Consider the following 144,179-nt stretch of genomic DNA (forward strand, 5'->3'; position numbering starts at 1 on the left):
TTCAGGAAGGTCAGAGCCATTGTTAGGGTATCTGTTGTGACAATAAGGGAGATAGGTGCTCTTCTTCTTTGCGTCTTCTCTTGCCATATTTACCACTGATAATATAATCGTTACATAACTGTTATGTTAGAAAGTGTCCATTGAGTATTTACTAGTTGACCACTATTTCATTCTGAGTGGCCTGAGTCTGGTGCTGTTCATTTAAATGCTCACAAACTGATAAGAACTTGAGACGATTCACAGTCCAACCCACAAAATCCAATGTGACAATAGAAGTGATGATGGTAGATCACTCCATGTGAAAGAACCAGGTGATTCACACATGGACCGGCAGTTATCACTCTAGATTGAGTGTAGGTATACAGCCAAATGATACTTTCACTGATGAATTTAGAACCATGTATTTCACTATGTATGTGGAAGAATTTTAGTAAATCTTTATAAATTATAAAAAAGAAAGAATTGTGTTATAATTTCAACAGCAATGAATGTGATTGTAGTTTCACAATCCATGCTTTCGGTGTTCAAATTCACTGAATGTTGCCCCAACTTGTTAGCACTTTCATTTAAACTGCAGTAAATGTGCTACAATTAGGGTAACATTCAGAGATACATTGCAGGACTCACACAAGTTAGTAACATCAATCACACAGATTAGACTGCCCCAAAGAGTAGCACTTATCGATGAAATAAAAATCAGTGCTTCTATTTGAAGTAATCTAATTCTGCTTGTTTTATTTTTGGTAAAGTATTTGATGTCATCTTACGAATGAGCAGTTTCATGAAATCTGGTGAGATTAGTTGAGACTGCCCCAAAGAGTAGCACTTATCGATGAAATAAAAATCAGTGCTTCTATTTGAAGTAATCTAATTGTGCTTGTTTTTTATTTGGTAATGTATTTGATGTCATCCTATGATTGAGCAATTTCATTAAACCTGGATAAAAGATCTTATCGATTCAGTCGTTTTAATCACTGAAAACTACCCCAACAAATAGCACTTACCAAGTAATTCAGACAGGTCAGAGCCATTGTTAGGGTATCAATTGTGATAATAATGTGGATTGTCTTCTTCACTTAAACTTCACCTGAAATAATTTCAAATAAATGTATACTGTGATTGCATATGTACTTTTGTACAAAGGCTTCACTGACAACTTTTAGTTTAACAAGTTCTTCATTCTGTGTGCTGTTCCTTTAATTGACAGAATGAATTTCACTGAGTACATGGGAACCAGTTGAACGAAATATTTATGATGTTACAAAAAAATATCTTACAGTTTCTACATTTCACATTGTTGATGTCACTGAACGATTTCAAAGCTTGTAGAAAGTTAGATTAAAACTGCAGTAAATGTGTTACAATTAGGATTGCATCCAGAGATACATTGCAGTAGTCACAGCAGTCAAATACACAGATGAGATTGCCCCAAAGAGAAGCACTTATGAATACATTTTAAATCAGTGCTCCTATTTGAAGTAAACTAATTGTGCATTATTCTCAGATTTTTTTGTCCAAACTGTTTAACATTTAATAAATTGTAAAAAGTATCTTTAGGTGCTTGAATCACCCAAAACCACCCTAAGAAATAGCACTTACCAATTGATTCAGGAAGGTCAGAGCCATTGTTAGGGTATCTGTTGTGACAATAAGGGAGATAGGTGCTCTTCTTCTTTGCGTCTTCTCTTGCCATATTTACCACTGATAATATAATCGTTACATAACTGTTATGTTAGAAAGTGTCCATTGAGTATTTACTAGTTGACCACTATTTCATTCTGAGTGGCCTGAGTCTGGTCCTGTTCATTTAAATGCTCACAAACTGATAAGAACTTGAGACGATTCACAGTCCAACCCACAAAATCCAATGTGACAATAGAAGTGATGATGGTAGATCACTCCATGTGAAAGAACCAGGTGATTCACACATGGACCGGCAGTTATCACTCTTGATTGAGTGTAGGTATACAGCCAAATGATACTTTCACTGATGAATTTAGAACCATGTATTTCACTATGTATGTGGAAGAATTTTAGTAAATCTTTATAAATTATAAAAAAGAAAGAATTGTGTTATAATTTCAACAGCAATGAATGTGATTGTAGTTTCACAATCCATGCTTTCGGTGTTCAAATTCACTGAATGTTGCCCCAACTTGTTAGCACTTTCATTTAAACTGCAGTAAATGTGCTACAATTAGGCTAACATTCAGAGATACATTGCAGGACTCACACAAGTTAGTAACATCAATCACACAGATTAGACTGCCCCAAAGAGTAGCACTTATCGATGAAATAAAAATCAGTGCTTCTATTTGAAGTAATCTAATTCTGCTTGTTTTATTTTTGGTAAAGTATTTGATGTCATCTTACGAATGAGCAGTTTCATGAAATCTGGTGAGATTAGTTGAGACTGCCCCAAAGAGTAGCACTTATCGATGAAATAAAAATCAGTGCTTCTATTTGAAGTAATCTAATTGTGCTTGTTTTTTATTTGGTAATGTATTTGATGTCATCCTATGATTGAGCAATTTCATTAAACCTGGATAAAAGATCTTATCGATTCAGTCGTTTTAATCACTGAAAACTACCCCAACAAATAGCACTTACCAAGTAATTCAGACAGGTCAGAGCCATTGTTAGGGTATCAATTGTGATAATAATGTGGATTGTCTTCTTCACTTAAACTTCACCTGAAATAATTTCAAATAAATGTATACTGTGATTGCATATGTACTTTTGTACAAAGGCTTCACTGACAACTTTTAGTTTAACAAGTTCTTCATTCTGTGTGCTGTTCCTTTAATTGACAGAATGAATTTCACTGAGTACATGGGAACCAGTTGAACGAAATATTTATGATGTTACAAAAAAATACCTTACTGTTTCTACATTTCACATTGTTGATGTCACTGAACGATTTCAAAGCTTGTAGAAAGTTAGATTAAAACTGCAGTAAATGTGTTACAATTAGGATTGCATCCAGAGATACATTGCAGTAGTCACAGCAGTCAAATACACAGATGAGATTGCCCCAAAGAGAAGCACTTATGAATACATTTTAAATCAGTGCTCCTATTTGAAGTAAACTAATTGTGCATTATTCTCAGAGTATTGGATTTTGTCCAAACTGTTTAACGTTTAATAAATTGTAAAAATTATCTTTAGGCGCTTGAATCAACCAAAACCACCCTAAGAAATAGCACTTACCAGTTGATTCAGGAAGGTCAGAGCCATTGTTAGGGTATCTGTTGTGACAATAAGGGAGATAGGTGCTCTTCTTCTTTGCGTCTTCTCTTGCCATATTTACCACTGATAATATAATCGTTACATAACTCTTATGTTGGAAAGTGTCCATTGAGTATTTACTAGTTGACCACTATTTCATTCTGAGTGGCCTGAGTCTGGTGCTGTTCATTTCAATGCTCACAAACTGATAAGAACTTGAGACGATTCACAGTCCAACCCACAAAATCCAATGTGACAATAGAAGTGATCATGGTAGATCACTCCATGTGAAAGAACCAGGTGATTCACACATGGACCGGCAGTTATCAGTCTAGATTGAGTGTAGGTACACAGCCAAATGATACTTTCACTGATGAATTTAGAACCATGTATTTCACTATGTATGTGGAAGAATTTTAGTAAATCTTTATAAATTATAAAGAAAGAATTGTGTTATAATTTCAACAGCAATGAATGTGATTGTAGTTTCACACTCCATGCTTTCGGTGTTCAAATTCACTGAATGTTGCCCCAACTTGTTAGCACTTTCATTTAAACTGCAGTAAATGTGCTACAATTAGGGTAAATTTCAGAGATATATTGCAGGACTCTCACAAGTTAGTAACATCAATCAGACACATGAGACTGCCCCAAAGAGTAGCACTTATCGATGAAATAAAAATCAGTGCTTCTATTTGAAGTAATCTAATTGTGCTTGTTTTTTTTTTTTTGGTAATGTATTTGTTGTCATCCTATGATTGAGCAATTTCATTAAACCTGGATAAAAGATCTTATTGATTCAGTCGTTTTAATCACTGAAAACTACCCCAACAAATAGCACTTACCAAGTAATTCAGACAGGTCAGAGCCATTGTTAGGGTATCAATTGTGATAATAATGTGGATTGCCTTCTTCACTTAAACTTCACCTGAAATAATTTCAAATAAATGTATACTGTGATTGCATATGTACTTTTGTACAAAGGCTTCACTGACAACTTTTAGTTTAACAAGTTCTTCATTCTGTGTGCTGTTCCTTTAATTGACACAGTGAATTTCACTGAGTACATGGGAACCAGTTGAACGAAATATTTATGATGTTACAAAAAATATCTTGCAGTTTCAACATTCCACATTGCTGATGTCACTGAACGATTTCAAAGCTTGTAGAAAGTTAGATTAAAACTGCAGTAAATGTGTTACAATTAGGATTGCATCCAGAGATATATTGCAGTAGTCACAGCAGTCAAATACACAGATGAGATTGCCCCAAAGAGAAGCACTTATGAATATATTTTAAATCAGTGCTCCTATTTGAAGTAAACTAATTGTGCATTATTCTCAGAGTATTGGATTTTGTCCAAACTGTTTAACATTTAATAAATTGTAAAAAAAAAAGTATCTTTAGGTGCTTGAATCACCCAAAACCACCCTAAGAAATAGCACTTACCAATTGATTCAGGAAGGTCAGAGCCATTGTTAGGGTATCTGTTGTGACAATAAGGGAGATAGGTGCTCTTCTTCTTTGCGTCTTCTCTTGCCATATTTACCACTGATAATATAATCGTTACATAACTGTTATGTTGGAAAGTGTCCATTGAGTATTTGCTAGTTGACCACTATTTCATTCTGAGTGGCCTGAGTCTGGTCCTGTTCATTTAAATGCTCACAAACTGATAAGAACTTGAGACGATTCACAGTCCAACCCACAAAATCCAATGTGACAATAGAAGTGATGATGGTAGATCACTCCATGTGAAAGAACCAGGTGATTCACACATGGACCGGCAGTTATCAGTCTAGATTGAGTGTAGGTACACAGCCAAATGATACTTTCACTGATGAATTTAGAACCATGTATTTCACTATATATGTGGAAGAATTTTAGTAAATCTTTATGCATTATAAAAAAGAAAGAATTGTGTTATAATTTCAACAGCAATGAATGTGATTGTAGTTTCACACTCCATGCTTTCGGTGTCCAAATTCACTGAATGTTGCCCCAACTTGTTAGCACTTTCATTTAAACTGCAGTAAATGTGCTACAATTAGGGTAAATTTCAGAGATATATTGCAGGACTCTCACAAGTTAGTAACATCAATCAGACACATGAGACTGCCCCAAAGAGTAGCACTTATCGATGAAATAAAAATCAGTGCTTCTATTTGAAGTAATCTAATTCTGCTTGTTTTTTTTTTGGTAGTGTATTTGTTGTCATCCTATGATTGAGCAATTTCATTAAACCTGGATAAAAGATCTTATTGATTCAGTCGTTTTAATCACTGAAAACTACCCCAACAAATAGCACTTACCAAGTAATTCAGACAGGTCAGAGCCATTGTTAGGGTATCAATTGTGATAATAATGTGGATTGTCTTCTTCACTTAAACTTCACCTGAAATAATTTCAAATAAATGTATACTGTGATTGCATATGTACTTTTGTACAAAGGCTTCACTGACAACTTTTATTTTAACAAGTTCTTCATTCTGTGTGCTGTTCCTTTAATTGACAGAATGAATTTCACTGAGTACATGGGAACCAGTTGAACGAAATATTTATGATGTTACAAAAAAATATCTTACAGTTTCAACATTTCACATTGTTGATGTCACTGAACGATTTCAAAGCTTGTAGAAAGTTAGATAAAAACTGCAGTAAATGTGTTACAATTAGGATTGCATCCAGAGATACATTGCAGTAGTCACAGCAGTCAAATACACAGATGAGATTGCCCCTAAGAGAAGCACTTATGAATACATTTTAAATCAGTGCTCCTATTTGAAGTAAACTAATTGTGCATTATTATCAGAGTATTGGATTTTGTCCAAACTGTTTAACGTTTAATAAATTGTAAAAAAGTATCTTTAGGTGCTTGAATCACCCAAAACCACCCTAAGAAATAGCACTTACCAATTGATTCAGGAAGGTCAGAGCCATTGTTAGGGTATCTGTTGTGACAATAAGGGAGACAGGTGCTCTTCTTCTTTGCGTCTTCTCTTGCCATATTTACCACTGATAATATAATCGTTACATAACTGTTATGTTAGAAAGTGTCCATTGAGTATTTACTAGTTGACCACTATTTCATTCTGAGTGGCCTGAGTCTGGTCCTGTTCATTTAAATGCTCACAAACTGATAAGAACTTGAGACGATTCACAGTCCAACCCACAAAATCCAATGTGACAATAGAAGTGATGATGGTAGATCACTCCATGTGAAAGAACCAGGTGATTCACACATGGACCGGCAGTTATCACTCTAGATTGAGTGTAGGTACACAGCCAAATGATACTTTCACTGATGAATTTAGAACCATGTATTTCACTATATAAGTGGAAGAATTTTAGTAAATCTTTATAAATTATAAAAAAGAAAGAATTGTGTTACAATTTCAACAGCAATGAATGTGATTGTAGTTTCACACTCCATGCTTTCGGTGTCCAAATTCACTGAATGTTGCCCCAACTTGTTAGCACTTTCATTTAAACTGCAGTAAATGTGCTACAATTAGGGTAAATTTCAGAGATATATTGCAGGACTCTCACAAGTTAGTAACATCAATCAGACACATGAGACTGCCCCAAAGAGTAGCACTTATCGATGAAATAAAAATCAGTGCTTCTATTTGAAGTAATCTAATTCTGCTTGTTTTATTTTTGGTAAAGTATTTGATGTCATCTTACGAATGAGCAGTTTCATGAAATCTGGTGAGATCAGTTGAGACTGCCCCAACGAGTAGCACTTGTCGATGAAATAAAAATCAGTGCTTCTATTTGAAGTAATCTAATTGTGCTTGTTTTTTTTTTTTGGTAATGTATTTGTTGTCATCCTATGATTGAGCAATTTCATTAAACCTGGATAAAAGATCTTATTGATTCAGTCGTTTTAATCACTGAAAACTACCCCAACAAATAGCACTTACCAAGTAATTCAGACAGGTCAGAGCCATTGTTAGGGTATCAATTGTGATAATAATGTGGATTGTCTTCTTCACTTAAACTTCACCTGAAATAATTTCAAATAAATGTATACTGTGATTGCATATGTACTTTTGTACAAAGGCTTCACTGACAACTTTTAGTTTAACAAGTTCTTCATTCTGTGTGCTGTTCCTTTAATTGACACAGTGAATTTCACTGAGTACATGGGAACCAGTTGAACGAAATATTTATGATGTTACAAAAAATATCTTGCAGTTTCAACATTCCACATTGCTGATGTCACTGAACGATTTCAAAGCTTGTAGAAAGTTAGATTAAAACTGCAGTAAATGTGTTACAATTAGGATTGCATCCAGAGATATATTGCAGTAGTCACAGCAGTCAAATACACAGATGAGATTGCCCCAAAGAGAAGCACTTATGAATATATTTTAAATCAGTGCTCCTATTTGAAGTAAACTAATTGTGCATTATTCTCAGAGTATTGGATTTTGTCCAAACTGTTTAACATTTAATAAATTGTAAAAAAAAAGTATCTTTAGGTGCTTGAATCACCCAAAACCACCCTAAGAAATAGCACTTACCAATTGATTCAGGAAGGTCAGAGCCATTGTTAGGGTATCTGTTGTGACAATAAGGGAGATAGGTGCTCTTCTTCTTTGCGTCTTCTCTTGCCATATTTACCACTGATAATATAATCGTTACATAACTGTTATGTTAGAAAGTGTCCATTGAGTATTTACTAGTTGACCACTATTTCATTCTGAGTGGCCTGAGTCTGGTGCTGTTCATTTAAATGCTCACAGACTGATAAGAACTTGAGACGATTCACAGTCCAACCCACAAAATCCAATGTGACAATAGAAGTGATGATGGTAGATCACTCCATGTGAAAGAACCAGGTGATTCACACATGGACCGGCAGTTATCACTCTTGATTGAGTGTAGGTATACAGCCAAATGATACTTTCACTGATGAATTTAGAACCATGTATTTCACTATGTATGTGGAAGAATTTTAGTAAATCTTTATAAATTATAAAAAAGAAAGAATTGTGTTATAATTTCAACAGCAATGAATGTGATTGTAGTTTCACAATCCATGCTTTCGGTGTTCAAATTCACTGAATGTTGCCCCAACTTGTTAGCACTTTCATTTAAACTGCAGTAAATGTGCTACAATTAGGCTAACATTCAGAGATACATTGCAGGACTCACACAAGTTAGTAACATCAATCACACAGATTAGACTGCCCCAAAGAGTAGCACTTATCGATGAAATAAAAATCAGTGCTTCTATTTGAAGTAATCTAATTCTGCTTGTTTTATTTTTGGTAAAGTATTTGATGTCATCTTACGAATGAGCAGTTTCATGAAATCTGGTGAGATTAGTTGAGACTGCCCCAAAGAGTAGCACTTATCGATGAAATAAAAATCAGTGCTTCTATTTGAAGTAATCTAATTGTGCTTGTTTTTTATTTGGTAATGTATTTGATGTCATCCTATGATTGAGCAATTTCATTAAACCTGGATAAAAGATCTTATCGATTCAGTCGTTTTAATCACTGAAAACTACCCCAACAAATAGCACTTACCAAGTAATTCAGACAGGTCAGAGCCATTGTTAGGGTATCAATTGTGATAATAATGTGGATTGTCTTCTTCACTTAAACTTCACCTGAAATAATTTCAAATAAATGTATACTGTGATTGCATATGTACTTTTGTACAAAGGCTTCACTGACAACTTTTAGTTTAACAAGTTCTTCATTCTGTGTGCTGTTCCTTTAATTGACAGAATGAATTTCACTGAGTACATGGGAACCAGTTGAACGAAATATTTATGATGTTACAAAAAAATACCTTACTGTTTCTACATTTCACATTGTTGATGTCACTGAACGATTTCAAAGCTTGTAGAAAGTTAGATTAAAACTGCAGTAAATGTGTTACAATTAGGATTGCATCCAGAGATACATTGCAGTAGTCACAGCAGTCAAATACACAGATGAGATTGCCCCAAAGAGAAGCACTTATGAATACATTTTAAATCAGTGCTCCTATTTGAAGTAAACTAATTGTGCATTATTCTCAGAGTATTGGATTTTGTCCAAACTGTTTAACGTTTAATAAATTGTAAAAATTATCTTTAGGCGCTTGAATCAACCAAAACCACCCTAAGAAATAGCACTTACCAGTTGATTCAGGAAGGTCAGAGCCATTGTTAGGGTATCTGTTGTGACAATAAGGGAGATAGGTGCTCTTCTTCTTTGCGTCTTCTCTTGCCATATTTACCACTGATAATATAATCGTTACATAACTCTTATGGTGGAAAGTGTCCATTGAGTATTTACTAGTTGACCACTATTTCATTCTGAGTGGCCTGAGTCTGGTGCTGTTCATTTCAATGCTCACAAACTGATAAGAACTTGAGACGATTCACAGTCCAACCCACAAAATCCAATGTGACAATAGAAGTGATCATGGTAGATCACTCCATGTGAAAGAACCAGGTGATTCACACATGGACCGGCAGTTATCAGTCTAGATTGAGTGTAGGTACACAGCCAAATGATACTTTCACTGATGAATTTAGAACCATGTATTTCACTATGTATGTGGAAGAATTTTAGTAAATCTTTATAAATTATAAAGAAAGAATTGTGTTATAATTTCAACAGCAATGAATGTGATTGTAGTTTCACACTCCATGCTTTCGGTGTTCAAATTCACTGAATGTTGCCCCAACTTGTTAGCACTTTCATTTAAACTGCAGTAAATGTGCTACAATTAGGGTAAATTTCAGAGATATATTGCAGGACTCTCACAAGTTAGTAACATCAATCAGACACATGAGACTGCCCCAAAGAGTAGCACTTATCGATGAAATAAAAATCAGTGCTTCTATTTGAAGTAATCTAATTGTGCTTGTTTTTTTTTTTTTGGTAATGTATTTGTTGTCATCCTATGATTGAGCAATTTCATTAAACCTGGATAAAAGATCTTATTGATTCAGTCGTTTTAATCACTGAAAACTACCCCAACAAATAGCACTTACCAAGTAATTCAGACAGGTCAGAGCCATTGTTAGGGTATCAATTGTGATAATAATGTGGATTGTCTTCTTCACTTAAACTTCACCTGAAATAATTTCAAATAAATGTATACTGTGATTGCATATGTACTTTTGTACAAAGGCTTCACTGACAACTTTTAGTTTAACAAGTTCTTCATTCTGTGTGCTGTTCCTTTAATTGACACAGTGAATTTCACTGAGTACATGGGAACCAGTTGAACGAAATATTTATGATGTTACAAAAAATATCTTGCAGTTTCAACATTCCACATTGCTGATGTCACTGAACGATTTCAAAGCTTGTAGAAAGTTAGATTAAAACTGCAGTAAATGTGTTACAATTAGGATTGCATCCAGAGATATATTGCAGTAGTCACAGCAGTCAAATACACAGATGAGATTGCCCCAAAGAGAAGCACTTATGAATATATTTTAAATCAGTGCTCCTATTTGAAGTAAACTAATTGTGCATTATTCTCAGAGTATTGGATTTTGTCCAAACTGTTTAACATTTAATAAATTGTAAAAAAAAAAAGTATCTTTAGGTGCTTGAATCACCCAAAACCACCCTAAGAAATAGCACTTACCAATTGATTCAGGAAGGTCAGAGCCATTGTTAGGGTATCTGTTGTGACAATAAGGGAGATAGGTGCTCTTCTTCTTTGCGTCTTCTCTTGCCATATTTACCACTGATAATATAATCGTTACATAACTGTTATGTTAGAAAGTGTCCATTGAGTATTTACTAGTTGACCACTATTTCATTCTGAGTGGCCTGAGTCTGGTGCTGTTCATTTAAATGCTCACAGACTGATAAGAACTTGAGACGATTCACAGTCCAACCCACAAAATCCAATGTGACAATAGAAGTGATGATGGTAGATCACTCCATGTGAAAGAACCAGGTGATTCACACATGGACCGGCAGTTATCACTCTAGATTGAGTGTAGGTATACAGCCAAATGATACTTTCACTGATGAATTTAGAACCATGTATTTCACTATGTATGTGGAAGAATTTTAGTAAATCTTTATAAATTATAAAAAAGAAAGAATTGTGTTATAATTTCAACAGCAATGAATGTGATTGTAGTTTCACAATCCATGCTTTCGGTGTTCAAATTCACTGAATGTTGCCCCAACTTGTTAGCACTTTCATTTAAACTGCAGTAAATGTGCTACAATTAGGCTAACATTCAGAGATACATTGCAGGACTCACACAAGTTAGTAACATCAATCACACAGATTAGACTGCCCCAAAGAGTAGCACTTATCGATGAAATAAAAATCAGTGCTTCTATTTGAAGTAATCTAATTCTGCTTGTTTTATTTTTGGTAAAGTATTTGATGTCATCTTACGAATGAGCAGTTTCATGAAATCTGGTGAGATTAGTTGAGACTGCCCCAAAGAGTAGCACTTATCGATGAAATAAAAATCAGTGCTTCTATTTGAAGTAATCTAATTGTGCTTGTTTTTTATTTGGTAATGTATTTGATGTCATCCTATGATTGAGCAATTTCATTAAACCTGGATAAAAGATCTTATCGATTCAGTCGTTTTAATCACTGAAAACTACCCCAACAAATAGCACTTACCAAGTAATTCAGACAGGTCAGAGCCATTGTTAGGGTATCAATTGTGATAATAATGTGGATTGTCTTCTTCACTTAAACTTCACCTGAAATAATTTCAAATAAATGTATACTGTGATTGCATATGTACTTTTGTACAAAGGCTTCACTGACAACTTTTAGTTTAACAAGTTCTTCATTCTGTGTGCTGTTCCTTTAATTGACAGAATGAATTTCACTGAGTACATGGGAACCAGTTGAACGAAATATTTATGATGTTACAAAAAAATATCTTACAGTTTCTACATTTCACATTGTTGATGTCACTGAACGATTTCAAAGCTTGTAGAAAGTTAGATTAAAACTGCAGTAAATGTGTTACAATTAGGATTGCATCCAGAGATACATTGCAGTAGTCACAGCAGTCAAATACACAGATGAGATTGCCCCAAAGAGAAGCACTTATGAATACATTTTAAATCAGTGCTCCTATTTGAAGTAAACTAATTGTGCATTATTCTCAGAGTATTGGATTTTGTCCAAACTGTTTAACGTTTAATAAATTGTAAAAATTATCTTTAGGCGCTTGAATCAACCAAAACCACCCTAAGAAATAGCACTTACCAGTTGATTCAGGAAGGTCAGAGCCATTGTTAGGGTATCTGTTGTGACAATAAGGGAGATAGGTGCTCTTCTTCTTTGCGTCTTCTCTTGCCATATTTACCACTGATAATATAATCGTTACATAACTGTTATGTTAGAAAGTGTCCATTGAGTATTTACTAGTTGACCACTATTTCATTCTGAGTGGCCTGAGTCTGGTGCTGTTCATTTAAATGCTCACAAACTGATAAGAACTTGAGACGATTCACAGTCCAACCCACAAAATCCAATGTGACAATAGAAGTGATGATGGTAGATCACTCCATGTGAAAGAACCAGGTGATTCACACATGGACAGGCAGTTATCACTCTAGATTGAGTGTAGGTACACAGCCAAATGATACTTTCACTGATGAATTTAGAACCATGTATTTCACTATATATGTGGAAGAATTTTAGTAAATCTTTATAAATTATAAAAAAGAAAGAATTGTGTTATAATTTCAACAGCAATGAATGTGATTGTAGTTTCACACTCCATGCTTTCGGTGTTCAAATTCACTGAATGTTGCCCCAACTTGTTAGCACTTTCATTTAAACTGCAGTAAATGCGCTACAATTAGGGTAAATTTCAGAGATATATTGCAGGACTCTCACAAGTTATTAACATCAATCAGACACATGAGACTGCCCCAAAGAGTAGCACTTATCGATGAAATAAAAATCAGTGCTTCTATTTGAAGTAATCTAATTGTGCTTGTTTTTTTTTGGTAATGTATTTGTTGTCATCCTATGATTGAGCAATTTCATTAAACCTGGATAAAAGATCTTATTGATTCAGTCGTTTTAATCACTGAAAACTACCCCAACAAATAGCACTTACCAAGTAATTCAGACAGGTCAGAGCCATTGTTAGGGTATCAATTGTGATAATAATGTGGATTGTCTTCTTCACTTAAACTTCACCTGAAATAATTTCAAATAAATGTATACTGTGATTGCATATGTACTTTTGTACAAAGGCTTCACTGACAACTTTTAGTTTAACAAGTTCTTCATTCTGTGTGCTGTTCCTTTAATTGACACAATGAATTTCACTGAGTACATGGGAACCAGTTGAACGAAATATTTATGATGTTACAAAAAAATATCTTACAGTCTCAACATTTCACATTGTTGATGTCACTGAACGATTTCAAAGCTTGTAGAAAGTTAGATTAAAACTGCAGTAAATGTGTTACAATTAGGATTGCATCCAGAGATACATTGCAGTAGTCACAGCAGTCAAATACACAGATGAGATTGCCCCAAAGAGAAGCACTTATGAATATATTTTAAATCAGTGCTCCTATTTGAAGTAAACTAATTGTGCATTATTCTCAGATTTTGTCCAAACTGTTTAACATTTAATAAATTGTAAAAAAGTATCTTTAGGTGCTTGAATCACCCAAAACCACCCTAAGAAATAGCACTTACCAATTGATTCAGGAAGGTCAGAGCCATTGTTAGGGTATCTGTTGTGACAATAAGGGAGATAGGTGCTCTTCTTCTTTGCGTCTTCTCTTGCCATATTTACCACTGATAATATAATCGTTACATAACTGTTATGTTAGAAAGTGTCCATTGAGTATTTACTAGTTGACCACTATTTCATTCTGAGTGGCCTGAGTCTGGTCCTGTTCATTTAAATGCTCACAAACTGATAAGAACTTGAGACGATTCACAGTCCAACCCACAAGATCCAATGTGACAATAGAAGTGATGATGGTAGATCACTCCATGTGAAAGAACCAGGTGATTCACACATGGACAGGCAGTTATCACTCTAGATTGAGTGTAGGTACACAGCCAAATGATACTTTCACTGATGAATTTAGAACCATGTATTTCACTATATAAGTGGAAGAATTTTAGTAAATCTTTATAAATTATAAAAAAGAAAGAATTGTGTTACAATTTCAACAGCAATGAATGTGATTGTAGTTTCACACTCCATGCTTTCGGTGTCCAAATTCACTGAATGTTGCCCCAACTTGTTAGCACTTTCATTTAAACTGCAGTAAATGTGCTACAATTAGGGTAACATTCAGAGATACATTGCAGGACTCACACAAGTTAGTAACATCAATCACACAGATTAGACTGCCCCAAAGAGTAGCACTTATCGATGAAATAAAAATCAGTGCTTCTATTTGAAGTAATCTAATTATGCTTGTTTTATTTTTGGTAAAGTGTTTGATGTCATCTTATGAATGGGCAGTTTCATGAAATCTGGTGAGATCAGTTGAGACTGCCCCAAAGAGTAGCACTTGTCAATGAAATAAAAATCAGTGCTTCTATTTGAAGTAATCTAATTGTGCTTGTTTTTTTTTTGGTAATGTATTTGTTGTCATCCTATGATTGAGCAATTTCATTAAACCTGGATAAAAGATCTTATCGATTCAGTCGTTTAAATCACTGAAAACTACCCCAACAAATAGCACTTACCAAGTAATTCAGACAGGTCAGAGCCATTGTTAGGGTATCAATTGTGATAATAATGTGGATTGTCTTCTTCACTTAAACTTCACCTGAACTAATTTCAAATAAATGTATACCGTGATTGCATATGTACTTTTGTACAAAGGCTTCACTGACAACTTTTAGTTTAACAAGTTCTTCATTCTGTGTGCTGTTCCTTTAATTGACAGAATGAATTTCACTGAGTACATGGGAACCAGTTGAACGAAATATTTATGATGTTACAAAAAAATATCTTACAGTTTCTACATTTCACATTGTTGATGTCACTGAACGATTTCAAAGCTTGTAGAAAGTTAGATTAAAACTGCAGTAAATGTGTTACAATTAGGATTGCATCCAGAGATACATTGCAGTAGTCACAGCAGTCAAATACACAGATGAGATTGCCCCAAAGAGAAGCACTTATGAATACATTTTAAATCAGTGCTCCTATTTGAAGTAAACTAATTGTGCATTATTCTCAGAGTATTGGATTTTGTCCAAACTGTTTAACGTTTAATAAATTGTAAAAATTATCTTTAGGCGCTTGAATCAACCAAAACCACCCTAAGAAATAGCACTTACCAGTTGATTCAGGAAGGTCAGAGCCATTGTTAGGGTATCTGTTGTGACAATAAGGGAGATAGGTGCTCTTCTTCTTTGCGTCTTCTCTTGCCATATTTACCACTGATAATATAATCGTTACATAACTGTTATGTTAGAAAGTGTCCATTGAGTATTTACTAGTTGACCACTATTTCATTCTGAGTGGCCTGAGTCTGGTGCTGTTCATTTAAATGCTCACAAACTGATAAGAACTTGAGACGATTCACAGTCCAACCCACAAAATCCAATGTGACAATAGAAGTGATGATGGTAGATCACTCCATGTGAAAGAACCAGGTGATTCACACATGGACAGGCAGTTATCACTCTAGATTGAGTGTAGGTACACAGCCAAATGATACTTTCACTGATGAATTTAGAACCATGTATTTCACTATATATGTGGAAGAATTTTAGTAAATCTTTATAAATTATAAAAAAGAAAGAATTGTGTTATAATTTCAACAGCAATGAATGTGATTGTAGTTTCACACTCCATGCTTTCGGTGTTCAAATTCACTGAATGTTGCCCCAACTTGTTAGCACTTTCATTTAAACTACAGTAAATGCGCTACAATTAGGGTAAATTTCAGAGATATATTGCAGGACTCTCACAAGTTATTAACATCAATCAGACACATGAGACTGCCCCAAAGAGTAGCACTTATCGATGAAATAAAAATCAGTGCTTCTATTTGAAGTAATCTAATTGTGCTTGTTTTTTTTTGGTAATGTATTTGTTGTCATCCTATGATTGAGCAATTTCATTAAACCTGGATAAAAGATCTTATTGATTCAGTCGTTTTAATCACTGAAAACTACCCCAACAAATAGCACTTACCAAGTAATTCAGACAGGTCAGAGCCATTGTTAGGGTATCAATTGTGATAATAATGTGGATTGTCTTCTTCACTTAAACTTCACCTGAAATAATTTCAAATAAATGTATACTGTGATTGCATATGTACTTTTGTACAAAGGCTTCACTGACAACTTTTAGTTTAACAAGTTCTTCATTCTGTGTGCTGTTCCTTTAATTGACACAATGAATTTCACTGAGTACATGGGAACCAGTTGAACGAAATATTTATGATGTTACAAAAAAATATCTTACAGTCTCAACATTTCACATTGTTGATGTCACTGAACGATTTCAAAGCTTGTAGAAAGTTAGATTAAAACTGCAGTAAATGTGTTACAATTAGGATTGCATCCAGAGATACATTGCAGTAGTCACAGCAGTCAAATACACAGATGAGATTGCCCCAAAGAGAAGCACTTATGAATATATTTTAAATCAGTGCTCCTATTTGAAGTAAACTAATTGTGCATTATTCTCAGATTTTGTCCAAACTGTTTAACATTTAATAAATTGTAAAAAAGTATCTTTAGGTGCTTGAATCACCCAAAACCACCCTAAGAAATAGCACTTACCAATTGATTCAGGAAGGTCAGAGCCATTGTTAGGGTATCTGTTGTGACAATAAGGGAGATAGGTGCTCTTCTTCGTTGCGTCTTCTCTTGCCATATTTACCACTGATAATATAATCGTTACATAACTGTTATGTTGGAAAGTGTCCATTGAGTATTTGCTAGTTGACCACTATTTCATTCTGAGTGGCCTGAGTCTGGTGCTGTTCATTTAAATGCTCACAGACTGATAAGAACTTGAGACGATTCACAGTCCAACCCACAAAATCCAATGTGACAATAGAAGTGATCATGGTAGATCACTCCATGTGAAAGAACCAGGTGATTCACACATGGACCGGCAGTGATCACTCTAGATTGAGTGTAGGTACACAGCCAAATGATACTTTCACTGATGAATTTAGAACCATGTATTTCACTATATGTGGAAGAATTTTAGTAAATCTTTATAAATTATAAAGAAAGAATTGTGTTATAATTTCAACAGCAATGAATGTGATTGTAGTTTCACACTCCATGCTTTCGGTGTTCAAATTCACTGAATGTTGCCCCAACTTGTTAGCACTTTCATTTAAACTGCAGTAAATGTGCTACAATTAGGGTAAATTTCAGAGATATATTGCAGGACTCTCACAAGTTAGTAACATCAATCAGACACATGAGACTGCCCCAAAGAGTAGCACTTATCGATGAAATAAAAATCAGTGCTTCTATTTGAAGTAATCTAATTGTGCTTGTTTTATTTTTGGTAATGTATTTGTTGTCATCCTATGATTGAGCAATTTCATTAAACCTGGATAAAAGATCTGATTGATTCAGTCGTTTTAATCACTGAAAACTACCCCAACAAATAGCACTTACCAAGTAATTCAGACAGGTCAGAGCCATTGTTAGGGTATCAATTGTGATAATAATGTGGATTGTCTTCTTCACTTAAACTTCACCTGAAATAATTTCAAATAAATGTATACTGTGATTGCATATGTACTTTTGTACAAAGGCTTCACTGACAACTTTTAGTTTAACAAGTTCTTCATTCTGTGTGCTGTTCCTTTAATTGACACAATGAATTTCACTGAGTACATGGGAACCAGTTGAACGAAATATTTATGATGTTACAAAAAATATCTTACAGTTTCAACATTTCACATTGCTGATGTCACTGAATGATTTCAAAGCTTGTAGAAAGTTAGATTAAAACTGCAGTAAATGTGTTAGTATTAGGATTGCATCCAGAGATACATTGCAGTAGTCACAGCAGTCAAATACACAGATGAGATTGCCCCAAAGAGAAGCACTTATGAATATATTTTAAATCAGTGCTCCTATTTGAAGTAAACTAATTGTGCATTATTCTCAGATTTTGTCCAAACTGTTTAACATTTAATAAATTGTAAAAAGTATCTTTAGGTGCCTGAATCACCCAAAACCACCCTAAGAAATAGCACTTACCAATTGATTCAGGAAGGTCAGAGCCATTGTTAGGGTATCTGTTGTGACAATAAGGGAGATAGGTGCTCTTCTTCGTTGCATCTTCTCTTGCCATATTTACCACTGATAATATAATCGTTACATAACTGTTATGTTAGAAAGTGTCCATTGAGTATTTGCTAGTTGACCACTATTTCATTCTGAGTGGCCTGAGTCTGGTCCTGTTCATTTAAATGCTCACAAACTGATAAGAAATTGAGACGATTCACAGTCCAACCCACAAAATCCAATGTGACAATAGAAGTGATGATGGTAGATCACTCCATGTGAAAGAACCAGGTGATTCACACATGGACAGGCAGTTATCACTCTAGATTGAGTGTAGGTACACAGCCAAATGATACTTTCACTGATGAATTTAGAACCATGTATTTCACTATATAAGTGGAAGAATTTTAGTAAATCTTTATAAATTATAAAAAAGAAAGAATTGTTTTACAATTTCAACAGCAATGAATGTGATTGTAGTTTCACACTCCATGCTTTCGGTGTCCAAATTCACTGAATGTTGCCCCAACTTGTTAGCACTTTCATTTAAACTGCAGTAAATGTGCTACAATTAGGGTAACATTCAGAGATACATTGCAGGACTCACACAAGTTAGTAACATCAATCACACAGATTAGACTGCCCCAAAGAGTAGCACTTATCGATGAAATAAAAATCAGTGCTTCTATTTGAAGTAATCTAATTATGCTTGTTTTATTTTTGGTAAAGTGTTTGATGTCATCTTATGAATGGGCAGTTTCATGAAATCTGGTGAGATCAGTTGAGACTGCCCCAAAGAGTAGCACTTGTCAATGAAATAAAAATGAGTGCTTCTATTGGAAGTAATCTAATTGTGCTTGTTTTTTTTTGGTAATGTATTTGTTGTCATCCTATGATTGAGCAATTTCATTAAACCTGGATAAAAGATCTTATCGATTCAGTCGTTTTAATCACTGAAAACTACCCCAACAAATAGCACTTACCAAGTAATTCAGACAGGTCAGAGCCATTGTTAGGGTATCAATTGTGATAATAATGTGGATTGTCTTCTTCACTTAAACTTCACCTGAAATAATTTCAAATAAATGTATACTGTGATTGTATATGTACTTTTGTACAAAGGCTTCACTGACAACTTTTAGTTTAACAAGTTCTTCATTCTGTGTGCTGTTCCTTTAATTGACAGAATGAATTTCACTGAGTACATGGGAACCAGTTGAACGAAATATTTATGATGTTACAAAAAAATATCTTACAGTTTCAACATTTCACATTGTTGATGTCACTGAACGATTTCAAAGCTTGTAGAAAGTTAGATTAAAACTGCAGTAAATGTGTTACAATTAGGATTGCGATTCACACATGGACCGGCAGTTATCAGTCTAGATTGAGTGTAGGTACACAGCCAAATGATACTTTCACTGATGAATTTAGAACCATGTATGTGGAAGAATTTTAGTAAATCTTTATAAATTATAAAGAAAGAATTGTGTTATAATTTCAACAGCAATGAATGTGATTGTAGTTTCACACTCCATGCTTTCGGTGTTCAAATTCACTGAATGTTGCCCCAACTTGTTAGCACTTTCATTTAAACTACAGTAAATGTGCTACAATTAGGGTAAATTTCAGAGATATATTGCAGGACTCTCACAAGTTAGTAACATCAATCAGACACATGAGACTGCCCCAAAGAGTAGCACTTATCGATGAAATAAAAATCAGTGCTTCTATTTGAAGTAATCTAATTGTGCTTGTTTTTTATTTGGTAATGTATTTGATGTCATCCTATGATTGAGCAATTTCATTAAACCTGGATAAAAGATCTTATTGATTCAGTCGTTTTAATCACTGAAAACTACCCCAACAAATAGCACTTACCAAGTAATTCAGACAGGTCAGAGCCATTGTTAGGGTATCAATTGTGATAATAATGTGGATTGTCTTCTTCACTTAAACTTCACCTGAAATAATTTCAAATAAATGTATACTGTGATTGCATATGTACTTTTGTACAAAGGCTTCACTGACAACTTTTAGTTTAACAAGTTCTTCATTCTGTGTGCTGTTCCTTTAATTGACACAGTGAATTTCACTGAGTACATGGGAACCAGTTGAACGAAATATTTATGATGTTACAAAAAATATCTTGCAGTTTCAACATTCCACATTGCTGATGTCACTGAACGATTTCAAAGCTTGTAGAAAGTTAGATTAAAACTGCAGTAAATGTGTTACAATTAGGATTGCATCCAGAGATATATTGCAGTAGTCACAGCAGTCAAATACACAGATGAGATTGCCCCAAAGAGAAGCACTTATGAATACATTTTAAATCAGTGCTCCTATTTAGAGTAAACTAATTGTGCATTATTCTCAGATTTTGTCCAAACTGTTTAACGTTTAATAAATTGTAAAAAAGTATCTTTAGGTGCTTGAAACACCCAAAACCACCCTAAGAAATAGCACTTACCAATTGATTCAGGAAGGTCAGAGCCATTGTTAGGGTATCTGTTGTGACAATAAGGGAGATAGGTGCTCTTCTTCTTTGCGTCTTCTCTTGCCATATTTACCACTGATAATATAATCGTTACATAACTGTTATGTTAGAAAGTGTCCATTGAGTATTTACTAGTTGACCACTATTTCATTCTGAGTGGCCTGAGTCTGGTGCTGTTCATTTAAATGCTCACAGACTGATAAGAACTTGAGACGATTCACAGTCCAACCCACAAAATCCAATGTGACAATAGAAGTGATGATGGTAGATCACTCCATGTGAAAGAACCAGGTGATTCACACATGGACCGGCAGTTATCACTCTAGATTGAGTGTAGGTATACAGCCAAATGATACTTTCACTGATGAATTTAGAACCATGTATTTCACTATGTATGTGGAAGAATTTTAGTAAATCTTTATAAATTATAAAAAAGAAAGAATTGTGTTATAATTTCAACAGCAATGAATGTGATTGTAGTTTCACACTCCATGCTTTCGGTGTTCAAATTCACTGAATGTTGCCCCAACTTGTTAGAACTTTCATTTAAACTGCAGTAAATGTGCTACAATTAGGGTAACATTCAGAGATACATTGCAGGACTCACACAAGTTAGTAACATCAATCACACAGATTAGACTGCCCCAAAGAGTAGCACTTATCGATGAAATAAAAATCAGTGCTTCTATTTGAAGTAATCTAATTCTGCTTGTTTTATTTTTGGTAAAGTATTTGATGTCATCTTACGAATGAGCAGTTTCATGAAATCTGGTGAGATTAGTTGAGACTGCCCCAAAGAGTAGCACTTATCGATGAAATAAAAATCAGTGCTTCTATTTGAAGTAATCTAATTGTGCTTGTTTTTTATTTGGTAATGTATTTGATGTCATCCTATGATTGAGCAATTTCATTAAACCTGGATAAAAGATCTTATTGATTCAGTCGTTTTAATCACTGAAAACTACCCCAACAAATAGCACTTACCAAGTAATTCAGACAGGTCAGAGCCATTGTTAGGGTATCAATTGTGATAATAATGTGGATTGTCTTCTTCACTTAAACTTCACCTGAAATAATTTCAAATAAATGTATACTGTGATTGCATATGTACTTTTGTACAAAGGCTTCACTGACAACTTTTAGTTTAACAAGTTCTTCATTCTGTGTGCTGTTCCTTTAATTGACACAATGAATTTCACTGAGTACATGGGAACCAGTTGAACGAAATATTTATGATGTTACAAAAAAATATCTTACAGTTTCAACATTTCACATTGTTGATGTCACTGAACGATTTCAAAGCTTGTAGAAAGTTAGATTAAAACTGCAGTAAATGTGTTACAATTAGGATTGCATCCAGAGATACATTGCAGTAGTCACAGCAGTCAAATACACAGATGAGATTGCCCCTAAGAGAAGCACTTATGAATATATTTTAAATCAGTGCTCCTATTTGAAGTAAACTAATTGTGCATTATTCTCAGATTTTGTCCAAACTGTTTAACATTTAATAAATTGTAAAAAGTATCTTTAGGTGCTTGAATCACCCAAAACCATCTTAACAAATAGCACTTACCAATTGATTCAGGAAGGTCAGAGCCATTGTTAGTGTATCTGTTGTGACAATAAGGGAGATAGGTGCTCTTCTTCGTTGCGTCTTCTCTTGCCATATTTACCACTGATAATATAATCGTTACATAACTGTTATGTTGGAAAGTGTCCATTGAGTATTTACTAGTTGACCACTATTTCATTCTGAGTGGCCTGAGTCTGGTGCTGTTCATTTAAATGCTCACAGACTGATAAGAACTTGAGACGATTCACAGTCCAACCCACAAAATCCAATGTGACAATAGAAGTGATGATGGTAGATCACTCCATGTGAAAGAACCAGGTGATTCACACATGGACCGGCAGTGATCACTCTAGATTGAGTGTAGGTACACAGCCAAATGATACTTTCACTGATGAATTTAGAACCATGTATTTCACTATATGTGGAAGAATTTTAGTAAATCTTTATAAATTATAAAGAAAGAATTGTGTTATAATTTCAACAGCAATGAATGTGATTGTAGTTTCACACTCCATGCTTTCGGTGTTCAAATTCAATGAATGTTGCCCCAACTTGTTAGCGCTTTCATTTAAACTGCAGTAAATGTGCTACAATTAGGGTAAAATTCAGAGATATATTGCAGGACTCTCACAAGTTAGTAACATCAATCAGACACATGAGACTGCCCCAAAGAGTAGCACTTATCGATGAAATAAAAATCAGTGCTTCTATTTGAAGTAATCTAATTGTGCTTGTTTTTTATTTGGTAATGTATTTGATGTCATCCTATGATTGAGCAATTTCATTAAACCTGGATAAAAGATCTTATTGATTCAGTCGTTTTAATCACTGAAAACTACCCCAACAAATAGCACTTACCAAGTAATTCAGACAGGTCAGAGCCATTGTTAGGGTATCAATTGTGATAATAATGTGGATTGTCTTCTTCACTTAAACTTCACCTGAAATAATTTCAAATAAATGTATACTGTGATTGCATATGTACTTTTGTACAAAGGCTTCACTGACAACTTTTAGTTTAACAAGTTCTTCATTCTGTGTGCTGTTCCTTTAATTGACACAGTGAATTTCACTGAGTACATGGGAACCAGTTGAACGAAATATTTATGATGTTACAAAAAATATCTTGCAGTTTCAACATTCCACATTGCTGATGTCACTGAACGATTTCAAAGCTTGTAGAAAGTTAGATTAAAACTGCAGTAAATGTGTTACAATTAGGATTGCATCCAGAGATATATTGCAGTAGTCACAGCAGTCAAATACACAGATGAGATTGCCCCAAAGAGAAGCACTTATGAATACATTTTAAATCAGTGCTCCTATTTAGAGTAAACTAATTGTGCATTATTCTCAGATTTTGTCCAAACTGTTTAACGTTTAATAAATTGTAAAAAAGTATCTTTAGGTGCTTGAAACACCCAAAACCACCCTAAGAAATAGCACTTACCAATTGATTCAGGAAGGTCAGAGCCATTGTTAGGGTATCTGTTGTGACAATAAGGGAGATAGGTGCTCTTCTTCTTTGCGTCTTCTCTTGCCATATTTACCACTGATAATATAATCGTTACATAACTGTTATGTTAGAAAGTGTCCATTGAGTATTTACTAGTTGACCACTATTTCATTCTGAGTGGCCTGAGTCTGGTGCTGTTCATTTAAATGCTCACAGACTGATAAGAACTTGAGACGATTCACAGTCCAACCCACAAAATCCAATGTGACAATAGAAGTGATGATGGTAGATCACTCCATGTGAAAGAACCAGGTGATTCACACATGGACCGGCAGTTATCACTCTAGATTGAGTGTAGGTATACAGCCAAATGATACTTTCACTGATGAATTTAGAACCATGTATTTCACTATGTATGTGGAAGAATTTTAGTAAATCTTTATAAATTATAAAAAAGAAAGAATTGTGTTATAATTTCAACAGCAATGAATGTGATTGTAGTTTCACACTCCATGCTTTCGGTGTTCAAATTCACTGAATGTTGCCCCAACTTGTTAGAACTTTCATTTAAACTGCAGTAAATGTGCTACAATTAGGGTAACATTCAGAGATACATTGCAGGACTCACACAAGTTAGTAACATCAATCACACAGATTAGACTGCCCCAAAGAGTAGCACTTATCGATGAAATAAAAATCAGTGCTTCTATTTGAAGTAATCTAATTCTGCTTGTTTTATTTTTGGTAAAGTATTTGATGTCATCTTACGAATGAGCAGTTTCATGAAATCTGGTGAGATTAGTTGAGACTGCCCCAAAGAGTAGCACTTATCGATGAAATAAAAATCAGTGCTTCTATTTGAAGTAATCTAATTGTGCTTGTTTTTTATTTGGTAATGTATTTGATGTCATCCTATGATTGAGCAATTTCATTAAACCTGGATAAAAGATCTTATTGATTCAGTCGTTTTAATCACTGAAAACTACCCCAACAAATAGCACTTACCAAGTAATTCAGACAGGTCAGAGCCATTGTTAGGGTATCAATTGTGATAATAATGTGGATTGTCTTCTTCACTTAAACTTCACCTGAAATAATTTCAAATAAATGTATACTGTGATTGCATATGTACTTTTGTACAAAGGCTTCACTGACAACTTTTAGTTTAACAAGTTCTTCATTCTGTGTGCTGTTCCTTTAATTGACACAATGAATTTCACTGAGTACATGGGAACCAGTTGAACGAAATATTTATGATGTTACAAAAAAATATCTTACAGTTTCAACATTTCACATTGTTGATGTCACTGAACGATTTCAAAGCTTGTAGAAAGTTAGATTAAAACTGCAGTAAATGTGTTACAATTAGGATTGCATCCAGAGATACATTGCAGTAGTCACAGCAGTCAAATACACAGATGAGATTGCCCCTAAGAGAAGCACTTATGAATATATTTTAAATCAGTGCTCCTATTTGAAGTAAACTAATTGTGCATTATTCTCAGATTTTGTCCAAACTGTTTAACATTTAATAAATTGTAAAAAGTATCTTTAGGTGCTTGAATCACCCAAAACCATCTTAACAAATAGCACTTACCAATTGATTCAGGAAGGTCAGAGCCATTGTTAGTGTATCTGTTGTGACAATAAGGGAGATAGGTGCTCTTCTTCGTTGCGTCTTCTCTTGCCATATTTACCACTGATAATATAATCGTTACATAACTGTTATGTTGGAAAGTGTCCATTGAGTATTTACTAGTTGACCACTATTTCATTCTGAGTGGCCTGAGTCTGGTGCTGTTCATTTAAATGCTCACAGACTGATAAGAACTTGAGACGATTCACAGTCCAACCCACAAAATCCAATGTGACAATAGAAGTGATGATGGTAGATCACTCCATGTGAAAGAACCAGGTGATTCACACATGGACCGGCAGTGATCACTCTAGATTGAGTGTAGGTACACAGCCAAATGATACTTTCACTGATGAATTTAGAACCATGTATTTCACTATATGTGGAAGAATTTTAGTAAATCTTTATAAATTATAAAGAAAGAATTGTGTTATAATTTCAACAGCAATGAATGTGATTGTAGTTTCACACTCCATGCTTTCGGTGTTCAAATTCAATGAATGTTGCCCCAACTTGTTAGCGCTTTCATTTAAACTGCAGTAAATGTGCTACAATTAGGGTAAAATTCAGAGATATATTGCAGGACTCTCACAAGTTAGTAACATCAATCAGACACATGAGACTGCCCCAAAGAGTAGCACTTATCGATGAAATAAAAATCAGTGCTTCTATTTGAAGTAATCTAATTGTGCTTGGTTTTTTTTTGGTAATGTATTTGTTGTCATCCTATGATTGAGCAATTTCATTAAACCTGGATAAAAGATCTTATTGATTCAGTCGTTTTAATCACTGAAAACTACCCCAACAAATAGCACTTACCAAGTAATTCAGACAGGTCAGAGCCATTGTTAGGGTATCAATTGTGATAATAATGTGGATTGTCTTCTTCACTTAAACTTCACCTGAAATAATTTCAAATAAATGTATACTGTGATTGCATATGTACTTTTGTACAAAGGCTTCACTGACAACTTTTAGTTTAACAAGTTCTTCATTCTGTGTGCTGTTCCTTTAATTGACACAGTGAATTTCACTGAGTACATGGGAACCAGTTGAACGAAATATTTATGATGTTACAAAAAATATCTTACAGTTTCAACATTTCACATTGCTGATGTCACTGAATGATTTCAAAGCTTGTAGAAAGTTAGATTAAAACTGCAGTAAATGTGTTAGTATTAGGATTGCATCCAGAGATACATTGCAGTAGTCACAGCAGTCAAATACACAGATGAGATTGCCCCAAAGAGAAGCACTTATGAATATATTTTAAATCAGTGCTCCTATTTGAAGTAAACTAATTGTGCATTATTCTCAGAGTATTGGATTTTGTCCAAACTGTTTAACATTTAATAAATTGTAAAAAAGTATCTTTAGGTGCTTGAAACACCCAAAACCACCCTAAGAAATAGCACTTACCAATTGATTCAGGAAGGTCAGAGCCATTGTTAGGGTATCTGTTGTGACAATAAGGGAGATAGGTGCTCTTCTTCTTTGCGTCTTCTCTTGCCATATTTACCACTGATAATATAATCGTTACATAACTGTTATGTTGGAAAGTGTCCATTGAGTAATTTCAACAGCAATGAATGTGATTGTAGTTTCACACTCCATGCTTTCGGTGTTCAAATTCACTGAATGTTGCCCCAACTTGTTAGCACTTTCATTTAAACTGCAGTAAATGTGCTACAATTAGGGTAAATTTCAGAGATATATTGCAGGACTCTCACAAGTTAGTAACATCAATCAGACACATGAGACTGCCCCAAAGAGTAGCACTTATCGATGAAATAAAAATCAGTGCTTCTATTTGAAGTAATCTAATTGTGCTTGTTTTTTTTTGGTAGTGTATTTGTTGTCATCCTATGATTGAGCAATTTCATTAAACCTGGATAAAAGATCTTATTGATTCAGTCGTTTTAATCACTGAAAACTACCCCAACAAATAGCACTTACCAAGTAATTCAGACAGGTCAGAGCCATTGTTAGGGTATCAATTGTGATAATAATGTGGATTGTCTTCTTCACTTAAACTTCACCTGAAATAATTTCAAATAAATGTATACTGTGATTGCATATGTACTTTTGTACAAAGGCTTCACTGACAACTTTTAGTTTAACAAGTTCTTCATTCTGTGTGCTGTTCCTTTAATTGACACAATGAATTTCACTGAGTACATGGGAACCAGTTGAACGAAATATTTATGATGTTACAAAAAAATATCTTACAGTTTCAACATTTCACATTGTTGATGTCACTGAACGATTTCAAAGCTTGTAGAAAGTTAGATTAAAACTGCAGTAAATGTGTTACAATTAGGATTGCATCCAGAGATACATTGCAGTAGTCACAGCAGTCAAATACACAGATGAGATTGCCCCAAAGAGAAGCACTTATGAATATATTTTAAATCAGTGCTCCTATTTGAAGTAAACTAATTGTGCATTATTCTCAGATTTTGTCCAAACGGTTTAACATTTAATAAATTGTAAAAAGTATCTTTAGGTGCTTGAATCACCCAAAACCATCTTAACAAATAGCACTTACCAATTCAATTGATTCAGGAAGGTCAGAGCCATTGTTAGTGTATCTGTTGTGACAATAAGGGAGATAGGTGCTCTTCTTCTTTGCGTCTTCTCTTGCCATATTTACCACTGATAATATAATCGTTACATAACTCTTATGTTGGAAAGTGTCCATTGAGTATTTACTAGTTGACCACTATTTCATTCTGAGTGGCCTGAGTCTGGTGCTGTTCATTTCAATGCTCACAAACTGATAAGAACTTGAGACGATTCACAGTCCAACCCACAAAATCCAATGTGACAATAGAAGTGATCATGGTAGATCACTCCATGTGAAAGAACCAGGTGATTCACACATGGACCGGCAGTTATCAGTCTAGATTGAGTGTAGGTACACAGCCAAATGATACTTTCACTGATGAATTTAGAACCATGTATGTGGAAGAATTTTAGTAAATCTTTATAAATTATAAAGAAAGAATTGTGTTATAATTTCAACAGCAATGAATGTGATTGTAGTTTCACACTCCATGCTTTCGGTGTTCAAATTCACTGAATGTTGCCCCAACTTGTTAGCACTTTCATTTAAACTGCAGTAAATGTGCTACAATTAGGGTAAAATTCAGAGATATATTGCAGGACTCTCACAAGTTAGTAACATCAATCAGACACATGAGACTGCCCCAAAGAGTCGCACTTATCGATGAAATAAAAATCAGTGCTTCTATTTGAAGTAATCTAATTGTGCTTGTTTTTTTTTGGTAATGTATTTGTTGTCATCCTATGATTGAGCAATTTCATTAAACCTGGATAAAAGATCTTATTGATTCAGTCGTTTTAATCACTGAAAACTACCCCAACAAATAGCACTTACCAAGTAATTCAGACAGGTCAGAGCCATTGTTAGGGTATCAATTGTGATAATAATGTGGATTGTCTTCTTCACTTAAACTTCACCTGAAATAATTTCAAATAAATGTATACTGTGATTGCATATGTACTTTTGTACAAAGGCTTCACTGACAACTTTTAGTTTAACAAGTTCTTCATTCTGTGTGCTGTTCCTTTCATTGACACAGTGAATTTCACTGAGTACATGGGAACCAGTTGAACGAAATATTTATGATGTTACAAAAAATATCTTACAGTTTCAACATTTCACATTGCTGATGTCACTGAATGATTTCAAAGCTTGTAGAAAGTTAGATTAAAACTGCAGTAAATGTGTTAGTATTAGGATTGCATCCAGAGATACATTGCAGTAGTCACAGCAGTCAAATACACAGATGAGATTGCCCCAAAGAGAAGCACTTATGAATATATTTTAAATCAGTGCTCCTATTTGAAGTAAACTAATTGTGCATTATTCTCAGATTTTGTCCAAACTGTTTAACATTTAATAAATTGTAAAAAGTATCTTTAGGTGCCTGAATCACCCAAAACCACCCTAAGAAATAGCACTTACCAATTGATTCAGGAAGGTCAGAGCCATTGTTAGGGTATCTGTTGTGACAATAAGGGAGATAGGTGCTCTTCTTCGTTGCGTCTTCTCTTGCCATATTTACCACTGATAATATAATCGTTACATAACTGTTATGTTAGAAAGTGTCCATTGAGTATTTGCTAGTTGACCACTATTTCATTCTGAGTGGCCTGAGTCTGGTCCTGTTCATTTAAATGCTCACAAACTGATAAGAAATTGAGACGATTCACAGTCCAACCCACAAAATCCAATGTGACAATAGAAGTGATGATGGTAGATCACTCCATGTGAAAGAACCAGGTGATTCACACATGGACAGGCAGTTATCACTCTAGATTGAGTGTAGGTACACAGCCAAATGATACTTTCACTGATGAATTTAGAACCATGTATTTCACTATATGTGGAAGAATTTTAGTAAATCTTTATAAATTATAAAAAAGAAAGAATTGTTTTACAATTTCAACAGCAATGAATGTGATTGTAGTTTCACACTCCATGCTTTCGGTGTCCAAATTCACTGAATGTTGCCCCAACTTGTTAGCACTTTCATTTAAACTGCAGTAAATGTGCTACAATTAGGGTAACATTCAGAGATACATTGCAGGACTCACACAAGTTAGTAACATCAATCACACAGATTAGACTGCCCCAAAGAGTAGCACTTATCGATGAAATAAAAATCAGTGCTTCTATTTGAAGTAATCTAATTATGCTTGTTTTATTTTTGGTAAAGTGTTTGATGTCATCTTATGAATGGGCAGTTTCATGAAATCTGGTGAGATCAGTTGAGACTGCCCCAAAGAGTAGCACTTGTCAATGAAATAAAAGTGAGTGCTTCTATTGGAAGTAATCTAATTGTGCTTGTTTTTTTTTGGTAATGTATTTGTTGTCATCCTATGATTGAGCAATTTCATTAAACCTGGATAAAAGATCTTATCGATTCAGTCGTTTTAATCACTGAAAACTACCCCAACAAATAGCACTTACCAAGTAATTCAGACAGGTCAGAGCCATTGTTAGGGTATCAATTGTGATAATAATGTGGATTGTCTTCTTCACTTAAACTTCACCTGAAATAATTTCAAATAAATGTATACTGTGATTGCATATGTACTTTTGTACAAAGGCTTCACTGACAACTTTTAGTTTAACAAGTTCTTCATTCTGTGTGCTGTTCCTTTAATTGACACAGTGAATTTCACTGAGTACATGGGAACCAGTTGAACGAAATACTTATGATGTTACAAAAAATATCTTGCAGTTTCAACATTTCACATTGCTGATGTCACTGAACGATTTCAAAGCTTGTAGAAAGTTAGATTAAAACTGCAGTAAATGTGTTACAATTAGGATTGCATCCAGAGATACATTGCAGTAGTCACAGCAGTCAAATACACAGATGAGATTGCCCCAAAGAGAAGCGCTTATGAATATATTTTAAATCAGTGCTCCTATTTGAAGTAAACTAATTGTGCATTATTCTCAGAGTATTGGATTTTGTCCAAACTGTTTAACGTTTAATAAATTGTAAAAAGTATCTTTAGGTGCTTGAATCACCCAAAACCACCCTAAGAAATAGCACTTACCAATTGATTCAGGAAGGTCAGAGCCATTGTTAGGGTATCTGTTGTGACAATAAGGGAGATAGGTGGTCTTCTTCTTTGCGTCTTCTCTTGCCATATTTACCACTGATAATATAATCGTTACATAACTGTTATGTTAGAAAGTGTCCATTGAGTATTTACTAGTTGACCACTATTTCATTCTGAGTGGCCTGAGTCTGGTGCTGTTCATTTAAATGCTCACAGACTGATAAGAACTTGAGACGATTCACAGTCCAACCCACAAAATCCAATGTGACAATAGAAGTGATGATGGTAGATCACTCCATGTGAAAGAACCAGGTGATTCACACATGGAGTGATGATGGTAGATCACTCCATGTGAAAGAACCAGGTGATTCACACATGGACCGGCAGTTATCACTCTAGATTGAGTGTAGGTATACAGCCAAATGATACTTTCACTGATGAATTTAGAACCATGTATTTCACTATATATGTGGAAGAATTTTAGTAAATCTTTATAAATTATAAAAAAGAAAGAATTGTGTTATAATTTCAACAGCAATGAATGTGATTGTAGTTTCACACTCCATGCTTTCGGTGTTCAAATTCACTGAATGTTGCCCCAACTTGTTAGCACTTTCATTTAAACTGCAGTAAACGTGCTACAATTAGGGTAAATTTCAGAGATACATTGCAGGACTCACACAAGTTAGTAACATCAATCACACAGATTAGACTGCCCCAAAGAGTAGCACTTATCGATGAAATAAAAATCAGTGCTTCTATTTGAAGTAATCTAATTATGCTTGTTTTATTTTGGTAAAGTGTTTGATGTCATCTTATGAATGGGCAGTTTCATGAAATCTGGTGAGATCAGTTGAGACTGCCCCAAAGAGTAGCACTTGTCGATGAAATAAAAATCAGTGCTTCTATTTGAAGTAATCTAATTGTGCTTGTTTTTTTTTGGTAATGTATTTGATGTCATCCTATGATTGAGCAATTTCATTAAACCTGGATAAAAGATCTTATTGATTCAGTCGTTTAAATCACTGAAAACTACCCCAACAAATAGCACTTACCAAGTAATTCAGACAGGTCAGAGCCATTGTTAGGGTATCAATTGTGATAATAATGTGGATTGTCTTCTTCACTTAATCTTCACCTGAACTAATTTCAAATAAATGTATACCGTGATTGCATATGTACTTTTGTACAAAGGCTTCACTGACAACTTTTAGTTTAACAAGTTCTTCATTCTGTGTGCTGTTCCTTTAATTGACAGAATGAATTTCACTGAGTACATGGGAACTAGTTGAACGAAATATTTGATGTTACAAAAAAATATCTTACAGTTTCAACATTTCACATTGTTGATGTCACTGAACGATTTCAAAGCTTGTAGAAAGTTAGATTAAAACTGCAGTAAATGTGTTACAATTAGGATTGCATCCAGAGATACATTGCAGTAGTCACAGCAGTCAAATACACAGATGAGATTGCCCCAAAGAGAAGCACTTATGAATATATTTTAAATCAGTGCTCCTATTTGAAGTAAACTAATTGTGCATTATTCTCAGATTTTGTCCAAACTGTTTATCATTTAATAAATTGTAAAAAGTATCTTTAGGTGCTTGAATCACCCAAAACCACCCTAAGAAATAGCACTTACCAATTGATTCAGGAAGGTCAGAGCCATTGTTAGGGTATCTGTTGTGACAATAAGGGAGATAGGTGCTCTTCTTCGTTGCGTCTTCTCTTGCCATATTTACCACTGATAATATAATCGTTACATAACTGTTATGTTGGAAAGTGTCCATTGAGTATTTGCTAGTTGACCACTATTTCATTCTGAGTGGCCTGAGTCTGGTGCTGTTCATTTAAATGCTCACAGACTGATAAGAACTTGAGACGATTCACAGTCCAACCCACAAAATCCAATGTGACAATAGAAGTGATGATGGTAGATCACTCCATGTGAAAGAACCAGGTGATTCACACATGGACCGGCAGTTATCAGTCTAGATTGAGTGTAGGTACACAGCCAAATGATACTTTCACTGATGAATTTAGAACCATGTATTTCACTATATGTGGAAGAATTTTAGTAAATCTTCATAAATTATAAAGGAAGAATTGTGTTATAATTTCAACAGCAATGAATGTGATTGTAGTTTCACATTCCATGCTTTCGGTGTTCAAATTCAATGAATGTTGCCCCAACTTGTTAGCACTTTCATTTAAACTGCAGTAAATGTGCTACAATTAGGGTAAAATTCAGAGATATATTGCAGGACTCTCACAAGTTAGTAACATCAATCAGACACATGAGACTGCCCCAAAGAGTAGCACTTATCGATGAAATAAAAATCAGTGCTTCTATTTGAAGTAATCTAATTGTGCTTGTTTTTTTTTTGGTAATGTATTTGTTGTCATCCTATGATTGAGCAATTTCATTAAACCTGGATAAAAGATCTTATTGATTCAGTCGTTTTTATCACTGAAAACTACCCCAACAAATAGCACTTACCAAGTAATTCAGACAGGTCAGAGCCATTGTTAGGGTATCAATTGTGATAATAATGTGGATTGTCTTCTTCACTTAAACTTCACCTGAAATAATTTCAAATAAATGTATACTGTGATTGCATATGTACTTTTGTACAAAGGTTTCACTGACAACTTTTAGTTTAACAAGTTCTTCATTCTGTGTGCTGTTCCTTTAATTGACACAGTGAATTTCACTGAGTACATGGGAACCAGTTGAACGAAATATTTATGATGTTACAAAAAATATCTTGCAGTTTCAACATTCCACATTGCTGATGTCACTGAACGATTTCAAAGCTTGTAGAAAGTTAGATTAAAACTGCAGTAAATGTGTTAGTATTAGGATTGCATCCAGAGATACATTGCAGTAGTCACAGCAGTCAAATACACAGATGAGATTGCCCCAAAGAGAAGCACTTATGAATATATTTTAAATCAGTGCTCCTATTTGAAGTAAACTAATTGTGCATTATTCTCAGAGTATTGGATTTTGTCCAAACTGTTTAACGTTTAATAAATTGTAAAAAGTATCTTTAGGTGCTTGAATCACCCAAAACCACCCTAAGAAATAGCACTTACCAATTGATTCAGGAAGGTCAGAGCCATTGTTAGGGTATCTGTTGTGACAATAAGGGAGATAGGTGGTCTTCTTCTTTGCGTCTTCTCTTGCCATATTTACCACTGATAATATAATCGTTACATAACTGTTATGTTAGAAAGTGTCCATTGAGTATTTACTAGTTGACCACTATTTCATTCTGAGTGGCCTGAGTCTGGTGCTGTTCATTTAAATGCTCACAGACTGATAAGAACTTGAGACGATTCACAGTCCAACCCACAAAATCCAATGTGACAATAGAAGTGATGATGGTAGATCACTCCATGTGAAAGAACCAGGTGATTCACACATGGACCGGCAGTTATCAGTCTAGATTGAGTGTAGGTACACAGCCAAATGATACTTTCACTGATGAATTTAGAACCATGTATTTCACTATATGTGGAAGAATTTTAGTAAATCTTCATAAATTATAAAGGAAGAATTGTGTTATAATTTCAACAGCAATGAATGTGATTGTAGTTTCACATTCCATGCTTTCGGTGTTCAAATTCAATGAATGTTGCCCCAACTTGTTAGCACTTTCATTTAAACTGCAGTAAATGTGCTACAATTAGGGTAAAATTCAGAGATATATTGCAGGACTCTCACAAGTTAGTAACATCAATCAGACACATGAGACTGCCCCAAAGAGTAGCACTTATCGATGAAATAAAAATCAGTGCTTCTATTTGAAGTAATCTAATTGTGCTTGTTTTTTTTTTGGTAATGTATTTGTTGTCATCCTATGATTGAGCAATTTCATTAAACCTGGATAAAAGATCTTATTGATTCAGTCGTTTTTATCACTGAAAACTACCCCAACAAATAGCACTTACCAAGTAATTCAGACAGGTCAGAGCCATTGTTAGGGTATCAATTGTGATAATAATGTGGATTGTCTTCTTCACTTAAACTTCACCTGAAATAATTTCAAATAAATGTATACTGTGATTGCATATGTACTTTTGTACAAAGGTTTCACTGACAACTTTTAGTTTAACAAGTTCTTCATTCTGTGTGCTGTTCCTTTAATTGACACAGTGAATTTCACTGAGTACATGGGAACCAGTTGAACGAAATATTTATGATGTTACAAAAAATATCTTGCAGTTTCAACATTCCACATTGCTGATGTCACTGAACGATTTCAAAGCTTGTAGAAAGTTAGATTAAAACTGCAGTAAATGTGTTAGTATTAGGATTGCATCCAGAGATACATTGCAGTAGTCACAGCAGTCAAATACACAGATGAGATTGCCCCAAAGAGAAGCACTTATGAATATATTTTAAATCAGTGCTCCTATTTGAAGTAAACTAATTGTGCATTATTCTCAGAGTATTGGATTTTGTCCAAACTGTTTAACATTTAATAAATTGTAAAAAAGTATCTTTAGGTGCTTGAATCAACCAAAACCACCCTAAGAAATAGCACTTACCAATTGATTCAGGAAGGTCAGAGCCATTGTTAGGGTATCTGTTGTGACAATAAGGGAGATAGGTGCTCTTCTTCTTTGCATCTTCTCTTGCCATATTTACCACTGATAATATAATCGTTACATAACTGTTATGTTAGAAAGTGTCCATTGAGTATTTACTAGTTGACCACTATTTCATTCTGAGTGGCCTGAGTCTGGTGCTGTTCATTTCAATGCTCACAATCTGATAAGAACTTGAGACGATTCACAGTCCAACCCACAAAATCCAATGTGGCAATAGAAGTGATGATGGTAGATCACTCCATGTGAAAGAACCAGGTGATTCACACATGGACAGGCAGTTATCACTCTAGATTGAGTGTAGGTACACAGCCAAATGATACTTTCACTGATGAATTTAGAACCATGTATTTCACTATATAAGTGGAAGAATTTTAGTAAATCTTTATAAATTATAAAAAAGAAAGAATTGTGTTATAATTTCAACAGCAATGAATGTGATTGTAGTTTCACACTCCATGCTTTCGGTGTCCAAATTCACTGAATGTTGCCCCAACTTGTTAGCACTTTCATTTAAACTGCAGTAAATGTGCTACAATTAGGGTAACATTCAGAGATACATTGCAGGACTCACACAAGTTAGTAACATCAATCACACAGATTAGACTGCCCCAAAGAGTAGCACTTATCGATGAAATAAAAATCAGTGCTTCTATTTGAAGTAATCTAATTATGCTTGTTTTATTTTTGGTAAAGTGTTTAATGTCATCTCATGAATGGGCAGTTTCATGAAATCTGGTGAGATCAGTTGAGACTGCCCCAAAGAGTAGCACTTATCGATGAAATAAAAATCAGTGCTTCTATTTGAAGTAATCTAATTGTGCTTGTTTTTTTTTTTGGTAATGTATTTGTTGTCATCCTATGATTGAGCAATTTCATTAATCCTGGGTAAAAGATCTTATTGATTCAGTCGTTTTAATCACTGAAAACTACCACAACAAATAGCACTTACCAAGTAATTCAGACAGGTCAGAGCCATTGTTAGGGTATCAATTGTGATAATAATGTGGATTGTCTTCTTCACTTAAACTTCACCTGAAATAATTTCAAATAAATGTATACTGTGATTGCATATGTACTTTTGTACAAAGGCTTCACTGACAACTTTTAGTTTAACAAGTTCTTCATTCTGTGTGCTGTTCCTTTAATTGACAGAATGAATTTCACTGAGTACATGGGAACCAGTTGAACGAAATATTTATGATGTTACAAAAAAATATCTTACAGTTTCAACATTTCACATTGTTGATGTCACTGAACGATTTCAAAGCTTGTAGAAAGTTAGATAAAAACTGCAGTAAATGTGTTACAATTAGGATTGCATCCAGAGATACATTGCAGTAGTCACAGCAGTCAAATACACAGATGAGATTGCCCCAAAGAGAAGCACTTATGAATACATTTTAAATCAGTGCTCCTATTTGAAGTAAACTAATTGTGCATTATTTTCAGAGTATTGGATTTTGTCCAAACTGTTTAACGTTTAATAAATTGTAAAAATTATCTTTAGGTGCTTGAATCACCCAAAACCACCCTAAGAAATAGCACTTACCAGTTGATTCAGGAAGGTCAGAGCCATTGTTAGGGTATCTGTTGTGACAATAAGGGAGATAGGTGCTCTTCTTCTTTGCGTCTTCTCTTGCCATATTTACCACTGATAATATAATCGTTACATAACTGTTATCTTAGAAAGTGTCCATTGAGTATTTACTAGTTGACCACTATTTCATTCTGAGTGGCCTGAGTCTGGTGCTGTTCATTTAAATGCTCACAGACTGATAAGAACTTGAGACGATTCACAGTCCAACCCACAAAATCCAATGTGACAATAGAAGTGATGATGGTAGATCACTCCATGTGAAAGAACCAGGTGATTCACACATGGACAGGCAGTTATCACTCTAGATTGAGTGTAGGTACACAGCCAAATGATACTTTCACTGATGAATTTAGAACCATGTATTTCACTATATAAGTGGAAGAATTTTAGTAAATCTTTATAAATTATAAAAAAGAAAGAATTGTGTTACAATTTCAACAGCAATGAATGTGATTGTAGTTTCACACTCCATGCTTTCGGTGTCCAAATTCACTGAATGTTGCCCCAACTTGTTAGCACTTTCATTTAAACTGCAGTAAATGTGCTACAATTAGGGTAACATTCAGAGATACATTGCAGGACTCACACAAGTTAGTAACATCAATCACACAGATTAGACTGCCCCAAAGAGTAGCACTTATCGATGAAATAAAAATCAGTGCTTCTATTTGAAGTAATCTAATTATGCTTGTTTTATTTTTGGTAAAGTGTTTGATGTCATCTTATGAATGGGCAGATTCATGAAATCTGGTGAGATCAGTTGAGACTGCCCCAAAGAGTAGCACTTATCGATGAAATAAAAATCAGTGCTTCTATTTGAAGTAATCTAATTGTGCTTGTTTTTTTTTGGTAATGTATTTGTTGTCATCCTATGATTGAGCAATTTCATTAAACCTGGATAAAAGATCTTATTGATTCAGTCGTTTTAATCACTGAAAACTACCCCAACAAATAGCACTTACCAAGTAATACAGACAGGTCAGAGCCATTGTTAGGGTATCAATTGTGATAATAATGTGGATTGTCTTCTTCACTTAAACTTCACCTGAAATAATTTCAAATAAATGTATACTGTGATTGCATATGTACTTTTGTACAAAGGCTTCACTGACAACTTTTAGTTTAACAAGTTCTTCATTCTGTGTGCTGTTCCTTTAATTGACACAATGAATTTCACTGAGTACATGGGAACCAGTTGAACGAAATATTTATGATGTTACAAAAAAATATCTTACAGTTTCAACATTTCACATTGTTGATGTCACTGAACGATTTCAAAGCTTGTAGAAAGTTAGATTAAAACTGCAGTAAATGTGTTACAATTAGGATTGCATCCAGAGATATATTGCAGTAGTCACAGCAGTCAAATACACAGATGAGATTGCCCCAAAGAGAAGCACTTATGAATATATTTTAAATCAGTGCTCCTATTTGAAGTAAACTAATTGTGCATTATTCTCAGAGTATTGGATTTTGTCCAAACTATTTAACATTTAATAAATTGTAAAAAAAAAAGTATCTTTAGGTGCTTGAATCACCCAAAACCACCCTAAGAAATAGCACTTACCAATTGATTCAGGAAGGTCAGAGCCATTGTTAGGGTATCTGTTGTGACAATAAGGGAGATAGGTGCTCTTCTTCTTTGCGTCTTCTCTTGCCATATTTACCACTGATAATATAATCGTTACATAACTGCTATGTTAGAAAGTGTCCATTGAGTATTTACTAGTTGACCACTATTTCATTCTGAGTGGCCTGAGTCTGGTGCTGTTCATTTAAATGCTCACAAACTGATAAGAACTTGAGACGATTCACAGTCCAACCCACAAAATCCAATGTGACAATAGAAGTGATGATGGTAGATCACTCCATGTGAAAGAACCAGGTGATTCACACATGGACCGGCAGTTATCACTCTAGATTGAGTGTAGGTATACAGCCAAATGATACTTTCACTGATGAATTTAGAACCATGTATTTCACTATGTATGTGGAAGAATTTTAGTAAATCTTTATAAATTATAAAAATGAAAGAATTGTGTTATAATTTCAACAGCAATGAATGTGATTGTAGTTTCACAATCCATGCTTTCGGTGTTCAAATTCACTGAATGTTGCCCCAACTTGTTAGCACTTTCATTTAAACTGCAGTAAATGTGCTACAATTAGGGTAACATTCAGAGATACATTGCAGGACTCACACAAGTTAGTAACATCAATCACACAGATTAGACTGCCCCAAAGAGTAGCACTTATCGATGAAATAAAAATCAGTGCTTCTATTTGAAGTAATCTAATTCTGCTTGTTTTATTTTTGGTAAAGTATTTGATGTCATCTTACGAATGAGCAGTTTCATGAAATCTGGTGAGATTAGTTGAGACTGCCCCAAAGAGTAGCACTTATCGATGAAATAAAAATCAGTGCTTCTATTTGAAGTAATCTAATTGTGCTTGTTTTTTATTTGGTAATGTATTTGATGTCATCCTATGATTGAGCAATTTCATTAAACCTGGATAAAAGATCTTATCGATTCAGTCGTTTTAATCACTGAAAACTACCCCAACAAATAGCACTTACCAAGTAATTCAGACAGGTCAGAGCCATTGTTAGGGTATCAATTGTGATAATAATGTGGATTGTCTTCTTCACTTAAACTTCACCTGAAATAATTTCAAATAAATGTATACTGTGATTGCATATGTACTTTTGTACAAAGGCTTCACTGACAACTTTTAGTTTAACAAGTTCTTCATTCTGTGTGCTGTTCCTTTAATTGACAGAATGAATTTCACTGAGTACATGGGAACCAGTTGAACGAAATATTTATGATGTTACAAAAAAATATCTTACAGTTTCTACATTTCACATTGTTGATGTCACTGAACGATTTCAAAGCTTGTAGAAAGTTAGATTAAAACTGCAGTAAATGTGTTACAATTAGGATTGCATCCAGAGATACATTGCAGTAGTCACAGCAGTCAAATACACAGATGAGATTGCCCCTAAGAGAAGCACTTATGAATACATTTTAAATCAGTGCTCCTATTTGAAGTAAACTAATTGTGCATTATTCTCAGAGTATTGGATTTTGTCCAAACTGTTTAACGTTTAATAAATTGTAAAAAAGTATCTTTAGGTGCTTGAATCACCCAAAACCACCCTAAGAAATAGCACTTACCAATTGATTCAGGAAGGTCAGAGCCATTGTTAGGGTATCTGTTGTGACAATAAGGGAGACAGGTGCTCTTCTTCTTTGCGTCTTCTCTTGCCATATTTACCACTGATAATATAATCGTTACATAACTGTTATGTTAGAAAGTGTCCATTGAGTATTTACTAGTTGACCACTATTTCATTCTGAGTGGCCTGAGTCTGGTCCTGTTCATTTAAATGCTCACAAACTGATAAGAACTTGAGACGATTCACAGTCCAACCCACAAAATCCAATGTGACAATAGAAGTGATGATGGTAGATCACTCCATGTGAAAGAACCAGGTGATTCACACATGGACCGGCAGTTATCACTCTAGATTGAGTGTAGGTACACAGCCAAATGATACTTTCACTGATGAATTTAGAACCATGTATTTCACTATATAAGTGGAAGAATTTTAGTAAATCTTTATAAATTATAAAAAAGAAAGAATTGTGTTACAATTTCAACAGCAATGAATGTGATTGTAGTTTCACACTCCATGCTTTCGGTGTCCAAATTCACTGAATGTTGCCCCAACTTGTTAGCACTTTCATTTAAACTGCAGTAAATGTGCTACAATTAGGGTAAATTTCAGAGATATATTGCAGGACTCTCACAAGTTAGTAACATCAATCAGACACATGAGACTGCCCCAAAGAGTAGCACTTATCGATGAAATAAAAATCAGTGCTTCTATTTGAAGTAATCTAATTCTGCTTGTTTTATTTTTGGTAAAGTATTTGATGTCATCTTACGAATGAGCAGTTTCATGAAATCTGGTGAGATCAGTTGAGACTGCCCCAACGAGTAGCACTTGTCGATGAAATAAAAATCAGTGCTTCTATTTGAAGTAATCTAATTGTGCTTGTTTTTTTTTTTTGGTAATGTATTTGTTGTCATCCTATGATTGAGCAATTTCATTAAACCTGGATAAAAGATCTTATTGATTCAGTCGTTTTAATCACTGAAAACTACCCCAACAAATAGCACTTACCAAGTAATTCAGACAGGTCAGAGCCATTGTTAGGGTATCAATTGTGATAATAATGTGGATTGTCTTCTTCACTTAAACTTCACCTGAAATAATTTCAAATAAATGTATACTGTGATTGCATATGTACTTTTGTACAAAGGCTTCACTGACAACTTTTAGTTTAACAAGTTCTTCATTCTGTGTGCTGTTCCTTTAATTGACACAGTGAATTTCACTGAGTACATGGGAACCAGTTGAACGAAATATTTATGATGTTACAAAAAATATCTTGCAGTTTCAACATTCCACATTGCTGATGTCACTGAACGATTTCAAAGCTTGTAGAAAGTTAGATTAAAACTGCAGTAAATGTGTTACAATTAGGATTGCATCCAGAGATATATTGCAGTAGTCACAGCAGTCAAATACACAGATGAGATTGCCCCAAAGAGAAGCACTTATGAATATATTTTAAATCAGTGCTCCTATTTGAAGTAAACTAATTGTGCATTATTCTCAGAGTATTGGATTTTGTCCAAACTGTTTAACATTTAATAAATTGTAAAAAAAAAGTATCTTTAGGTGCTTGAATCACCCAAAACCACCCTAAGAAATAGCACTTACCAATTGATTCAGGAAGGTCAGAGCCATTGTTAGGGTATCTGTTGTGACAATAAGGGAGATAGGTGCTCTTCTTCTTTGCGTCTTCTCTTGCCATATTTACCACTGATAATATAATCGTTACATAACTGTTATGTTAGAAAGTGTCCATTGAGTATTTACTAGTTGACCACTATTTCATTCTGAGTGGCCTGAGTCTGGTGCTGTTCATTTAAATGCTCACAGACTGATAAGAACTTGAGACGATTCACAGTCCAACCCACAAAATCCAATGTGACAATAGAAGTGATGATGGTAGATCACTCCATGTGAAAGAACCAGGTGATTCACACATGGACCGGCAGTTATCACTCTTGATTGAGTGTAGGTATACAGCCAAATGATACTTTCACTGATGAATTTAGAACCATGTATTTCACTATGTATGTGGAAGAATTTTAGTAAATCTTTATAAATTATAAAAAAGAAAGAATTGTGTTATAATTTCAACAGCAATGAATGTGATTGTAGTTTCACAATCCATGCTTTCGGTGTTCAAATTCACTGAATGTTGCCCCAACTTGTTAGCACTTTCATTTAAACTGCAGTAAATGTGCTACAATTAGGCTAACATTCAGAGATACATTGCAGGACTCACACAAGTTAGTAACATCAATCACACAGATTAGACTGCCCCAAAGAGTAGCACTTATCGATGAAATAAAAATCAGTGCTTCTATTTGAAGTAATCTAATTCTGCTTGTTTTATTTTTGGTAAAGTATTTGATGTCATCTTACGAATGAGCAGTTTCATGAAATCTGGTGAGATTAGTTGAGACTGCCCCAAAGAGTAGCACTTATCGATGAAATAAAAATCAGTGCTTCTATTTGAAGTAATCTAATTGTGCTTGTTTTTTATTTGGTAATGTATTTGATGTCATCCTATGATTGAGCAATTTCATTAAACCTGGATAAAAGATCTTATCGATTCAGTCGTTTTAATCACTGAAAACTACCCCAACAAATAGCACTTACCAAGTAATTCAGACAGGTCAGAGCCATTGTTAGGGTATCAATTGTGATAATAATGTGGATTGTCTTCTTCACTTAAACTTCACCTGAAATAATTTCAAATAAATGTATACTGTGATTGCATATGTACTTTTGTACAAAGGCTTCACTGACAACTTTTAGTTTAACAAGTTCTTCATTCTGTGTGCTGTTCCTTTAATTGACAGAATGAATTTCACTGAGTACATGGGAACCAGTTGAACGAAATATTTATGATGTTACAAAAAAATACCTTACTGTTTCTACATTTCACATTGTTGATGTCACTGAACGATTTCAAAGCTTGTAGAAAGTTAGATTAAAACTGCAGTAAATGTGTTACAATTAGGATTGCATCCAGAGATACATTGCAGTAGTCACAGCAGTCAAATACACAGATGAGATTGCCCCAAAGAGAAGCACTTATGAATACATTTTAAATCAGTGCTCCTATTTGAAGTAAACTAATTGTGCATTATTCTCAGAGTATTGGATTTTGTCCAAACTGTTTAACGTTTAATAAATTGTAAAAATTATCTTTAGGCGCTTGAATCAACCAAAACCACCCTAAGAAATAGCACTTACCAGTTGATTCAGGAAGGTCAGAGCCATTGTTAGGGTATCTGTTGTGACAATAAGGGAGATAGGTGCTCTTCTTCTTTGCGTCTTCTCTTGCCATATTTACCACTGATAATATAATCGTTACATAACTCTTATGTTGGAAAGTGTCCATTGAGTATTTACTAGTTGACCACTATTTCATTCTGAGTGGCCTGAGTCTGGTGCTGTTCATTTCAATGCTCACAAACTGATAAGAACTTGAGACGATTCACAGTCCAACCCACAAAATCCAATGTGACAATAGAAGTGATCATGGTAGATCACTCCATGTGAAAGAACCAGGTGATTCACACATGGACCGGCAGTTATCAGTCTAGATTGAGTGTAGGTACACAGCCAAATGATACTTTCACTGATGAATTTAGAACCATGTATTTCACTATGTATGTGGAAGAATTTTAGTAAATCTTTATAAATTATAAAGAAAGAATTGTGTTATAATTTCAACAGCAATGAATGTGATTGTAGTTTCACACTCCATGCTTTCGGTGTTCAAATTCACTGAATGTTGCCCCAACTTGTTAGCACTTTCATTTAAACTGCAGTAAATGTGCTACAATTAGGGTAAATTTCAGAGATATATTGCAGGACTCTCACAAGTTAGTAACATCAATCAGACACATGAGACTGCCCCAAAGAGTAGCACTTATCGATGAAATAAAAATCAGTGCTTCTATTTGAAGTAATCTAATTGTGCTTGTTTTTTTTTTTTTGGTAATGTATTTGTTGTCATCCTATGATTGAGCAATTTCATTAAACCTGGATAAAAGATCTTATTGATTCAGTCGTTTTAATCACTGAAAACTACCCCAACAAATAGCACTTACCAAGTAATTCAGACAGGTCAGAGCCATTGTTAGGGTATCAATTGTGATAATAATGTGGATTGCCTTCTTCACTTAAACTTCACCTGAAATAATTTCAAATAAATGTATACTGTGATTGCATATGTACTTTTGTACAAAGGCTTCACTGACAACTTTTAGTTTAACAAGTTCTTCATTCTGTGTGCTGTTCCTTTAATTGACACAGTGAATTTCACTGAGTACATGGGAACCAGTTGAACGAAATATTTATGATGTTACAAAAAATATCTTGCAGTTTCAACATTCCACATTGCTGATGTCACTGAACGATTTCAAAGCTTGTAGAAAGTTAGATTAAAACTGCAGTAAATGTGTTACAATTAGGATTGCATCCAGAGATATATTGCAGTAGTCACAGCAGTCAAATACACAGATGAGATTGCCCCAAAGAGAAGCACTTATGAATATATTTTAAATCAGTGCTCCTATTTGAAGTAAACTAATTGTGCATTATTCTCAGAGTATTGGATTTTGTCCAAACTGTTTAACATTTAATAAATTGTAAAAAAAAAAGTATCTTTAGGTGCTTGAATCACCCAAAACCACCCTAAGAAATAGCACTTACCAATTGATTCAGGAAGGTCAGAGCCATTGTTAGGGTATCTGTTGTGACAATAAGGGAGATAGGTGCTCTTCTTCTTTGCGTCTTCTCTTGCCATATTTACCACTGATAATATAATCGTTACATAACTGTTATGTTGGAAAGTGTCCATTGAGTATTTGCTAGTTGACCACTATTTCATTCTGAGTGGCCTGAGTCTGGTCCTGTTCATTTAAATGCTCACAAACTGATAAGAACTTGAGACGATTCACAGTCCAACCCACAAAATCCAATGTGACAATAGAAGTGATGATGGTAGATCACTCCATGTGAAAGAACCAGGTGATTCACACATGGACCGGCAGTTATCAGTCTAGATTGAGTGTAGGTACACAGCCAAATGATACTTTCACTGATGAATTTAGAACCATGTATTTCACTATATATGTGGAAGAATTTTAGTAAATCTTTATACATTATAAAAAAGAAAGAATTGTGTTATAATTTCAACAGCAATGAATGTGATTGTAGTTTCACACTCCATGCTTTCGGTGTCCAAATTCACTGAATGTTGCCCCAACTTGTTAGCACTTTCATTTAAACTGCAGTAAATGTGCTACAATTAGGGTAAATTTCAGAGATATATTGCAGGACTCTCACAAGTTAGTAACATCAATCAGACACATGAGACTGCCCCAAAGAGTAGCACTTATCGATGAAATAAAAATCAGTGCTTCTATTTGAAGTAATCTAATTGTGCTTGTTTTTTTTTTGGTAGTGTATTTGTTGTCATCCTATGATTGAGCAATTTCATTAAACCTGGATAAAAGATCTTATTGATTCAGTCGTTTTAATCACTGAAAACTACCCCAACAAATAGCACTTACCAAGTAATTCAGACAGGTCAGAGCCATTGTTAGGGTATCAATTGTGATAATAATGTGGATTGTCTTCTTCACTTAAACTTCACCTGAAATAATTTCAAATAAATGTATACTGTGATTGCATATGTACTTTTGTACAAAGGCTTCACTGACAACTTTTATTTTAACAAGTTCTTCATTCTGTGTGCTGTTCCTTTAATTGACAGAATGAATTTCACTGAGTACATGGGAACCAGTTGAACGAAATATTTATGATGTTACAAAAAAATATCTTACAGTTTCAACATTTCACATTGTTGATGTCACTGAACGATTTCAAAGCTTGTAGAAAGTTAGATAAAAACTGCAGTAAATGTGTTACAATTAGGATTGCATCCAGAGATACATTGCAGTAGTCACAGCAGTCAAATACACAGATGAGATTGCCCCTAAGAGAAGCACTTATGAATACATTTTAAATCAGTGCTCCTATTTGAAGTAAACTAATTGTGCATTATTATCAGAGTATTGGATTTTGTCCAAACTGTTTAACGTTTAATAAATTGTAAAAAAGTATCTTTAGGTGCTTGAATCACCCAAAACCACCCTAAGAAATAGCACTTACCAATTGATTCAGGAAGGTCAGAGCCATTGTTAGGGTATCTGTTGTGACAATAAGGGAGATAGGTGCTCTTCTTCTTTGCGTCTTCTCTTGCCATATTTACCACTGATAATATAATCGTTACATAACTGTTATGTTAGAAAGTGTCCATTGAGTATTTACTAGTTGACCACTATTTCATTCTGAGTGGCCTGAGTCTGGTGCTGTTCATTTAAATGCTCACAGACTGATAAGAACTTGAGACGATTCACAGTCCAACCCACAAAATCCAATGTGACAATAGAAGTGATGATGGTAGATCACTCCATGTGAAAGAACCAGGTGATTCACACATGGACCGGCAGTTATCACTCTTGATTGAGTGTAGGTATACAGCCAAATGATACTTTCACTGATGAATTTAGAACCATGTATTTCACTATGTATGTGGAAGAATTTTAGTAAATCTTTATAAATTATAAAAAAGAAAGAATTGTGTTATAATTTCAACAGCAATGAATGTGATTGTAGTTTCACAATCCATGCTTTCGGTGTTCAAATTCACTGAATGTTGCCCCAACTTGTTAGCACTTTCATTTAAACTGCAGTAAATGTGCTACAATTAGGCTAACATTCAGAGATACATTGCAGGACTCACACAAGTTAGTAACATCAATCACACAGATTAGACTGCCCCAAAGAGTAGCACTTATCGATGAAATAAAAATCAGTGCTTCTATTTGAAGTAATCTAATTCTGCTTGTTTTATTTTTGGTAAAGTATTTGATGTCATCTTACGAATGAGCAGTTTCATGAAATCTGGTGAGATTAGTTGAGACTGCCCCAAAGAGTAGCACTTATCGATGAAATAAAAATCAGTGCTTCTATTTGAAGTAATCTAATTGTGCTTGTTTTTTATTTGGTAATGTATTTGATGTCATCCTATGATTGAGCAATTTCATTAAACCTGGATAAAAGATCTTATCGATTCAGTCGTTTTAATCACTGAAAACTACCCCAACAAATAGCACTTACCAAGTAATTCAGACAGGTCAGAGCCATTGTTAGGGTATCAATTGTGATAATAATGTGGATTGTCTTCTTCACTTAAACTTCACCTGAAATAATTTCAAATAAATGTATACTGTGATTGCATATGTACTTTTGTACAAAGGCTTCACTGACAACTTTTAGTTTAACAAGTTCTTCATTCTGTGTGCTGTTCCTTTAATTGACAGAATGAATTTCACTGAGTACATGGGAACCAGTTGAACGAAATATTTATGATGTTACAAAAAAATACCTTACTGTTTCTACATTTCACATTGTTGATGTCACTGAACGATTTCAAAGCTTGTAGAAAGTTAGATTAAAACTGCAGTAAATGTGTTACAATTAGGATTGCATCCAGAGATACATTGCAGTAGTCACAGCAGTCAAATACACAGATGAGATTGCCCCAAAGAGAAGCACTTATGAATACATTTTAAATCAGTGCTCCTATTTGAAGTAAACTAATTGTGCATTATTCTCAGAGTATTGGATTTTGTCCAAACTGTTTAACGTTTAATAAATTGTAAAAATTATCTTTAGGCGCTTGAATCAACCAAAACCACCCTAAGAAATAGCACTTACCAGTTGATTCAGGAAGGTCAGAGCCATTGTTAGGGTATCTGTTGTGACAATAAGGGAGATAGGTGCTCTTCTTCTTTGCGTCTTCTCTTGCCATATTTACCACTGATAATATAATCGTTACATAACTCTTATGTTGGAAAGTGTCCATTGAGTATTTACTAGTTGACCACTATTTCATTCTGAGTGGCCTGAGTCTGGTGCTGTTCATTTCAATGCTCACAAACTGATAAGAACTTGAGACGATTCACAGTCCAACCCACAAAATCCAATGTGACAATAGAAGTGATCATGGTAGATCACTCCATGTGAAAGAACCAGGTGATTCACACATGGACCGGCAGTTATCAGTCTAGATTGAGTGTAGGTACACAGCCAAATGATACTTTCACTGATGAATTTAGAACCATGTATTTCACTATGTATGTGGAAGAATTTTAGTAAATCTTTATAAATTATAAAGAAAGAATTGTGTTATAATTTCAACAGCAACGAATGTGATTGTAGTTTCACACTCCATGCTTTCGGTGTTCAAATTCACTGAATGTTGCCCCAACTTGTTAGCACTTTCATTTAAACTGCAGTAAATGTGCTACAATTAGGGTAAATTTCAGAGATATATTGCAGGACTCTCACAAGTTAGTAACATCAATCAGACACATGAGACTGCCCCAAAGAGTAGCACTTATCGATGAAATAAAAATCAGTGCTTCTATTTGAAGTAATCTAATTGTGCTTGTTTTTTTTTTTTTGGTAATGTATTTGTTGTCATCCTATGATTGAGCAATTTCATTAAACCTGGATAAAAGATCTTATTGATTCAGTCGTTTTAATCACTGAAAACTACCCCAACAAATAGCACTTACCAAGTAATTCAGACAGGTCAGAGCCATTGTTAGGGTATCAATTGTGATAATAATGTGGATTGTCTTCTTCACTTAAACTTCACCTGAAATAATTTCAAATAAATGTATACTGTGATTGCATATGTACTTTTGTACAAAGGCTTCACTGACAACTTTTAGTTTAACAAGTTCTTCATTCTGTGTGCTGTTCCTTTAATTGACACAGTGAATTTCACTGAGTACATGGGAACCAGTTGAACGAAATATTTATGATGTTACAAAAAATATCTTGCAGTTTCAACATTCCACATTGCTGATGTCACTGAACGATTTCAAAGCTTGTAGAAAGTTAGATTAAAACTGCAGTAAATGTGTTACAATTAGGATTGCATCCAGAGATATATTGCAGTAGTCACAGCAGTCAAATACACAGATGAGATTGCCCCAAAGAGAAGCACTTATGAATATATTTTAAATCAGTGCTCCTATTTGAAGTAAACTAATTGTGCATTATTCTCAGAGTATTGGATTTTGTCCAAACTGTTTAACATTTAATAAATTGTAAAAAAAAAAGTATCTTTAGGTGCTTGAATCACCCAAAACCACCCTAAGAAATAGCACTTACCAATTGATTCAGGAAGGTCAGAGCCATTGTTAGGGTATCTGTTGTGACAATAAGGGAGATAGGTGCTCTTCTTCGTTGCGTCTTCTCTTGCCATATTTACCACTGATAATATAATCGTTACATAACTGTTATGTTAGAAAGTGTCCATTGAGTATTTACTAGTTGACCACTATTTCATTCTGAGTGGCCTGAGTCTGGTGCTGTTCATTTAAATGCTCACAGACTGATAAGAACTTGAGACGATTCACAGTCCAACCCACAAAATCCAATGTGACAATAGAAGTGATGATGGTAGATCACTCCATGTGAAAGAACCAGGTGATTCACACATGGACCGGCAGTTATCACTCTAGATTGAGTGTAGGTATACAGCCAAATGATACTTTCACTGATGAATTTAGAACCATGTATTTCACTATGTATGTGGAAGAATTTTAGTAAATCTTTATAAATTATAAAAAAGAAAGAATTGTGTTATAATTTCAACAGCAATGAATGTGATTGTAGTTTCACAATCCATGCTTTCGGTGTTCAAATTCACTGAATGTTGCCCCAACTTGTTAGCACTTTCATTTAAACTGCAGTAAATGTGCTACAATTAGGCTAACATTCAGAGATACATTGCAGGACTCACACAAGTTAGTAACATCAATCACACAGATTAGACTGCCCCAAAGAGTAGCACTTATCGATGAAATAAAAATCAGTGCTTCTATTTGAAGTAATCTAATTCTGCTTGTTTTATTTTTGGTAAAGTATTTGATGTCATCTTACGAATGAGCAGTTTCATGAAATCTGGTGAGATTAGTTGAGACTGCCCCAAAGAGTAGCACTTATCGATGAAATAAAAATCAGTGCTTCTATTTGAAGTAATCTAATTGTGCTTGTTTTTTATTTGGTAATGTATTTGATGTCATCCTATGATTGAGCAATTTCATTAAACCTGGATAAAAGATCTTATCGATTCAGTCGTTTTAATCACTGAAAACTACCCCAACAAATAGCACTTACCAAGTAATTCAGACAGGTCAGAGCCATTGTTAGGGTATCAATTGTGATAATAATGTGGATTGTCTTCTTCACTTAAACTTCACCTGAAATAATTTCAAATAAATGTATACTGTGATTGCATATGTACTTTTGTACAAAGGCTTCACTGACAACTTTTAGTTTAACAAGTTCTTCATTCTGTGTGCTGTTCCTTTAATTGACAGAATGAATTTCACTGAGTACATGGGAACCAGTTGAACGAAATATTTATGATGTTACAAAAAAATATCTTACAGTTTCTACATTTCACATTGTTGATGTCACTGAACGATTTCAAAGCTTGTAGAAAGTTAGATTAAAACTGCAGTAAATGTGTTACAATTAGGATTGCATCCAGAGATACATTGCAGTAGTCACAGCAGTCAAATACACAGATGAGATTGCCCCAAAGAGAAGCACTTATGAATACATTTTAAATCAGTGCTCCTATTTGAAGTAAACTAATTGTGCATTATTCTCAGAGTATTGGATTTTGTCCAAACTGTTTAACGTTTAATAAATTGTAAAAATTATCTTTAGGCGCTTGAATCAACCAAAACCACCCTAAGAAATAGCACTTACCAGTTGATTCAGGAAGGTCAGAGCCATTGTTAGGGTATCTGTTGTGACAATAAGGGAGATAGGTGCTCTTCTTCTTTGCGTCTTCTCTTGCCATATTTACCACTGATAATATAATCGTTACATAACTGTTATGTTAGAAAGTGTCCATTGAGTATTTACTAGTTGACCACTATTTCATTCTGAGTGGCCTGAGTCTGGTGCTGTTCATTTAAATGCTCACAAACTGATAAGAACTTGAGACGATTCACAGTCCAACCCACAAAATCCAATGTGACAATAGAAGTGATGATGGTAGATCACTCCATGTGAAAGAACCAGGTGATTCACACATGGACAGGCAGTTATCACTCTAGATTGAGTGTAGGTACACAGCCAAATGATACTTTCACTGATGAATTTAGAACCATGTATTTCACTATATATGTGGAAGAATTTTAGTAAATCTTTATAAATTATAAAAAAGAAAGAATTGTGTTATAATTTCAACAGCAATGAATGTGATTGTAGTTTCACACTCCATGCTTTCGGTGTTCAAATTCACTGAATGTTGCCCCAACTTGTTAGCACTTTCATTTAAACTGCAGTAAATGCGCTACAATTAGGGTAAATTTCAGAGATATATTGCAGGACTCTCACAAGTTATTAACATCAATCAGACACATGAGACTGCCCCAAAGAGTAGCACTTATCGATGAAATAAAAATCAGTGCTTCTATTTGAAGTAATCTAATTGTGCTTGTTTTTTTTTGGTAATGTATTTGTTGTCATCCTATGATTGAGCAATTTCATTAAACCTGGATAAAAGATCTTATTGATTCAGTCGTTTTAATCACTGAAAACTACCCCAACAAATAGCACTTACCAAGTAATTCAGACAGGTCAGAGCCATTGTTAGGGTATCAATTGTGATAATAATGTGGATTGTCTTCTTCACTTAAACTTCACCTGAAATAATTTCAAATAAATGTATACTGTGATTGCATATGTACTTTTGTACAAAGGCTTCACTGACAACTTTTAGTTTAACAAGTTCTTCATTCTGTGTGCTGTTCCTTTAATTGACACAATGAATTTCACTGAGTACATGGGAACCAGTTGAACGAAATATTTATGATGTTACAAAAAAATATCTTACAGTCTCAACATTTCACATTGTTGATGTCACTGAACGATTTCAAAGCTTGTAGAAAGTTAGATTAAAACTGCAGTAAATGTGTTACAATTAGGATTGCATCCAGAGATACATTGCAGTAGTCACAGCAGTCAAATACACAGATGAGATTGCCCCAAAGAGAAGCACTTATGAATATATTTTAAATCAGTGCTCCTATTTGAAGTAAACTAATTGTGCATTATTCTCAGATTTTGTCCAAACTGTTTAACATTTAATAAATTGTAAAAAAGTATCTTTAGGTGCTTGAATCACCCAAAACCACCCTAAGAAATAGCACTTACCAATTGATTCAGGAAGGTCAGAGCCATTGTTAGGGTATCTGTTGTGACAATAAGGGAGATAGGTGCTCTTCTTCTTTGCGTCTTCTCTTGCCATATTTACCACTGATAATATAATCGTTACATAACTGTTATGTTAGAAAGTGTCCATTGAGTATTTACTAGTTGACCACTATTTCATTCTGAGTGGCCTGAGTCTGGTGCTGTTCATTTAAATGCTCACAGACTGATAAGAACTTGAGACGATTCACAGTCCAACCCACAAAATCCAATGTGACAATAGAAGTGATGATGGTAGATCACTCCATGTGAAAGAACCAGGTGATTCACACATGGACCGGCAGTTATCACTCTTGATTGAGTGTAGGTATACAGCCAAATGATACTTTCACTGATGAATTTAGAACCATGTATTTCACTATGTATGTGGAAGAATTTTAGTAAATCTTTATAAATTATAAAAAAGAAAGAATTGTGTTACAATTTCAACAGCAATGAATGTGATTGTAGTTTCACACTCCATGCTTTCGGTGTCCAAATTCACTGAATGTTGCCCCAACTTGTTAGCACTTTCATTTAAACTGCAGTAAATGTGCTACAATTAGGGTAACATTCAGAGATACATTGCAGGACTCACACAAGTTAGTAACATCAATCACACAGATTAGACTGCCCCAAAGAGTAGCACTTATCGATGAAATAAAAATCAGTGCTTCTATTTGAAGTAATCTAATTATGCTTGTTTTATTTTTGGTAAAGTGTTTGATGTCATCTTATGAATGGGCAGTTTCATGAAATCTGGTGAGATCAGTTGAGACTGCCCCAAAGAGTAGCACTTGTCAATGAAATAAAAATCAGTGCTTCTATTGGAAGTAATCTAATTGTGCTTGTTTTTTTTTTGGTAATGTATTTGTTGTCATCCTATGATTGAGCAATTTCATTAAACCTGGATAAAAGATCTTATCGATTCAGTCGTTTAAATCACTGAAAACTACCCCAACAAATAGCACTTACCAAGTAATTCAGACAGGTCAGAGCCATTGTTAGGGTATCAATTGTGATAATAATGTGGATTGTCTTCTTCACTTAAACTTCACCTGAACTAATTTCAAATAAATGTATACCGTGATTGCATATGTACTTTTGTACAAAGGCTTCACTGACAACTTTTAGTTTAACAAGTTCTTCATTCTGTGTGCTGTTCCTTTAATTGACAGAATGAATTTCACTGAGTACATGGGAACCAGTTGAACGAAATATTTATGATGTTACAAAAAAATATCTTACAGTTTCTACATTTCACATTGTTGATGTCACTGAACGATTTCAAAGCTTGTAGAAAGTTAGATTAAAACTGCAGTAAATGTGTTACAATTAGGATTGCATCCAGAGATACATTGCAGTAGTCACAGCAGTCAAATACACAGATGAGATTGCCCCAAAGAGAAGCACTTATGAATACATTTTAAATCAGTGCTCCTATTTGAAGTAAACTAATTGTGCATTATTCTCAGAGTATTGGATTTTGTCCAAACTGTTTAACGTTTAATAAATTGTAAAAATTATCTTTAGGCGCTTGAATCAACCAAAACCACCCTAAGAAATAGCACTTACCAGTTGATTCAGGAAGGTCAGAGCCATTGTTAGGGTATCTGTTGTGACAATAAGGGAGATAGGTGCTCTTCTTCTTTGCGTCTTCTCTTGCCATATTTACCACTGATAATATAATCGTTACATAACTGTTATGTTAGAAAGTGTCCATTGAGTATTTACTAGTTGACCACTATTTCATTCTGAGTGGCCTGAGTCTGGTGCTGTTCATTTAAATGCTCACAAACTGATAAGAACTTGAGACGATTCACAGTCCAACCCACAAAATCCAATGTGACAATAGAAGTGATGATGGTAGATCACTCCATGTGAAAGAACCAGGTGATTCACACATGGACAGGCAGTTATCACTCTAGATTGAGTGTAGGTACACAGCCAAATGATACTTTCACTGATGAATTTAGAACCATGTATTTCACTATATATGTGGAAGAATTTTAGTAAATCTTTATAAATTATAAAAAAGAAAGAATTGTGTTATAATTTCAACAGCAATGAATGTGATTGTAGTTTCACACTCCATGCTTTCGGTGTTCAAATTCACTGAATGTTGCCCCAACTTGTTAGCACTTTCATTTAAACTACAGTAAATGCGCTACAATTAGGGTAAATTTCAGAGATATATTGCAGGACTCTCACAAGTTATTAACATCAATCAGACACATGAGACTGCCCCAAAGAGTAGCACTTATCGATGAAATAAAAATCAGTGCTTCTATTTGAAGTAATCTAATTGTGCTTGTTTTTTTTTGGTAATGTATTTGTTGTCATCCTATGATTGAGCAATTTCATTAAACCTGGATAAAAGATCTTATTGATTCAGTCGTTTTAATCACTGAAAACTACCCCAACAAATAGCACTTACCAAGTAATTCAGACAGGTCAGAGCCATTGTTAGGGTATCAATTGTGATAATAATGTGGATTGTCTTCTTCACTTAAACTTCACCTGAAATAATTTCAAATAAATGTATACTGTGATTGCATATGTACTTTTGTACAAAGGCTTCACTGACAACTTTTAGTTTAACAAGTTCTTCATTCTGTGTGCTGTTCCTTTAATTGACACAATGAATTTCACTGAGTACATGGGAACCAGTTGAACGAAATATTTATGATGTTACAAAAAAATATCTTACAGTCTCAACATTTCACATTGTTGATGTCACTGAACGATTTCAAAGCTTGTAGAAAGTTAGATTAAAACTGCAGTAAATGTGTTACAATTAGGATTGCATCCAGAGATACATTGCAGTAGTCACAGCAGTCAAATACACAGATGAGATTGCCCCAAAGAGAAGCACTTATGAATATATTTTAAATCAGTGCTCCTATTTGAAGTAAACTAATTGTGCATTATTCTCAGATTTTGTCCAAACTGTTTAACATTTAATAAATTGTAAAAAAGTATCTTTAGGTGCTTGAATCACCCAAAACCACCCTAAGAAATAGCACTTACCAATTGATTCAGGAAGGTCAGAGCCATTGTTAGGGTATCTGTTGTGACAATAAGGGAGATAGGTGCTCTTCTTCGTTGCGTCTTCTCTTGCCATATTTACCACTGATAATATAATCGTTACATAACTGTTATGTTGGAAAGTGTCCATTGAGTATTTGCTAGTTGACCACTATTTCATTCTGAGTGGCCTGAGTCTGGTGCTGTTCATTTAAATGCTCACAGACTGATAAGAACTTGAGACGATTCACAGTCCAACCCACAAAATCCAATGTGACAATAGAAGTGATGATGGTAGATCACTCCATGTGAAAGAACCAGGTGATTCACACATGGACCGGCAGTGATCACTCTAGATTGAGTGTAGGTACACAGCCAAATGATACTTTCACTGATGAATTTAGAACCATGTATTTCACTATATGTGGAAGAATTTTAGTAAATCTTTATAAATTATAAAGAAAGAATTGTGTTATAATTTCAACAGCAATGAATGTGATTGTAGTTTCACACTCCATGCTTTCGGTGTTCAAATTCACTGAATGTTGCCCCAACTTGTTAGCACTTTCATTTAAACTGCAGTAAATGTGCTACAATTAGGGTAAATTTCAGAGATATATTGCAGGACTCTCACAAGTTAGTAACATCAATCAGACACATGAGACTGCCCCAAAGAGTAGCACTTATCGATGAAATAAAAATCAGTGCTTCTATTTGAAGTAATCTAATTATGCTTGTTTTATTTTTGGTAAAGTGTTTGATGTCATCTTATGAATGGGCAGTTTCATGAAATCTGGTGAGATCAGTTGAGACTGCCCCAAAGAGTAGCACTTGTCAATGAAATAAAAATCAGTGCTTCTATTTGAAGTAATCTAATTGTGCTTGTTTTTTTTTTTGGTAATGTATTTGTTGTCATCCTATGATTGAGCAATTTCATTAAACCTGGATAAAAGATCTTATCGATTCAGTCGTTTAAATCACTGAAAACTACCCCAACAAATAGCACTTACCAAGTAATTCAGACAGGTCAGAGCCATTGTTAGGGTATCAATTGTGATAATAATGTGGATTGTCTTCTTCACTTAAACTTCACCTGAACTAATTTCAAATAAATGTATACCGTGATTGCATATGTACTTTTGTACAAAGGCTTCACTGACAACTTTTAGTTTAACAAGTTCTTCATTCTGTGTGCTGTTCCTTTAATTGACACAGTGAATTTCACTGAGTACATGGGAACCAGTTGAACGAAATATTTATGATGTTACAAAAAATATCTTACAGTTTCAACATTTCACATTGCTGATGTCACTGAATGATTTCAAAGCTTGTAGAAAGTTAGATTAAAACTGCAGTAAATGTGTTAGTATTAGGATTGCATCCAGAGATACATTGCAGTAGTCACAGCAGTCAAATACACAGATGAGATTGCCCCAAAGAGAAGCACTTATGAATATATTTTAAATCAGTGCTCCTATTTGAAGTAAACTAATTGTGCATTATTCTCAGAGTATTGGATTTTGTCCAAACTGTTTAACATTTAATAAATTGTAAAAAAGTATCTTTAGGTGCTTGAAACACCCAAAACCACCCTAAGAAATAGCACTTACCAATTGATTCAGGAAGGTCAGAGCCATTGTTAGGGTATCTGTTGTGACAATAAGGGAGATAGGTGCTCTTCTTCTTTGCGTCTTCTCTTGCCATATTTACCACTGATAATATAATCGTTACATAACTGTTATGTTGGAAAGTGTCCATTGAGTAATTTCAACAGCAATGAATGTGATTGTAGTTTCACACTCCATGCTTTCGGTGTTCAAATTCACTGAATGTTGCCCCAACTTGTTAGCACTTTCATTTAAACTGCAGTAAATGTGCTACAATTAGGGTAAATTTCAGAGATATATTGCAGGACTCTCACAAGTTAGTAACATCAATCAGACACATGAGACTGCCCCAAAGAGTAGCACTTATCGATGAAATAAAAATCAGTGCTTCTATTTGAAGTAATCTAATTGTGCTTGTTTTTTTTTGGTAATGTATTTGTTGTCATCCTATGATTGAGCAATTTCATTAAACCTGGATAAAAGATCTTATTGATTCAGTCGTTTTAATCACTGAAAACTACCCCAACAAATAGCACTTACCAAGTAATTCAGACAGGTCAGAGCCATTGTTAGGGTATCAATTGTGATAATAATGTGGATTGTCTTCTTCACTTAAACTTCACCTGAAATAATTTCAAATAAATGTATACTGTGATTGCATATGTACTTTTGTACAAAGGCTTCACTGACAACTTTTAGTTTAACAAGTTCTTCATTCTGTGTGCTGTTCCTTTAATTGACACAATGAATTTCAGTGAGTACATGGGAACCAGTTGAACGAAATATTTATGATGTTACAAAAAAATATCTTACAGTTTCAACATTTCACATTGTTGATGTCACTGAACGATTTCAAAGCTTGTAGAAAGTTAGATTAAAACTGCAGTAAATGTGTTACAATTAGGATTGCATCCAGAGATACATTGCAGTAGTCACAGCAGTCAAATACACAGATGAGATTGCCCCAAAGAGAAGCACTTATGAATATATTTTAAATCAGTGCTCCTATTTGAAGTAAACTAATTGTGCATTATTCTCAGATTTTGTCCAAACTGTTTAACATTTAATAAATTGTAAAAAGTATCTTTAGGTGCTTGAATCACCCAAAACCACCCTAAGAAATAGCACTTACCAATTGATTCAGGAAGGTCAGAGCCATTGTTAGGGTATCTGTTGTGACAATAAGGGAGATAGGTGCTCTTCTTCGTTGCGTCTTCTCTTGCCATATTTACCACTGATAATATAATCGTTACATAACTGTTATGTTAGAAAGTGTCCATTGAGTATTTACTAGTTGACCACTATTTCATTCTGAGTGGCCTGAGTCTGGTGCTGTTCATTTCAATGCTCACAAACTGATAAGAACTTGAGACGATTCACAGTCCAACCCACAAAATCCAATGTGACAATAGAAGTGATCATGGTAGATCACTCCATGTGAAAGAACCAGGTGATTCACACATGGACCGGCAGTTATCAGTCTAGATTGAGTGTAGGTACACAGCCAAATGATACTTTCACTGATGAATTTAGAACCATGTATGTGGAAGAATTTTAGTAAATCTTTATAAATTATAAAGAAAGAATTGTGTTATAATTTCAACAGCAATGAATGTGATTGTAGTTTCACACTCCATGCTTTCGGTGTTCAAATTCACTGAATGTTGCCCCAACTTGTTAGCACTTTCATTTAAACTGCAGTAAATGTGCTACAATTAGGGTAAATTTCAGAGATATATTGCAGGACTCTCACAAGTTAGTAACATCAATCAGACACATGAGACTGCCCCAAAGAGTAGCACTTATCGATGAAATAAAAATCAGTGCTTCTATTTGAAGTAATCTAATTGTGCTTGTTTTTTTTTTTGGTAATGTATTTGTTGTCATCCTATGATTGAGCAATTTCATTAAACCTGGATAAAAGATCTTATTGATTCAGTCGTTTTAATCACTGAAAACTACCCCAACAAATAGCACTTACCAAGTAATTCAGACAGGTCAGAGCCATTGTTAGGGTATCAATTGTGATAATAATGTGGATTGTCTTCTTCACTTAAACTTCACCTGAAATAATTTCAAATAAATGTATACTGTGATTGCATATGTACTTTTGTACAAAGGCTTCACTGACAACTTTTAGTTTAACAAGTTCTTCATTCTGTGTGCTGTTCCTTTAATTGACACAGTGAATTTCACTGAGTACATGGGAACCAGTTGAACGAAATATTTATGATGTTACAAAAAATATCTTACAGTTTCAACATTTCACATTGCTGATGTCACTGAATGATTTCAAAGCTTGTAGAAAGTTAGATTAAAACTGCAGTAAATGTGTTAGTATTAGGATTGCATCCAGAGATACATTGCAGTAGTCACAGCAGTCAAATACACAGATGAGATTGCCCCAAAGAGAAGCACTTATGAATATATTTTAAATCAGTGCTCCTATTTGAAGTAAACTAATTGTGCATTATTCTCAGAGTATTGGATTTTGTCCAAACTGTTTAACATTTAATAAATTGTAAAAAAGTATCTTTAGGTGCTTGAAACACCCAAAACCACCCTAAGAAATAGCACTTACCAATTGATTCAGGAAGGTCAGAGCCATTGTTAGGGTATCTGTTGTGACAATAAGGGAGATAGGTGCTCTTCTTCTTTGCGTCTTCTCTTGCCATATTTACCACTGATAATATAATCGTTACATAACTGTTATGTTGGAAAGTGTCCATTGAGTAATTTCAACAGCAATGAATGTGATTGTAGTTTCACACTCCATGCTTTCGGTGTTCAAATTCACTGAATGTTGCCCCAACTTGTTAGCACTTTCATTTAAACTGCAGTAAATGTGCTACAATTAGGGTAAATTTCAGAGATATATTGCAGGACTCTCACAAGTTAGTAACATCAATCAGACACATGAGACTGCCCCAAAGAGTAGCACTTATCGATAAAATAAAAATCAGTGCTTCTATTTGAAGTAATCTAATTGTGCTTGTTTTTTTTTGGTAATGTATTTGTTGTCATCCTATGATTGAGCAATTTCATTAAACCTGGATAAAAGATCTTATTGATTCAGTCGTTTTAATCACTGAAAACTACCCCAACAAATAGCACTTACCAAGTAATTCAGACAGGTCAGAGCCATTGTTAGGGTATCAATTGTGATAATAATGTGGATTGTCTTCTTCACTTAAACTTCACCTGAAATAATTTCAAATAAATGTATACTGTGATTGCATATGTACTTTTGTACAAAGGCTTCACTGACAACTTTTAGTTTAACAAGTTCTTCATTCTGTGTGCTGTTCCTTTAATTGACACAATGAATTTCACTGAGTACATGGGAACCAGTTGAACGAAATATTTATGATGTTACAAAAAAATATCTTACAGTTTCAACATTTCACATTGTTGATGTCACTGAACGATTTCAAAGCTTGTAGAAAGTTAGATTAAAACTGCAGTAAATGTGTTACAATTAGGATTGCATCCAGAGATACATTGCAGTAGTCACAGCAGTCAAATACACAGATGAGATTGCCCCAAAGAGAAGCACTTATGAATATATTTTAAATCAGTGCTCCTATTTGAAGTAAACTAATTGTGCATTATTCTCAGATTTTGTCCAAACTGTTTAACATTTAATAAATTGTAAAAAGTATCTTTAGGTGCTTGAATCACCCAAAACCACCCTAAGAAATAGCACTTACCAATTGATTCAGGAAGGTCAGAGCCATTGTTAGGGTATCTGTTGTGACAATAAGGGAGATAGGTGCTCTTCTTCTTTACGTCTTCTCTTGCCATATTTACCACTGATAATATAATCGTTACATAACTGTTATGTTAGAAAGTGTCCATTGAGTATTTACTAGTTGACCACTATTTCATTCTGAGTGGCCTGAGTCTGGTGCTGTTCATTTCAATGCTCACAAACTGATAAGAACTTGAGACGATTCACAGTCCAACCCACAAAATCCAATGTGACAATAGAAGTGATCATGGTAGATCACTCCATGTGAAAGAACCAGGTGATTCACACATGGACCGGCAGTTATCAGTCTAGATTGAGTGTAGGTACACAGCCAAATGATACTTTCACTGATGAATTTAGAACCATGTATGTGGAAGAATTTTAGTAAATCTTTATAAATTATAAAGAAAGAATTGTGTTATAATTTCAACAGCAATGAATGTGATTGTAGTTTCACACTCCATGCTTTCGGTGTTCAAATTCACTGAATGTTGCCCCAACTTGTTAGCACTTTCATTTAAACTGCAGTAAATGTGCTACAATTAGGGTAAATTTCAGAGATATATTGCAGGACTCTCACAAGTTAGTAACATCAATCAGACACATGAGACTGCCCCAAAGAGTAGCACTTATCGATGAAATAAAAATCAGTGCTTCTATTTGAAGTAATCTAATTGTGCTTGTTTTTTTTTGGTAATGTATTTGTTGTCATCCTATGATTGAGCAATTTCATTAAACCTGGATAAAAGATCTTATCGATTCAGTCGTTTTAATCACTGAAAACTACCCCAACAAATAGCACTTACCAAGTAATTCAGACAGGTCAGAGCCATTGTTAGGGTATCAATTGTGATAATAATGTGGATTGTCTTCTTCACTTAAACTTCACCTGAAATAATTTCAAATAAATGTATACTGTGATTGCATATGTACTTTTGTACAAAGGCTTCACTGACAACTTTTAGTTTAACAAGTTCTTCATTCTGTGTGCTGTTCCTTTAATTGACACAGTGAATTTCACTGAGTACATGGGAACCAGTTGAACGAAATATTTATGATGTTACAAAAAATATCTTACAGTTTCAACATTTCACATTGCTGATGTCACTGAATGATTTCAAAGCTTGTAGAAAGTTAGATTAAAACTGCAGTAAATGTGTTAGTATTAGGATTGCATCCAGAGATACATTGCAGTAGTCACAGCAGTCAAATACACAGATGAGATTGCCCCAAAGAGAAGCACTTATGAATATATTTTAAATCAGTGCTCCTATTTGAAGAAAACTAATTGTGCATTATTCTCAGAGTATCGGATTTTGTCCAAACTGTTTAACATTTAATAAATTGTAAAAAAGTATCTTTAGGTGCTTGAAACACCCAAAACCACCCTAAGAAATAGCACTTACCAATTGATTCAGGAAGGTCAGAGCCATTGTTAGGGTATCTGTTGTGACAATAAGGGAGATAGGTGCTCTTCTTCTTTGCGTCTTCTCTTGCCATATTTACCACTGATAATATAATCGTTACATAACTGTTATGTTGGAAAGTGTCCATTGAGTAATTTCAACAGCAATGAATGTGATTGTAGTTTCACACTCCATGCTTTCGGTGTTCAAATTCACTGAATGTTGCCCCAACTTGTTAGCACTTTCATTTAAACTGCAGTAAATGTGCTACAATTAGGGTAAATTTCAGAGATATATTGCAGGACTCTCACAAGTTAGTAACATCAATCAGACACATGAGACTGCCCCAAAGAGTAGCACTTATCGATGAAATAAAAATCAGTGCTTCTATTTGAAGTAATCTAATTGTGCTTGTTTTTTTTTTTGGTAATGTATTTGTTGTCATCCTATGATTGAGCAATTTCATTAAACCTGGATAAAAGATCTTATTGATTCAGTCGTTTTAATCACTGAAAACTACCCCAACAAATAGCACTTACCAAGTAATTCAGACAGGTCAGAGCCATTGTTAGGGTATCAATTGTGATAATAATGTGGATTGTCTTCTTCACTTAAACTTCACCTGAAATAATTTCAAATAAATGTATACTGTGATTGCATATGTACTTTTGTACAAAGGCTTCACTGACAACTTTTAGTTTAACAAGTTCTTCATTCTGTGTGCTGTTCCTTTAATTGACACAGTGAATTTCACTGAGTACATGGGAACCAGTTGAACGAAATATTTATGATGTTACAAAAAATATCTTACAGTTTCAACATTTCACATTGCTGATGTCACTGAATGATTTCAAAGCTTGTAGAAAGTTAGATTAAAACTGCAGTAAATGTGTTAGTATTAGGATTGCATCCAGAGATACATTGCAGTAGTCACAGCAGTCAAATACACAGATGAGATTGCCCCAAAGAGAAGCACTTATGAATATATTTTAAATCAGTGCTCCTATTTGAAGTAAACTAATTGTGCATTATTCTCAGAGTATTGGATTTTGTCCAAACTGTTTAACATTTAATAAATTGTAAAAAAGTATCTTTAGGTGCTTGAAACACCCAAAACCACCCTAAGAAATAGCACTTACCAATTGATTCAGGAAGGTCAGAGCCATTGTTAGGGTATCTGTTGTGACAATAAGGGAGATAGGTGCTCTTCTTCTTTGCGTCTTCTCTTGCCATATTTACCACTGATAATATAATCGTTACATAACTGTTATGTTGGAAAGTGTCCATTGAGTAATTTCAACAGCAATGAATGTGATTGTAGTTTCACACTCCATGCTTTCGGTGTTCAAATTCACTGAATGTTGCCCCAACTTGTTAGCACTTTCATTTAAACTGCAGTAAATGTGCTACAATTAGGGTAAATTTCAGAGATATATTGCAGGACTCTCACAAGTTAGTAACATCAATCAGACACATGAGACTGCCCCAAAGAGTAGCACTTATCGATGAAATAAAAATCAGTGCTTCTATTTGAAGTAATCTAATTGTGCTTGTTTTTTTTTGGTAATGTATTTGTTGTCATCCTATGATTGAGCAATTTCATTAAACCTGGATAAAAGATCTTATTGATTCAGTCGTTTTAATCAATGAAAACTACCCCAACAAATAGCACTTACCAAGTAATTCAGACAGGTCAGAGCCATTGTTAGGGTATCAATTGTGATAATAATGTGGATTGTCTTCTTCACTTAAACTTCACCTGAAATAATTTCAAATAAATGTATACTGTGATTGCATATGTACTTTTGTACAAAGGCTTCACTGACAACTTTTAGTTTAACAAGTTCTTCATTCTGTGTGCTGTTCCTTTAATTGACACAATGAATTTCACTGAGTACATGGGAACCAGTTGAACGAAATATTTATGATGTTACAAAAAAATATCTTACAGTTTCAACATTTCACATTGTTGATGTCACTGAACGATTTCAAAGCTTGTAGAAAGTTAGATTAAAACTGCAGTAAATGTGTTACAATTAGGATTGCATCCAGAGATACATTGCAGTAGTCACAGCAGTCAAATACACAGATGAGATTGCCCCAAAGAGAAGCACTTATGAATATATTTTAAATCAGTGCTCCTATTTGAAGTAAACTAATTGTGCATTATTCTCAGATTTTGTCCAAACTGTTTAACATTTAATAAATTGTAAAAAGTATCTTTAGGTGCTTGAATCACCCAAAACCACCCTAAGAAATAGCACTTACCAATTGATTCAGGAAGGTCAGAGCCATTGTTAGGGTATCTGTTGTGACAATAAGGGAGATAGGTGCTCTTCTTCTTTACGTCTTCTCTTGCCATATTTACCATTGATAATATAATTGTTACATAACTGTTATGTTGGAAAGTGTCCATTGAGTATTTGCTAGTTGACCACTATTTCATTCTGAGTGGCCTGAGTCTGGTGCTGTTCATTTAAATGCTCACAGACTGATAAGAACTTGAGACGATTCACAGTCCAACCCACAAAATCCAATGTGACAATAGAAGTGATGATGGTAGATCACTCCATGTGAAAGAACCAGGTGATTCACACATGGACCGGCAGTGATCACTCTAGATTGAGTGTAGGTACACAGCCAAATGATACTTTCACTGATGAATTTAGAACCATGTATTTCACTATATGTGGAAGAATTTTAGTAAATCTTTATAAATTATAAAGAAAGAATTGTGTTATAATTTCAACAGCAATGAATGTGATTGTAGTTTCACACTCCATGCTTTCGGTGTTCAAATTCAATGAATGTTGCCCCAACTTGTTAGCGCTTTCATTTAAACTGCAGTAAATGTGCTACAATTAGGGTAAAATTCAGAGATATATTGCAGGACTCTCACAAGTTAGTAACATCAATCAGACACATGAGACTGCCCCAAAGAGTAGCACTTATCGATGAAATAAAAATCAGTGCTTCTATTTGAAGTAATCTAATTGTGCTTGTTTTTTTTTGGTAATGTATTTGTTGTCATCCTATGATTGAGCAATTTCATTAAACCTGGATAAAAGATCTTATTGATTCAGTCGTTTTAATCACTGAAAACTACCCCAACAAATAGCACTTACCAAGTAATTCAGACAGGTCAGAGCCATTGTTAGGGTATCAATTGTGATAATAATGTGGATTGTCTTCTTCACTTAAACTTCACCTGAAATAATTTCAAATAAATGTATACTGTGATTGCATATGTATTTTTGTACAAAGGCTTCACAGACAACTTTTAGTTTAACAAGTTCTTCATTCTGTGTGCTGTTCCTTTAATTGACACAGTGAATTTCACTGAGTACATGGGAACCAGTTGAACGAAATATTTATGATGTTACAAAAAATATCTTGCAGTTTCAACATTCCACATTGCTGATGTCACTGAACGATTTCAAAGCTTGTAGAAAGTTAGATTAAAACTGCAGTAAATGTGTTACAATTAGGATTGCATCCAGAGATATATTGCAGTAGTCACAGCAGTCAAATACACAGATGAGATTGCCCCAAAGAGAAGCACTTATGAATATATTTTAAATCAGTGCTCCTATTTGAAGTAAACTAATTGTGCATTATTCTCAGAGTATTGGATTTTGTCCAAACTGTTTAACATTTAATAAATTGTAAAAAAGTATCTTTAGGTGCTTGAAACACCCAAAACCACCCTAAGAAATAGCACTTACCAATTGATTCAGGAAGGTCAGAGCCATTGTTAGGGTATCTGTTGTGACAATAAGGGAGATAGGTGCTCTTCTTCTTTGCGTCTTCTCTTGCCATATTTACCACTGATAATATAATCGTTACATAACTGTTATGTTGGAAAGTGTCCATTGAGTAATTTCAACAGCAATGAATGTGATTGTAGTTTCACACTCCATGCTTTCGGTGTTCAAATTCACTGAATGTTGCCCCAACTTGTTAGCACTTTCATTTAAACTGCAGTAAATGTGCTACAATTAGGGTAAATTTCAGAGATATATTGCAGGACTCTCACAAGTTAGTAACATCAATCAGACACATGAGACTGCCCCAAAGAGTAGCACTTATCGATGAAATAAAAATCAGTGCTTCTATTTGAAGTAATCTAATTGTGCTTGTTTTTTTTTTTGGTAATGTATTTGTTGTCATCCTATGATTGAGCAATTTCATTAAACCTGGATAAAAGATCTTATTGATTCAGTCGTTTTAATCACTGAAAACTACCCCAACAAATAGCACTTACCAAGTAATTCAGACAGGTCAGAGCCATTGTTAGGGTATCAATTGTGATAATAATGTGGATTGTCTTCTTCACTTAAACTTCACCTGAAATAATTTCAAATAAATGTATACTGTGATTGCATATGTACTTTTGTACAAAGGCTTCACTGACAACTTTTAGTTTAACAAGTTCTTCATTCTGTGTGCTGTTCCTTTAATTGACACAGTGAATTTCACTGAGTACATGGGAACCAGTTGAACGAAATATTTATGATGTTACAAAAAATATCTTACAGTTTCAACATTTCACATTGCTGATGTCACTGAATGATTTCAAAGCTTGTAGAAAGTTAGATTAAAACTGCAGTAAATGTGTTAGTATTAGGATTGCATCCAGAGATACATTGCAGTAGTCACAGCAGTCAAATACACAGATGAGATTGCCCCAAAGAGAAGCACTTATGAATATATTTTAAATCAGTGCTCCTATTTGAAGTAAACTAATTGTGCATTATTCTCAGAGTATTGGATTTTGTCCAAACTGTTTAACATTTAATAAATTGTAAAAAAGTATCTTTAGGTGCTTGAAACACCCAAAACCACCCTAAGAAATAGCACTTACCAATTGATTCAGGAAGGTCAGAGCCATTGTTAGGGTATCTGTTGTGACAATAAGGGAGATAGGTGCTCTTCTTCTTTGCGTCTTCTCTTGCCATATTTACCACTGATAATATAATCGTTACATAACTGTTATGTTGGAAAGTGTCCATTGAGTAATTTCAACAGCAATGAATGTGATTGTAGTTTCACACTCCATGCTTTCGGTGTTCAAATTCACTGAATGTTGCCCCAACTTGTTAGCACTTTCATTTAAACTGCAGTAAATGTGCTACAATTAGGGTAAATTTCAGAGATATATTGCAGGACTCTCACAAGTTAGTAACATCAATCAGACACATGAGACTGCCCCAAAGAGTAGCACTTATCGATGAAATAAAAATCAGTGCTTCTATTTGAAGTAATCTAATTGTGCTTGTTTTTTTTTGGTAATGTATTTGTTGTCATCCTATGATTGAGCAATTTCATTAAACCTGGATAAAAGATCTTATCGATTCAGTCGTTTTAATCACTGAAAACTACCCCAACAAATAGCACTTACCAAGTAATTCAGACAGGTCAGAGCCATTGTTAGGGTATCAATTGTGATAATAATGTGGATTGTCTTCTTCACTTAAACTTCACCTGAAATAATTTCAAATAAATGTATACTGTGATTGCATATGTACTTTTGTACAAAGGCTTCACTGACAACTTTTAGTTTAACAAGTTCTTCATTCTGTGTGCTGTTCCTTTAATTGACACAGTGAATTTCACTGAGTACATGGGAACCAGTTGAACGAAATATTTATGATGTTACAAAAAATATCTTACAGTTTCAACATTTCACATTGCTGATGTCACTGAATGATTTCAAAGCTTGTAGAAAGTTAGATTAAAACTGCAGTAAATGTGTTAGTATTAGGATTGCATCCAGAGATACATTGCAGTAGTCACAGCAGTCAAATACACAGATGAGATTGCCCCAAAGAGAAGCACTTATGAATATATTTTAAATCAGTGCTCCTATTTGAAGTAAACTAATTGTGCATTATTCTCAGAGTATTGGATTTTGTCCAAACTGTTTAACATTTAATAAATTGTAAAAAAGTATCTTTAGGTGCTTGAAACACCCAAAACCACCCTAAGAAATAGCACTTACCAATTGATTCAGGAAGGTCAGAGCCATTGTTAGGGTATCTGTTGTGACAATAAGGGAGATAGGTGCTCTTCTTCTTTGCGTCTTCTCTTGCCATATTTACCACTGATAATATAATCGTTACATAACTGTTATGTTGGAAAGTGTCCATTGAGTAATTTCAACAGCAATGAATGTGATTGTAGTTTCACACTCCATGCTTTCGGTGTTCAAATTCACTGAATGTTGCCCCAACTTGTTAGCACTTTCATTTAAACTGCAGTAAATGTGCTACAATTAGGGTAAATTTCAGAGATATATTGCAGGACTCTCACAAGTTAGTAACATCAATCAGACACATGAGACTGCCCCAAAGAGTAGCACTTATCGATGAAATAAAAATCAGTGCTTCTATTTGAAGTAATCTAATTGTGCTTGTTTTTTTTTGGTAATGTATTTGTTGTCATCCTATGATTGAGCAATTTCATTAAACCTGGATAAAAGATCTTATTGATTCAGTCGTTTTAATCAATGAAAACTACCCCAACAAATAGCACTTACCAAGTAATTCAGACAGGTCAGAGCCATTGTTAGGGTATCAATTGTGATAATAATGTGGATTGTCTTCTTCACTTAAACTTCACCTGAAATAATTTCAAATAAATGTATACTGTGATTGCATATGTACTTTTGTACAAAGGCTTCACTGACAACTTTTAGTTTAACAAGTTCTTCATTCTGTGTGCTGTTCCTTTAATTGACACAATGAATTTCACTGAGTACATGGGAACCAGTTGAACGAAATATTTATGATGTTACAAAAAAATATCTTACAGTTTCAACATTTCACATTGTTGATGTCACTGAACGATTTCAAAGCTTGTAGAAAGTTAGATTAAAACTGCAGTAAATGTGTTACAATTAGGATTGCATCCAGAGATACATTGCAGTAGTCACAGCAGTCAAATACACAGATGAGATTGCCCCAAAGAGAAGCACTTATGAATATATTTTAAATCAGTGCTCCTATTTGAAGTAAACTAATTGTGCATTATTCTCAGATTTTGTCCAAACTGTTTAACATTTAATAAATTGTAAAAAGTATCTTTAGGTGCTTGAATCACCCAAAACCACCCTAAGAAATAGCACTTACCAATTGATTCAGGAAGGTCAGAGCCATTGTTAGGGTATCTGTTGTGACAATAAGGGAGATAGGTGCTCTTCTTCTTTACGTCTTCTCTTGCCATATTTACCATTGATAATATAATTGTTACATAACTGTTATGTTGGAAAGTGTCCATTGAGTATTTGCTAGTTGACCACTATTTCATTCTGAGTGGCCTGAGTCTGGTGCTGTTCATTTAAATGCTCACAGACTGATAAGAACTTGAGACGATTCACAGTCCAACCCACAAAATCCAATGTGACAATAGAAGTGATGATGGTAGATCACTCCATGTGAAAGAACCAGGTGATTCACACATGGACCGGCAGTGATCACTCTAGATTGAGTGTAGGTACACAGCCAAATGATACTTTCACTGATGAATTTAGAACCATGTATTTCACTATATGTGGAAGAATTTTAGTAAATCTTTATAAATTATAAAGAAAGAATTGTGTTATAATTTCAACAGCAATGAATGTGATTGTAGTTTCACACTCCATGCTTTCGGTGTTCAAATTCAATGAATGTTGCCCCAACTTGTTAGCGCTTTCATTTAAACTGCAGTAAATGTGCTACAATTAGGGTAAAATTCAGAGATATATTGCAGGACTCTCACAAGTTAGTAACATCAATCAGACACATGAGACTGCCCCAAAGAGTAGCACTTATCGATGAAATAAAAATCAGTGCTTCTATTTGAAGTAATCTAATTGTGCTTGTTTTTTTTTGGTAATGTATTTGTTGTCATCCTATGATTGAGCAATTTCATTAAACCTGGATAAAAGATCTTATTGATTCAGTCGTTTTAATCACTGAAAACTACCCCAACAAATAGCACTTACCAAGTAATTCAGACAGGTCAGAGCCATTGTTAGGGTATCAATTGTGATAATAATGTGGATTGTCTTCTTCACTTAAACTTCACCTGAAATAATTTCAAATAAATGTATACTGTGATTGCATATGTATTTTTGTACAAAGGCTTCACAGACAACTTTTAGTTTAACAAGTTCTTCATTCTGTGTGCTGTTCCTTTAATTGACACAGTGAATTTCACTGAGTACATGGGAACCAGTTGAACGAAATATTTATGATGTTACAAAAAATATCTTGCAGTTTCAACATTCCACATTGCTGATGTCACTGAACGATTTCAAAGCTTGTAGAAAGTTAGATTAAAACTGCAGTAAATGTGTTACAATTAGGATTGCATCCAGAGATATATTGCAGTAGTCACAGCAGTCAAATACACAGATGAGATTGCCCCAAAGAGAAGCACTTATGAATATATTTTAAATCAGTGCTCCTATTTGAAGTAAACTAATTGTGCATTATTCTCAGAGTATTGGATTTTGTCCAAACTGTTTAACATTTAATAAATTGTAAAAAAGTATCTTTAGGTGCTTGAAACACCCAAAACCACCCTAAGAAATAGCACTTACCAATTGATTCAGGAAGGTCAGAGCCATTGTTAGGGTATCTGTTGTGACAATAAGGGAGATAGGTGCTCTTCTTCTTTGCGTCTTCTCTTGCCATATTTACCACTGATAATATAATCGTTACATAACTGTTATGTTGGAAAGTGTCCATTGAGTAATTTCAACAGCAATGAATGTGATTGTAGTTTCACACTCCATGCTTTCGGTGTTCAAATTCACTGAATGTTGCCCCAACTTGTTAGCACTTTCATTTAAACTGCAGTAAATGTGCTACAATTAGGGTAAATTTCAGAGATATATTGCAGGACTCTCACAAGTTAGTAACATCAATCAGACACATGAGACTGCCCCAAAGAGTAGCACTTATCGATGAAATAAAAATCAGTGCTTCTATTTGAAGTAATCTAATTGTGCTTGTTTTTTTTTTTGGTAATGTATTTGTTGTCATCCTATGATTGAGCAATTTCATTAAACCTGGATAAAAGATCTTATTGATTCAGTCGTTTTAATCACTGAAAACTACCCCAACAAATAGCACTTACCAAGTAATTCAGACAGGTCAGAGCCATTGTTAGGGTATCAATTGTGATAATAATGTGGATTGTCTTCTTCACTTAAACTTCACCTGAAATAATTTCAAATAAATGTATACTGTGATTGCATATGTACTTTTGTACAAAGGCTTCACTGACAACTTTTAGTTTAACAAGTTCTTCATTCTGTGTGCTGTTCCTTTAATTGACACAGTGAATTTCACTGAGTACATGGGAACCAGTTGAACGAAATATTTATGATGTTACAAAAAATATCTTACAGTTTCAACATTTCACATTGCTGATGTCACTGAATGATTTCAAAGCTTGTAGAAAGTTAGATTAAAACTGCAGTAAATGTGTTAGTATTAGGATTGCATCCAGAGATACATTGCAGTAGTCACAGCAGTCAAATACACAGATGAGATTGCCCCAAAGAGAAGCACTTATGAATATATTTTAAATCAGTGCTCCTATTTGAAGTAAACTAATTGTGCATTATTCTCAGAGTATTGGATTTTGTCCAAACTGTTTAACATTTAATAAATTGTAAAAAAGTATCTTTAGGTGCTTGAAACACCCAAAACCACCCTAAGAAATAGCACTTACCAATTGATTCAGGAAGGTCAGAGCCATTGTTAGGGTATCTGTTGTGACAATAAGGGAGATAGGTGCTCTTCTTCTTTGCGTCTTCTCTTGCCATATTTACCACTGATAATATAATCGTTACATAACTGTTATGTTGGAAAGTGTCCATTGAGTAATTTCAACAGCAATGAATGTGATTGTAGTTTCACACTCCATGCTTTCGGTGTTCAAATTCACTGAATGTTGCCCCAACTTGTTAGCACTTTCATTTAAACTGCAGTAAATGTGCTACAATTAGGGTAAATTTCAGAGATATATTGCAGGACTCTCACAAGTTAGTAACATCAATCAGACACATGAGACTGCCCCAAAGAGTAGCACTTATCGATGAAATAAAAATCAGTGCTTCTATTTGAAGTAATCTAATTGTGCTTGTTTTTTTTTGGTAATGTATTTGTTGTCATCCTATGATTGAGCAATTTCATTAAACCTGGATAAAAGATCTTATTGATTCAGTCGTTTTAATCACTGAAAACTACCCCAACAAATAGCACTTACCAAGTAATTCAGACAGATCAGAGCCATTGTTAGGGTATCAATTGTGATAATAATGTGGATTGTCTTCTTCACTTAAACTTCACCTGAAATAATTTCAAATAAATGTATACTGTGATTGCATATGTACTTTTGTACAAAGGCTTCACTGACAACTTTTAGTTTAACAAGTTCTTCATTCTGTGTGCTGTTCCTTTAATTGACACAATGAATTTCACTGAGTACATGGGAACCAGTTGAAGGAAATATTTATGATGTTACAAAAAAATATCTTACAGTTTCAACATTTCACATTGTTGATGTCACTGAACGATTTCAAAGCTTGTAGAAAGTTAGATTAAAACTGCAGTAAATGTGTTACAATTAGGATTGCATCCAGAGATACATTGCAGTAGTCACAGCAGTCAAATACACAGATGAGATTGCCCCAAAGAGAAGCACTTATGAATATATTTTAAATCAGTGCTCCTATTTGAAGTAAACTAATTGTGCATTATTCTCAGATTTTGTCCAAACTGTTTAACATTTAATAAATTGTAAAAAGTATCTTTAGGTGCTTGAATCACCCAAAACCACCCTAAGAAATAGCACTTACCAATTGATTCAGGAAGGTCAGAGCCATTGTTAGGGTATCTGTTGTGACAATAAGGGAGATAGGTGCTCTTCTTCGTTGCGTCTTCTCTTGCCATATTTACCACTGATAATATAATCGTTACATAACTGTTATGTTAGAAAGTGTCCATTGAGTATTTACTAGTTGACCACTATTTCATTCTGAGTGGCCTGAGTCTGGTGCTGTTCATTTCAATGCTCACAAACTGATAAGAACTTGAGACGATTCACAGTCCAACCCACAAAATCCAATGTGACAATAGAAGTGATCATGGTAGATCACTCCATGTGAAAGAACCAGGTGATTCACACATGGACCGGCAGTTATCAGTCTAGATTGAGTGTAGGTACACAGCCAAATGATACTTTCACTGATGAATTTAGAACCATGTATGTGGAAGAATTTTAGTAAATCTTTATAAATTATAAAGAAAGAATTGTGTTATAATTTCAACAGCAATGAATGTGATTGTAGTTTCACACTCCATGCTTTCGGTGTTCAAATTCACTGAATGTTGCCCCAACTTGTTAGCACTTTCATTTAAACTGCAGTAAATGTGCTACAATTAGGGTAAATTTCAGAGATATATTGCAGGACTCTCACAAGTTAGTAACATCAATCAGACACATGAGACTGCCCCAAAGAGTAGCACTTATCGATGAAATAAAAATCAGTGCTTCTATTTGAAGTAATCTAATTGTGCTTGTTTTTTTTTTTGGTAATGTATTTGTTGTCATCCTATGATTGAGCAATTTCATTAAACCTGGATAAAAGATCTTATTGATTCAGTCGTTTTAATCACTGAAAACTACCCCAACAAATAGCACTTACCAAGTAATTCAGACAGGTCAGAGCCATTGTTAGGGTATCAATTGTGATAATAATGTGGATTGTCTTCTTCACTTAAACTTCACCTGAAATAATTTCAAATAAATGTATACTGTGATTGCATATGTACTTTTGTACAAAGGCTTCACTGACAACTTTTAGTTTAACAAGTTCTTCATTCTGTGTGCTGTTCCTTTAATTGACACAGTGAATTTCACTGAGTACATGGGAACCAGTTGAACGAAATATTTATGATGTTACAAAAAATATCTTACAGTTTCAACATTTCACATTGCTGATGTCACTGAATGATTTCAAAGCTTGTAGAAAGTTAGATTAAAACTGCAGTAAATGTGTTAGTATTAGGATTGCATCCAGAGATACATTGCAGTAGTCACAGCAGTCAAATACACAGATGAGATTGCCCCAAAGAGAAGCACTTATGAATATATTTTAAATCAGTGCTCCTATTTGAAGTAAACTAATTGTGCATTATTCTCAGAGTATTGGATTTTGTCCAAACTGTTTAACATTTAATAAATTGTAAAAAAGTATCTTTAGGTGCTTGAAACACCCAAAACCACCCTAAGAAATAGCACTTACCAATTGATTCAGGAAGGTCAGAGCCATTGTTAGGGTATCTGTTGTGACAATAAGGGAGATAGGTGCTCTTCTTCTTTGCGTCTTCTCTTGCCATATTTACCACTGATAATATAATCGTTACATAACTGTTATGTTGGAAAGTGTCCATTGAGTAATTTCAACAGCAATGAATGTGATTGTAGTTTCACACTCCATGCTTTCGGTGTTCAAATTCACTGAATGTTGCCCCAACTTGTTAGCACTTTCATTTAAACTGCAGTAAATGTGCTACAATTAGGGTAAATTTCAGAGATATATTGCAGGACTCTCACAAGTTAGTAACATCAATCAGACACATGAGACTGCCCCAAAGAGTAGCACTTATCGATGAAATAAAAATCAGTGCTTCTATTTGAAGTAATCTAATTGTGCTTGTTTTTTTTTGGTAATGTATTTGTTGTCATCCTATGATTGAGCAATTTCATTAAACCTGGATAAAAGATCTTATTGATTCAGTCGTTTTAATCACTGAAAACTACCCCAACAAATAGCACTTACCAAGTAATTCAGACAGATCAGAGCCATTGTTAGGGTATCAATTGTGATAATAATGTGGATTGTCTTCTTCACTTAAACTTCACCTGAAATAATTTCAAATAAATGTATACTGTGATTGCATATGTACTTTTGTACAAAGGCTTCACTGACAACTTTTAGTTTAACAAGTTCTTCATTCTGTGTGCTGTTCCTTTAATTGACACAATGAATTTCACTGAGTACATGGGAACCAGTTGAACGAAATATTTATGATGTTACAAAAAAATATCTTACAGTTTCAACATTTCACATTGTTGATGTCACTGAACGATTTCAAAGCTTGTAGAAAGTTAGATTAAAACTGCAGTAAATGTGTTACAATTAGGATTGCATCCAGAGATACATTGCAGTAGTCACAGCAGTCAAATACACAGATGAGATTGCCCCAAAGAGAAGCACTTATGAATATATTTTAAATCAGTGCTCCTATTTGAAGTAAACTAATTGTGCATTATTCTCAGATTTTGTCCAAACTGTTTAACATTTAATAAATTGTAAAAAAGTATCTTTAGGTGCTTGAATCACCCAAAACCACCCTAAGAAATAGCACTTACCAATTGATTCAGGAAGGTCAGAGCCATTGTTAGGGTATCTGTTGTGACAATAAGGGAGATAGGTGCTCTTCTTCGTTGCGTCTTCTCTTGCCATATTTACCACTGATAATATAATCGTTACATAACTGTTATGTTGGAAAGTGTCCATTGAGTATTTGCTAGTTGACCACTATTTCATTCTGAGTGGCCTGAGTCTGGTGCTGTTCATTTAAATGCTCACAGACTGATAAGAACTTGAGACGATTCACAGTCCAACCCACAAAATCCAATGTGACAATAGAAGTGATGATGGTAGATCACTCCATGTGAAAGAACCAGGTGATTCACACATGGACCGGCAGTGATCACTCTAGATTGAGTGTAGGTACACAGCCAAATGATACTTTCACTGATGAATTTAGAACCATGTATTTCACTATATGTGGAAGAATTTTAGTAAATCTTTATAAATTATAAAGAAAGAATTGTGTTATAATTTCAACAGCAATGAATGTGATTGTAGTTTCACACTCCATGCTTTCGGTGTTCAAATTCACTGAATGTTGCCCCAACTTGTTAGCACTTTCATTTAAACTGCAGTAAATGTGCTACAATTAGGGTAAATTTCAGAGATATATTGCAGGACTCTCACAAGTTAGTAACATCAATCAGACACATGAGACTGCCCCAAAGAGTAGCACTTATCGATGAAATAAAAATCAGTGCTTCTATTTGAAGTAATCTAATTATGCTTGTTTTATTTTTGGTAAAGTGTTTGATGTCATCTTATGAATGGGCAGTTTCATGAAATCTGGTGAGATCAGTTGAGACTGCCCCAAAGAGTAGCACTTGTCAATGAAATAAAAATCAGTGCTTCTATTTGAAGTAATCTAATTGTGCTTGTTTTTTTTTTTGGTAATGTATTTGTTGTCATCCTATGATTGAGCAATTTCATTAAACCTGGATAAAAGATCTTATCGATTCAGTCGTTTAAATCACTGAAAACTACCCCAACAAATAGCACTTACCAAGTAATTCAGACAGGTCAGAGCCATTGTTAGGGTATCAATTGTGATAATAATGTGGATTGTCTTCTTCACTTAAACTTCACCTGAACTAATTTCAAATAAATGTATACCGTGATTGCATATGTACTTTTGTACAAAGGCTTCACTGACAACTTTTAGTTTAACAAGTTCTTCATTCTGTGTGCTGTTCCTTTAATTGACACAGTGAATTTCACTGAGTACATGGGAACCAGTTGAACGAAATATTTATGATGTTACAAAAAATATCTTACAGTTTCAACATTTCACATTGCTGATGTCACTGAATGATTTCAAAGCTTGTAGAAAGTTAGATTAAAACTGCAGTAAATGTGTTAGTATTAGGATTGCATCCAGAGATACATTGCAGTAGTCACAGCAGTCAAATACACAGATGAGATTGCCCCAAAGAGAAGCACTTATGAATATATTTTAAATCAGTGCTCCTATTTGAAGTAAACTAATTGTGCATTATTCTCAGAGTATTGGATTTTGTCCAAACTGTTTAACATTTAATAAATTGTAAAAAAGTATCTTTAGGTGCTTGAAACACCCAAAACCACCCTAAGAAATAGCACTTACCAATTGATTCAGGAAGGTCAGAGCCATTGTTAGGGTATCTGTTGTGACAATAAGGGAGATAGGTGCTCTTCTTCTTTGCGTCTTCTCTTGCCATATTTACCACTGATAATATAATCGTTACATAACTGTTATGTTGGAAAGTGTCCATTGAGTAATTTCAACAGCAATGAATGTGATTGTAGTTTCACACTCCATGCTTTCGGTGTTCAAATTCACTGAATGTTGCCCCAACTTGTTAGCACTTTCATTTAAACTGCAGTAAATGTGCTACAATTAGGGTAAATTTCAGAGATATATTGCAGGACTCTCACAAGTTAGTAACATCAATCAGACACATGAGACTGCCCCAAAGAGTAGCACTTATCGATGAAATAAAAATCAGTGCTTCTATTTGAAGTAATCTAATTGTGCTTGTTTTTTTTTGGTAATGTATTTGTTGTCATCCTATGATTGAGCAATTTCATTAAACCTGGATAAAAGATCTTATTGATTCAGTCGTTTTAATCACTGAAAACTACCCCAACAAATAGCACTTACCAAGTAATTCAGACAGGTCAGAGCCATTGTTAGGGTATCAATTGTGATAATAATGTGGATTGTCTTCTTCACTTAAACTTCACCTGAAATAATTTCAAATAAATGTATACTGTGATTGCATATGTACTTTTGTACAAAGGCTTCACTGACAACTTTTAGTTTAACAAGTTCTTCATTCTGTGTGCTGTTCCTTTAATTGACACAATGAATTTCAGTGAGTACATGGGAACCAGTTGAACGAAATATTTATGATGTTACAAAAAAATATCTTACAGTTTCAACATTTCACATTGTTGATGTCACTGAACGATTTCAAAGCTTGTAGAAAGTTAGATTAAAACTGCAGTAAATGTGTTACAATTAGGATTGCATCCAGAGATACATTGCAGTAGTCACAGCAGTCAAATACACAGATGAGATTGCCCCAAAGAGAAGCACTTATGAATATATTTTAAATCAGTGCTCCTATTTGAAGTAAACTAATTGTGCATTATTCTCAGATTTTGTCCAAACTGTTTAACATTTAATAAATTGTAAAAAGTATCTTTAGGTGCTTGAATCACCCAAAACCACCCTAAGAAATAGCACTTACCAATTGATTCAGGAAGGTCAGAGCCATTGTTAGGGTATCTGTTGTGACAATAAGGGAGATAGGTGCTCTTCTTCGTTGCGTCTTCTCTTGCCATATTTACCACTGATAATATAATCGTTACATAACTGTTATGTTAGAAAGTGTCCATTGAGTATTTACTAGTTGACCACTATTTCATTCTGAGTGGCCTGAGTCTGGTGCTGTTCATTTCAATGCTCACAAACTGATAAGAACTTGAGACGATTCACAGTCCAACCCACAAAATCCAATGTGACAATAGAAGTGATCATGGTAGATCACTCCATGTGAAAGAACCAGGTGATTCACACATGGACCGGCAGTTATCAGTCTAGATTGAGTGTAGGTACACAGCCAAATGATACTTTCACTGATGAATTTAGAACCATGTATGTGGAAGAATTTTAGTAAATCTTTATAAATTATAAAGAAAGAATTGTGTTATAATTTCAACAGCAATGAATGTGATTGTAGTTTCACACTCCATGCTTTCGGTGTTCAAATTCACTGAATGTTGCCCCAACTTGTTAGCACTTTCATTTAAACTGCAGTAAATGTGCTACAATTAGGGTAAATTTCAGAGATATATTGCAGGACTCTCACAAGTTAGTAACATCAATCAGACACATGAGACTGCCCCAAAGAGTAGCACTTATCGATGAAATAAAAATCAGTGCTTCTATTTGAAGTAATCTAATTGTGCTTGTTTTTTTTTTTGGTAATGTATTTGTTGTCATCCTATGATTGAGCAATTTCATTAAACCTGGATAAAAGATCTTATTGATTCAGTCGTTTTAATCACTGAAAACTACCCCAACAAATAGCACTTACCAAGTAATTCAGACAGGTCAGAGCCATTGTTAGGGTATCAATTGTGATAATAATGTGGATTGTCTTCTTCACTTAAACTTCACCTGAAATAATTTCAAATAAATGTATACTGTGATTGCATATGTACTTTTGTACAAAGGCTTCACTGACAACTTTTAGTTTAACAAGTTCTTCATTCTGTGTGCTGTTCCTTTAATTGACACAGTGAATTTCACTGAGTACATGGGAACCAGTTGAACGAAATATTTATGATGTTACAAAAAATATCTTACAGTTTCAACATTTCACATTGCTGATGTCACTGAATGATTTCAAAGCTTGTAGAAAGTTAGATTAAAACTGCAGTAAATGTGTTAGTATTAGGATTGCATCCAGAGATACATTGCAGTAGTCACAGCAGTCAAATACACAGATGAGATTGCCCCAAAGAGAAGCACTTATGAATATATTTTAAATCAGTGCTCCTATTTGAAGTAAACTAATTGTGCATTATTCTCAGAGTATTGGATTTTGTCCAAACTGTTTAACATTTAATAAATTGTAAAAAAGTATCTTTAGGTGCTTGAAACACCCAAAACCACCCTAAGAAATAGCACTTACCAATTGATTCAGGAAGGTCAGAGCCATTGTTAGGGTATCTGTTGTGACAATAAGGGAGATAGGTGCTCTTCTTCTTTGCGTCTTCTCTTGCCATATTTACCACTGATAATATAATCGTTACATAACTGTTATGTTGGAAAGTGTCCATTGAGTAATTTCAACAGCAATGAATGTGATTGTAGTTTCACACTCCATGCTTTCGGTGTTCAAATTCACTGAATGTTGCCCCAACTTGTTAGCACTTTCATTTAAACTGCAGTAAATGTGCTACAATTAGGGTAAATTTCAGAGATATATTGCAGGACTCTCACAAGTTAGTAACATCAATCAGACACATGAGACTGCCCCAAAGAGTAGCACTTATCGATAAAATAAAAATCAGTGCTTCTATTTGAAGTAATCTAATTGTGCTTGTTTTTTTTTGGTAATGTATTTGTTGTCATCCTATGATTGAGCAATTTCATTAAACCTGGATAAAAGATCTTATTGATTCAGTCGTTTTAATCACTGAAAACTACCCCAACAAATAGCACTTACCAAGTAATTCAGACAGGTCAGAGCCATTGTTAGGGTATCAATTGTGATAATAATGTGGATTGTCTTCTTCACTTAAACTTCACCTGAAATAATTTCAAATAAATGTATACTGTGATTGCATATGTACTTTTGTACAAAGGCTTCACTGACAACTTTTAGTTTAACAAGTTCTTCATTCTGTGTGCTGTTCCTTTAATTGACACAATGAATTTCACTGAGTACATGGGAACCAGTTGAACGAAATATTTATGATGTTACAAAAAAATATCTTACAGTTTCAACATTTCACATTGTTGATGTCACTGAACGATTTCAAAGCTTGTAGAAAGTTAGATTAAAACTGCAGTAAATGTGTTACAATTAGGATTGCATCCAGAGATACATTGCAGTAGTCACAGCAGTCAAATACACAGATGAGATTGCCCCAAAGAGAAGCACTTATGAATATATTTTAAATCAGTGCTCCTATTTGAAGTAAACTAATTGTGCATTATTCTCAGATTTTGTCCAAACTGTTTAACATTTAATAAATTGTAAAAAGTATCTTTAGGTGCTTGAATCACCCAAAACCACCCTAAGAAATAGCACTTACCAATTGATTCAGGAAGGTCAGAGCCATTGTTAGGGTATCTGTTGTGACAATAAGGGAGATAGGTGCTCTTCTTCTTTACGTCTTCTCTTGCCATATTTACCACTGATAATATAATCGTTACATAACTGTTATGTTAGAAAGTGTCCATTGAGTATTTACTAGTTGACCACTATTTCATTCTGAGTGGCCTGAGTCTGGTGCTGTTCATTTCAATGCTCACAAACTGATAAGAACTTGAGACGATTCACAGTCCAACCCACAAAATCCAATGTGACAATAGAAGTGATCATGGTAGATCACTCCATGTGAAAGAACCAGGTGATTCACACATGGACCGGCAGTTATCAGTCTAGATTGAGTGTAGGTACACAGCCAAATGATACTTTCACTGATGAATTTAGAACCATGTATGTGGAAGAATTTTAGTAAATCTTTATAAATTATAAAGAAAGAATTGTGTTATAATTTCAACAGCAATGAATGTGATTGTAGTTTCACACTCCATGCTTTCGGTGTTCAAATTCACTGAATGTTGCCCCAACTTGTTAGCACTTTCATTTAAACTGCAGTAAATGTGCTACAATTAGGGTAAATTTCAGAGATATATTGCAGGACTCTCACAAGTTAGTAACATCAATCAGACACATGAGACTGCCCCAAAGAGTAGCACTTATCGATGAAATAAAAATCAGTGCTTCTATTTGAAGTAATCTAATTGTGCTTGTTTTTTTTTGGTAATGTATTTGTTGTCATCCTATGATTGAGCAATTTCATTAAACCTGGATAAAAGATCTTATCGATTCAGTCGTTTTAATCACTGAAAACTACCCCAACAAATAGCACTTACCAAGTAATTCAGACAGGTCAGAGCCATTGTTAGGGTATCAATTGTGATAATAATGTGGATTGTCTTCTTCACTTAAACTTCACCTGAAATAATTTCAAATAAATGTATACTGTGATTGCATATGTACTTTTGTACAAAGGCTTCACTGACAACTTTTAGTTTAACAAGTTCTTCATTCTGTGTGCTGTTCCTTTAATTGACACAGTGAATTTCACTGAGTACATGGGAACCAGTTGAACGAAATATTTATGATGTTACAAAAAATATCTTACAGTTTCAACATTTCACATTGCTGATGTCACTGAATGATTTCAAAGCTTGTAGAAAGTTAGATTAAAACTGCAGTAAATGTGTTAGTATTAGGATTGCATCCAGAGATACATTGCAGTAGTCACAGCAGTCAAATACACAGATGAGATTGCCCCAAAGAGAAGCACTTATGAATATATTTTAAATCAGTGCTCCTATTTGAAGAAAACTAATTGTGCATTATTCTCAGAGTATCGGATTTTGTCCAAACTGTTTAACATTTAATAAATTGTAAAAAAGTATCTTTAGGTGCTTGAAACACCCAAAACCACCCTAAGAAATAGCACTTACCAATTGATTCAGGAAGGTCAGAGCCATTGTTAGGGTATCTGTTGTGACAATAAGGGAGATAGGTGCTCTTCTTCTTTGCGTCTTCTCTTGCCATATTTACCACTGATAATATAATCGTTACATAACTGTTATGTTGGAAAGTGTCCATTGAGTAATTTCAACAGCAATGAATGTGATTGTAGTTTCACACTCCATGCTTTCGGTGTTCAAATTCACTGAATGTTGCCCCAACTTGTTAGCACTTTCATTTAAACTGCAGTAAATGTGCTACAATTAGGGTAAATTTCAGAGATATATTGCAGGACTCTCACAAGTTAGTAACATCAATCAGACACATGAGACTGCCCCAAAGAGTAGCACTTATCGATGAAATAAAAATCAGTGCTTCTATTTGAAGTAATCTAATTGTGCTTGTTTTTTTTTTTGGTAATGTATTTGTTGTCATCCTATGATTGAGCAATTTCATTAAACCTGGATAAAAGATCTTATTGATTCAGTCGTTTTAATCACTGAAAACTACCCCAACAAATAGCACTTACCAAGTAATTCAGACAGGTCAGAGCCATTGTTAGGGTATCAATTGTGATAATAATGTGGATTGTCTTCTTCACTTAAACTTCACCTGAAATAATTTCAAATAAATGTATACTGTGATTGCATATGTACTTTTGTACAAAGGCTTCACTGACAACTTTTAGTTTAACAAGTTCTTCATTCTGTGTGCTGTTCCTTTAATTGACACAGTGAATTTCACTGAGTACATGGGAACCAGTTGAACGAAATATTTATGATGTTACAAAAAATATCTTACAGTTTCAACATTTCACATTGCTGATGTCACTGAATGATTTCAAAGCTTGTAGAAAGTTAGATTAAAACTGCAGTAAATGTGTTAGTATTAGGATTGCATCCAGAGATACATTGCAGTAGTCACAGCAGTCAAATACACAGATGAGATTGCCCCAAAGAGAAGCACTTATGAATATATTTTAAATCAGTGCTCCTATTTGAAGTAAACTAATTGTGCATTATTCTCAGAGTATTGGATTTTGTCCAAACTGTTTAACATTTAATAAATTGTAAAAAAGTATCTTTAGGTGCTTGAAACACCCAAAACCACCCTAAGAAATAGCACTTACCAATTGATTCAGGAAGGTCAGAGCCATTGTTAGGGTATCTGTTGTGACAATAAGGGAGATAGGTGCTCTTCTTCTTTGCGTCTTCTCTTGCCATATTTACCACTGATAATATAATCGTTACATAACTGTTATGTTGGAAAGTGTCCATTGAGTAATTTCAACAGCAATGAATGTGATTGTAGTTTCACACTCCATGCTTTCGGTGTTCAAATTCACTGAATGTTGCCCCAACTTGTTAGCACTTTCATTTAAACTGCAGTAAATGTGCTACAATTAGGGTAAATTTCAGAGATATATTGCAGGACTCTCACAAGTTAGTAACATCAATCAGACACATGAGACTGCCCCAAAGAGTAGCACTTATCGATGAAATAAAAATCAGTGCTTCTATTTGAAGTAATCTAATTGTGCTTGTTTTTTTTTGGTAATGTATTTGTTGTCATCCTATGATTGAGCAATTTCATTAAACCTGGATAAAAGATCTTATTGATTCAGTCGTTTTAATCAATGAAAACTACCCCAACAAATAGCACTTACCAAGTAATTCAGACAGGTCAGAGCCATTGTTAGGGTATCAATTGTGATAATAATGTGGATTGTCTTCTTCACTTAAACTTCACCTGAAATAATTTCAAATAAATGTATACTGTGATTGCATATGTACTTTTGTACAAAGGCTTCACTGACAACTTTTAGTTTAACAAGTTCTTCATTCTGTGTGCTGTTCCTTTAATTGACACAATGAATTTCACTGAGTACATGGGAACCAGTTGAACGAAATATTTATGATGTTACAAAAAAATATCTTACAGTTTCAACATTTCACATTGTTGATGTCACTGAACGATTTCAAAGCTTGTAGAAAGTTAGATTAAAACTGCAGTAAATGTGTTACAATTAGGATTGCATCCAGAGATACATTGCAGTAGTCACAGCAGTCAAATACACAGATGAGATTGCCCCAAAGAGAAGCACTTATGAATATATTTTAAATCAGTGCTCCTATTTGAAGTAAACTAATTGTGCATTATTCTCAGATTTTGTCCAAACTGTTTAACATTTAATAAATTGTAAAAAGTATCTTTAGGTGCTTGAATCACCCAAAACCACCCTAAGAAATAGCACTTACCAATTGATTCAGGAAGGTCAGAGCCATTGTTAGGGTATCTGTTGTGACAATAAGGGAGATAGGTGCTCTTCTTCTTTACGTCTTCTCTTGCCATATTTACCATTGATAATATAATTGTTACATAACTGTTATGTTGGAAAGTGTCCATTGAGTATTTTCTAGTTGACCACTATTTCATTCTGAGTGGCCTGAGTCTGGTGCTGTTCATTTAAATGCTCACAGACTGATAAGAACTTGAGACGATTCACAGTCCAACCCACAAAATCCAATGTGACAATAGAAGTGATGATGGTAGATCACTCCATGTGAAAGAACCAGGTGATTCACACATGGACCGGCAGTGATCACTCTAGATTGAGTGTAGGTACACAGCCAAATGATACTTTCACTGATGAATTTAGAACCATGTATTTCACTATATGTGGAAGAATTTTAGTAAATCTTTATAAATTATAAAGAAAGAATTGTGTTATAATTTCAACAGCAATGAATGTGATTGTAGTTTCACACTCCATGCTTTCGGTGTTCAAATTCAATGAATGTTGCCCCAACTTGTTAGCGCTTTCATTTAAACTGCAGTAAATGTGCTACAATTAGGGTAAAATTCAGAGATATATTGCAGGACTCTCACAAGTTAGTAACATCAATCAGACACATGAGACTGCCCCAAAGAGTAGCACTTATCGATGAAATAAAAATCAGTGCTTCTATTTGAAGTAATCTAATTGTGCTTGTTTTTTTTTGGTAATGTATTTGTTGTCATCCTATGATTGAGCAATTTCATTAAACCTGGATAAAAGATCTTATTGATTCAGTCGTTTTAATCACTGAAAACTACCCCAACAAATAGCACTTACCAAGTAATTCAGACAGGTCAGAGCCATTGTTAGGGTATCAATTGTGATAATAATGTGGATTGTCTTCTTCACTTAAACTTCACCTGAAATAATTTCAAATAAATGTATACTGTGATTGCATATGTATTTTTGTACAAAGGCTTCACAGACAACTTTTAGTTTAACAAGTTCTTCATTCTGTGTGCTGTTCCTTTAATTGACACAGTGAATTTCACTGAGTACATGGGAACCAGTTGAACGAAATATTTATGATGTTACAAAAAATATCTTGCAGTTTCAACATTCCACATTGCTGATGTCACTGAACGATTTCAAAGCTTGTAGAAAGTTAGATTAAAACTGCAGTAAATGTGTTACAATTAGGATTGCATCCAGAGATATATTGCAGTAGTCACAGCAGTCAAATACACAGATGAGATTGCCCCAAAGAGAAGCACTTATGAATATATTTTAAATCAGTGCTCCTATTTGAAGTAAACTAATTGTGCATTATTCTCAGAGTATTGGATTTTGTCCAAACTGTTTAACATTTAATAAATTGTAAAAAAGTATCTTTAGGTGCTTGAAACACCCAAAACCACCCTAAGAAATAGCACTTACCAATTGATTCAGGAAGGTCAGAGCCATTGTTAGGGTATCTGTTGTGACAATAAGGGAGATAGGTGCTCTTCTTCTTTGCGTCTTCTCTTGCCATATTTACCACTGATAATATAATCGTTACATAACTGTTATGTTGGAAAGTGTCCATTGAGTAATTTCAACAGCAATGAATGTGATTGTAGTTTCACACTCCATGCTTTCGGTGTTCAAATTCACTGAATGTTGCCCCAACTTGTTAGCACTTTCATTTAAACTGCAGTAAATGTGCTACAATTAGGGTAAATTTCAGAGATATATTGCAGGACTCTCACAAGTTAGTAACATCAATCAGACACATGAGACTGCCCCAAAGAGTAGCACTTATCGATGAAATAAAAATCAGTGCTTCTATTTGAAGTAATCTAATTGTGCTTGTTTTTTTTTTTGGTAATGTATTTGTTGTCATCCTATGATTGAGCAATTTCATTAAACCTGGATAAAAGATCTTATTGATTCAGTCGTTTTAATCACTGAAAACTACCCCAACAAATAGCACTTACCAAGTAATTCAGACAGGTCAGAGCCATTGTTAGGGTATCAATTGTGATAATAATGTGGATTGTCTTCTTCACTTAAACTTCACCTGAAATAATTTCAAATAAATGTATACTGTGATTGCATATGTACTTTTGTACAAAGGCTTCACTGACAACTTTTAGTTTAACAAGTTCTTCATTCTGTGTGCTGTTCCTTTAATTGACACAGTGAATTTCACTGAGTACATGGGAACCAGTTGAACGAAATATTTATGATGTTACAAAAAATATCTTACAGTTTCAACATTTCACATTGCTGATGTCACTGAATGATTTCAAAGCTTGTAGAAAGTTAGATTAAAACTGCAGTAAATGTGTTAGTATTAGGATTGCATCCAGAGATACATTGCAGTAGTCACAGCAGTCAAATACACAGATGAGATTGCCCCAAAGAGAAGCACTTATGAATATATTTTAAATCAGTGCTCCTATTTGAAGTAAACTAATTGTGCATTATTCTCAGAGTATTGGATTTTGTCCAAACTGTTTAACATTTAATAAATTGTAAAAAAGTATCTTTAGGTGCTTGAAACACCCAAAACCACCCTAAGAAATAGCACTTACCAATTGATTCAGGAAGGTCAGAGCCATTGTTAGGGTATCTGTTGTGACAATAAGGGAGATAGGTGCTCTTCTTCTTTGCGTCTTCTCTTGCCATATTTACCACTGATAATATAATCGTTACATAACTGTTATGTTGGAAAGTGTCCATTGAGTAATTTCAACAGCAATGAATGTGATTGTAGTTTCACACTCCATGCTTTCGGTGTTCAAATTCACTGAATGTTGCCCCAACTTGTTAGCACTTTCATTTAAACTGCAGTAAATGTGCTACAATTAGGGTAAATTTCAGAGATATATTGCAGGACTCTCACAAGTTAGTAACATCAATCAGACACATGAGACTGCCCCAAAGAGTAGCACTTATCGATGAAATAAAAATCAGTGCTTCTATTTGAAGTAATCTAATTGTGCTTGTTTTTTTTTGGTAATGTATTTGTTGTCATCCTATGATTGAGCAATTTCATTAAACCTGGATAAAAGATCTTATTGATTCAGTCGTTTTAATCACTGAAAACTACCCCAACAAATAGCACTTACCAAGTAATTCAGACAGATCAGAGCCATTGTTAGGGTATCAATTGTGATAATAATGTGGATTGTCTTCTTCACTTAAACTTCACCTGAAATAATTTCAAATAAATGTATACTGTGATTGCATATGTACTTTTGTACAAAGGCTTCACTGACAACTTTTAGTTTAACAAGTTCTTCATTCTGTGTGCTGTTCCTTTAATTGACACAATGAATTTCACTGAGTACATGGGAACCAGTTGAAGGAAATATTTATGATGTTACAAAAAAATATCTTACAGTTTCAACATTTCACATTGTTGATGTCACTGAACGATTTCAAAGCTTGTAGAAAGTTAGATTAAAACTGCAGTAAATGTGTTACAATTAGGATTGCATCCAGAGATACATTGCAGTAGTCACAGCAGTCAAATACACAGATGAGATTGCCCCAAAGAGAAGCACTTATGAATATATTTTAAATCAGTGCTCCTATTTGAAGTAAACTAATTGTGCATTATTCTCAGATTTTGTCCAAACTGTTTAACATTTAATAAATTGTAAAAAGTATCTTTAGGTGCTTGAATCACCCAAAACCACCCTAAGAAATAGCACTTACCAATTGATTCAGGAAGGTCAGAGCCATTGTTAGGGTATCTGTTGTGACAATAAGGGAGATAGGTGCTCTTCTTCGTTGCGTCTTCTCTTGCCATATTTACCACTGATAATATAATCGTTACATAACTGTTATGTTAGAAAGTGTCCATTGAGTATTTACTAGTTGACCACTATTTCATTCTGAGTGGCCTGAGTCTGGTGCTGTTCATTTCAATGCTCACAAACTGATAAGAACTTGAGACGATTCACAGTCCAACCCACAAAATCCAATGTGACAATAGAAGTGATCATGGTAGATCACTCCATGTGAAAGAACCAGGTGATTCACACATGGACCGGCAGTTATCAGTCTAGATTGAGTGTAGGTACACAGCCAAATGATACTTTCACTGATGAATTTAGAACCATGTATGTGGAAGAATTTTAGTAAATCTTTATAAATTATAAAGAAAGAATTGTGTTATAATTTCAACAGCAATGAATGTGATTGTAGTTTCACACTCCATGCTTTCGGTGTTCAAATTCACTGAATGTTGCCCCAACTTGTTAGCACTTTCATTTAAACTGCAGTAAATGTGCTACAATTAGGGTAAATTTCAGAGATATATTGCAGGACTCTCACAAGTTAGTAACATCAATCAGACACATGAGACTGCCCCAAAGAGTAGCACTTATCGATGAAATAAAAATCAGTGCTTCTATTTGAAGTAATCTAATTGTGCTTGTTTTTTTTTTTGGTAATGTATTTGTTGTCATCCTATGATTGAGCAATTTCATTAAACCTGGATAAAAGATCTTATTGATTCAGTCGTTTTAATCACTGAAAACTACCCCAACAAATAGCACTTACCAAGTAATTCAGACAGGTCAGAGCCATTGTTAGGGTATCAATTGTGATAATAATGTGGATTGTCTTCTTCACTTAAACTTCACCTGAAATAATTTCAAATAAATGTATACTGTGATTGCATATGTACTTTTGTACAAAGGCTTCACTGACAACTTTTAGTTTAACAAGTTCTTCATTCTGTGTGCTGTTCCTTTAATTGACACAGTGAATTTCACTGAGTACATGGGAACCAGTTGAACGAAATATTTATGATGTTACAAAAAATATCTTACAGTTTCAACATTTCACATTGCTGATGTCACTGAATGATTTCAAAGCTTGTAGAAAGTTAGATTAAAACTGCAGTAAATGTGTTAGTATTAGGATTGCATCCAGAGATACATTGCAGTAGTCACAGCAGTCAAATACACAGATGAGATTGCCCCAAAGAGAAGCACTTATGAATATATTTTAAATCAGTGCTCCTATTTGAAGTAAACTAATTGTGCATTATTCTCAGAGTATTGGATTTTGTCCAAACTGTTTAACATTTAATAAATTGTAAAAAAGTATCTTTAGGTGCTTGAAACACCCAAAACCACCCTAAGAAATAGCACTTACCAATTGATTCAGGAAGGTCAGAGCCATTGTTAGGGTATCTGTTGTGACAATAAGGGAGATAGGTGCTCTTCTTCTTTGCGTCTTCTCTTGCCATATTTACCACTGATAATATAATCGTTACATAACTGTTATGTTGGAAAGTGTCCATTGAGTAATTTCAACAGCAATGAATGTGATTGTAGTTTCACACTCCATGCTTTCGGTGTTCAAATTCACTGAATGTTGCCCCAACTTGTTAGCACTTTCATTTAAACTGCAGTAAATGTGCTACAATTAGGGTAAATTTCAGAGATATATTGCAGGACTCTCACAAGTTAGTAACATCAATCAGACACATGAGACTGCCCCAAAGAGTAGCACTTATCGATGAAATAAAAATCAGTGCTTCTATTTGAAGTAATCTAATTGTGCTTGTTTTTTTTTGGTAATGTATTTGTTGTCATCCTATGATTGAGCAATTTCATTAAACCTGGATAAAAGATCTTATTGATTCAGTCGTTTTAATCACTGAAAACTACCCCAACAAATAGCACTTACCAAGTAATTCAGACAGATCAGAGCCATTGTTAGGGTATCAATTGTGATAATAATGTGGATTGTCTTCTTCACTTAAACTTCACCTGAAATAATTTCAAATAAATGTATACTGTGATTGCATATGTACTTTTGTACAAAGGCTTCACTGACAACTTTTAGTTTAACAAGTTCTTCATTCTGTGTGCTGTTCCTTTAATTGACACAATGAATTTCACTGAGTACATGGGAACCAGTTGAACGAAATATTTATGATGTTACAAAAAAATATCTTACAGTTTCAACATTTCACATTGTTGATGTCACTGAACGATTTCAAAGCTTGTAGAAAGTTAGATTAAAACTGCAGTAAATGTGTTACAATTAGGATTGCATCCAGAGATACATTGCAGTAGTCACAGCAGTCAAATACACAGATGAGATTGCCCCAAAGAGAAGCACTTATGAATATATTTTAAATCAGTGCTCCTATTTGAAGTAAACTAATTGTGCATTATTCTCAGATTTTGTCCAAACTGTTTAACATTTAATAAATTGTAAAAAGTATCTTTAGGTGCTTGAATCACCCAAAACCACCCTAAGAAATAGCACTTACCAATTGATTCAGGAAGGTCAGAGCCATTGTTAGGGTATCTGTTGTGACAATAAGGGAGATAGGTGCTCTTCTTCGTTGCGTCTTCTCTTGCCATATTTACCACTGATAATATAATCGTTACATAACTGTTATGTTGGAAAGTGTCCATTGAGTATTTGCTAGTTGACCACTATTTCATTCTGAGTGGCCTGAGTCTGGTGCTGTTCATTTAAAGGCTCACAGACTGATAAGAACTTGAGACGATTCACAGTCCAACCCACAAAATCCAATGTGACAATAGAAGTGATGATGGTAGATCACTCCATGTGAAAGAACCAGGTGATTCACACATGGACCGGCAGTGATCACTCTAGATTGAGTGTAGGTACACAGCCAAATGATACTTTCACTGATGAATTTAGAACCATGTATTTCACTATATGTGGAAGAATTTTAGTAAATCTTTATAAATTATAAAGAAAGAATTGTGTTATAATTTCAACAGCAATGAATGTGATTGTAGTTTCACACTCCATGCTTTCGGTGTTCAAATTCACTGAATGTTGCCCCAACTTGTTAGCACTTTCATTTAAACTGCAGTAAATGTGCTACAATTAGGGTAAATTTCAGAGATATATTGCAGGACTCTCACAAGTTAGTAACATCAATCAGACACATGAGACTGCCCCAAAGAGTAGCACTTATCGATGAAATAAAAATCAGTGCTTCTATTTGAAGTAATCTAATTGTGCTTGTTTTTTTTTTGGTAATGTATTTGTTGTCATCCTATGATTGAGCAATTTCATTAAACCTGGATAAAAGATCTTATTGATTCAGTCGTTTTAATCACTGAAAACTAACCCAACAAATAGGACTTACCAAGTAATTCAGACAGGTCAGAGCCATTGTTAGGGTATCAATTGTGATAATAATGTGGATTGTCTTCTTCACTTAAACTTCACCTGAAATAATTTCAAATAAATGTATACCGTGATTGCATATGTACTTTTGTACAAAGGCTTCACTGACAACTTTTAGTTTAACAAGTTCTTCATTCTGTGTGCTGTTCCTTTAATTGACACAGTGAATTTCACTGAGTACATGGGAACCAGTTGAACAAAATATTTATGATGTTACAAAAAATATCTTACAGTTTCAACATTTCACATTGCTGATGTCACTGAATGATTTCAAAGCTTGTAGAAAGTTAGATTAAAACTGCAGTAAATGTGTTAGTATTAGGATTGCATCCAGAGATACATTGCAGTAGTCACAGCAGTCAAATACACAGATGAGATTGCCCCAAAGAGAAGCACTTATGAATATATTTTAAATCAGTGCTCCTATTTGAAGTAAACTAATTGTGCATTATTCTCAGAGTATTGGATTTTGTCCAAACTGTTTAACATTTAATAAATTGTAAAAAAGTATCTTTAGGTGCTTGAAACACCCAAAACCACCCTAAGAAATAGCACTTACCAATTGATTCAGGAAGGTCAGAGCCATTGTTAGGGTATCTGTTGTGACAATAAGGGAGATAGGTGCTCTTCTTCTTTGCGTCTTCTCTTGCCATATTTACCACTGATAATATAATCGTTACATAACTGTTATGTTGGAAAGTGTCCATTGAGTAATTTCAACAGCAATGAATGTGATTGTAGTTTCACACTCCATGCTTTCGGTGTTCAAATTCACTGAATGTTGCCCCAACTTGTTAGCACTTTCATTTAAACTGCAGTAAATGTGCTACAATTAGGGTAAATTTCAGAGATATATTGCAGGACTCTCACAAGTTAGTAACATCAATCAGACACATGAGACTGCCCCAAAGAGTAGCACTTATCGATGAAATAAAAATCAGTGCTTCTATTTGAAGTAATCTAATTGTGCTTGTTTTTTTTTTTGGTAATGTATTTGTTGTCATCCTATGATTGAGCAATTTCATTAAACCTGGATAAAAGATCTTATTGATTCAGTCGTTTTAATCACTGAAAACTACCCCAACAAATAGCACTTACCAAGTAATTCAGACAGGTCAGAGCCATTGTTAGGGTATCAATTGTGATAATAATGTGGATTGTCTTCTTCACTTAAACTTCACCTGAAATAATTTCAAATAAATGTATACTGTGATTGCATATGTACTTTTGTACAAAGGCTTCACTGACAACTTTTAGTTTAACAAGTTCTTCATTCTGTGTGCTGTTCCTTTAATTGACACAGTGAATTTCACTGAGTACATGGGAACCAGTTGAACGAAATATTTATGATGTTACAAAAAATATCTTACAGTTTCAACATTTCACATTGCTGATGTCACTGAATGATTTCAAAGCTTGTAGAAAGTTAGATTAAAACTGCAGTAAATGTGTTAGTATTAGGATTGCATCCAGAGATACATTGCAGTAGTCACAGCAGTCAAATACACAGATGAGATTGCCCCAAAGAGAAGCACTTATGAATATATTTTAAATCAGTGCTCCTATTTGAAGTAAACTAATTGTGCATTATTCTCAGAGTATTGGATTTTGTCCAAACTGTTTAACATTTAATAAATTGTAAAAAAGTATCTTTAGGTGCTTGAAACACCCAAAACCACCCTAAGAAATAGCACTTACCAATTGATTCAGGAAGGTCAGAGCCATTGTTAGGGTATCTGTTGTGACAATAAGGGAGATAGGTGCTCTTCTTCTTTGCGTCTTCTCTTGCCATATTTACCACTGATAATATAATCGTTACATAACTGTTATGTTGGAAAGTGTCCATTGAGTAATTTCAACAGCAATGAATGTGATTGTAGTTTCACACTCCATGCTTTCGGTGTTCAAATTCACTGAATGTTGCCCCAACTTGTTAGCACTTTCATTTAAACTGCAGTAAATGTGCTACAATTAGGGTAAATTTCAGAGATATATTGCAGGACTCTCACAAGTTAGTAACATCAATCAGACACATGAGACTGCCCCAAAGAGTAGCACTTATCGATGAAATAAAAATCAGTGCTTCTATTTGAAGTAATCTAATTGTGCTTGTTTTTTTTTGGTAATGTATTTGTTGTCATCCTATGATTGAGCAATTTCATTAAACCTGGATAAAAGATCTTATTGATTCAGTCGTTTTAATCACTGAAAACTACCCCAACAAATAGCACTTACCAAGTAATTCAGACAGATCAGAGCCATTGTTAGGGTATCAATTGTGATAATAATGTGGATTGTCTTCTTCACTTAAACTTCACCTGAAATAATTTCAAATAAATGTATACTGTGATTGCATATGTACTTTTGTACAAAGGCTTCACTGACAACTTTTAGTTTAACAAGTTCTTCATTCTGTGTGCTGTTCCTTTAATTGACACAATGAATTTCACTGAGTACATGGGAACCAGTTGAAGGAAATATTTATGATGTTACAAAAAAATATCTTACAGTTTCAACATTTCACATTGTTGATGTCACTGAACGATTTCAAAGCTTGTAGAAAGTTAGATTAAAACTGCAGTAAATGTGTTACAATTAGGATTGCATCCAGAGATACATTGCAGTAGTCACAGCAGTCAAATACACAGATGAGATTGCCCCAAAGAGAAGCACTTATGAATATATTTTAAATCAGTGCTCCTATTTGAAGTAAACTAATTGTGCATTATTCTCAGATTTTGTCCAAACTGTTTAACATTTAATAAATTGTAAAAAGTATCTTTAGGTGCTTGAATCACCCAAAACCACCCTAAGAAATAGCACTTACCAATTGATTCAGGAAGGTCAGAGCCATTGTTAGGGTATCTGTTGTGACAATAAGGGAGATAGGTGCTCTTCTTCGTTGCGTCTTCTCTTGCCATATTTACCACTGATAATATAATCGTTACATAACTGTTATGTTAGAAAGTGTCCATTGAGTATTTACTAGTTGACCACTATTTCATTCTGAGTGGCCTGAGTCTGGTGCTGTTCATTTCAATGCTCACAAACTGATAAGAACTTGAGACGATTCACAGTCCAACCCACAAAATCCAATGTGACAATAGAAGTGATCATGGTAGATCACTCCATGTGAAAGAACCAGGTGATTCACACATGGACCGGCAGTTATCAGTCTAGATTGAGTGTAGGTACACAGCCAAATGATACTTTCACTGATGAATTTAGAACCATGTATGTGGAAGAATTTTAGTAAATCTTTATAAATTATAAAGAAAGAATTGTGTTATAATTTCAACAGCAATGAATGTGATTGTAGTTTCACACTCCATGCTTTCGGTGTTCAAATTCAATGAATGTTGCCCCAACTTGTTAGCGCTTTCATTTAAACTGCAGTAAATGTGCTACAATTAGGGTAAAATTCAGAGATATATTGCAGGACTCTCACAAGTTAGTAACATCAATCAGACACATGAGACTGCCCCAAAGAGTAGCACTTATCGATGAAATAAAAATCAGTGCTTCTATTTGAAGTAATCTAATTGTGCTTGTTTTTTTTTGGTAATGTATTTGTTGTCATCCTATGATTGAGCAATTTCATTAAACCTGGATAAAAGATCTTATTGATTCAGTCGTTTTAATCACTGAAAACTACCCCAACAAATAGCACTTACCAAGTAATTCAGACAGGTCAGAGCCATTGTTAGGGTATCAATTGTGATAATAATGTGGATTGTCTTCTTCACTTAAACTTCACCTGAAATAATTTCAAATAAATGTATACTGTGATTGCATATGTATTTTTGTACAAAGGCTTCACAGACAACTTTTAGTTTAACAAGTTCTTCATTCTGTGTGCTGTTCCTTTAATTGACACAGTGAATTTCACTGAGTACATGGGAACCAGTTGAACGAAATATTTATGATGTTACAAAAAATATCTTGCAGTTTCAACATTCCACATTGCTGATGTCACTGAACGATTTCAAAGCTTGTAGAAAGTTAGATTAAAACTGCAGTAAATGTGTTACAATTAGGATTGCATCCAGAGATATATTGCAGTAGTCACAGCAGTCAAATACACAGATGAGATTGCCCCAAAGAGAAGCACTTATGAATATATTTTAAATCAGTGCTCCTATTTGAAGTAAACTAATTGTGCATTATTCTCAGAGTATTGGATTTTGTCCAAACTGTTTAACATTTAATAAATTGTAAAAAAGTATCTTTAGGTGCTTGAAACACCCAAAACCACCCTAAGAAATAGCACTTACCAATTGATTCAGGAAGGTCAGAGCCATTGTTAGGGTATCTGTTGTGACAATAAGGGAGATAGGTGCTCTTCTTCTTTGCGTCTTCTCTTGCCATATTTACCACTGATAATATAATCGTTACATAACTGTTATGTTGGAAAGTGTCCATTGAGTAATTTCAACAGCAATGAATGTGATTGTAGTTTCACACTCCATGCTTTCGGTGTTCAAATTCACTGAATGTTGCCCCAACTTGTTAGCACTTTCATTTAAACTGCAGTAAATGTGCTACAATTAGGGTAAATTTCAGAGATATATTGCAGGACTCTCACAAGTTAGTAACATCAATCAGACACATGAGACTGCCCCAAAGAGTAGCACTTATCGATGAAATAAAAATCAGTGCTTCTATTTGAAGTAATCTAATTGTGCTTGTTTTTTTTTTTGGTAATGTATTTGTTGTCATCCTATGATTGAGCAATTTCATTAAACCTGGATAAAAGATCTTATTGATTCAGTCGTTTTAATCACTGAAAACTACCCCAACAAATAGCACTTACCAAGTAATTCAGACAGGTCAGAGCCATTGTTAGGGTATCAATTGTGATAATAATGTGGATTGTCTTCTTCACTTAAACTTCACCTGAAATAATTTCAAATAAATGTATACTGTGATTGCATATGTACTTTTGTACAAAGGCTTCACTGACAACTTTTAGTTTAACAAGTTCTTCATTCTGTGTGCTGTTCCTTTAATTGACACAGTGAATTTCACTGAGTACATGGGAACCAGTTGAACGAAATATTTATGATGTTACAAAAAATATCTTACAGTTTCAACATTTCACATTGCTGATGTCACTGAATGATTTCAAAGCTTGTAGAAAGTTAGATTAAAACTGCAGTAAATGTGTTAGTATTAGGATTGCATCCAGAGATACATTGCAGTAGTCACAGCAGTCAAATACACAGATGAGATTGCCCCAAAGAGAAGCACTTATGAATATATTTTAAATCAGTGCTCCTATTTGAAGTAAACTAATTGTGCATTATTCTCAGAGTATTGGATTTTGTCCAAACTGTTTAACATTTAATAAATTGTAAAAAAGTATCTTTAGGTGCTTGAAACACCCAAAACCACCCTAAGAAATAGCACTTACCAATTGATTCAGGAAGGTCAGAGCCATTGTTAGGGTATCTGTTGTGACAATAAGGGAGATAGGTGCTCTTCTTCTTTGCGTCTTCTCTTGCCATATTTACCACTGATAATATAATCGTTACATAACTGTTATGTTGGAAAGTGTCCATTGAGTAATTTCAACAGCAATGAATGTGATTGTAGTTTCACACTCCATGCTTTCGGTGTTCAAATTCACTGAATGTTGCCCCAACTTGTTAGCACTTTCATTTAAACTGCAGTAAATGTGCTACAATTAGGGTAAATTTCAGAGATATATTGCAGGACTCTCACAAGTTAGTAACATCAATCAGACACATGAGACTGCCCCAAAGAGTAGCACTTATCGATGAAATAAAAATCAGTGCTTCTATTTGAAGTAATCTAATTGTGCTTGTTTTTTTTTGGTAATGTATTTGTTGTCATCCTATGATTGAGCAATTTCATTAAACCTGGATAAAAGATCTTATTGATTCAGTCGTTTTAATCAATGAAAACTACCCCAACAAATAGCACTTACCAAGTAATTCAGACAGGTCAGAGCCATTGTTAGGGTATCAATTGTGATAATAATGTGGATTGTCTTCTTCACTTAAACTTCACCTGAAATAATTTCAAATAAATGTATACTGTGATTGCATATGTACTTTTGTACAAAGGCTTCACTGACAACTTTTAGTTTAACAAGTTCTTCATTCTGTGTGCTGTTCCTTTAATTGACACAATGAATTTCACTGAGTACATGGGAACCAGTTGAAGGAAATATTTATGATGTTACAAAAAAATATCTTACAGTTTCAACATTTCACATTGTTGATGTCACTGAACGATTTCAAAGCTTGTAGAAAGTTAGATTAAAACTGCAGTAAATGTGTTACAATTAGGATTGCATCCAGAGATACATTGCAGTAGTCACAGCAGTCAAATACACAGATGAGATTGCCCCAAAGAGAAGCACTTATGAATATATTTTAAATCAGTGCTCCTATTTGAAGTAAACTAATTGTGCATTATTCTCAGATTTTGTCCAAACTGTTTAACATTTAATAAATTGTAAAAAGTATCTTTAGGTGCTTGAATCACCCAAAACCACCCTAAGAAATAGCACTTACCAATTGATTCAGGAAGGTCAGAGCCATTGTTAGGGTATCTGTTGTGACAATAAGGGAGATAGGTGCTCTTCTTCGTTGCGTCTTCTCTTGCCATATTTACCACTGATAATATAATCGTTACATAACTGTTATGTTAGAAAGTGTCCATTGAGTATTTACTAGTTGACCACTATTTCATTCTGAGTGGCCTGAGTCTGGTGCTGTTCATTTCAATGCTCACAAACTGATAAGAACTTGAGACGATTCACAGTCCAACCCACAAAATCCAATGTGACAATAGAAGTGATCATGGTAGATCACTCCATGTGAAAGAACCAGGTGATTCACACATGGACCGGCAGTTATCAGTCTAGATTGAGTGTAGGTACACAGCCAAATGATACTTTCACTGATGAATTTAGAACCATGTATGTGGAAGAATTTTAGTAAATCTTTATAAATTATAAAGAAAGAATTGTGTTATAATTTCAACAGCAATGAATGTGATTGTAGTTTCACACTCCATGCTTTCGGTGTTCAAATTCACTGAATGTTGCCCCAACTTGTTAGCACTTTCATTTAAACTGCAGTAAATGTGCTACAATTAGGGTAAATTTCAGAGATATATTGCAGGACTCTCACAAGTTAGTAACATCAATCAGACACATGAGACTGCCCCAAAGAGTAGCACTTATCGATGAAATAAAAATCAGTGCTTCTATTTGAAGTAATCTAATTGTGCTTGTTTTTTTTTTTGGTAATGTATTTGTTGTCATCCTATGATTGAGCAATTTCATTAAACCTGGATAAAAGATCTTATTGATTCAGTCGTTTTAATCACTGAAAACTACCCCAACAAATAGCACTTACCAAGTAATTCAGACAGGTCAGAGCCATTGTTAGGGTATCAATTGTGATAATAATGTGGATTGTCTTCTTCACTTAAACTTCACCTGAAATAATTTCAAATAAATGTATACTGTGATTGCATATGTACTTTTGTACAAAGGCTTCACTGACAACTTTTAGTTTAACAAGTTCTTCATTCTGTGTGCTGTTCCTTTAATTGACACAGTGAATTTCACTGAGTACATGGGAACCAGTTGAACGAAATATTTATGATGTTACAAAAAATATCTTACAGTTTCAACATTTCACATTGCTGATGTCACTGAATGATTTCAAAGCTTGTAGAAAGTTAGATTAAAACTGCAGTAAATGTGTTAGTATTAGGATTGCATCCAGAGATACATTGCAGTAGTCACAGCAGTCAAATACACAGATGAGATTGCCCCAAAGAGAAGCACTTATGAATATATTTTAAATCAGTGCTCCTATTTGAAGTAAACTAATTGTGCATTATTCTCAGAGTATTGGATTTTGTCCAAACTGTTTAACATTTAATAAATTGTAAAAAAGTATCTTTAGGTGCTTGAAACACCCAAAACCACCCTAAGAAATAGCACTTACCAATTGATTCAGGAAGGTCAGAGCCATTGTTAGGGTATCTGTTGTGACAATAAGGGAGATAGGTGCTCTTCTTCTTTGCGTCTTCTCTTGCCATATTTACCACTGATAATATAATCGTTACATAACTGTTATGTTGGAAAGTGTCCATTGAGTAATTTCAACAGCAATGAATGTGATTGTAGTTTCACACTCCATGCTTTCGGTGTTCAAATTCACTGAATGTTGCCCCAACTTGTTAGCACTTTCATTTAAACTGCAGTAAATGTGCTACAATTAGGGTAAATTTCAGAGATATATTGCAGGACTCTCACAAGTTAGTAACATCAATCAGACACATGAGACTGCCCCAAAGAGTAGCACTTATCGATGAAATAAAAATCAGTGCTTCTATTTGAAGTAATCTAATTGTGCTTGTTTTTTTTTGGTAATGTATTTGTTGTCATCCTATGATTGAGCAATTTCATTAAACCTGGATAAAAGATCTTATTGATTCAGTCGTTTTAATCACTGAAAACTACCCCAACAAATAGCACTTACCAAGTAATTCAGACAGATCAGAGCCATTGTTAGGGTATCAATTGTGATAATAATGTGGATTGTCTTCTTCACTTAAACTTCACCTGAAATAATTTCAAATAAATGTATACTGTGATTGCATATGTACTTTTGTACAAAGGCTTCACTGACAACTTTTAGTTTAACAAGTTCTTCATTCTGTGTGCTGTTCCTTTAATTGACACAATGAATTTCACTGAGTACATGGGAACCAGTTGAACGAAATATTTATGATGTTACAAAAAAATATCTTACAGTTTCAACATTTCACATTGTTGATGTCACTGAACGATTTCAAAGCTTGTAGAAAGTTAGATTAAAACTGCAGTAAATGTGTTACAATTAGGATTGCATCCAGAGATACATTGCAGTAGTCACAGCAGTCAAATACACAGATGAGATTGCCCCAAAGAGAAGCACTTATGAATATATTTTAAATCAGTGCTCCTATTTGAAGTAAACTAATTGTGCATTATTCTCAGATTTTGTCCAAACTGTTTAACATTTAATAAATTGTAAAAAGTATCTTTAGGTGCTTGAATCACCCAAAACCACCCTAAGAAATAGCACTTACCAATTGATTCAGGAAGGTCAGAGCCATTGTTAGGGTATCTGTTGTGACAATAAGGGAGATAGGTGCTCTTCTTCGTTGCGTCTTCTCTTGCCATATTTACCACTGATAATATAATCGTTACATAACTGTTATGTTGGAAAGTGTCCATTGAGTATTTGCTAGTTGACCACTATTTCATTCTGAGTGGCCTGAGTCTGGTGCTGTTCATTTAAAGGCTCACAGACTGATAAGAACTTGAGACGATTCACAGTCCAACCCACAAAATCCAATGTGACAATAGAAGTGATGATGGTAGATCACTCCATGTGAAAGAACCAGGTGATTCACACATGGACCGGCAGTGATCACTCTAGATTGAGTGTAGGTACACAGCCAAATGATACTTTCACTGATGAATTTAGAACCATGTATTTCACTATATGTGGAAGAATTTTAGTAAATCTTTATAAATTATAAAGAAAGAATTGTGTTATAATTTCAACAGCAATGAATGTGATTGTAGTTTCACACTCCATGCTTTCGGTGTTCAAATTCAATGAATGTTGCCCCAACTTGTTAGCACTTTCATTTAAACTGCAGTAAATGTGCTACAATTAGGGTAAATTTCAGAGATATATTGCAGGACTCTCACAAGTTAGTAACATCAATCAGACACATGAGACTGCCCCAAAGAGTAGCACTTATCGATGAAATAAAAATCAGTGCTTCTATTTGAAGTAATCTAATTGTGCTTGTTTTTTTTTTGGTAATGTATTTGTTGTCATCCTATGATTGAGCAATTTCATTAAACCTGGATAAAAGATCTTATTGATTCAGTCGTTTTAATCACTGAAAACTAACCCAACAAATAGGACTTACCAAGTAATTCAGACAGGTCAGAGCCATTGTTAGGGTATCAATTGTGATAATAATGTGGATTGTCTTCTTCACTTAAACTTCACCTGAAATAATTTCAAATAAATGTATACCGTGATTGCATATGTACTTTTGTACAAAGGCTTCACTGACAACTTTTAGTTTAACAAGTTCTTCATTCTGTGTGCTGTTCCTTTAATTGACACAGTGAATTTCACTGAGTACATGGGAACCAGTTGAACAAAATATTTATGATGTTACAAAAAATATCTTACAGTTTCAACATTTCACATTGCTGATGTCACTGAATGATTTCAAAGCTTGTAGAAAGTTAGATTAAAACTGCAGTAAATGTGTTAGTATTAGGATTGCATCCAGAGATACATTGCAGTAGTCACAGCAGTCAAATACACAGATGAGATTGCCCCAAAGAGAAGCACTTATGAATATATTTTAAATCAGTGCTCCTATTTGAAGTAAACTAATTGTGCATTATTCTCAGAGTATTGGATTTTGTCCAAACTGTTTAACATTTAATAAATTGTAAAAAAGTATCTTTAGGTGCTTGAAACACCCAAAACCACCCTAAGAAATAGCACTTACCAATTGATTCAGGAAGGTCAGAGCCATTGTTAGGGTATCTGTTGTGACAATAAGGGAGATAGGTGCTCTTCTTCTTTGCGTCTTCTCTTGCCATATTTACCACTGATAATATAATCGTTACATAACTGTTATGTTAGAAAGTGTCCATTGAGTATTTACTAGTTGACCACTATTTCATTCTGAGTGGCCTGAGTCTGGTGCTGTTCATTTCAATGCTCACAAACTGATAAGAACTTGAGACGATTCACAGTCCAACCCACAAAATCCAATGTGACAATAGAAGTGATCATGGTAGATCACTCCATGTGAAAGAACCAGGTGATTCACACATGGACCGGCAGTTATCAGTCTAGATTGAGTGTAGGTACACAGCCAAATGATACTTTCACTGATGAATTTAGAACCATGTATGTGGAAGAATTTTAGTAAATCTTTATAAATTATAAAGAAAGAATTGTGTTATAATTTCAACAGCAATGAATGTGATTGTAGTTTCACACTCCATGCTTTCGGTGTTCAAATTCACTGAATGTTGCCCCAACTTGTTAGCACTTTCATTTAAACTGCAGTAAATGTGCTACAATTAGGGTAAATTTCAGAGATATATTGCAGGACTCTCACAAGTTAGTAACATCAATCAGACACATGAGACTGCCCCAAAGAGTAGCACTTATCGATGAAATAAAAATCAGTGCTTCTATTTGAAGTAATCTAATTGTGCTTGTTTTTTTTTGGTAATGTATTTGTTGTCATCCTATGATTGAGCAATTTCATTAAACCTGGATAAAAGATCTTATCGATTCAGTCGTTTTAATCACTGAAAACTACCCCAACAAATAGCACTTACCAAGTAATTCAGACAGGTCAGAGCCATTGTTAGGGTATCAATTGTGATAATAATGTGGATTGTCTTCTTCACTTAAACTTCACCTGAAATAATTTCAAATAAATGTATACTGTGATTGCATATGTACTTTTGTACAAAGGCTTCACTGACAACTTTTAGTTTAACAAGTTCTTCATTCTGTGTGCTGTTCCTTTAATTGACACAGTGAATTTCACTGAGTACATGGGAACCAGTTGAACGAAATATTTATGATGTTACAAAAAATATCTTACAGTTTCAACATTTCACATTGCTGATGTCACTGAATGATTTCAAAGCTTGTAGAAAGTTAGATTAAAACTGCAGTAAATGTGTTAGTATTAGGATTGCATCCAGAGATACATTGCAGTAGTCACAGCAGTCAAATACACAGATGAGATTGCCCCAAAGAGAAGCACTTATGAATATATTTTAAATCAGTGCTCCTATTTGAAGTAAACTAATTGTGCATTATTCTCAGAGTATTGGATTTTGTCCAAACTGTTTAACATTTAATAAATTGTAAAAAAGTATCTTTAGGTGCTTGAAACACCCAAAACCACCCTAAGAAATAGCACTTACCAATTGATTCAGGAAGGTCAGAGCCATTGTTAGGGTATCTGTTGTGACAATAAGGGAGATAGGTGCTCTTCTTCTTTGCGTCTTCTCTTGCCATATTTACCACTGATAATATAATCGTTACATAACTGTTATGTTGGAAAGTGTCCATTGAGTAATTTCAACAGCAATGAATGTGATTGTAGTTTCACACTCCATGCTTTCGGTGTTCAAATTCACTGAATGTTGCCCCAACTTGTTAGCACTTTCATTTAAACTGCAGTAAATGTGCTACAATTAGGGTAAATTTCAGAGATATATTGCAGGACTCTCACAAGTTAGTAACATCAATCAGACACATGAGACTGCCCCAAAGAGTAGCACTTATCGATGAAATAAAAATCAGTGCTTCTATTTGAAGTAATCTAATTGTGCTTGTTTTTTTTTTTGGTAATGTATTTGTTGTCATCCTATGATTGAGCAATTTCATTAAACCTGGATAAAAGATCTTATTGATTCAGTCGTTTTAATCACTGAAAACTACCCCAACAAATAGCACTTACCAAGTAATTCAGACAGGTCAGAGCCATTGTTAGGGTATCAATTGTGATAATAATGTGGATTGTCTTCTTCACTTAAACTTCACCTGAAATAATTTCAAATAAATGTATACTGTGATTGCATATGTACTTTTGTACAAAGGCTTCACTGACAACTTTTAGTTTAACAAGTTCTTCATTCTGTGTGCTGTTCCTTTAATTGACACAGTGAATTTCACTGAGTACATGGGAACCAGTTGAACGAAATATTTATGATGTTACAAAAAATATCTTACAGTTTCAACATTTCACATTGCTGATGTCACTGAATGATTTCAAAGCTTGTAGAAAGTTAGATTAAAACTGCAGTAAATGTGTTAGTATTAGGATTGCATCCAGAGATACATTGCAGTAGTCACAGCAGTCAAATACACAGATGAGATTGCCCCAAAGAGAAGCACTTATGAATATATTTTAAATCAGTGCTCCTATTTGAAGTAAACTAATTGTGCATTATTCTCAGAGTATTGGATTTTGTCCAAACTGTTTAACATTTAATAAATTGTAAAAAAGTATCTTTAGGTGCTTGAAACACCCAAAACCACCCTAAGAAATAGCACTTACCAATTGATTCAGGAAGGTCAGAGCCATTGTTAGGGTATCTGTTGTGACAATAAGGGAGATAGGTGCTCTTCTTCTTTGCGTCTTCTCTTGCCATATTTACCACTGATAATATAATCGTTACATAACTGTTATGTTGGAAAGTGTCCATTGAGTAATTTCAACAGCAATGAATGTGATTGTAGTTTCACACTCCATGCTTTCGGTGTTCAAATTCACTGAATGTTGCCCCAACTTGTTAGCACTTTCATTTAAACTGCAGTAAATGTGCTACAATTAGGGTAAATTTCAGAGATATATTGCAGGACTCTCACAAGTTAGTAACATCAATCAGACACATGAGACTGCCCCAAAGAGTAGCACTTATCGATGAAATAAAAATCAGTGCTTCTATTTGAAGTAATCTAATTGTGCTTGTTTTTTTTTGGTAATGTATTTGTTGTCATCCTATGATTGAGCAATTTCATTAAACCTGGATAAAAGATCTTATTGATTCAGTCGTTTTAATCAATGAAAACTACCCCAACAAATAGCACTTACCAAGTAATTCAGACAGGTCAGAGCCATTGTTAGGGTATCAATTGTGATAATAATGTGGATTGTCTTCTTCACTTAAACTTCACCTGAAATAATTTCAAATAAATGTATACTGTGATTGCATATGTACTTTTGTACAAAGGCTTCACTGACAACTTTTAGTTTAACAAGTTCTTCATTCTGTGTGCTGTTCCTTTAATTGACACAATGAATTTCACTGAGTACATGGGAACCAGTTGAACGAAATATTTATGATGTTACAAAAAAATATCTTACAGTTTCAACATTTCACATTGTTGATGTCACTGAACGATTTCAAAGCTTGTAGAAAGTTAGATTAAAACTGCAGTAAATGTGTTACAATTAGGATTGCATCCAGAGATACATTGCAGTAGTCACAGCAGTCAAATACACAGATGAGATTGCCCCAAAGAGAAGCACTTATGAATATATTTTAAATCAGTGCTCCTATTTGAAGTAAACTAATTGTGCATTATTCTCAGATTTTGTCCAAACTGTTTAACATTTAATAAATTGTAAAAAGTATCTTTAGGTGCTTGAATCACCCAAAACCACCCTAAGAAATAGCACTTACCAATTGATTCAGGAAGGTCAGAGCCATTGTTAGGGTATCTGTTGTGACAATAAGGGAGATAGGTGCTCTTCTTCTTTACGTCTTCTCTTGCCATATTTACCATTGATAATATAATTGTTACATAACTGTTATGTTGGAAAGTGTCCATTGAGTATTTGCTAGTTGACCACTATTTCATTCTGAGTGGCCTGAGTCTGGTGCTGTTCATTTAAATGCTCACAGACTGATAAGAACTTGAGACGATTCACAGTCCAACCCACAAAATCCAATGTGACAATAGAAGTGATGATGGTAGATCACTCCATGTGAAAGAACCAGGTGATTCACACATGGACCGGCAGTGATCACTCTAGATTGAGTGTAGGTACACAGCCAAATGATACTTTCACTGATGAATTTAGAACCATGTATTTCACTATATGTGGAAGAATTTTAGTAAATCTTTATAAATTATAAAGAAAGAATTGTGTTATAATTTCAACAGCAATGAATGTGATTGTAGTTTCACACTCCATGCTTTCGGTGTTCAAATTCAATGAATGTTGCCCCAACTTGTTAGCGCTTTCATTTAAACTGCAGTAAATGTGCTACAATTAGGGTAAAATTCAGAGATATATTGCAGGACTCTCACAAGTTAGTAACATCAATCAGACACATGAGACTGCCCCAAAGAGTAGCACTTATCGATGAAATAAAAATCAGTGCTTCTATTTGAAGTAATCTAATTGTGCTTGTTTTTTTTTGGTAATGTATTTGTTGTCATCCTATGATTGAGCAATTTCATTAAACCTGGATAAAAGATCTTATTGATTCAGTCGTTTTAATCACTGAAAACTACCCCAACAAATAGCACTTACCAAGTAATTCAGACAGGTCAGAGCCATTGTTAGGGTATCAATTGTGATAATAATGTGGATTGTCTTCTTCACTTAAACTTCACCTGAAATAATTTCAAATAAATGTATACTGTGATTGCATATGTATTTTTGTACAAAGGCTTCACAGACAACTTTTAGTTTAACAAGTTCTTCATTCTGTGTGCTGTTCCTTTAATTGACACAGTGAATTTCACTGAGTACATGGGAACCAGTTGAACGAAATATTTATGATGTTACAAAAAATATCTTGCAGTTTCAACATTCCACATTGCTGATGTCACTGAACGATTTCAAAGCTTGTAGAAAGTTAGATTAAAACTGCAGTAAATGTGTTACAATTAGGATTGCATCCAGAGATATATTGCAGTAGTCACAGCAGTCAAATACACAGATGAGATTGCCCCAAAGAGAAGCACTTATGAATATATTTTAAATCAGTGCTCCTATTTGAAGTAAACTAATTGTGCATTATTCTCAGAGTATTGGATTTTGTCCAAACTGTTTAACATTTAATAAATTGTAAAAAAGTATCTTTAGGTGCTTGAAACACCCAAAACCACCCTAAGAAATAGCACTTACCAATTGATTCAGGAAGGTCAGAGCCATTGTTAGGGTATCTGTTGTGACAATAAGGGAGATAGGTGCTCTTCTTCTTTGCGTCTTCTCTTGCCATATTTACCACTGATAATATAATCGTTACATAACTGTTATGTTGGAAAGTGTCCATTGAGTAATTTCAACAGCAATGAATGTGATTGTAGTTTCACACTCCATGCTTTCGGTGTTCAAATTCACTGAATGTTGCCCCAACTTGTTAGCACTTTCATTTAAACTGCAGTAAATGTGCTACAATTAGGGTAAATTTCAGAGATATATTGCAGGACTCTCACAAGTTAGTAACATCAATCAGACACATGAGACTGCCCCAAAGAGTAGCACTTATCGATGAAATAAAAATCAGTGCTTCTATTTGAAGTAATCTAATTGTGCTTGTTTTTTTTTTTGGTAATGTATTTGTTGTCATCCTATGATTGAGCAATTTCATTAAACCTGGATAAAAGATCTTATTGATTCAGTCGTTTTAATCACTGAAAACTACCCCAACAAATAGCACTTACCAAGTAATTCAGACAGGTCAGAGCCATTGTTAGGGTATCAATTGTGATAATAATGTGGATTGTCTTCTTCACTTAAACTTCACCTGAAATAATTTCAAATAAATGTATACTGTGATTGCATATGTACTTTTGTACAAAGGCTTCACTGACAACTTTTAGTTTAACAAGTTCTTCATTCTGTGTGCTGTTCCTTTAATTGACACAGTGAATTTCACTGAGTACATGGGAACCAGTTGAACGAAATATTTATGATGTTACAAAAAATATCTTACAGTTTCAACATTTCACATTGCTGATGTCACTGAATGATTTCAAAGCTTGTAGAAAGTTAGATTAAAACTGCAGTAAATGTGTTAGTATTAGGATTGCATCCAGAGATACATTGCAGTAGTCACAGCAGTCAAATACACAGATGAGATTGCCCCAAAGAGAAGCACTTATGAATATATTTTAAATCAGTGCTCCTATTTGAAGTAAACTAATTGTGCATTATTCTCAGAGTATTGGATTTTGTCCAAACTGTTTAACATTTAATAAATTGTAAAAAAGTATCTTTAGGTGCTTGAAACACCCAAAACCACCCTAAGAAATAGCACTTACCAATTGATTCAGGAAGGTCAGAGCCATTGTTAGGGTATCTGTTGTGACAATAAGGGAGATAGGTGCTCTTCTTCTTTGCGTCTTCTCTTGCCATATTTACCACTGATAATATAATCGTTACATAACTGTTATGTTGGAAAGTGTCCATTGAGTAATTTCAACAGCAATGAATGTGATTGTAGTTTCACACTCCATGCTTTCGGTGTTCAAATTCACTGAATGTTGCCCCAACTTGTTAGCACTTTCATTTAAACTGCAGTAAATGTGCTACAATTAGGGTAAATTTCAGAGATATATTGCAGGACTCTCACAAGTTAGTAACATCAATCAGACACATGAGACTGCCCCAAAGAGTAGCACTTATCGATGAAATAAAAATCAGTGCTTCTATTTGAAGTAATCTAATTGTGCTTGTTTTTTTTTGGTAATGTATTTGTTGTCATCCTATGATTGAGCAATTTCATTAAACCTGGATAAAAGATCTTATTGATTCAGTCGTTTTAATCACTGAAAACTACCCCAACAAATAGCACTTACCAAGTAATTCAGACAGATCAGAGCCATTGTTAGGGTATCAATTGTGATAATAATGTGGATTGTCTTCTTCACTTAAACTTCACCTGAAATAATTTCAAATAAATGTATACTGTGATTGCATATGTACTTTTGTACAAAGGCTTCACTGACAACTTTTAGTTTAACAAGTTCTTCATTCTGTGTGCTGTTCCTTTAATTGACACAATGAATTTCACTGAGTACATGGGAACCAGTTGAAGGAAATATTTATGATGTTACAAAAAAATATCTTACAGTTTCAACATTTCACATTGTTGATGTCACTGAACGATTTCAAAGCTTGTAGAAAGTTAGATTAAAACTGCAGTAAATGTGTTACAATTAGGATTGCATCCAGAGATACATTGCAGTAGTCACAGCAGTCAAATACACAGATGAGATTGCCCCAAAGAGAAGCACTTATGAATATATTTTAAATCAGTGCTCCTATTTGAAGTAAACTAATTGTGCATTATTCTCAGATTTTGTCCAAACTGTTTAACATTTAATAAATTGTAAAAAGTATCTTTAGGTGCTTGAATCACCCAAAACCACCCTAAGAAATAGCACTTACCAATTGATTCAGGAAGGTCAGAGCCATTGTTAGGGTATCTGTTGTGACAATAAGGGAGATAGGTGCTCTTCTTCGTTGCGTCTTCTCTTGCCATATTTACCACTGATAATATAATCGTTACATAACTGTTATGTTAGAAAGTGTCCATTGAGTATTTACTAGTTGACCACTATTTCATTCTGAGTGGCCTGAGTCTGGTGCTGTTCATTTCAATGCTCACAAACTGATAAGAACTTGAGACGATTCACAGTCCAACCCACAAAATCCAATGTGACAATAGAAGTGATCATGGTAGATCACTCCATGTGAAAGAACCAGGTGATTCACACATGGACCGGCAGTTATCAGTCTAGATTGAGTGTAGGTACACAGCCAAATGATACTTTCACTGATGAATTTAGAACCATGTATGTGGAAGAATTTTAGTAAATCTTTATAAATTATAAAGAAAGAATTGTGTTATAATTTCAACAGCAATGAATGTGATTGTAGTTTCACACTCCATGCTTTCGGTGTTCAAATTCACTGAATGTTGCCCCAACTTGTTAGCACTTTCATTTAAACTGCAGTAAATGTGCTACAATTAGGGTAAATTTCAGAGATATATTGCAGGACTCTCACAAGTTAGTAACATCAATCAGACACATGAGACTGCCCCAAAGAGTAGCACTTATCGATGAAATAAAAATCAGTGCTTCTATTTGAAGTAATCTAATTGTGCTTGTTTTTTTTTTTGGTAATGTATTTGTTGTCATCCTATGATTGAGCAATTTCATTAAACCTGGATAAAAGATCTTATTGATTAAGTCGTTTTAATCACTGAAAACTACCCCAACAAATAGCACTTACCAAGTAATTCAGACAGGTCAGAGCCATTGTTAGGGTATCAATTGTGATAATAATGTGGATTGTCTTCTTCACTTAAACTTCACCTGAAATAATTTCAAATAAATGTATACTGTGATTGCATATGTACTTTTGTACAAAGGCTTCACTGACAACTTTTAGTTTAACAAGTTCTTCATTCTGTGTGCTGTTCCTTTAATTGACACAGTGAATTTCACTGAGTACATGGGAACCAGTTGAACGAAATATTTATGATGTTACAAAAAATATCTTACAGTTTCAACATTTCACATTGCTGATGTCACTGAATGATTTCAAAGCTTGTAGAAAGTTAGATTAAAACTGCAGTAAATGTGTTAGTATTAGGATTGCATCCAGAGATACATTGCAGTAGTCACAGCAGTCAAATACACAGATGAGATTGCCCCAAAGAGAAGCACTTATGAATATATTTTAAATCAGTGCTCCTATTTGAAGTAAACTAATTGTGCATTATTCTCAGAGTATTGGATTTTGTCCAAACTGTTTAACATTTAATAAATTGTAAAAAAGTATCTTTAGGTGCTTGAAACACCCAAAACCACCCTAAGAAATAGCACTTACCAATTGATTCAGGAAGGTCAGAGCCATTGTTAGGGTATCTGTTGTGACAATAAGGGAGATAGGTGCTCTTCTTCTTTGCGTCTTCTCTTGCCATATTTACCACTGATAATATAATCGTTACATAACTGTTATGTTGGAAAGTGTCCATTGAGTAATTTCAACAGCAATGAATGTGATTGTAGTTTCACACTCCATGCTTTCGGTGTTCAAATTCACTGAATGTTGCCCCAACTTGTTAGCACTTTCATTTAAACTGCAGTAAATGTGCTACAATTAGGGTAAATTTCAGAGATATATTGCAGGACTCTCACAAGTTAGTAACATCAATCAGACACATGAGACTGCCCCAAAGAGTAGCACTTATCGATGAAATAAAAATCAGTGCTTCTATTTGAAGTAATCTAATTGTGCTTGTTTTTTTTTGGTAATGTATTTGTTGTCATCCTATGATTGAGCAATTTCATTAAACCTGGATAAAAGATCTTATTGATTCAGTCGTTTTAATCACTGAAAACTACCCCAACAAATAGCACTTACCAAGTAATTCAGACAGGTCAGAGCCATTGTTAGGGTATCAATTGTGATAATAATGTGGATTGTCTTCTTCACTTAAACTTCACCTGAAATAATTTCAAATAAATGTATACTGTGATTGCATATGTACTTTTGTACAAAGGCTTCACTGACAACTTTTAGTTTAACAAGTTCTTCATTCTGTGTGCTGTTCCTTTAATTGACACAATGAATTTCACTGAGTACATGGGAACCAGTTGAACGAAATATTTATGATGTTACAAAAAAATATCTTACAGTTTCAACATTTCACATTGTTGATGTCACTGAACGATTTCAAAGCTTGTAGAAAGTTAGATTAAAACTGCAGTAAATGTGTTACAATTAGGATTGCATCCAGAGATACATTGCAGTAGTCACAGCAGTCAAATACACAGATGAGATTGCCCCAAAGAGAAGCACTTATGAATATATTTTAAATCAGTGCTCCTATTTGAAGTAAACTAATTGTGCATTATTCTCAGATTTTGTCCAAACTGTTTAACATTTAATAAATTGTAAAAAGTATCTTTAGGTGCTTGAATCACCCAAAACCACCCTAAGAAATAGCACTTACCAATTGATTCAGGAAGGTCAGAGCCATTGTTAGGGTATCTGTTGTGACAATAAGGGAGATAGGTGCTCTTCTTCTTTACGTCTTCTCTTGCCATATTTACCACTGATAATATAATTGTTACATAACTGTTATGTTGGAAAGTGTCCATTGAGTATTTGCTAGTTGACCACTATTTCATTCTGAGTGGCCTGAGTCTGGTGCTGTTCATTTAAATGCTCACAGACTGATAAGAACTTGAGACGATTCACAGTCCAACCCACAAAATCCAATGTGACAATAGAAGTGATGATGGTAGATCACTCCATGTGAAAGAACCAGGTGATTCACACATGGACCGGCAGTGATCACTCTAGATTGAGTGTAGGTACACAGCCAAATGATACTTTCACTGATGAATTTAGAACCATGTATTTCACTATATATGGAAGAATTTTAGTAAATCTTTATAAATTATAAAGAAAGAATTGTGTTATAATTTCAACAGCAATGAATGTGATTGTAGTTTCACACTCCATGCTTTCGGTGTTCAAATTCAATGAATGTTGCCCCAACTTGTTAGCGCTTTCATTTAAACTGCAGTAAATGTGCTACAATTAGGGTAAAATTCAGAGATATATTGCAGGACTCTCACAAGTTAGTAACATCAATCAGACACATGAGACTGCCCCAAAGAGTAGCACTTATCGATGAAATAAAAATCAGTGCTTCTATTTGAAGTAATCTAATTGTGCTTGTTTTTTTTTGGTAATGTATTTGTTGTCATCCTATGATTGAGCAATTTCATTAAACCTGGATAAAAGATCTTATTGATTCAGTCGTTTTAATCACTGAAAACTACCCCAACAAATAGCACTTACCAAGTAATTCAGACAGGTCAGAGCCATTGTTAGGGTATCAATTGTGATAATAATGTGGATTGTCTTCTTCACTTAAACTTCACCTGAAATAATTTCAAATAAATGTATACTGTGATTGCATATGTATTTTTGTACAAAGGCTTCACAGACAACTTTTAGTTTAACAAGTTCTTCATTCTGTGTGCTGTTCCTTTAATTGACACAGTGAATTTCACTGAGTACATGGGAACCAGTTGAACGAAATATTTATGATGTTACAAAAAATATCTTGCAGTTTCAACATTCCACATTGCTGATGTCACTGAACGATTTCAAAGCTTGTAGAAAGTTAGATTAAAACTGCAGTAAATGTGTTACAATTAGGATTGCATCCAGAGATATATTGCAGTAGTCACAGCAGTCAAATACACAGATGAGATTGCCCCAAAGAGAAGCACTTATGAATATATTTTAAATCAGTGCTCCTATTTGAAGTAAACTAATTGTGCATTATTCTCAGAGTATTGGATTTTGTCCAAACTGTTTAACATTTAATAAATTGTAAAAAAGTATCTTTAGGTGCTTGAAACACCCAAAACCACCCTAAGAAATAGCACTTACCAATTGATTCAGGAAGGTCAGAGCCATTGTTAGGGTATCTGTTGTGACAATAAGGGAGATAGGTGCTCTTCTTCTTTGCGTCTTCTCTTGCCATATTTACCACTGATAATATAATCGTTACATAACTGTTATGTTGGAAAGTGTCCATTGAGTAATTTCAACAGCAATGAATGTGATTGTAGTTTCACACTCCATGCTTTCGGTGTTCAAATTCACTGAATGTTGCCCCAACTTGTTAGCACTTTCATTTAAACTGCAGTAAATGTGCTACAATTAGGGTAAATTTCAGAGATATATTGCAGGACTCTCACAAGTTAGTAACATCAATCAGACACATGAGACTGCCCCAAAGAGTAGCACTTATCGATGAAATAAAAATCAGTGCTTCTATTTGAAGTAATCTAATTGTGCTTGTTTTTTTTTGGTAATGTATTTGTTGTCATCCTATGATTGAGCAATTTCATTAAACCTGGATAAAAGATCTTATTGATTCAGTCGTTTTAATCACTGAAAACTACCCCAACAAATAGCACTTACCAAGTAATTCAGACAGGTCAGAGCCATTGTTAGGGTATCAATTGTGATAATAATGTGGATTGTCTTCTTCACTTAAACTTCACCTGAAATAATTTCAAATAAATGTATACTGTGATTGCATATGTACTTTTGTACAAAGGCTTCACTGACAACTTTTAGTTTAACAAGTTCTTCATTCTGTGTGCTGTTCCTTTAATTGACACAATGAATTTCACTGAGTACATGGGAACCAGTTGAACGAAATATTTATGATGTTACAAAAAAATATCTTACAGTTTCAACATTTCACATTGTTGATGTCACTGAACGATTTCAAAGCTTGTAGAAAGTTAGATTAAAACTGCAGTAAATGTGTTACAATTAGGATTGCATCCAGAGATACATTGCAGTAGTCACAGCAGTCAAATACACAGATGAGATTGCCCCAAAGAGAAGCACTTATGAATATATTTTAAATCAGTGCTCCTATTTGAAGTAAACTAATTGTGCATTATTCTCAGATTTTGTCCAAACTGTTTAACATTTAATAAATTGTAAAAAGTATCTTTAGGTGCTTGAATCACCCAAAACCACCCTAAGAAATAGCACTTACCAATTGATTCAGGAAGGTCAGAGCCATTGTTAGGGTATCTGTTGTGACAATAAGGGAGATAGGTGCTCTTCTTCTTTACGTCTTCTCTTGCCATATTTACCACTGATAATATAATTGTTACATAACTGTTATGTTGGAAAGTGTCCATTGAGTATTTGCTAGTTGACCACTATTTCATTCTGAGTGGCCTGAGTCTGGTGCTGTTCATTTAAATGCTCACAGACTGATAAGAACTTGAGACGATTCACAGTCCAACCCACAAAATCCAATGTGACAATAGAAGTGATGATGGTAGATCACTCCATGTGAAAGAACCAGGTGATTCACACATGGACCGGCAGTGATCACTCTAGATTGAGTGTAGGTACACAGCCAAATGATACTTTCACTGATGAATTTAGAACCATGTATTTCACTATATGTGGAAGAATTTTAGTAAATCTTTATAAATTATAAAGAAAGAATTGTGTTATAATTTCAACAGCAATGAATGTGATTGTAGTTTCACACTCCATGCTTTCGGTGTTCAAATTCAATGAATGTTGCCCCAACTTGTTAGCGCTTTCATTTAAACTGCAGTAAATGTGCTACAATTAGGGTAAAATTCAGAGATATATTGCAGGACTCTCACAAGTTAGTAACATCAATCAGACACATGAGACTGCCCCAAAGAGTAGCACTTATCGATGAAATAAAAATCAGTGCTTCTATTTGAAGTAATCTAATTGTGCTTGTTTTTTTTTGGTAATGTATTTGTTGTCATCCTATGATTGAGCAATTTCATTAAACCTGGATAAAAGATCTTATTGATTCAGTCGTTTTAATCACTGAAAACTACCCCAACAAATAGCACTTACCAAGTAATTCAGACAGGTCAGAGCCATTGTTAGGGTATCAATTGTGATAATAATGTGGATTGTCTTCTTCACTTAAACTTCACCTGAAATAATTTCAAATAAATGTATACTGTGATTGCATATGTATTTTTGTACAAAGGCTTCACAGACAACTTTTAGTTTAACAAGTTCTTCATTCTGTGTGCTGTTCCTTTAATTGACACAGTGAATTTCACTGAGTACATGGGAACCAGTTGAACGAAATATTTATGATGTTACAAAAAATATCTTGCAGTTTCAACATTCCACATTGCTGATGTCACTGAACGATTTCAAAGCTTGTAGAAAGTTAGATTAAAACTGCAGTAAATGTGTTAGTATTAGGATTGCATCCAGAGATACATTGCAGTAGTCACAGCAGTCAAATACACAGATGAGATTGCCCCAAAGAGAAGCACTTATGAATATATTTTAAATCAGTGCTCCTATTTGAAGTAAACTAATTGTGCATTATTCTCAGAGTATTGGATTTTGTCCAAACTGTTTAACATTTAATAAATTGTAAAAAAGTATCTTTAGGTGCTTGAAACACCCAAAACCACCCTAAGAAATAGCACTTACCAATTGATTCAGGAAGGTCAGAGCCATTGTTAGGGTATCTGTTGTGACAATAAGGGAGATAGGTGCTCTTCTTCTTTGCGTCTTCTCTTGCCATATTTACCACTGATAATATAATCGTTACATAAATGTTATGTTGGAAAGTGTCCATTGAGTAATTTCAACAGCAATGAATGTGATTGTAGTTTCACACTCCATGCTTTCGGTGTTCAAATTCACTGAATGTTGCCCCAACTTGTTAGCACTTTCATTTAAACTGCAGTAAATGTGCTACAATTAGGGTAAATTTCAGAGATATATTGCAGGACTCTCACAAGTTAGTAACATCAATCAGACACATGAGACTGCCCCAAAGAGTAGCACTTATCGATGAAATAAAAATCAGTGCTTCTATTTGAAGTAATCTAATTGTGCTTGTTTTTTTTTTGGTAATGTATTTGTTGTCATCCTATGATTGAGCAATTTCATTAAACCTGGATAAAAGATCTTATTGATTCAGTCGTTTTAATCACTGAAAACTACCCCAACAAATAGCACTTACCAAGTAATTCAGACAGGTCAGAGCCATTGTTAGGGTATCAATTGTGATAATAATGTGGATTGTCTTCTTCACTTAAACTTCACCTGAAATAATTTCAAATAAATGTATACTGTGATTGCATATGTACTTTTGTACAAAGTCTTCACTGACAACTTTTAGTTTAACAAGTTCTTCATTCTGTGTGCTGTTCCTTTAATTGACACAGTGAATTTCACTGAGTACATGGGAACCAGTTGAACGAAATATTTATGATGTTACAAAAAATATCTTACAGTTTCAACATTTCACATTGCTGATGTCACTGAATGATTTCAAAGCTTGTAGAAAGTTAGATTAAAACTGCAGTAAATGTGTTAGTATTAGGATTGCATCCAGAGATACATTGCAGTAGTCACAGCAGTCAAATACACAGATGAGATTGCCCCAAAGAGAAGCACTTATGAATATATTTTAAATCAGTGCTCCTATTTGAAGTAAACTAATTGTGCATTATTCTCAGAGTATTGGATTTTGTCCAAACTGTTTAACATTTAATAAATTGTAAAAAAGTATCTTTAGGTGCTTGAAACACCCAAAACCACCCTAAGAAATAGCACTTACCAATTGATTCAGGAAGGTCAGAGCCATTGTTAGGGTATCTGTTGTGACAATAAGGGAGATAGGTGCTCTTCTTCTTTGCGTCTTCTCTTGCCATATTTACCACTGATAATATAATCGTTACATAACTGTTATGTTGGAAAGTGTCCATTGAGTAATTTCAACAGCAATGAATGTGATTGTAGTTTCACACTCCATGCTTTCGGTGTTCAAATTCACTGAATGTTGCCCCAACTTGTTAGCACTTTCATTTAAACTGCAGTAAATGTGCTACAATTAGGGTAAATTTCAGAGATATATTGCAGGACTCTCACAAGTTAGTAACATCAATCAGACACATGAGACTGCCCCAAAGAGTAGCACTTATCGATGAAATAAAAATCAGTGCTTCTATTTGAAGTAATCTAATTGTGCTTGTTTTTTTTTTTTGGTAATGTATTTGTTGTCATCCTATGATTGAGCAATTTCATTAAACCTGGATAAAAGATCTTATTGATTCAGTCGTTTTAATCACTGAAAACTACCCCAACAAATAGCACTTACCAAGTAATTCAGACAGGTCAGAGCCATTGTTAGGGTATCAATTGTGATAATAATGTGGATTGTCTTCTTCACTTAAACTTCACCTGAAATAATTTCAAATAAATGTATACTGTGATTGCATATGTACTTTTGTACAAAGGCTTCACTGACAACTTTTAGTTTAACAAGTTCTTCATTCTGTGTGCTGTTCCTTTAATTGACACAGTGAATTTCACTGAGTACATGGGAACCAGTTGAACGAAATATTTATGATGTTACAAAAAATATCTTGCAGTTTCAACATTCCACATTGTTGATGTCACTGAACGATTTCAAAGCTTGTAGAAAGTTAGATTAAAACTGCAGTAAATGTGTTACAATTAGGATTGCATCCAGAGATATATTGCAGTAGTCACAGCAGTCAAATACACAGATGAGATTGCCCCAAAGAGAAGCACTTATGAATATATTTTAAATCAGTGCTCCTATTTGAAGTAAACTAATTGTGCATTATTCTCAGATTTTGTCCAAACTGTTTAACATTTAATAAATTGTAAAAAGTATCTTTAGGTGCTTGAATCACCCAAAACCACCCTAAGAAATAGCACTTACCAATTGATTCAGGAAGGTCAGAGCCATTGTTAGGGTATCTGTTGTGACAATAAGGGAGATAGGTGCTCTTCTTCGTTGCGTCTTCTCTTGCCATATTTACCACTGATAATATAATCGTTACATAACTGTTATGTTGGAAAGTGTCCATTGAGTATTTGCTAGTTGACCACTATTTCATTCTGAGTGGCCTGAGTCTGGTGCTGTTCATTTAAATGCTCACAGACTGATAAGAACTTGAGACGATTCACAGTCCAACCCACAAAATCCAATGTGACAATAGAAGTGATGATGGTAGATCACTCCATGTGAAAGAACCAGGTGATTCACACATGGACCGGCAGTGATCACTCTAGATTGAGTGTAGGTACACAGCCAAATGATACTTTCACTGATGAATTTAGAACCATGTATTTCACTATATGTGGAAGAATTTTAGTAAATCTTTATAAATTATAAAGAAAGAATTGTGTTATAATTTCAACAGCAATGAATGTGATTGTAGTTTCACACTCCATGCTTTCGGTGTTCAAATTCAATGAATGTTGCCCCAACTTGTTAGCACTTTCATTTAAACTGCAGTAAATGTGCTACAATTAGGGTAAAATTCAGAGATATATTGCAGGACTCACACAAATTAGTAACATCAATCACACAGATTAGACTGCCCCAAAGAGTAGCACTTATCGATGAAATAAAAATCAGTGCTTCTATTTGAAGTAATCTAATTCTGCTTGTTTTATTTTTGGTAAAGTATTTGATGTCATCTTACGAATGAGCAGTTTCATGAAATCTGGTGAGATTAGTTGAGACTGCCCCAAAGAGTAGCACTTATCGATGAAATAAAAATCAGTGCTTCTATTTGAAGTAATCTAATTGTGCTTGTTTTTTATTTGGTAATGTATTTGATGTCATCCTATGATTGAGCAATTTCATTAAACCTGGATAAAAGATCTTATCGATTCAGTCGTTTTAATCACTGAAAACTACCCCAACAAATAGCACTTACCAAGTAATTCAGACAGGTCAGAGCCATTGTTAGGGTATCAATTGTGATAATAATGTGGATTGTCTTCTTCACTTAAACTTCACCTGAACTAATTTCAAATAAATGTATACTGTGATTGCATATGTACTTTTGTACAAAGGCTTCACTGACAACTTTTAGTTTAACAAGTTCTTCATTCTGTGTGCTGTTCCTTTAATTGACAGAATGAATTTCACTGAGTACATGGGAACCAGTTGAACGAAATATTTATGATGTTACAAAAAAATATCTTACAGTTTCAACATTTCACATTGTTGATGTCACTGAACGATTTCAAAGCTTGTAGAAAGTTAGATTAAAACTGCAGTAAATGTGTTACAATTAGGATTGCATCCAGAGATACATTGCAGTAGTCACAGCAGTCAAATACACTGATGAGATTGCCCCAAAGAGAAGCACTTATGAATACATTTTAAATCAGTGCTCCTATTTGAAGTAAACTAATTGTGCATTATTCTCAGAGTATTGGATTTTGTCCAAACTGTTTAACGTTTAATAAATTGTAAAAATTATCTTTAGGCACTTGAATCACCCAAAACCACCCTAAGAAATAGCACTTACCAGTTGATTCAGGAAGGTCAGAGCCATTGTTAGGGTATCTGTTGTGACAATAAGGGAGATAGGTGCTCTTCTTCTTTGCGTCTTCTCTTGCCATATTTACCACTGATAATATAATCGTTACATAACTCTTTTGTTGGAAAGTGTCCATTGAGTATTTACTAGTTGACCACTATTTCATTCTGAGTGGCCTGAGTCTGGTGCTGTTTATTTCAATGCTCACAAACTGATAAGAACTTGAGACGATTCACAGTCCAACCCACAAAATCCAATGTGACAATAGAAGTGATCATGGTAGATCACTCCATGTGAAAGAACCAGGTGATTCACACATGGACCGGCAGTGATCACTCTAGATTGAGTGTAGGTACACAGCCAAATGATACTTTCACTGATGAATTTAGAACCATGTATGTGGAAGAATTTTAGTAAATCTTTATAAATTATAAAGAAAGAATTGTGTTATAATTTCAACAGCAATGAATGTGATTGTAATTTCACACTCCATGCTTTCGGTGTTCAAATTCACTGAATGTTGCCCCAACTTGTTAGCACTTTCATTTAAACTGCAGTAAATGTGCTACAATTAGGGTAAATTTCAGAGATATATTGCAGGACTCTCACAAGTTAGTAACATCAATCAGACACATGAGACTGCCCCAAAGAGTAGCACTTATCGATGAAATAAAAATCAGTGCTTCTATTTGAAGTAATCTAATTGTGCTTGTTTTTTTTTTTTTGGTAATGTATTTGTTGTCATCCTATGATTGAGCAATTTCATTAAACCTGGATAAAAGATCTTATTGATTCAGTCGTTTTAATCACTGAAAACTACCCCAACAAATAGCACTTACCAAGTAATTCAGACAGGTCAGAGCCATTGTTAGGGTATCAATTGTGATAATAATGTGGATTGTCTTCTTCACTTAAACTTCACCTGAAATAATTTCAAATAAATGTATACTGTGATTGCATATGTACTTTTGTACAAAGTCTTCACTGACAACTTTTAGTTTAACAAGTTCTTCATTCTGTGTGCTGTTCCTTTAATTGACACAGTGAATTTCACTGAGTACATGGGAACCAGTTGAACGAAATATTTATGATGTTACAAAAAATATCTTGCAGTTTCAACATTCCACATTGCTGATGTCACTGAACGATTTCAAAGCTTGTGGAAAGTTAGATTAAAACTGCAGTAAATGTGTTACAATTAGGATTGCATCCAGAGATATATTGCAGTAGTCACAGCAGTCAAATACACAGATGAGATTGCCCCAAAGAGAAGCACTTATGAATATATTTTAAATCAGTGCTCCTATTTGAAGTAAACTAATTGTGCATTATTCTCAGAGTATTGGATTTTGTCCAAACTGTTTAACATTTAATAAATTGTAAAAAAAAAAAAGTATCTTTAGGTGCTTGAATCACCCAAAACCACCCTAAGAAATAGCACTTACCAATTGATTCAGGAAGGTCAGAGCCATTGTTAGGGTATCTGTTGTGACAATAAGGGAGATAGGTGCTCTTCTTCTTTGCGTCTTCTCTTGCCATATTTACCACTGATAATATAATCGTTACATAACTGTTATGTTGGAAAGTGTCCATTGAGTATTTGCTAGTTGACCACTATTTCATTCTGAGTGGCCTGAGTCTGGTGCTGTTCATTTAAATGCTCACAGACTGATAAGAAATTGAGACGATTCACAGTCCAACCCACAAAATCCAATGTGACAATAGAAGTGATGATGGTAGATCACTCCATGTGAAAGAACCAGGTGATTCACACATGGACCGGCAGTGATCACTCTAGATTGAGTGTAGGTACACAGCCAAATGATACTTTCACTGATGAATTTAGAACCATGTATTTCACTATATAAGTGGAAGAATTTTAGTAAATCTTTATAAATTATAAAAAAGAAAGAACTGTGTTACAATTTCAACAGCAATGAATGTGATTGTAGTTTCACACTCCATGCTTTCGGTGTTCAAATTCAATGAATGTTGCCCCAACTTGTTAGCGCTTTCATTTAAACTGCAGTAAATGTGCTACAATTAGGGTAAAATTCAGAGATATATTGCAGGACTCACACAAGTTAGTAACATCAATCACACAGATTAGACTGCCCCAAAGAATAGCACTTATCGATGAAATAAAAATCAGTGCTTCTATTTGAAGTAATCTAATTCTGCTTGTTTTATTTTTGGTAAAGTGTTTGATGTCATCTTATGAATGGGCAGTTTCATGAAATCTGGTGAGATCAGTTGAGACTGCCCCAAAGAGTAGCACTTGTCGATGAAATAAAAATCAGTGCTTCTATTTGAAGTAATCTAATTGTGCTTGTTTTTTTTTTGGTAATGTATTTGTTGTCATCCTATGATTGAGCAATTTCATTAAACCTGGATAAAAGATCTTATCGATTCAGTCGTTTAAATCACTGAAAACTACCCCAACAAATAGCACTTACCAAGTAATTCAGACAGGTCAGAGCCATTGTTAGGGTATCAATTGTGATAATAATGTGGATTGTCTTCTTCACTTAAACTTCACCTGAACTAATTTCAAATAAATGTATACTGTGATTGCATATGTACTTTTGTACAAAGGCTTCACTGACAACTTTTAGTTTAACAAGTTCTTCATTCTGTGTGCTGTTCCTTTAATTGACAGAATGAATTTCACTGAGTACATGGGAACTAGTTGAACGAAATATTTGATGTTACAAAAAAATATCTTACAGTTTCAACATTTCACATTGTTGATATCACTGAATGATTTCAAAGCTTGTAGAAAGTTAGAATAAAACTGCAGTAAATGTGTTAGTATTAGGATTGCATCCAGAGATACATTGCAGTAGTCACAGCAGTCAAATACACAGATGAGATTGCCCCAAAGAGAAGCACTTATGAATATATTTTAAATCAGTGCTCCTATTTGAAGTAAACTAATTGTGCATTATTCTCAGAGTATTGGATTTTGTCCAAACTGTTTAACATTTAATAAATTGTAAAAAAGTATCTTTAGGTGCTTGAAACACCCAAAACCACCCTAAGAAATAGCACTTACCAATTGATTCAGGAAGGTCAGAGCCATTGTTAGGGTATCTGTTGTGACAATAAGGGAGATAGGTGCTCTTCTTCTTTGCGTCTTCTCTTGCCATATTTACCACTGATAATATAATCGTTACATAACTGTTATGTTGGAAAGTGTCCATTGAGTAATTTCAACAGCAATGAATGTGATTGTAGTTTCACACTCCATGCTTTCGGTGTTCAAATTCACTGAATGTTGCCCCAACTTGTTAGCACTTTCATTTAAACTGCAGTAAATGCGCTACAATTAGGGTAAATTTCAGAAATATATTGCAGGACTCTCACAAGTTAGTAACATCAATCAGACACATGAGACTGCCCCAAAGAGTAGCACTTATCGATGAAATAAAAATCAGTGCTTCTATTTGAAGTAATCTAATTGTGCTTGTTTTTTTTTTTGGCAATGTATTTGTTGTCATCCTATGATTGAGCAATTTCATTAAACCTGGATAAAAGATCTTATTGATTCAGTCGTTTTAATCACTGAAAACTACCCCAACAAATAGCACTTACCAAGTAATTCAGACAGGTCAGAGCCATTGTTAGGGTATCAATTGTGATAATAATGTGGATTGTCTTCTTCACTTAAACTTCACCTGAAATAATTTCAAATAAATGTATACTGTGATTGCATATGTACTTTTGTACAAAGGCTTCACTGACAACTTTTAGTTTAACAAGTTCTTCATTCTGTGTGCTGTTCCTTTAATTGACACAGTGAATTTCACTGAGTACATGGGAACCAGTTGAACGAAATATTTATGATGTTACAAAAAATATCTTACAGTTTCAACATTTCACATTGCTGATGTCACTGAATGATTTCAAAGCTTGTAGAAAGTTAGATTAAAACTGCAGTAAATGTGTTAGTATTAGGATTGCATCCAGAGATACATTGCAGTAGTCACAGCAGTCAAATACACAGATGAGATTGCCCCAAAGAGAAGCACTTATGAATATATTTTAAATCAGTGCTCCTATTTGAAGTAAACTAATTGTGCATTATTCTCAGAGTATTGGATTTTGTCCAAACTGTTTAACATTTAATAAATTGTAAAAAAGTATCTTTAGGTGCTTGAAACACCCAAAACCACCCTAAGAAATAGCACTTACCAATTGATTCAGGAAGGTCAGAGCCATTGTTAGGGTATCTGTTGTGACAATAAGGGAGATAGGTGCTCTTCTTCTTTGCGTCTTCTCTTGCCATATTTACCACTGATAATATAATCGTTACATAACTGTTATGTTGGAAAGTGTCCATTGAGTATTTGCTAGTTGACCACTATTTCATTCTGAGTGGCCTGAGTCTGGTCCTGTTCATTTAAATGCTCACAAACTGATAAGAACTTGAGACGATTCACAGTCCAACCCACAAAATCCAATGTGACAATAGAAGTGATGATGGTAGATCACTCCATGTGAAAGAACCAGGTGATTCACACATGGACAGGCAGTTATCACTCTAGATTGAGTGTAGGTACACAGCCAAATGATACTTTCACTGATGAATTTAGAACCATGTATTTCACTATATAAGTGGAAGAATTTTAGTAAATCTTTATAAATTATAAAAAAGAAAGAATTGTGTTACAATTTCAACAGCAATGAATGTGATTGTAGTTTCACACTCCATGCTTTCGGTGTTCAAATTCACTGAATGTTGCCCCAACTTGTTAGCACTTTCATTTAAACTGCAGTAAATGTGCTACAATTAGGGTAAATTTCAGAGATATATTGCAGGACTCTCACAAGTTAGTAACATCAATCAGACACATGAGACTGCCCCAAAGAGTAGCACTTATCGATGAAATAAAAATCAGTGCTTCTATTTGAAGTAATCTAATTGTGCTTGTTTTTTTTTTTTGGTAATGTATTTGTTGTCATCCTATGATTGAGCAATTTCATTAAACCTGGGTAAAAGATCTTATCGATTCAGTCGTTTAAATCACTGAAAACTACCCCAACAAATAGCACTTACCAAGTAATTCAGACAGGTCAGAGCCATTGTTAGGGTATCAATTGTGATAATAATGTGGATTGTCTTCTTCACTTAAACTTCACCTGAACTAATTTCAAATAAATGTATACCGTGATTGCATATGTACTTTTGTACAAAGGCTTCACTGACAACTTTTAGTTTAACAAGTTCTTCATTCTGTGTGCTGTTCCTTTAATTGACACAGTGAATTTCACTGAGTACATGGGAACCAGTTGAACGAAATATTTATGATGTTACAAAAAATATCTTACAGTTTCAACATTTCACATTGCTGATGTCACTGAATGATTTCAAAGCTTGTAGAAAGTTAGATTAAAACTGCAGTAAATGTGTTAGTATTAGGATTGCATCCAGAGATACATTGCAGTAGTCACAGCAGTCAAATACACAGATGAGATTGCCCCAAAGAGAAGCACTTATGAATATATTTTAAATCAGTGCTCCTATTTGAAGTAAACTAATTGTGCATTATTCTCAGAGTATTGGATTTTGTCCAAACTGTTTAACATTTAATAAATTGTAAAAAAGTATCTTTAGGTGCTTGAAACACCCAAAACCACCCTAAGAAATAGCACTTACCAATTGATTCAGGAAGGTCAGAGCCATTGTTAGGGTATCTGTTGTGACAATAAGGGAGATAGGTGCTCTTCTTCTTTGCGTCTTCTCTTGCCATATTTACCACTGATAATATAATCGTTACATAACTGTTATGTTGGAAAGTGTCCATTGAGTATTTGCTAGTTGACCACTATTTCATTCTGAGTGGCCTGAGTCTGGTCCTGTTCATTTAAATGCTCACAAACTGATAAGAACTTGAGACGATTCACAGTCCAACCCACAAAATCCAATGTGACAATAGAAGTGATGATGGTAGATCACTCCATGTGAAAGAACCAGGTGATTCACACATGGACAGGCAGTTATCACTCTAGATTGAGTGTAGGTACACAGCCAAATGATACTTTCACTGATGAATTTAGAACCATGTATTTCACTATATAAGTGGAAGAATTTTAGTAAATCTTTATAAATTATAAAAAAGAAAGAATTGTGTTACAATTTCAACAGCAATGAATGTGATTGTAGTTTCACACTCCATGCTTTCGGTGTTCAAATTCACTGAATGTTGCCCCAACTTGTTAGCACTTTCATTTAAACTGCAGTAAATGTGCTACAATTAGGGTAAATTTCAGAGATATATTGCAGGACTCTCACAAGTTAGTAACATCAATCAGACACATGAGACTGCCCCAAAGAGTAGCACTTATCGATGAAATAAAAATCAGTGCTTCTATTTGAAGTAATCTAATTGTGCTTGTTTTTTTTTTTTGGTAATGTATTTGTTGTCATCCTATGATTGAGCAATTTCATTAAACCTGGGTAAAAGATCTTATCGATTCAGTCGTTTAAATCACTGAAAACTACCCCAACAAATAGCACTTACCAAGTAATTCAGACAGGTCAGAGCCATTGTTAGGGTATCAATTGTGATAATAATGTGGATTGTCTTCTTCACTTAAACTTCACCTGAACTAATTTCAAATAAATGTATACCGTGATTGCATATGTACTTTTGTACAAAGGCTTCACTGACAACTTTTAGTTTAACAAGTTCTTCATTCTGTGTGCTGTTCCTTTAATTGACACAGTGAATTTCACTGAGTACATGGGAACCAGTTGAACGAAATATTTATGATGTTACAAAAAATATCTTACAGTTTCAACATTTCACATTGCTGATGTCACTGAATGATTTCAAAGCTTGTAGAAAGTTAGATTAAAACTGCAGTAAATGTGTTAGTATTAGGATTGCATCCAGAGATACATTGCAGTAGTCACAGCAGTCAAATACACAGATGAGATTGCCCCAAAGAGAAGCACTTATGAATATATTTTAAATCAGTGCTCCTATTTGAAGTAAACTAATTGTGCATTATTCTCAGAGTATTGGATTTTGTCCAAACTGTTTAACATTTAATAAATTGTAAAAAAGTATCTTTAGGTGCTTGAAACACCCAAAACCACCCTAAGAAATAGCACTTACCAATTGATTCAGGAAGGTCAGAGCCATTGTTAGGGTATCTGTTGTGACAATAAGGGAGATAGGTGCTCTTCTTCTTTGCGTCTTCTCTTGCCATATTTACCACTGATAATATAATCGTTACATAACTGTTATGTTGGAAAGTGTCCATTGAGTAATTTCAACAGCAATGAATGTGATTGTAGTTTCACACTCCATGCTTTCGGTGTTCAAATTCACTGAATGTTGCCCCAACTTGTTAGCACTTTCATTTAAACTGCAGTAAATGTGCTACAATTAGGGTAAATTTCAGAGATATATTGCAGGACTCTCACAAGTTAGTAACATCAATCAGACACATGAGACTGCCCCAAAGAGTAGCACTTATCGATGAAATAAAAATCAGTGCTTCTATTTGAAGTAATCTAATTGTGCTTGTTTTTTTTTTTGGTAATGTATTTGTTGTCATCCTATGATTGAGCAATTTCATTAAACCTGGATAAAAGATCTTATTGATTCAGTCGTTTTAATCACTGAAAACTACCCCAACAAATAGCACTTACCAAGTAATTCAGACAGGTCAGAGCCATTGTTAGGGTATCAATTGTGATAATAATGTGGATTGTCTTCTTCACTTAAACTTCACCTGAAATAATTTCAAATAAATGTATACTGTGATTGCATATGTACTTTTGTACAAAGGCTTCACTGACAACTTTTAGTTTAACAAGTTCTTCATTCTGTGTGCTGTTCCTTTAATTGACACAGTGAATTTCACTGAGTACATGGGAACCAGTTGAACGAAATATTTATGATGTTACAAAAAATATCTTACAGTTTCAACATTTCACATTGCTGATGTCACTGAATGATTTCAAAGCTTGTAGAAAGTTAGATTAAAACTGCAGTAAATGTGTTAGTATTAGGATTGCATCCAGAGATACATTGCAGTAGTCACAGCAGTCAAATACACAGATGAGATTGCCCCAAAGAGAAGCACTTATGAATATATTTTAAATCAGTGCTCCTATTTGAAGTAAACTAATTGTGCATTATTCTCAGAGTATTGGATTTTGTCCAAACTGTTTAACATTTAATAAATTGTAAAAAAGTATCTTTAGGTGCTTGAAACACCCAAAACCACCCTAAGAAATAGCACTTACCAATTGATTCAGGAAGGTCAGAGCCATTGTTAGGGTATCTGTTGTGACAATAAGGGAGATAGGTGCTCTTCTTCTTTGCGTCTTCTCTTGCCATATTTACCACTGATAATATAATCGTTACATAACTGTTATGTTGGAAAGTGTCCATTGAGTAATTTCAACAGCAATGAATGTGATTGTAGTTTCACACTCCATGCTTTCGGTGTTCAAATTCACTGAATGTTGCCCCAACTTGTTAGCACTTTCATTTAAACTGCAGTAAATGTGCTACAATTAGGGTAAATTTCAGAGATATATTGCAGGACTCTCACAAGTTAGTAACATCAATCAGACACATGAGACTGCCCCAAAGAGTAGCACTTATCGATGAAATAAAAATCAGTGCTTCTATTTGAAGTAATCTAATTGTGCTTGTTTTTTTTTGGTAATGTATTTGTTGTCATCCTATGATTGAGCAATTTCATTAAACCTGGATAAAAGATCTTATTGATTCAGTCGTTTTAATCACTGAAAACTACCCCAACAAATAGCACTTACCAAGTAATTCAGACAGGTCAGAGCCATTGTTAGGGTATCAATTGTGATAATAATGTGGATTGTCTTCTTCACTTAAACTTCACCTGAAATAATTTCAAATAAATGTATACTGTGATTGCATATGTACTTTTGTACAAAGGCTTCACTGACAACTTTTAGTTTAACAAGTTCTTCATTCTGTGTGCTGTTCCTTTAATTGACACAATGAATTTCACTGAGTACATGGGAACCAGTTGAACGAAATATTTATGATGTTACAAAAAAATATCTTACAGTTTCAACATTTCACATTGTTGATGTCACTGAACGATTTCAAAGCTTGTAGAAAGTTAGATTAAAACTGCAGTAAATGTGTTACAATTAGGATTGCATCCAGAGATACATTGCAGTAGTCACAGCAGTCAAATACACAGATGAGATTGCCCCAAAGAGAAGCACTTATGAATATATTTTAAATCAGTGCTCCTATTTGAAGTAAACTAATTGTGCATTATTCTCAGATTTTGTCCAAACTGTTTAACATTTAATAAATTGTAAAAAGTATCTTTAGGTGCTTGAATCACCCAAAACCACCCTAAGAAATAGCACTTACCAATTGATTCAGGAAGGTCAGAGCCATTGTTAGGGTATCTGTTGTGACAATAAGGGAGATAGGTGCTCTTCTTCTTTACGTCTTCTCTTGCCATATTTACCACTGATAATATAATTGTTACATAACTGTTATGTTGGAAAGTGTCCATTGAGTATTTGCTAGTTGACCACTATTTCATTCTGAGTGGCCTGAGTCTGGTGCTGTTCATTTAAATGCTCACAGACTGATAAGAACTTGAGACGATTCACAGTCCAACCCACAAAATCCAATGTGACAATAGAAGTGATGATGGTAGATCACTCCATGTGAAAGAACCAGGTGATTCACACATGGACCGGCAGTGATCACTCTAGATTGAGTGTAGGTACACAGCCAAATGATACTTTCACTGATGAATTTAGAACCATGTATTTCACTATATGTGGAAGAATTTTAGTAAATCTTTATAAATTATAAAGAAAGAATTGTGTTATAATTTCAACAGCAATGAATGTGATTGTAGTTTCACACTCCATGCTTTCGGTGTTCAAATTCACTGAATGTTGCCCCAACTTGTTAGCACTTTCATTTAAACTGCAGTAAATGTGCTACAATTAGGGTAAATTTCAGAGATATATTGCAGGACTCTCACAAGTTAGTAACATCAATCAGACACATGAGACTGCCCCAAAGAGTAGCACTTATCGATGAAATAAAAATCAGTGCTTCTATTTGAAGTAATCTAATTGTGCTTGTTTTTTTTTTTTTGGTAATGTATTTGTTGTCATCCTATGATTGAGCAATTTCATTAAACCTGGATAAAAGATCTTATTGATTCAGTCGTTTTAATCACTGAAAACTACCCCAACAAATAGCACTTACCAAGTAATTCAGACAGGTCAGAGCCATTGTTAGGGTATCAATTGTGATAATAATGTGGATTGTCTTCTTCACTTAAACTTCACCTGAAATAATTTCAAATAAATGTATACTGTGATTGCATATGTACTTTTGTACAAAGGCTTCACTGACAACTTTTAGTTTAACAAGTTCTTCATTCTGTGTGCTGTTCCTTTAATTGACACAGTGAATTTCACTGAGTACATGGGAACCAGTTGAACGAAATATTTATGATGTTACAAAAAATATCTTGCAGTTTCAACATTCCACATTGCTGATGTCACTGAACGATTTCAAAGCTTGTAGAAAGTTAGATTAAAACTGCAGTAAATGTGTTAGTATTAGGATTGCATCCAGAGATATATTGCAGTAGTCACAGCAGTCAAATACACAGATGAGATTGCCCCAAAGAGAAGCACTTATGAATATATTTTAAATCAGTGCTCCTATTTGAAGTAAACTAATTGTGCATTATTCTCAGAGTATTGGATTTTGTCCAAACTGTTTAACATTTAATAAATTGTAAAAAAAAAAGTATCTTTAGGTGCTTGAATCACCCAAAACCACCCTAAGAAATAGCACTTACCAATTGATTCAGGAAGGTCAGAGCCATTGTTAGGGTATCTGTTGTGACAATAAGGGAGATAGGTGCTCTTCTTCTTTGCGTCTTCTCTTGCCATATTTACCACTGTTAATATAATCGTTACATAACTGTTATGTTAGAAAGTGTCCATTGAGTATTTACTAGTTGACCACTATTTCATTCTGAGTGGCCTGAGTCTGGTGCTGTTCATTTAAATGCTCACAGACTGATAAGAACTTGAGACGATTCACAGTCCAACCCACAAAATCCAATGTGACAATAGAAGTGATGATGGTAGATCACTCCATGTGAAAGAACCAGGTGATTCACACATGGACCGGCAGTTATCACTCTAGATTGAGTATAGGTATACAGCCAAATGATACTTTCACTGATGAATTTAGAACCATGTATGTGGAAGAATTTTAGTAAATCTTTATAAATTATAAAGAAAGAATTGTGTTATAATTTCAACAGCAATGAATGTGATTGTAGTTTCACACTCCATGCTTTCGGTGTTGAAATTCACTGAATGTTGCCCCAACTTGTTAGCACTTTCATTTAAACTGCAGTAAATATGCTACAATTAGGGTAAATTTCAGAGATATATTGCAGGACTCTCACAAGTTAGTAACATCAATCAGACACATGAGACTGCCCCAAAGAGTAGCACTTATCGATGAAATAAAAATCAGTGCTTCTATTTGAAGTAATCTAATTGTGCTTGTTTTTTTTTTTTTGGTAATGTATTTGTTGTCATCCTATGATTGAGCAATTTCATTAAACCTGGATAAAAGATCTTATTGATTCAGTCGTTTTAATCACTGAAAACTACCCCAACAAATAGCACTTACCAAGTAATTCAGACAGGTCAGAGCCATTGTTAGGGTATCAATTGTGATAATAATGTGGATTGACTTCTTCACTTAAACTTCACCTGAAATAATTTCAAATAAATGTATACTGTGATTGCATATGTACTTTTGTACAAAGGCTTCACTGACAACTTTTAGTTTAACAAGTTCTTCATTCTGTGTGCTGTTCCTTTAATTGACACAGTGAATTTCACTGAGTACATGGGAACCAGTTGAACGAAATATTTATGATGTTACAAAAAATATCTTGCAGTTTCAACATTCCACATTGCTGATGTCACTGAACGATTTCAAAGCTTGTAGAAAGTTAGATTAAAACTGCAGTAAATGTGTTACAATTAGGATTGCATCCAGAGATATATTGCAGTAGTCACAGCAGTCAAATACACAGATGAGATTGCCCCAAAGAGAAGCACTTATGAATATATTTTAAATCAGTGCTCCTATTTGAAGTAAACTAATTGTGCATTATTCTCAGAGTATTGGATTTTGTCCAAACTGTTTAACATTTAATAAATTGTAAAAATTATCTTTAGGTGCTTGAATCAACCAAAACCACCCTAAGAAATAGCACTTACCAGTTGATTCAGGAAGGTCAGAGCCATTGTTAGGGTATCTGTTGTGACAATAAGGGAGATAGGTGCTCTTCTTCTTTGCGTCTTCTCTTGCCATATTTACCACTGATAATATAATCGTTACATAACTGTTATGTTAGAAAGTGTCCATTGAGTATTTACTAGTTGACCACTATTTCATTCTGAGTGGCCTGAGTCTGGTGCTGTTCATTTAAATGCTCACAGACTGATAAGAACTTGAGACGATTCACAGTCCAACCCACAAAATCCAATGTGACAATAGAAGTGATGATGGTAGATCACTCTATGTGAAAGAACCAGGTGATTCACACATGGACCGGCAGTTATCACTCTAGATTGAGTGTAGGTATACAGCCAAATGATACTTTCACTGATGAATTTAGAACCATGTATTTCACTATGTATGTGGAAGAATTTTAGTAAATCTTTATAAATTATAAAAAAGAAAGAATTGTGTTATAATTTCAACAGCAATGAATGTGATTGTAGTTTCACAATCCATGCTTTCGGTGTTCAAATTCACTGAATGTTGCCCCAACTTGTTAGCACTTTCATTTAAACTGCAGTAAATGTGCTACAATTAGGGTAACATTCAGAGATACATTGCAGGACTCACACAAGTTAGTAACATCAATCACACAGATTAGACTGCCCCAAAGAGTAGCACTTATCGATGAAATAAAAATCAGTGCTTCTATTTGAAGTAATCTAATTCTGCTTGTTTTATTTTTGGTAAAGTATTTGATGTCATCTTACGAATGAGCAGTTTCATGAAATCTGGTGAGATTAGTTGAGACTGCCCCAAAGAGTAGCACTTATCGCTGAAATAAAAATCAGTGCTTCTATTTGAAGTAATCTAATTGTGCTTGTTTTTTATTTGGTAATGTATTTGATGTCATCCTATGATTGAGCAATTTCATTAAACCTGGATAAAAGATCTTATCGATTCAGTCGTTTTAATCACTGAAAACTACCCCAACAAATAGCACTTACCAAGTAATTCAGACAGGTCAGAGCCATTGTTAGGGTATCAATTGTGATAATAATGTGGATTGTCTTCTTCACTTAAATTTCACCTGAAATAATTTCAAATAAATGTATACTGTGATTGCATATGTACTTTTGTACAAAGGCTTCACTGACAACTTTTAGTTTAACAAGTTCTTCATTCTGTGTGCTGTTCCTTTAATTGACACAGTGAATTTCACTGAGTACATGGGAACCAGTTGAACGAAATATTTATGATGTTACAAAAAAATATCTTGCAGTTTCAACATTCCACATTGCTGATGTCACTGAACGATTTCAAAGCTTGTAGAAAGTTAGATTAAAACTGCAGTAAATGTGTTACAATTAGGATTGCATCCAGAGATATATTGCAGTAGTCACAGCAGTCAAATACACAGATGAGATTGCCCCAAAGAGAAGCACTTATGAATATATTTTAAATCAGTGCTCCTATTTGAAGTAAACTAATTGTGCATTATTCTCAGAGTATTGGATTTTGTCCAAACTGTTTAACGTTTAATAAATTGTAAAAATTATCTTTAGGTGCTTGAATCAACCAAAACCACCCTAAGAAATAGCACTTACCAGTTGATTCAGGAAGGTCAGAGCCATTGTTAGGGTATCTGTTTTGACAATAAGGGAGATAGGTGCTCTTCTTCTTTGTGTCTTCTCTTGCCATATTTACCACTGATAATATAATCGTTACATAACTGTTATGTTAGAAAGTGTCCATTGAGTATTTACTAGTTGACCACTATTTCATTCTGAGTGGCCTGAGTCTGGTGCTGTTCATTTAAATGCTCACAGACTGATAAGAACTTGAGACGATTCACAGTCCAACCCACAAAATCCAATGTGACAATAGAAGTGATGATGGTAGATCACTCCATGTGAAAGAACCAGGTGATTCACACATGGACAGGCAGTTATCACTCTAGATTGAGTGTAGGTATACAGCCAAATGATACTTTCACTGATGAATTTAGAACCATGTATTTCACTATGTATGTGGAAGAATTTTAGTAAATCTTTATAAATTATAAAAAAGAAAGAATTGTGTTACAATTTCAACAGCAATGAATGTGATTGTAGTTTCACAATCCATGCTTTCGGTGTTCAAATTCACTGAATGTTGCCCCAACTTGTTAGCACTTTCATTTAAACTGCAGTAAATGTGCTACAATTAGGGTAACATTCAGAGATACATTGCAGGACTCACACAAGTTAGTAACATCAATCACACAGATTAGACTGCCCCAAAGAGTAGCACTTATCGATGAAATAAAAATCAGTGCTTCTATTTGAAGTAATCTAATTCTGCTTGTTTTATTTTTGGTAAAGTATTTGATGTCATCTTACGAATGAGCAGTTTCATGAAATATGGTGAGATTAGTTGAGACTGCCCCAAAGAGTAGCACTTATCGATGAAATAAAAATCAGTGCTTCTATTTGAAGTAATCTAATTGTGCTTGTTTTTTATTTGGTAATGTATTTGATGTCATCCTATGATTGAGCAATTTCATTAAACCTGGATAAAAGATCTTATCGATTCAGTCGTTTTAATCACTGAAAACTACCCCAACAAATAGCACTTACCAAGTAATTCAGACAGGTCAGAGCCATTGTTAGGGTATCAATTGTGATAATAATGTGGATTGTCTTCTTCACTTAAACTTCACCTGAACTAATTTCAAATAAATGTATACTGTGATTGCATATGTACTTTTGTACAAAGGCTTCACTGACAACTTTTAGTTTAACAAGTTCTTCATTCTGTGTGCTGTTCCTTTAATTGACAGAATGAATTTCACTGAGTACATGGGAACCAGTTGAACGAAATATTTATGATGTTACAAAAAAATATCTTACAGTTTCTACATTTCACATTGTTGATGTCACTGAACGATTTCAAAGCTTGTGGAAAGTTAGATTAAAACTGCAGTAAATGTGTTACAATTAGGATTGCATCCAGAGATACATTGCAGTAGTCACAGCAGTCAAATACACAGATGAGATTGCCCCAAAGAGAAGCACTTATGAATACATTTTAAATCAGTGCTCCTATTTGAAGTAAACTAATTGTGCATTATTCTCAGAGTATTGGATTTTGTCCAAACTGTTTAACGTTTAATAAATTGTAAAAAAAAAAAGTATCTTTAGGTGCTTGAATCACCCAAAACCACCCTAAGAAATAGCACTTACCAATTGATTCAGGAAGGTCAGAGCCATTGTTAGGGTATCTGTTGTGACAATAAGGGAGATAGGTGCTCTTCTTCTTTGCGTCTTCTCTTGCCATATTTACCACTGATAATATAATCGTTACATAACTGTTATGTTAGAAAGTGTCCATTGAGTATTTACTAGTTGACCACTATTTCATTCTGAGTGGCCTGAGTCTGGTGCTGTTCATTTAAATGCTCACAGACTGATAAGAACTTGAGACGATTCACAGTCCAACCCACAAAATCCAATGTGACAATAGAAGTGATGATGGTAGATCACTCCATGTGAAAGAACCAGGTGATTCACACATGGACCGGCAGTTATCACTCTAGATTGAGTGTAGGTATACAGCCAAATGATACTTTCACTGATGAATTTAGAACCATGTATTTCACTATGTATGTGGAAGAATTTTAGTAAATCTTTATAAATTATAAAAAAGAAAGAATTGTGTTACAATTTCAACAGCAATGAATGTGATTGTAGTTTCACAATCCATGCTTTCGGTGTTCAAATTCACTGAATGTTGCCCCAACTTGTTAGCACTTTCATTTAAACTGCAGTAAATGTGCTACAATTAGGGTAACATTCAGAGATACATTGCAGGACTCACACAAGTTAGTAACATCAATCACACAGATTAGACTGCCCCAAAGAGTAGCACTTATCGATGAAATAAAAATCAGTGCTTCTATTTGAAGTAATCTAATTCTGCTTGTTTTATTTTTGGTAAAGTATTTGATGTCATCTTACGAATGAGCAGTTTCATGAAATCTGGTGAGATTAGTTGAGACTGCCCCAAAGAGTAGCACTTATCGATGAAATAAAAATCAGTGCTTCTATTTGAAGTAATCTAATTGTGCTTGTTTTTTATTTGGTAATGTATTTGATGTCATCCTATGATTGAGCAATTTCATTAAACCTGGATAAAAGATCTTATCGATTCAGTCGTTTTAATCACTGAAAACTACCCCAACAAATAGCACTTACCAAGTAATTCAGACAGGTCAGAGCCATTGTTAGGGTATCAATTGTGATAATAATGTGGATTGTCTTCTTCACTTAAACTTCACCTGAAATAATTTCAAATAAATGTATACTGTGATTGCATATGTACTTTTGTACAAAGGCTTCACTGACAACTTTTAGTTTAACAAGTTCTTCATTCTGTGTGCTGTTCCTTTAATTGACAGAATGAATTTCACTGAGTACATGGGAACCATTTGAACGAAATATTTATGATGTTACAAAAAAATATCTTACAGTTTCTACATTTCACATTGTTGATGTCACTGAACGATTTCAAAGCTTGTAGAAAGTTAGATTAAAACTGCAGTAAATGTGTTACAATTAGGATTGCATCCAGAGATACATTGCAGTAGTCACAGCAGTCAAATACACAGATGAGATTGCCCCAAAGAGAAGCACTTATGAATACATTTTAAATCAGTGCTCCTATTTGAAGTAAACTAATTGTGCATTATTCTCAGAGTATTGGATTTTGTCCAAACTGTTTAACGTTTAATAAATTGTAAAAATTATCTTTAGGCGCTTGAATCACCCAAAACCACCCTAAGAAATAGCACTTACCAGTTGATTCAGGAAGGTCAGAGCCATTGTTAGGGTATCTGTTGTGACAATAAGGGAGATAGGTGCTCTTCTTCTTTGCGTCTTCTCTTGCCATATTTACCACTGATAATATAATCGTTACATAACTCTTATGTTGGAAAGTGTCCATTGAGTATTTACTAGTTGACCACTATTTCATTCTGAGTGGCCTGAGTCTGGTGCTGTTCATTTAAATGCTCACAAACTGATAAGAACTTGAGACGATTCACAGTCCAACCCACAAAATCCAATGTGACAATAGAAGTGATGATGGTAGATCACTCCATGTGAAAGAACCAGGTGATTCACACATGGACAGGCAGTTATCACTCTAGATTGAGTGTAGGTACACAGCCAAATGATACTTTCACTGATGAATTTAGAACCATGTATTTCACTATATATGTGGAAGAATTTTAGTAAATCTTTATAAATTATAAAAAAGAAAGAATTGTGTTATAATTTCAACAGCAATGAATGTGATTGTAGTTTCACACTCCATGCTTTCGGTGTTCAAATTCACTGAATGTTGCCCCAACTTGTTAGCACTTTCATTTAAACTGCAGTAAACGTGCTACAATTAGGGTAAATTTCAGAGATACATTGCAGGACTCACACAAGTTAGTAACATCAATCACACAGATTAGACTGCCCCAAAGAGTAGCACTTATCGATGAAATAAAAATCAGTGCTTCTATTTGAAGTAATCTAATTGTGCTTGTTTTTTTTTTTTTGGTAATGTATTTGTTGTCATCCTATGATTGAGCAATTTCATTAAACCTGGATAAAAGATCTTATTGATTCAGTCGTTTTAATCACTGAAAACTACCCCAACAAATAGCACTTACCAAGTAATTCAGACAGGTCAGAGCCATTGTTAGGGTATCAATTGTGATAATAATGTGGATTGTCTTCTTCACTTAAACTTCACCTGAAATAATTTCAAATAAATGTATACTGTGATTGCATATGTACTTTTGTACAAAGGCTTCACTGACAACTTTTAGTTTAACAAGTTCTTCATTCTGTGTGCTGTTCCTTTAATTGACACAATGAATTTCACTGAGTACATGGGAACCAGTTGAACGAAATATTTATGATGTTACAAAAAAATATCTTACAGTTTCAACATTTCACATTGTTGATGTCACTGAACGATTTCAAAGCTTGTAGAAAGTTAGATTAAAACTGCAGTAAATGTGTTACAATTAGGATTGCATCCAGAGATACATTGCAGTAGTCACAGCAGTCAAATACACAGATGAGATTGCCCCAAAGAGAAGCACTTATGAATATATTTTAAATCAGTGCTCCTATTTGAAGTAAACTAATTGTGCATTATTCTCAGATTTTGTCCAAACTGTTTAACATTTAATAAATTGTAAAAAAGTATCTTTAGGTGCTTGAATCACCCAAAACCACCCTAAGAAATAGCACTTACCAATTGATTCAGGAAGGTCAGAGCCATTGTTAGGGTATCTGTTGTGACAATAAGGGAGATAGGTGCTCTTCTTCTTTGCGTCTTCTCTTGCCATATTTACCACTGATAATATAATCGTTACATAACTGTTATGTTGGAAAGTGTCCATTGAGTATTTACTAGTTGACCACTATTTCATTCTGAGTGGCCTGAGTCTGGTGCTGTTCATTTAAATGCTCACAAACTGATAAGAACTTGAGACGATTCACAGTCCAACCCACAAGATCCAATGTGACAATAGAAGTGATGATGGTAGATCACTCCATGTGAAAGAACCAGGTGATTCACACATGGACAGGCAGTTATCACTCTAGATTGAGTGTAGGTACACAGCCAAATGATACTTTCACTGATGAATTTAGAACCATGTATTTCACTATATAAGTGGAAGAATTTTAGTAAATCTTTATAAATTATAAAAAAGAAAGAATTGTGTTACAATTTCAACAGCAATGAATGTGATTGTAGTTTCACACTCCATGCTTTCGGTGTCCAAATTCACTGAATGTTGCCCCAACTTGTTAGCACTTTCATTTAAACTGCAGTAAATGTGCTACAATTAGGGTAACATTCAGAGATACATTGCAGGACTCACACAAGTTAGTAACATCAATCACACAGATTAGACTGCCCCAAAGAGTAGCACTTATCGATGAAATAAAAATCAGTGCTTCTATTTGAAGTAATCTAATTATGCTTGTTTTATTTTTGGTAAAGTGTTTGATGTCATCTTATGAATGGGCAGTTTCATGAAATCTGGTGAGATCAGTTGAGACTGCCCCAAAGAGTAGCACTTGTCAATGAAATAAAAATCAGTGCTTCTATTTGAAGTAATCTAATTGTGCTTGTTTTTTTTTTGGTAATGTATTTGTTGTCATCCTATGATTGAGCAATTTCATTAAACCTGGATAAAAGATCTTATCGATTCAGTCGTTTTAATCACTGAAAACTACCCCAACAAATAGCACTTACCAAGTAATTCAGACAGGTCAGAGCCATTGTTAGGGTATCAATTGTGATAATAATGTGGATTGTCTTCTTCACTTAAACTTCACCTGAACTAATTTCAAATAAATGTATACCGTGATTGCATATGTACTTTGTACAAAGGCTTCACTGACAACTTTTAGTTTAACAAGTTCTTCATTCTGTGTGCTGTTCCTTTAATTGACACAGTGAATTTCACTGAGTACATGGGAACCAGTTGAACGAAATATTTATGATGTTACAAAAAATATCTTACAGTTTCAACATTTCACATTGCTGATGTCACTGAATGATTTCAAAGCTTGTAGAAAGTTAGATTAAAACTGCAGTAAATGTGTTAGTATTAGGATTGCATCCAGAGATACATTGCAGTAGTCACAGCAGTCAAATACACAGATGAGATTGCCCCAAAGAGAAGCACTTATGAATATATTTTAAATCAGTGCTCCTATTTGAAGTAAACTAATTGTGCATTATTCTCAGAGTATTGGATTTTGTCCAAACTGTTTAACATTTAATAAATTGTAAAAAAGTATCTTTAGGTGCTTGAAACACCCAAAACCACCCTAAGAAATAGCACTTACCAATTGATTCAGGAAGGTCAGAGCCATTGTTAGGGTATCTGTTGTGACAATAAGGGAGATAGGTGCTCTTCTTCTTTGCGTCTTCTCTTGCCATATTTACCACTGATAATATAATCGTTACATAACTGTTATGTTGGAAAGTGTCCATTGAGTAATTTCAACAGCAATGAATGTGATTGTAGTTTCACACTCCATGCTTTCGGTGTTCAAATTCACTGAATGTTGCCCCAACTTGTTAGCACTTTCATTTAAACTGCAGTAAATGTGCTACAATTAGGGTAAATTTCAGAGATATATTGCAGGACTCTCACAAGTTAGTAACATCAATCAGACACATGAGACTGCCCCAAAGAGTAGCACTTATCGATGAAATAAAAATCAGTGCTTCTATTTGAAGTAATCTAATTGTGCTTGTTTTTTTTTTTGGTAATGTATTTGTTGTCATCCTATGATTGAGCAATTTCATTAAACCTGGATAAAAGATCTTATTGATTCAGTCGTTTTAATCACTGAAAACTACCCCAACAAATAGCACTTACCAAGTAATTCAGACAGGTCAGAGCCATTGTTAGGGTATCAATTGTGATAATAATGTGGATTGTCTTCTTCACTTAAACTTCACCTGAAATAATTTCAAATAAATGTATACTGTGATTGCATATGTACTTTTGTACAAAGGCTTCACTGACAACTTTTAGTTTAACAAGTTCTTCATTCTGTGTGCTGTTCCTTTAATTGACACAGTGAATTTCACTGAGTACATGGGAACCAGTTGAACGAAATATTTATGATGTTACAAAAAATATCTTACAGTTTCAACATTTCACATTGCTGATGTCACTGAATGATTTCAAAGCTTGTAGAAAGTTAGATTAAAACTGCAGTAAATGTGTTAGTATTAGGATTGCATCCAGAGATACATTGCAGTAGTCACAGCAGTCAAATACACAGATGAGATTGCCCCAAAGAGAAGCACTTATGAATATATTTTAAATCAGTGCTCCTATTTGAAGTAAACTAATTGTGCATTATTCTCAGAGTATTGGATTTTGTCCAAACTGTTTAACATTTAATAAATTGTAAAAAAGTATCTTTAGGTGCTTGAAACACCCAAAACCACCCTAAGAAATAGCACTTACCAATTGATTCAGGAAGGTCAGAGCCATTGTTAGGGTATCTGTTGTGACAATAAGGGAGATAGGTGCTCTTCTTCTTTGCGTCTTCTCTTGCCATATTTACCACTGATAATATAATCGTTACATAACTGTTATGTTGGAAAGTGTCCATTGAGTAATTTCAACAGCAATGAATGTGATTGTAGTTTCACACTCCATGCTTTCGGTGTTCAAATTCACTGAATGTTGCCCCAACTTGTTAGCACTTTCATTTAAACTGCAGTAAATGTGCTACAATTAGGGTAAATTTCAGAGATATATTGCAGGACTCTCACAAGTTAGTAACATCAATCAGACACATGAGACTGCCCCAAAGAGTAGCACTTATCGATGAAATAAAAATCAGTGCTTCTATTTGAAGTAATCTAATTGTGCTTGTTTTTTTTTGGTAATGTATTTGTTGTCATCCTATGATTGAGCAATTTCATTAAACCTGGATAAAAGATCTTATTGATTCAGTCGTTTTAATCACTGAAAACTACCCCAACAAATAGCACTTACCAAGTAATTCAGACAGGTCAGAGCCATTGTTAGGGTATCAATTGTGATAATAATGTGGATTGTCTTCTTCACTTAAACTTCACCTGAAATAATTTCAAATAAATGTATACTGTGATTGCATATGTACTTTTGTACAAAGGCTTCACTGACAACTTTTAGTTTAACAAGTTCTTCATTCTGTGTGCTGTTCCTTTAATTGACACAATGAATTTCACTGAGTACATGGGAACCAGTTGAACGAAATATTTATGATGTTACAAAAAAATATCTTACAGTTTCAACATTTCACATTGTTGATGTCACTGAACGATTTCAAAGCTTGTAGAAAGTTAGATTAAAACTGCAGTAAATGTGTTACAATTAGGATTGCATCCAGAGATACATTGCAGTAGTCACAGCAGTCAAATACACAGATGAGATTGCCCCAAAGAGAAGCACTTATGAATATATTTTAAATCAGTGCTCCTATTTGAAGTAAACTAATTGTGCATTATTCTCAGATTTTGTCCAAACTGTTTAACATTTAATAAATTGTAAAAAGTATCTTTAGGTGCTTGAATCACCCAAAACCACCCTAAGAAATAGCACTTACCAATTGATTCAGGAAGGTCAGAGCCATTGTTAGGGTATCTGTTGTGACAATAAGGGAGATAGGTGCTCTTCTTCTTTACGTCTTCTCTTGCCATATTTACCACTGATAATATAATCGTTACATAACTGTTATGTTGGAAAGTGTCCATTGAGTATTTGCTAGTTGACCACTATTTCATTCTGAGTGGCCTGAGTCTGGTGCTGTTCATTTAAATGCTCACAGACTGATAAGAACTTGAGACGATTCACAGTCCAACCCACAAAATCCAATGTGACAATAGAAGTGATGATGGTAGATCACTCCATGTGAAAGAACCAGGTGATTCACACATGGACCGGCAGTGATCACTCTAGATTGAGTGTAGGTACACAGCCAAATGATACTTTCACTGATGAATTTAGAACCATGTATTTCACTATATGTGGAAGAATTTTAGTAAATCTTTATAAATTATAAAGAAAGAATTGTGTTATAATTTCAACAGCAATGAATGTGATTGTAGTTTCACACTCCATGCTTTCGGTGTTCAAATTCAATGAATGTTGCCCCAACTTGTTAGCACTTTCATTTAAACTGCAGTAAATGTGCTACAATTTGGGTAAAATTCAGAGATATATTGCAGGACTCTCACAAGTTAGTAACATCAATCAGACACATGAGACTGCCCCAAAGAGTAGCACTTATCGATGAAATAAAAATCAGTGCTTCTATTTGAAGTAATCTAATTGTGCTTGTTTTTTTTTTGGTAATGTATTTGTTGT

Source organism: Ictalurus punctatus, chromosome 13, assembly GCF_001660625.3.
Source record: "Ictalurus punctatus breed USDA103 chromosome 13, Coco_2.0, whole genome shotgun sequence".
Lineage (NCBI taxonomy): Eukaryota > Metazoa > Chordata > Actinopteri > Siluriformes > Ictaluridae > Ictalurus > Ictalurus punctatus.